Below are 144179 nucleotides of genomic sequence, written 5' to 3'. Positions count from 1 at the left end.
CCATACAAAAGGGTACCATATGTGCTGCACATATCGTGAAATAATAGCGATTTATTTTTTACAAAAGAGTTATCTCCCTTGCGTGATCAGGTTCCATTGCAACATGCACAAAAATACCATATTTTTATCATTAAACTACTTCGCATTTAGTACATACGTCATATTTCATTTTGGACACTCATGTTTTAATGGGCTGATCATTAATAAATTAATTGGTTTCCTTACTGCGGATGAAGTCTTACTAAAAACTGCGTCAAAAACCAATTTTCAATCCGAAGTGGCAATGCATAACAACTACACAGCAGCGAAAAGATGACACGCCTCCATAACGAAACCTGAAATATATATAGCAAACCTTAGCCAATCAGAATGAACATTTGGGGATTGTTCTATTCAATATTTAGCTACAAGTAAAGAACCTCGTTTTCAACACCCAATGAAAAAGAATACCGTCATTTCTTGCTTTATTTAAAGGGGAAATTTCCCGGTGCGTACGGTAAAATCATCCCGTTTTTTAGTGATATGACTTGCTCAAGTCCGCGGTTCGGGACGATCTTATGCAATCCATACAGACAAAATAAATATCTATTTTTCTATTTTAAAGATATTTTTACTCAAGCTATTTTAAAATTTACACCAGAATTATTAAAACTGGAAAAGTTGGGGGGGGGGGGGGGCATAGTTTAACAAATGACCAATGAAGCAATTTCATTATTCAACAAGAGATCCCAGAGGGATCTTGGTGCCCACCATTGAACCATCTATGTTAGTCCTATGAAAGACTTATCTTTCCCCTACTTTTCTCTTCCTCTTAATCATTTGATAACATCAGAATTCTGTCTATTGACTATGAAAGACGTAATAATTTAAGAACTTTCTTAAATATATTGATGTATTTCAATAAAGCGATAACAAACATGACTGCGTATCAAAAGGGCTCATGGGGAATCGGCATTTAAAATTTCATTAAGGTCCATCCGGTACTTTCTGAGAATTAGCGATAACAAACTTTCACTATCAAAATCCAAGATGGCCGCCTGTTGGCCATGTTGTTGTCAGATCAGCTTAAAAAGGTTATAAGCATAACTAGGTCTCATGGGGAACCTGCATATAAAATTTCAGAAAGATCCATCAAGTACTTTCTGAGAAATAGCGATAAGAAGAATTATTTACAGATGAAGGACGGACGGCGGACCATGGACGAAAGGTGATTTGAATAGCCCACCATCTGATGATGGTGGGCTAATAAATGTCAAAACAACAAAACATCAGAACAAAAACACAACCCCAGATTACTTCAATTAAAAAATTTAATCATTTTTAAGAAAACAATTGTAAATGTGTGAAATATATCAAAAAAAGAAACATGTGTAAAATAATCATCTGCACCATGTCTTGGTCAATAAAACAAACACTAAACTATGGAATTTGACAATAAATTTCAACAAAACAAAGTGTATGTAAACGACTAGACTAAACTAAAATCTTAAGACTACAAAAATATCAAAAAAACATATTTAACCACCTGAAGACATTTACTACATATCACATTCAAATGCATTAATTTCCTGCTACAATATTGTGGATCTCTGACAAAACATTTGATGGTGTCCATTTATTCAGTCAATTCTTAAAAGCACAGATCGGTCTTACAGATATGTATATAACATTAACTGCATATCACTGCATATATCAAAATTAATAAAATAAGTAAAAAAGCAAACACTTGACTAACTATCTAAACAAAGAAACAAAACAGTTATTCTTCAGCCTTTATAGCTAGTACTGATGAAACAGATTTGGTTTTTCTTCAACTGCTAGGAAGAATATTTTCTTTCTCTTCATTTGTGTCCCTTATCTCATAATTTGCTTTCTCACGCTTGAAGGATTCCAGTTCAAGCAACCTATTCTGCTTAAGCATTATCTGTCTAAGTGCAGTGTTTCCTTTGTGGTTTGATCCACGAAAGTACTGCTTCGTAATTTCGTCATTTGATTTTTCCAGTCCTTGCTGTGTGAAGAAAGAAATGGCTCCGTGTCTCTGCATAAGTTCAGCAGTGTGGCATCTCAAGATATGGATATATGGCGTTATATCTTTACTTTGATAAACGTTAGTATATGCTTCACACCACTGATCTACAAGTTTCTGGAAATTCTCTGGGTCTGGATTGTCAGACTTTAACCCATCATTGATCTTGCGGAAGAGATTCCACAAATTTTGTATGTTGTCTGACCTTTCTGTGGAAAGCCCGAGGTCTTTAACGTCCAGCTTTTTAAGAAGTAATTCCTTCTCGGGGCCTTGCAAGTCACTGTACTGAAGCTCTGACTGCTTGTTGATATAAAATTCAAATTTGATACCAAGTTGTTGTAGTATATTTTCGAACATCTGAATATGTTTAAGATTTCTTTTGTCAAAGCCAGACTTTGAAGAACACTTGCGTACATTGTCCATAGTTTGAAGCTCTGACAAGAGAAGTGACAGAAGTTTGTCAGTCACTCTCAAAAACATGTGAAGTACGTCAATGACTACATCTTGGAGGGGAGTGTCAGGGAAAAGTGGTTCATTCACCATGGAGTAGTACTGGGTTTTGGACTTCTTGTGTAGTTTAAGTTGTTGGAAATCTGGATGGGTTACCCTGGCTCCCTTTTCAGGATTATTCATAGACCATGTCAGGCTAATATTACCTCTTTCCTTTCTGCTACATCTACAGTAAATGCAGTTGAACTCTGCTTGTATAGATGAAATTCCATTGGCCATAAGCAAGAACTTGTAATCTCCACCCAAATATATCCTTAATGTATACAATCTGCTGCCAATCTGCATTTCTGAATTTTGTAATTCATGCACCTCTCTCTGTAGATCAGCCAGAGCGACCTTAATCTCTTCATATCTCTCCTGGGTTTTCACAATAACAAGAGGGTAATTACCACTTGCAGACTTGCATCTAGATTCATTCAACAGAGTAAATGTAAAATTAACAAAGTTTTGGTGCTTTCCAACTCTAGTGCCATCCCCTGAAAGTTTGATTTTCAGGACAGAACCCAAGATCTCTGGAGAAATTTGACTAACAACATCATCTATTTTCTTTCGAAGAGATTGTTGGACACCCAAAGTGTCTGGGGTGTCAGATATTTCGTACTTTGAGTTTAGCTGAGAAATGTACTGACAAAGCGTATAACTACGTGGAAGACTTTTATAAAGCATACTGATCTCATGATATGCTTTTCGCGAAATATTGAAAACATCTACAATATAGACAAGCATATTGAGTTTTTCTTTTTCTTCGTCGGAAAGTTCAGAATTGCTGTGTTTTTTTTCTGTCAGGGAAATTGATTCACTGTCTCCATTAATTCTTTCTACATTCACAGACACTGCTCTACAATTAAAGTTTTCAAGGAAAGACAATGACTTTCTACACTGTTCTGCTTCAAGCTTCTTAATTTTTGACCGATGTGATGGGGTATAATCACCAAGAGGTCTTTTCCTTTTAAATGACTGAGATTTGCTCAAACTATTGATTTCACCTACACCCTGTTTCAGTTCTTGATGATTTTCAGCCAAAATTTTCTTCATGCCATCATTTTCTTGAGAAAGAACAGCCACTGAATTTTCAAGTTGTGTGGTTTTTTTTTCTAGTTCAGCTTTTTCTGATGTTATTTGCTCTATCTGGGCTATCATATAATGCCTATCTACACTTGCTTCCCAATTATAAAACTGTTTTGAAAGTTTTGTCTTAAACTGTTTCAGCTGCCGACCTCCATTTTTTTGAGATGCAATGTAATCGCGCCGTATCCTTTCCAGAACAGATTTGAGATTAAGGAGGTTGACTTTATCAGAAAGAAAATGTACACAAAGCTTATCTTCTAACTTTTGTTTAAATTCCTCAATTACAGCAGAAAGAGACTTGTCCCAAAAATGTTCCTTAAGGATAGACAAAAGCAGCTGTTTTGAAATAAGCATTTTCCAGTGACTGTTTAACTATATCATATGACATGAATATCAAGCTACAACATATCATCGTTCAGCAGACAATTAAAAATGCTCTTGTTTCCACTGCAGACAACAAACGAAAACACAAGGTTTGTCCCTCTCTCCTGTTCAACCATTTCCACATGATCTGGAAAAACTAAGTATTCTTTAAGTGGTTTTCGGTGTGTTAGATAAAAGCGTATTGTGCTGGTCTTAGCAAAAAAGTTGTCACCTTCTTCATTCACAACTCTGTAGTCCCATGCCGTCCCAAGGACTCTTTCCAAACACTGCCTGTTTGTAATATGATAAACTGTTTTTGTTCTTGTCTGTTTGTATACTGTTGCTGCTGAGGAAAGTTCTTCGAAGTCTGCCTCTACAGCTGCAATTCTTATGGTTCTGCGACTGTCTCTGCGGCTCGTTCCAAGTAATTGTTCTTTGATCTGTATCTGGAATTAAGAAAACATATATCATGTCAGAAAATGTAACAAGAACTTCCAACTGAATTTTAAAGAGCTGATTGTTATCTGAGAAAAATCAATAACAAACTTGAAAAATAACTCACAATACCTAACTAAGGAATAATTTCAAGCTTGAGGAAATTTACCTTCAACTGTGATATCACAACACTTGATTGGCAATGAGGTAGTTGAGGATGCCTATGTATATCAACTTTTTCCCGCCATTCATCATATTTGTGTGGCCAACCTAAAAAATACAATTCTGTGTCAGTTTACATATTATTCTTCTTTTAATACCATATCACTGTTGAGTTCAATCAATAACTAATTTGTGTTCAGAAATAACATTTACAGTTAAACCCAAGTTAAGTAACCTTCCAAAGGAACATCAAAATAGGGTCCAATAATACAGGTGGTCCTTTAATACTGGTTCAATAAACATGAATTTAGTTGTAGTTAGAAATAACATCATGGTCACTTACAACAGGTTTTTACTTAATACAGGTGGTTGGTAAAACAGGTTGGACTGCACTAAAGTATTATTTTTGTTTTTTTTTAATGTCATTATCAACAGCATGTTATTTTATAATGTGCTGTATTTACATGACTTGGAGGAAGCTGCCCCATGTAGGCCTTGAACTTGGGACTTAAAGAGGTGGTCCATGGTATATGTATACACCCAGTACAGAAATGCACAGATACAGGTTACATATTACTCACAATATTGAAAAAAATATATATACTTTGCCATGCTTAATGTCATTCACTTTTAACAGATTGCCAATATGCTATTTAAGGTATAAATGTTGTCACCATGAAATGTTTTATTGGTTTGTTTTTACTCATAAGTTACAATTGTTTAATATTGATCAGTTAACTTTGGTAACAAATATAATATTGTGCACTGCAAAGTTGTAGTAATTGGGACAGGATTAAGAAGTAGCTATAACCTGCCACATGTACAGTCCTTGCTTGATACAGTACTGTATGTGTAGTCACCCTTGTTACAGTGCCAAAACTGAAAAGAAATATGGTGGCATTATAACAAGAGTGCACAGAACAACGAAGAGATATATTTTCCTTTTCATTCAAATGTTATTAACTTTTTACCTATGTAATGAATTCTTGCTTTGTCCTCCTTTTCTTCCAAAACATATACAGGCCAAAGTTTTTTCGACTGTCGGGTGACTGTTACAGTTCTTACTCTTGGAATAAGTGGTCCTCTACTCAAATCACTGCAACAGAAAAAAAAATTATTGAAATTAAAGTAATCAATAAAATTCCTTCTCATGGTGTAATCAGTAATTTTTTTCATAATTTTATTTTATATATAATAAAATCTAAACCCAAAATACTGTCAAGATTACATGATGATCCTTGATCTCACATTAACACAATCCAATTGATTATTATAAATTTAATTATGAATCAAACTGGATATAAACTTCATTAATAAATCAACAAGAATATGATTGAAAACCTATATGTGTTAGTGTGAATGATCTGAATGTGATGCTGCAGATTATGTGAACTGCGTGTTGACACTGAAGACAAGTTCAACTTATACAATTTACATTTGTGCACTTTTATTCATTAACTTTAATGACTTGTACAAAAATATTTTAATTCAGAGAAAGGTCGCTTCAGAAGAATATGGTTTGTTACCAGACACTTTTGACTAGATTCTATCGCACTAACTATACTGTAACTTAGGGAAATATTTAGATTATATCTATTAGGCTAACAGGCTCATGCTATGAATTTGATGTAGTTCGACTATATATGCACTATAAAGAGAGTTGGTTGGTTGAAGAGTTTAACGTCTACTTGTAAGTGAATACTATATAGTGCATATATCGTCATTGCACGTAGCGACTACCTGAGGTTTACACTACTGAGGACTAAAAATAGGTGTATAAATTTATGTGTACACCGGTGAGCTTTCTCTGTTGATGTGAAAAACTTTACATTTCTAGCTAGAATTAGCATGAAAACTCATTTAAACATTGCTAAAATTATTGAAATAGAAAATTCTTTACTCACTTACCGATAATTACCCACCTCTTTGCCTGAAGGGTCATGAATTCTTCTCCGGCGACTTGTTTCTTCCGCCATTTTTCTCTTTTAACCTCCAATTGAAGAGTTCCATTTCAAGGGAGTTAACTCAGAAAAAGACAATTATTTCACGATATGTTTGCATAACTGTCATATTTCTTCCAATAAATGAAAAAAAATTTTTTTTGTGGTTTTTAAGCAAAAACATTATCATCTCTATCTAGAAAATCAATTGATTTATACAATATTGAAACATGAAATCATTTCAAGAATAAAATAAAAACAGAATGAAGCGTTTTTTGACGGAACTGAACTCCCGTCTATCCCGTAACACTTTTCCAGGCTCTTTTTAAAGTTTTTTCTTCCGACTAAATCTTAATCGCTGTTCATTAAAAAAATACACAAGGTCTAAAAATACGTATTTTCATATTTTTTGTTTTAAAAAAGATCAATATAAAATCAAAAAGCTAATTTGCTTCGATGTGATAGTTTTTTTTAAATATTCTGTCAGCAATCCTGACGTTCGCAATTTGTCCCCTCAAACGTTGGTATTGATTGGCCGGACATGAATCACAGTTATTGCTCGAAGTTAGTGTGTTTGCCTTCATTTATAATAATCCCAATTGCAACTAAATTTTAAAGTTTTTCGATTAAAAACTCCAAAAGCCGTGCGAACGTAAATTCTGTCAAACAGTGTCGCGATATCTTCCGACGTTCGCAAATTTTGTTTTTCACTTTACCATATGTTACCGCCCTTCATTCACATCGAAGTCTCGACACAAGGGGGCGCTGTGTTATTTCCGTAAACATGGCAGCTGTCATTAGCGGCACGGAGAATCTCAGTGGTGAGTTTTTGATGTTTTGGTTTTTCTGTCAACTTTTTTTACGTTCGCATCAATGACAGTTCGCACAGGGAATATCATTAAACGATGATTTGGGGCTGATATGTTGCAGGATTTTGAATTACGCTTTCAAGTGATATATTTTCGTGAGTGCTTTGAATTTACCGCCAGCTGGAGGTGAATCATACAAGGTTAGTGTGCGAACGTAAAATCAGTGACGGACACTTGATGAGCGAACGTAAATAAGTGACGGACATATCATGTGCGAATGTAAATGCATGACAGACATTTCGTGTTAACCAGGAGTTATGGTAAATATGCAATTCATCCGTGTAGTGATTTCATTATTTGTATTGTACTGTGTAACATGGTTAAGATTGTGTGGAATAGCGTAATTTCACTCAAGCTTACAAGTCCTTTTGATTCATTTTGGTCCAAGGATGAATAAGTTCTTGTCACACTTACAACAGAATGTGTTGAAAATATATTGACAGAGGAAACCTATTACCTATTGTCAGATTTTTTTCCACCTCAAAAAAGTCGAGAGCACTATAAAAAAGGATAATTTTATTTGAATTTTGCTTTCTGTGATTAGGGAAATTGAAAAGCACAGTGTAGAAATATATATAAACTATTTTAGATAAAACCTTTGACTTGAAAGTAAATTTTTACCTAAGGACCTGATATATGATTTTATTTTAAGTATGTGGGCCAATCCAAACCTTGTCATTTAACAATTATTTTTTTTCCTGTTACAGGACTACATAGGAGTAACTTATATAGACAATGGCTTAAAGAGGCTGATCCTGTCAAGTATCGTCACTATTTGGAAAAGCAAAAAAAGCGAGTAAAAGAAAAACGAGATAAAATAAAAAGAGAACTTAAAAAGACAAATCCAGACCCTGAAGTGGTTAAAGAGAAAGAAAGAATCCTTTCGTTGCAGAGAAAGAGACAAGAGAAATATGAAAACAGAAGAAAACAGAGTGGAACATGCTTAAAGAAATCACGAAAAGAGAAAAATGCATGTATTATTGAAACCAGGGCAAAAATTCTGCAAAGGAAAGAGTACAATCGGCAAGCAAAACGCAATGAACGTGAAAGAATGAATTACCAGAAGAAAGAATGGGTCAAGAAGAAAGACAGAGAGAGAAAGCGTAGATCAAGAGAGAGAAAAAATATTTCCAAGGCAACAGTTACAGAAGTGCAGGATAAATCCAGTACACCCTTCAGAACAAAAAAGAGTGAATGGAATATTACATCTAATGTAAGAAAAACACTTCCAAAGTCCCCAAAGAAGTTTGCCACAATCTTACGCAATGTAATCAAAAACTCCAGTCCACAGCAGAAAAAAGAAGTAAGGAAAACCATCGCTGATGAGTTCATCCATGTTCCAGAAGCTGGCCTAAAGGAAATGAAGAAGACAACTAAAGGAAAAAAGGCCTTGGTAGTCTTGGCAAGGTCTCTTGTAGTTAGATACAGAAATCTTAGCAAGCGCGCAGTTGCTACAAAACTGAAAATTGACAGAAAAAACCTAACAAAGAAAACTAAGAAAAAGAAAAGAAAATCACAGGATGTCAATAACTGCATAAAAGAGTTTTATAAACGATCAGATGTATCACGAGTCCTTCCAACAAAACGTTACGCCACCAAAGAGGGTCCTGGTTATTTGATGCAAATTTCCATCAGTGAGGCCCATGCTAAGTTCAATTTAGAATCATCAGTCAAAGTTGGACTTGGGCGTTTTTTAGCCAAAAGACCTAGAAATGTGAGAAAGCTTGCAGAAAAGTTTCGAGAGTATTGCTGTTGCGTTTACTGTATGAACGTCAGAAATAAACTATTAACATTAAATAGATGTTGTCCAAAGAGCAAAAAGGTGTCATCTGAAGGATCATTACTAAACATTCTACTTTGTCGGAAGTCTGACAATGAGAAATTTTTCAAACAGAAATGTGTCAACCGAGAATGTTCTGCATGCAATAATTTTGCAGAAACATTGAAAAACTACTACATGGACATCCCTGAGGAGAAAACATTCACATGGGTAAGATGGGAGTACCATAGCCAAGAGGGGCAAAAGAAAAGGATACTCAAGACAAAGAGTGGACAAAAAAGGGTAATATTGGAGGAATTCATTCAAGACATCTTACAGCCATCACAAGGAACAACATTTGTTTCCCACCTACACACTGCTAAATGGCAGGATTTTCAGTTTTCATTGATTAAGAATACCTTGCCAGAACAAACCCTCCTTCAAGTGGTAGATTTTGCTAAAAACCGAAGCATTAAGTATCAGGAAGAAATCAAGTCAGTATTTTATACTGTTGAACAAATCACTATGTATCCTGTTGTTTCTTACTACCACACTCAACAAGGTGTTGTCAGAGAAGCAGACATTGTTATATCTGATGATCTAAACCATGATTATCATGCTGTGGATTATTTTCAGGAGAAAGTTTACATGGATTTGAGTAACAGGATAGGAATCCCAGATAAAACTATTTTGTTTAGTGACGGTTGCAGTGCACAATTCAAGTCAAGAGGACCTTTTGGAATATTGGCCAAGATGGACAGAAAAGTGAACAGGAACTTCTTTGGCTCTGAACATGGAAAAGGTGACTGTGATGCAGAGATCGGAGTGGTAAACAGGGCCTTAGATAGAGCTATTACAGGTAAAAAAGTGGTTATAAACAATGTATTGGATATGTACATGTACTGCCATGAAAACTTAGAAATTGATGACTGTCTATCCAAGAGGAGGTTTTTCTACATTCCAAAATCAGAAATCCAAAGGCAAGGAAAGGAGAACCACACAAAGACTGTGAAAGGAACAAGGAAACTTCACCAAATAATAAACAACTCACCTGAATTGTCAACACTACTTGTCAGAAATCTTTCCTGCTTCTGCGAGTCTTGTCAGATGGACAGCCAAGGATATTCTTGTGTGAACAAAGAATTTGTTGCCCCTTTCAAAAAAATTTACCTCACTAGCAATTCAGGGGAGCCTGGAAGTTCAAAGAATATTACAGAAAGTGCTTGTGATGAAGGAAAAAGACAACCAAGTCAGAAACAAAGCGCCAACAAAGAAAACAATTCCAGTAAAAATGCAGCCAAGAGCACCAAGGAGAAGAAACCATCCCCAAAAAAGAAGACAAGAAAAAGGACCAGAAAAGCACTTCAACTGGTAAATGTAACACCTGAACAATTGTCCATCGAAGGGGATGAACGTGTGCTTTTCTTCAGAAACACTCTTTCCAGCCTCCAGAAATCATCATCATTTGATGAACTTCAAAGAAGATGCTTACATTTAACAGAAGACAAATATTTCCGAAGATGCCATGTACAAGTGGATGATACAGTAACAGTGGTCCAATCAAAATTGGTTGCTGATAAGGTGGCTCTAAGGTTACTGCCTGTAAATAATGATCTAAGCAACAGATTGCCAGTCAGAATTACAGGTGATGGAAACTGTCTGCCCAGGTCGGTCAGTGTCGCATGTTTTGGCAATGAGGAACACCATGAAGAGATAAGAGTTAGGATTGTAACTGCCATGTGCCTGGGGGAAGAATTGTATACCAACAATGACAATCTACAACAAGGCTTGGAATTTCCCAAAGGAGAAGGTGATCATCTAAGTGTCACATACACTATGATGTCTCAACTGTACACGGCAGGCGATAAAATCACACCATCTGTAATTAAGAGAATTTTTAGAGCAGAAGCTATGGCGGTTGTTAGAGACAAAGAGTACATGGGAATATGGCAGCTCTTTGCACTCGCTGATATGCTAGGAAGCACAGTCTTTTCTGTTTATCCAGACTTGGGGGGGACCAGTACCCAAAGCAGTATTAGGTCGGGAAATCAACCCTCTTGTTCTGCGACATAGGAAGCCTCTGTTCATTATGTGGACATCCACTAGAGAAGATCTACAAAAGGAAAATTGGATACCAAACCACTTTGTTCCTCTCATCCAAGTTTGTGGTCGGAATGAGAATTTCACAGATGACTCTGATGAAAATATTGAGTTGGATGACAGTCTCCTGGATACATTGCTTCAGACAGTTACTGAGTAAGTAATAATTGATTTATAATCATAGGTACTATATTTATATTTTGACTAATAGGCATTTAATCGAGGTACACACAGAAATACAAAAAGGGTAGGGATGTACAAACAGCCAAACATCAAAATCAAAAGGGTAGGCATGCACTGATTGAGATTTTTCTCCGTGTATTGCAGTTTCCCCTCCACTTTAAGACCCTGAAAAATCTGTCAATCATCATACCAGTACATTGTAATATCAATAAATATAAGTTATTCCTTTATACAAAGATTTTGATTTGGTTTCAGTTCACAGGAGATGGAAAGCCCAATACCAGTAATAGCCTGTTCACAGGAGCTGGAAAGTCCAATACCAGTGATAGCCAGTTCACAGGAGATGGAAAGTTCAATACCAGTGATAGCCAGTTCACAGGAGATGGAAAGTCCAATACCAGTGATAGCCAGTTCACAGGAGATGGAAAGTCCAATAATAGCCTATCAGGGAAACCATCAGTAAGTAGACTCGGAACAAAAGATAAATTCATTAATTTGCCAGATTTTTCTCTACCTTAACACCCTTACAAATCCTTCAGTTTTTATACCAGTACATTGTAATATTAATAAATGTTGTTCCTTTATACCTAATGATTTTGATTTGTTTTCAGTTCACGGTCTTTGGAAAGTCCAATAACAGCAATTTCACAGGCAATGGAAAGTCCAATAGCCAGTTCACAGGAGATGGAAAGTCTAATAGCCAGTTCACAGGAGATGGAAAGTCTAATGGCCAGTTCACAGGAGATGGAAATTCTAATGGCCAGTTCACAGGCAATGGAAAGCCCAATAGCCAGTTCACAGGAGACGGAGAGTCCAATAAAAGCCTATCAGGGAAACCAACAGTAAGTAGACACAGAACAAAAACAAAAACCATTGATTTATAATGTGCCTGTATGACCTGACTAAATTGCTCAAGATATCTATGAACAGTTGAAATTTGTAAGGAATTTTGAAATGCCGATCACCATACTAGTTCAGTACACTACTAGTGTATTCATACATATTATAGTCCTTTTTATATCATAAGTGCTGTATGAAAATAGCCATTCAAATTTTAGTAGCACTAGCTAGAACCCCCAGTTTCCATTGTGCTTGGATTGACTGGTTAGTGATCCATACGCATTAGCACACAACGCACACCATGCAGATATGTTACAAGCTAGCTAGCATACTACATAGGATGTCTAAGGATCAGATGGTGCATATACTACAACATGTGAAGTAAATACTGTATACCTGGATATTTTCGCCTTTTGAGGATGGAGAGAATACAACAGGAAGGAGAAAAGTTCATTTTCTAATTACAACTTTTTAAAGTAGATGAAAGTATTTTGCGTTTTACCAAGGGGGAAAGTATCCAGTGACGAAAATTTCCGAGTACATGTATATACATTAAATTATATCATAAACTAACTAGATGTCAAGTGAAGATCAAAAGCAAAGCATTGTGAAAGCATGCAACAGTGCATAATATATGTAACTGAGTTTAGATACTGTTAATGTACATTACAATATCCAATCCATACACCAAAATTAAGACAAAATGTCAATCATTATTTGAGTAAGACAAACATTCCTCATCCTACTTTGTGAATTAAAATGAAGGATTACAATTACAATGATGTCATGTTTTGTAATTGAAGTGTCCAGAGTCCAGCAATCATTGATGATGAGAATTTAGCAAGTGTGGGTGAACAGAATCAAGCAACCATGGACAACAGGTAATTGGTGTCTCCTCCCACAATTACATCTTTTACCAGTACCATCTCATGATAGATAATTGTTGTGTCCTTTATGTACTCAAAACCAATATATATTGTTATTATTCTAACAAAGTGAACACATGAAATTAACAATGAATCATACGAAGTCAGATTAAAAAAATTGATGTTTTTTTGTCAGTTTGATAAACGCTGACTATGCAGTAATTAATATTTTGATATCAGATATATTATATATTAATGCTTCCAGTTATTCCACTGGGCAATTTTTACTTATTGCTCATGGCAAAAAATCGTATCCTGCTGTTGTAAGTATATTGTTGGCTCCAGTTTTTTATGGTTACTTTTTCACTTGAGTAGACTTCTAAAGATCTACAGGACAAGTGGCATCATTGAAGATGTTTATTCTTTTGGAACCTCTGGTCTTATTCTCCTTGTAGTTTTGCAGGAAGTCTCCATGTAGATCTTGCCTTTGTTTCAAGTCTGCTCTTGTGTTGATTGTACTTTCAGTTTGTATTACAATTTCATTTGTATATTCTTTGTTCTCATTTGTTTCCAATTTTATACCCTAGCAGTCAGGGAAAAGGGTTTTAATGGTCTTGCTTTTAGTGTATGTACAGTTAATGTTGGCCTCAATTTTAAACAATTAGAGATCAATGTAAGTTCATGTTTAGTTTGCATTATTTAAAATGGTGCCACCCAGTACTATATTTGGTAACATTTGAACTAAATAATAAAGTGGAATAATATAGGCATAGTGTTTTATAACAATTAATCTTAGTCAATTTCAAAACTGTGTTTTAGAGTTCTACTTTGGAGACAGCTTTTCAAATTTATTGCGATCAAATAATATTTAACATCCCATACAATTCAATTCTTGCTGATTTTTGAATGGTCATTTATTGTTTTACAATTTACATATCAAGTCACCATTATTTAAAATCGCAGAAAGTTTATCAGTACATGTGAAGAGCATATAAATGTGCAATTTTCCAGCTGTGTTCTAATTTCAACATAACTATGCCATTACAGGAAAACAATTTTGCAACCTGTGAAGTGTTTTTTATGTTGCTTTTTTAGGTGCAGGAATGGCCGTTTGTCTCATTCTTTGAGAAGAAAAGAGGGGGTTGGGTGATGGGTTCATTAAAGCATGCCATCATCACCGCTGATATTTTATCTAAATTGGACCCCCCACAAATTGAGATGTATGGATCCAGAATGTTATACAAATTTGGTAAGACTCATTGCATTATAAGAATGTGAAGGTACTGGATCTAAAACCTCATTTAAAGTTTGTTCCTAATCAATTATTGCTTATAATCATAACTTACCATGTACCTATCCTTGTTAACTGTATATATTAATACTGTCTCCTAATCCCTGAATAAGTGCAAAATTTTCTCAGTCTTTCAACAATGTTTTTTTACCAAAAATAAATTATTCAATATAGGGCTCTAAATTGTATGAATTGTGTTTGAAATTTACATACTTATTCTTCTCATTTTTTTTACTTGCAGAAATGGTGTGAAGATGAGAACAGAAGAAATAATGAAATTCATAAATTGGAAATAAACTTTTGAAGAAATACATAAAAATGGATTTATTTTTTACTGTTTTGAAATTGTGCTATACAACCCGAATACGTTCTATCAATATGAAAGAACATTCCACTCTGCAGATGCAGCCATCAACATACTGAAGTTAAACATAATGGGTAACACATAGACATTCAAAACGATGAAGGCAAGCCTGTGTGCTCTGGAAGAGTAAATAATGCCTGCCTCACATGCAACACCAGCCATGTATTTATAGGTTAAATCTGGTTTCAAAGAGTGCGACAACTTGTACAATATCAAGCATTGCTTAATGCATTAATAATGTATTATTTTAAACACAGAAACGCCATCTCCATCAACAAGATCTTAATGACTATACATCTTGGAATTTCATGAATTTGACAAAGTTCTGTCAATACAATTGTGTTGATGGGCTGTTAAACCTAAACAAACAACAAACCTGAAAATAGAGTTCCGTCATCACCTGACATTAGCGTAAATTGTTCCGTCATTACCTGACATTAGCAACAAATAGTTCCGTCAACTTCTGACATTAGCAACAAGTTGTTCCGTCATCACCTGACCTTAGCAACAAGTTGTTCCGTCAACTTCTGACATTAGCACAATTTTGAAACCACAATATCTCATCATTGATATAAGAAAGCTTCAAGATTTAAAATAGTTTTAATGTCAAATTTTTAGATTTTTTATTAAAACATATTTTTAAAACTGAAGCTTATAAGAGATTCATATGAATGTGTATATCATCCAAGTGCTAATGTCAGAATATCCGTCAAAGATTCCGTCAAACATGACATTAGCACATGGAAAATTTAATTTAATCATAAAATGCTGATTTTATTGATTCTTGATAATTTTTTTACATAGTATTGATTTATTTTGGTCATATTTTCAGGTGATGTTAAAAATAAATGAAATATATTCACTTCAAAAACATTTTTATAATGGGAGTAAATGGTACACTTTCGTATGGAATATGTCATATAGAATAACAAATGAATACAACAGGGCTCCAAGTGGCATATTCAAAATACTACCCCTAATTCTAATGACCTCTAAATTTTATTCGTCAACCTAAGCGGGGTATTTTTTTTTGTTTTTGCTCATTAATTCCAAATATTTAAAACATTTTCATAATAATATATAATGTACTTCATTCAAGCAATTTGTAGTCGCGTATGCATATTATTTTAAGAATAGTTGTATCAATAATGTCACCGGGGTGTGTTGTGAAATATTACTCGGAGGCCAAAAGTTCAGTTGTTCGTTTTTTTAATATATACCACAGTGACTGGCAAATAAATTTTCACTATGGGACAATGGCCCTCCTTCTGCAAAATTTATCTGACATTTAAAAAAATCTATGTGACATTTTGTAATTTTTATGTGACATTTTTTAAAACATATTTAATAAAGTCAGTGACAACTTTGTCTTTTATCTCTTTATTGAGAACATAAATAAGTATAAACTGCTCACTCGGCAGTCACCTGTAAAACTAAAATGACTAGAATTGATAAAATTCATAATTTCGGACGGACTCCAACCAGAATTGCAGTCAGGTAAGTAAAACACAAATGCTGTATACTAAGTGAGTTCAAAATTGAGATCATAATGGATATCATAATGTTAATAATCATCAAGAAGTCCATTTGTGATGATACAATTTCCTTGCATTTAATTTCCACAACTTCAACACATTTTCTTTGTTAACGAGACCCCCACTTTTTGTAAATAATCGGGTTCTTATGAGCTGATCTAAATGCTCTGAACTGAGATTTGCTCTTGACTTAGTTAAGATTTGATTCTGCTGGCTGAATGTTCTCTCGCAATCACCTGTGTGAAGTGGAAGAATTAAGGCAATTTGGGCTAGCTTGATGAGTTGGTCTAGTTCCCGGTGGTGGAAGGTAGTTAGTAACTGCCAGAGCTCTCCAAACTTGTCCACTGGGTATTTCATAGATCTTACAATCTCCTTTGCCCTACCCCACTGAGCCTTCACAGAGATTTTGTTGACCTTGGGTAGAGAAACTGTGCCTTTGAACCTCTGAAAGTAATGAGAAATTTTGCATAAGGTCATACAGCAGTCCCGACCGCGTTCGGATCTCATTTTTCGCGACCTTTGGCACATCCCTTGGAGGGTTACCACATTTTGTGCTACTGTCTCTTCTTGGACTACACAGCGCGTATCCTGAACCGATCGTGTCCTTTCTCGAACTGTCTGGTGCTACATGTATCTTTGGGTTTTGGTTTCCTGGCACTAAACTGTATGGCTGCGCGACCTTTGGTTCATTCGCGACGATTTTGTGCGGTTCTTCACGTGTTCTCATGAGGTGTTCTGTATTGCGCCTGTATTCTCTCGCGCTGTCGCCTGCTTTGACGATATATGATTGTGGTGTTCTTGCTTTCCCTACAACTTCGGCAGGTTTCCACCCTGAAGGGGTTTGAATACGAATCGCGTCACCAGGTCCGATTTCTTTCCTGTACTTCGTATTCCAGTCATAATAATATTTCTGCTGTTGGCGGTGAGCCACAAGTTTTGATGTCACCTTACTCGGGTCAGAAACTTGAGGTTTCCGGAGATTCGGTGTAATAGGTAAGAGAGTCTTCCCTCGTCTTCCCATCAGTCTCTGCATTGGAGAACCTGTCTCCTCATCACGCGGTGTGTTACGTAGTTCTAACAAACTCAAATATATGTCATCCCCGGATTCTGTGCATTTCTTTATGATGTTTTTTACCATTTGGACTGCCTTCTCCGCCAATCCGTTTGCCTGCTGATGTAATGGAGATGACGTAAGATGGTTGATTCCATAGACAGACGTGAATGCCTTGAATTCTGCGCTCGAATACTGTGGACCATTGTCGCTGACTAGAGTGTCCTTGATTCCGTAACGGGCAATGTTTTCCTTCATGTGTCTAATGACTGTACTTGTCCTAGTATCTTTAAGTGGTGCTACCTCAATGAAATTGGAATAATAGTCAACTAGCACCAGGTAGGTTTTGCCATTGAGCTCGCAAAGATCGGTCCCTACCTTGCTTCATCGGAGTGATGGCACAGGGTGGATTATCATCGGTTCCTTGGGCATCTTGTTCCTGTACGTGAGACATGCACTGCATCTACCTACAACGTCCTCTATCTGCTTATTCATGCCAGGCCAAAAAACTAATTCCCTGGCTCTCTGTTTGCATTTGACGATCCCCAAGTGTGAACTATGAATTGTTTTGAGGGTTGCCGCCCTCAGGTCAGTAGGAATGCACACACGTTCCCCACGATATACAACTCTGTTGTATGTAGAAAGTTCGTCACGATAGTCCCAGAATGGTAGTGCCAACCCTGGCATATGACTTGTTTGAGGACCTTGAACTGGTTGTCCTCTCGGGTTGCCTTGGCAATCGTGTCATGGTTACCACATGATAGAGCCTCTACAGTCAGAACCATCATTTCATCGTCGATTGGCTTTTCACCGACCTCATCGAACGGTAGTCTGCTGAGACAGTCAGCTAGTCCTATGTGTTTTCCTTGAACATATGTCAACTCAAACTCATATGGCTGTAATTTGAGTAGCATCTTTTGCAAACGCATCGGCGCCTTGTGTATCGGTTTCTGCATAATGTTTTGAAGCGGCTTATGATCCGATTCAATGGTAACGTCAGATTTTCCGTACAGCAGTTTGTGAAACCGTTCGCAACCGAAAACTACTGCTAGCATCTCTTTCTCAATTTGCGCGTAACGCTGTTCAGCTGGTTTGAGGGCTCTTGATGCGTATGCCACAACTCCATCCTCTTGAATGATCGCTGCGCCCAATCCTTTCATTGACGCGTCTACAGTCACTCTTACCGGTTTGTGTACATCATAGTACCTCAATACCTTTGTTGAAGTTAGCGTGTTCTTTATGTTCTGGAACGCTTCCTTCGCTTGGTCCGTCCATTCCCACCCTTTGGCTTGTTTCAGCTCACGAAGTGGCGCATTGAGCTCACTCAAATTTGGTATAAATTTTGATACATATGCCAACATTCCAAGAATTGTTTCCAACTCATTGTGGTTCTCCGGGTCTCTCATACGCATGATCGCCTCAACTCTCTTCTGAGTTGGTTTGACTCCGTCTCCAGTTAGTTTGTGACCCACATAATCGACTTCTGGTTTAGCCAATATACACTTGTCTTTGTTTAGTTTGAGGTTGGCACACCTAGCCTTGCTCAAGACTTTCTCTAAACGGGCATTGTGCGCTTCAATTGTCTTACCGTGTACCAGCACATTGTCCACCACTACCTCAACACCATCCAGGTTGCCAAACTGTGTAATCATTTCGCGTTGGAAAACTTCTCCAGCACCTTTCAGACCCATAGGTAAACGTAGGTACCGGTAACGCCCAAACGGCGTGTTGAATGTGGTTAGAAATGAACTTTGTTCTGACAACTTTATCTGATAGTATCCCATGTTAGCGTCAAGGGTTGAGAAGTATTTGCTGCCGTGTACGCGGGTTACAATATCATCAATACTGTTCATTGGATAGTGTTCACGGAGTATGGCCTTATTAAGGTCTCCTGGGTCAATGCATATTCTGACTCTTCCGTTTTTCTTCCTCACGCACACCATGCTATTTACCCATTCAGTTGGATGTTCCACGGGAGAGATGATACCACATTTCTGCAGATTGTCTAGCTCTGCCTTTACTTGCTCGCGAAGGGCAACAGGTACTGGTCTCGGCGCATGAATAACCGGTGTAATACTCTTGTCTATCTTTATTTCGTACTCGCCCGGTATGCACCCAATCTGGTCACCTACGACGTCATCGTAGCTACGGAGTATCCCTTCCATAGTTAGCTCTACTTCGTTTACCCTGGCTAACAAGGATATTTCGTCAATTTTCTAAGGTGAGCTAAAAAATGCCGTTACTACAAGTTTAAAATGGCAAATGGTCACAATGCTGTTACTACAAGTTTCACTGACCATTTGCCATTATACATAGTGACCATTTGCCGTTAGACTCGCTCTGACCATTTGCATTTATACTTGTTTACTTACATCGCTTGCATATAAGCTCTCTTATAGGCAGCTGCCCTCTTCGATGGCAACAGGAGTTTTTCAGGAAAGGGCTTGATCTCTGAATTGACCAGGTTGATCTTCTCTGACAGCCCATTACCCAAACAATGTCAATAATGTTACATGCAATGTCCATTATGTTTTTCTAATGACTTTTTTACCTTAATAAACGCAAAAACTTAACGTTGAAAAAATACACCAAGGGTATACCATAATACGCCGTCATTCGACGGGCGTATAAAAACAAAAAAAGGAAGTATTAACTGGTTTATATAATGAATATGAGTCATTATCAGAAATTGTCAATATTGCTGTCTCATCACTTTAAACTGATTTTTGCATTTAGAAATGAATTGATAGTAATTGCAATTTTCACGTTGCTATGGCAACCAACCAGGTGATTTTCCATAGTTACAGTATTGAAATAATTGAATAATGATATTTGTACTTAAGTTTGATTCAATGACGTTTACTGTTCATGAATGTAAATTTTTCATTTTTTTCATATCTGAATACTGACAATTTCTGATAATGACTCATATATAACATATTTTGTGAAATAATATTGATTTTAATGTTCACTTTTACATCGTTGTCAAGACTTCGTTGTAGATACTTGAAAAGAGCATTTCCATGTCCGCCACAAGAGAATGTTCCCTCAACTCGAAGTATTTTCTCAAACCTCACTTTGTCTTCAGCTACGATGCATCTCTCTAGAAGTGCCTGATTCGTGCATATCAAGACACCCACAGCTGAGCCTTGCTTGATTGCTGCTGGCATTAGCATATATCTCAATTGAGATATCGATTGCGGATATAACAACCTCCCTTTTTTTATTTCAATAAGCAAGTGTTCTCTGGATGTGCTTTCAAGAACTATGTCTGGTACGAACTTGAAGACTCGATTAGTAATACAATCAATGTCCTTTAAAGGAGCTTTATAATTGCGAGGTGAATGTCTTGTCGCCGCAGATTCACTTTGCTTGGCAGGAGATTCCATTGGTGACGAGTCGGAATCACTGTCCTCAAATGTAACTTCAAAGGCTAATTCCCTAACTGATGGCTCGTTGACAGTTGCGGTACCACCAATATTCACCGCTTTGACTGAGGTGTCTGAGCTGAATAGTTGTGCAAGGAGACCATGTATCATTGATCTGCCCCGGGAGTTGGACATATCCGAGATAAAGCCTTGTGTAATTGTTTGTTGGTCTATGGATAATACATCTGAAAAGAATAGAAAGAACAAAGAATCAACAGATGTTTAATTTGGTTGCTGTATATTAGGCAGTACCCTCACATTTCTGTAGTGTAGTCTAGCAGTGGCACTAACTCAGTTGACAATATTTGAATTTCAACAATTAAAATTGAAAATGGAGGCAGAATAAGAATACAAATAGCCTTTTAACTTGCTTTAATATAGATATATTGCTGTAAAGTTCCAAGTCTGATGTGTATAAATAAAGAGAACAGCGTTCCGATATCCCCCGCCGCCCCAATTTTTTTTCTGCTATTGTTTGAGTTTTCAAAGGCAATATTCCTATACATATTTTGAATTCAACTTTTTTTTTTCAAATTTAGAGCGCTAACAAGGATATTTCGTCAATTTTCTAAGTTGAAAAGGGGCATAACTTGCACAAAAATATTCGTTCAGAACTCGTCTTCAAACTATCATGAGATATCATTGAGCTAAAGCTACTGTATAAATTTTATCCTAATCGGATGATAAATAAATTTGCTCGAGCGCTAACAAGGATATTTCGTCAAATTTCTAAGTTAACAAGGCATCGCAAGCGATACAAATCCCCTCGCGCCCCACTAAATGAAATCCACTGAGAAGTTCTGATGATGCCCTACAACTTTTTTTTCATTACAAATCTACACTTCTATGCTGTAAAGGATTAATTAGTATTATTATTCTAGTGTACAAAAACACTGATTAAGGTTACAACAATTAACACAATGACTATAAAATATCATAATAATAAAATAACGAATACATAAAATGCCTGAATCTATGATGATTGAAATAAAAGTAATATTTTACTTAGCACTGAGACAACACGTTGAGTGATCTCCCTGTTGCAAATGTCATCACAGCAGTTCTTCAGTAAATTAACAGAGGTTATGTTTTTGAATGAAAATGAAATTGAGCCATGTCAGTGGTTTCTATAATAATTAAAAAACAGGTTACAAACCTAATCTTGTACACTGCACTCCACCATAATGTCCAAATCATATGCAGTGTTGTAACCAATATACCAACTTGTACACACTGCGTGTGAATGAATTTTTTAACAAAGGGAAATAATTTTGTAAAATGGAACGCGGAATAAATAAATGAGTGTTATTAGAAAAGAGAAAACTCTTTAAAAAGAGACACGAGAGTTACGGTTCTTGTGCACTGCATTCCGCCTTGATGCATTTACCATGTGTATTTATCATAACTGTTTGAGAGTTATGCTCCGGACAAGGGAAAAATGAATGTTTTTACAAAGGGGAATAACTCTGTAAAATGGAATGCGAGAGTAACGGTTCTTGCGCACTGCACTCCGCCTTGATGCATTTACCATGTATATGAAGTTTGATGAATTAATCAAGAACAGTTTTGGAGTTATGGTCCGGACAAATATTACAAAGGGGAATAACTCTGTAAAAAGAGACACGAGAGTTACGGTTCTTGTGCACTGCACTCTGCCTTGATGCATTTACCATGTATATGAAGTTTGATGAAATAATCATGAACAGTGTGGGAGTTATGGTCCGGACAAATATTACAAAGGGGAATAACTCTGTAAAAAGAGACACAGGAGTTACAGTTCTTGTGCACTGCACTCCACCTTGATGCTTTTACCATGTATATGAAGTTTGATGAATTAATCATGAACGGTTTAGGAGTTATGGTGCGGACAAATATTACAAAGGGGAATAACTCTGTAAAAAGAGACACGGGAGTTACGGTTCTTGTGCACTGCACTCTGCCTTGATGCATTTACCATGTATATGAAGTTTGATGAAATAATCATGAACGGTGTGGGAGTTATGCTCCGGACAAGGGAAAAATGAATGTTTTTATAAACGGGAATAACTCTGTAAAAAGGGATGCGAGAGTAACGGTTCTTGCGCACTGCACTCTGCCTTGATGCGTTTACCATGTATATGAAGTTTGATGAATGAATCATGAACGGTTTAGGAGTTATGGTCCGGACAAATATGTACGTACTTACGTACGGGCAGATCCCTATATCCCCTCTCCGACTTCGTCGCGAGGGGATAAAAAGGGGCATAACTCTCACAAAAATATTCGGTCAGAATTCATCATCGATCTTATTTGAGATATCATTGAGCTAATTATTTTAAAAGCTACTGTATAAATTTTATTCGGATCAGATGAGAAATAAACTTGCTAGAGTGCTAATAAGGCGGACGGACGGCTGAACCCACATCCAGACCTTATGTAATACTTTACTTAAGTGGTATTTTTTTCTGTGAAATTGACCTTAAGTGGTACTACATTTTCTGTCGGTCCAAAAGGATTTCATGTGGTATTCCATATAGTTACCACTTAAATTCTGGGGGAAAGGAATCAGCAGCCTTAAGACATATAATCATAAATTTCTTGAGCTAATGCAGTCATAGAAATAATTTCTTAACACTGATACACAGATTAACATCTATTAAGTAAGGCATATTCCATATTTATGTGTATGTGAAGGTAGAGTGAATTGATATAATATGGGTGTTTGAGTTAAAATCACATGGGCGTACCATTGTCACTTTTATAACTAGATGTTGTGGGGTCTCAAAATTGTTTCCACCTCCTCTACATTTAAACATGGAATCGCCCTTAAAAGAAAATAACATCAAATAATAAAACTCAGACACATACTTAATTTTTCACCTTTCATTTTTTTTTTATAATATTGAATCATTCAATTTACAACATGTTGATCTGAATCTAAAATTATGTAATATTCAATCTGAATCATGCATTTTCTAATATAACATTCAAACTTTAATTTTATTTGGAACCTCTTTCCAATTTAATTAAGGTAAAATGATAATATCATATTTATTTCAACTTCAAGATGAACATTCATTATAAATGATAGTACATTTATCAAATTTCCTTTTTCGGTATTACATGTACACTAGAAAGTATCATATTGCTTCAGAATGTAGATTACTTCAGGAAAACTATACTACCCTTTCTGAGGTAGTATATACCCCATTATCTCAGGACGTATATACCCCATTATCTCAGGACGAATATACCACATTATCTCAGGACGTATATAACACATTATCTCAGGACGTAAATACCACATTACCTCAGGACGTATATACCACATTATCTCAGGACGTATATACCACATTATCTCAGGACGTATATACCACATTACCTCAGGACGTATATACCACATTATCTCAGGACGTATATACCACAATATCTCAAGACCTGGTACCATATATCTCAAAACATGGTACCCCTTTATCTCAGGACGTATATACCACATTATCTCAGGACGTATATACCACATTATCTCAGGACGTATATACCACATTACTTCAGGACGTATATACCACATTATCTCAGGACGTATATACCCCATTATCTCAGGACGTATATACCACATTATCTCAGGACGTATATACCACATTATCTCAGGACGTATATACCCCATTATCTCAGGACATGGTACCCTATATCTAAGAACATGGCACCCCATTATCTCAGGACGTATATACCACATTATCTCAGGGCGTATATACCACATTACCTCAGGACGTATATACCACATTATCTCAGGACGTATATACCACATTATCTCGGGACATGGTACCCTATATCTCTGAACATGGTACCCCAGTATCTCAGGACGTATATACCACATTATCTCAGGACGTATATACCCCAGTATCTCAGGACATGGTACCCTATATCCAAGAACATGGTTCCCTATATCTAAGAACATGGTACCCTATATCTGAGAACATGGTACCCCAGTATCTAAGGATGTATATACCACATCATCTCAGGACGTAAATACCCCATTATCTCAGGACATGGTATCCTATATCTCAGAACATGGTACCCCAGTATCTCAGGAAGTATATACCACATTATCTCAGGACATGGTACCCTATATCTGAGAACATGGTACCCCAGTATCTCAGGACGTATATACCACATTATCTCGGGACATGGTACCCTATATCTCTGAACATGGTACCCCAGTATCTCAGGACGTATATACCACATTATCTCAGGACGTATATACCCCAGTATCTCAGGAAGTATATACCCCATTATCTCAGGACATGGTACCCTATATCCAAGAACATGGTTCCCTATATCTAAGAACATGGTACCCTATATCTGAGAACATGGTACCCCAGTATCTAAGGATGTATATACCACATCATCTCAGGACGTAAATACCCCATTATCTCAGGACATGGTATCCTATATCCAAGAACATGGTTCCCTATATCTAAGAACATGGTACCCTATATCTGAGAACATGGTACCCCAGTATCTCAGGACGTATATACCCCATTATCTCAGGACATGGTACCCTATATCCAAGAACATGGTTCCCTATATCTAAGAACATGGTACCCTATATCTGAGAACATGGTACCCCAGTATCTAAGAATGTATATACCACATTATCTCAGGACGTAAATACCCCATTATCTCAGGACATGGTACCCTATATCTCAGAACATGATACCCCAGTATCTCAGGACATATATTGAAAAAGTTACATCAGAGCAAACTTAACCGAAAAATCAGAACCTAATAATTTGTTGGAATGAAATCATCAAATTGCTGAAAGTCAGTTCATGTCTCCTTCAACATGTGGAACTAAAATAATCTTCCCAAACTTAACAAAAATCAACAAAGCATAATGAACTTGCATCAAACTGCTATGCATTCTGCATGGCACATGCTAAAAGGGTGATCCATGACAAAAACATATTCCATCAATTAAAAAAATCTGGTGTATACCATAGTACAATCTTCATTTTGTTCTATGCAAAACTGATCTTTTCTCAACACATCTAGCAGGCCAGATCAAATATCAAGTCTGTACACATCCAAAGTACTAAGTATTCATTTGCAGAACAAATGGCATGCATGTAAAACCTACTTCTTCAGCATGCGCATTACTTTTTTCTTTATAGTCTCCCAATTTCTTTTATGGACAAGTCCATTATTTTCACGACTTTTCTTTATAGCAGCAAGACATTCCTTCATCACTGGAATTTTCTTAGTTTTCATGTTTTCTTTGAAAAGCTCTGCCGCCTCTGTTTCTTCTTCAGCTGTCCACAATTTACGTGTTGTGCAAGAATTTGTCCTCCTCTTTTTGGGGGGAATTTCGTCTCTCTCATCTACAAATTATTACATGTAATATAGGTTAATTGACTGTCCGAACAACAGGTTATATAAACCTAAAATTTACAGCAAAACGAAATACACAGCCAGCTATCAGGTACTTATGATATTTAGTTTCCGGCATTTTGGAACATGAAATATTTGTCCTATGTACACATAGCATATATAAACAAGATATGTTTCATGCATGGAGGTTTTGACCACAGAAATTGTAGCATGTAAGCCAGCTAGTACAAGAATAGGATACAAGGATCCTTTCCAGTTTCGAAAACCAGCAGACAACTGGAAATTTTACAATGCAACTCAATTTTTTTGATACTTCAATACATATTTTGAACTCTTGATGATTGATATTTAAATTTTGAATGGGAGAATAGACTTTCTTTCTATTTGTTAGAAATCTCTGTATTATAAACCTTAACAAGGGCAACGCAATGCATAGCATTCCCGCGCAAACCCATATTTTCTGAGATAACATATGTATACACTGTGACCTTGACCTTTCACCTTCAAAATCAATAGGCATCGTCCTCCCCTCGTAATTGATATGTGTTCCAAGTTTGATGAAGATATACCAAAGGGTTTGGTTTCTATTGTGTTCATAAGGTGTGTGACGCACGCATGGAAGGAACTAAAGCGGCGTTACTATATCCACTTCGAAATGCATTGCGCGGGGATAATTAAGCACAGTCAGAGTTCGTACACCTCTTGCTTGTGCTTATGAATACTTTTCAAGTCGGTTGACAGTTTGATGTAAAAAAATTCGCGGACTTAACTGACGGTCCAACAGACCCATTATACTGACAGTGGTATGAGTGTACAGCAGTAAGAGATGTTATGTTTCTACTCTGATAATGACTTACAGTGTGTTGTGTTCTACTGCTAAACCATAACCACGGTGACTGTTTATTGTGATTCGCCTTACAACAGAGAGTGGATTTTTTGTGTGTGTGTTTGGTGGTGTTCTACCGCTAAACCTTTACCACAGTGACTGTTTATTGTGATTCGCCTCACAACAGAGAGTGGATTTTTTTTGTGTTTGGTGGTGTTCTACCGCTAAACCTTTACCACAGTGACTGTTTATTGTTATTTTTTGTGTTTGGTGGTGTTCTACCGCTAAACCTTTACCACAGTGACTGTTTATTGTGATTCGCCTCACAACAGAGAGTGGATTTTTTTTTGTGTGTGTTTGGTGGTGTTCTACCGCTAAACCTTTACCACAGTGACTGTTTATTGTTATTTTTTTTGTGTTTGGTGGTGTTCTACCGCTAAACCTTTACCACAGTGACTGTTTATTGTGATTCGCCTTACAACAGAGAGTGGATTTTTTTTTGTGTTTGGTGGTGTTCTACCGCTAAACCTTTACCACAGTGACTGTTTTTATTGTGATTCGCCTCACAACAGAGAGTGGATTTTTTTGTGTTTGGTGGTGTTCTACCGCTAAACCTTTACCACAGTGACTGTTTATTGTTATTTTTTTGTGTTTGGTGGTGTTCTACTGTTTATTGTTTATTTTTTTTTTTGTGTTTGGTGGTGTTCTACCGCTAAACCTTTACCACAGTGACTGTTTATTGTGATTCGCCTTACAACAGAGAGTGGATTTTTTTTTTGTGTTTGGTGGTGTTCTACCGCTAAACCTTTACCACAGTGACTGTTTTTATTGTGATTCGCCTCACAACAGAGAGTGGATTTTTTTTGTGTTTGGTGGTGTTCTACCGCTAAACCTTTACCACAGTGACTGTTTATTGTTATTTTTTTTGTGTTTGGTGGTGTTCTACCGCTAAACCTTTACCACAGTGACTGTTTATTGTGATTCGCCTTACAACAGAGAGTGGATTTTTTTTTTGTGTTTGGTGGTGTTCTACCGCTAAACCTTTACAACAGTGACTGTTTATTGTGATATTCATTGTGTCCTTTCTGAAGATAACCATGGATAATCTTTGTGCCAACTGCGGAGACAACTTCAAACAGAAGGTCAAAGGTAAAGGATTTTTCAGATTTTCTCTAGAAACAACTTTACCAAAATCTGAAGTTACGGGAAGAGAAGCTTTGTCGTCCATATCAAATGCAAGCTTCACACCGGTTTCCAAAAAGCGGTCTGGGAAATATCTCTGTCCTTCCTGCTGGAGTAGCCTTTCTGATAGTCGGAAACCCGTAGATGACTTCTGGAGTCGTTCAAGGAAAGGTTCATATATACATTCCAAAAATGAAGATAGTGCTATGGTGATGCCTTCGGCTTCCTCACAACACTCGGTCACAATTGCAAGCTCTAATACTCAACAAAAAACCAGCACACCTTTGAGGCGAACAAAATCAGGGATTTTCGTGAGGAAAACAGCGCATTCTTCACGATGGGATCCAATTATACACAACGTCCGCACACGGAGATATTCCTCTGCAATTAGAGGGTTATATAACGAAACTACTGGTTCAAGAAAGCACTTTCAATCGGTTGTAAGTAAAATTGTTCGCGGGGAAATTCAAAAGCTTCTAAAGTCTGATTTCCCCTTGTTTAGGGACGTGAGCTTAGCAAATATAAGTTCATTTTCGTGGAGTGAAACACTGGCGACCTTTGCAACCCTTGCACCCTTGACATCAGCTGTTTTGACTGGGATAGCAACGACAGTTAAAGGTGCAGAAACACTCATGCGGGGTCAAAAAACAAATCTCAAACCAATGGTTGGATGTGCTTTAGCTACACTCCTACACGCAAAGGCCCCAAGGAAGGCAAACTTTTTACCTACACTGTTTTCTATACAGTTATGGAGAGGAGGTCTGAAAAAGGATACTTTAAAACAAATCAGTCAAACAGGTTTGTGTCTAGGTTACAAAGGCACTGTAAATGCCATTGATCACATCAGAAAGTCTTTTGACGAAGTGGCAAAGGCAACGAAAGAAGAGCTTCACGAGCAGCTTTCTTCTGGTGTGACAGAACAGCCGACCACGGATGAGGATGAACTTGAGTTGTCCACCGCCCTCTCACACACGATTATTGATGAGGAATTGCAGGAAACTGATAATGAAGAAGAATGGGAATGGGAAGATTCGGAAGATGAATCATATGATGAAGGGGAGGGGGAGGAGGTTGATGAAGAAGATGATTTAGATTTAGATGAGTTTTTTGAAGAGTCTTTCGATGAGAGGGAACCAAATGAAATGCACTTAGACTTAAGTGGCATCGCACCTGTTCATGATGATCCAGACACAGTGTTAGAAAATGTCGCGAAAGAACTTCATCCTGGTTTCACAACTTGCTGGGACAACGTTGGAAAGAAGGTAGTCACCAGGAACCCTTCAGTAGACAGAACTAATACTTACATGAACATGGCTCTGGGTTATATGGCTATAAATAGAGTACCTGTTACTCATCTTCAGGCATTTGATGGTAACACTCCCGCAGCACAACTCCCGCTAGACACATTCGTCCCAAATGAAGAAGACTTTAGCGAGAGGGATTTCCGCATGTCGACTATCATAGGGCGGATACTGACACGACATATTCCATGGTTCCGGGACAATTTCCATGACTGTGCCATTCCTCATATTATGCATATGCATTCAAATGAAATGAGGAAGAAGTCAGTCCTGGTGAATTTAGGAGTTTTTGACGAGAACCCATCATCAACAAATGGAGCTATAGGAATTTACAAAAAGATACAAGAGTATGTGCCTTCTGTAGATGGCAAACCATACCCTACTGTTGTGTATGGAGACGGCTTGAGTTGTGAGAGGGGTAATGGTGCGCATAATGCATGTTCAGGTGAGCTTGATCCGTGGCGGCGACTGGAAGGACTTCAACCTTCTGCACAAGAATTCCACAAGGAGATGCTTTTACTCCAGGATCATTTCAAAGAATTCGGTAAAGAAAGTGCTGCCGAGTTTGGAACTTTATTTTTTCTAAAAAATATGTTTAACTTCCGGTCTGTTAATGTGAATGATATCGGCAACTGCTTTTCCGATGCATGGGAACTCATGTGTCTTGCGACTGAAGGATATGTATGCTTAGCATCAATTGAACAGCTGTGTATGGATTCCATAGATGGCAAACCAAAAAATGCGCCTGATGGAATAGAGGAAGGCGATGAAGAAGCCAAAGAAAAGTATCTAAAGGAGGTTGAGGATCAGCTTTTCAGATATTTTCAGGGGAAGTTCGTGTCAAATGATTCCTCTTACAGCTACTGCAACTGTGGCATAAACCTTGGTGATGATGAGCCGATGGTAGGATGTGCAGCAAAAACTAAGTGTTACGGTCGAGAGTGGTACCATCTCCGCTGTCTTGGTCTCCAGCTTGAAGAACTACCGAAGGGGTCGTGGTATTGCAGTGATGCGTGTGCCAAGAGGAAGAAAGGAAAAGTGCCCAAGTCAAACAAAGATCCAGTGGAGATTTACAAGAAAGATTTCAAGGAAGAATACTGCAGAGCTATGGTCTGGAGAGGTTTAAACCTGCTATGTCGACGGGATGATGTCAGGGAAGGCGACGGCGAGGCCATGATACGATACTGGAGGTTTGATTTGCAATATTTTCTCCAAAAGAAACATCCAAAATATGTTATTTTGGCACATAGGCTTTTATGCGCTACACATGGATGGCTTCCTGAGAAATTAAAAGAGGAATTGATTTGGAACAGAACGGTAAATTACAGTGGTGGTGTTGGACGTAACCTTCCAATGGATCTTATGAACGAGTTACTTAACAGGCTCTTCAAGGATCAGCTGGAGAATGCAAAGGGAAGATACACGGACGAAACAATTCAAAGATGTAGCCAAATAATCGGACCTCTAGGGGAGTGTCTGGATGACATCTTTGACGAAAAGGTCATAGAAAATGAACTGTACCGCCATAGAAGACGAGCTCGTAACAGGGACGCAAATGTAAAAAAGCTTGTTAACTACATGCTTAATGAAGATCTGTTCAAAAACATTTCAGGACGACAATTCAAAGCTTTTCCAGGTTTTGAATACAAAGAGGATCTTCATTTGGCAGGAAAATACCAACATAAAATGGTCAAACTTGCGAGCGCGTTGGATCAAAGGAATGACGTCATATTGAATGAGTAAAAATGCTGGTATTGAGAACAATGCGCGGAGCAACATGCATCCAATTTCCATGGAAAATTGGTAGTTTTTATATTCTATAAGTAAGTTCTAATTGTTTAAAATACATTAATTAACAAATTTCACATTTATAAGTCCGACCCTTTTCTCCTCATAACAATTTCGCGTTCAGTAGGCAAGACTAGATGCCCCTATCAAAAACGAACACTGTTGGACGAAGCTTACCGAGCAGTCACGTGGTATTTATAATTTCGGTTGTAATGTTGTATCAGCTTATCCACGGAGATGTTAAAATCATTATTTTATGCTGTTTTCTCTCATCAACCTGGATTTTATAATGGATTTTTCAAAAAGAGGTATTAACACGACATCGCTGGTCATTTAAATGTAAGTAAAATTGATAAATAATGCTATAATCGGAACTTTGATTATTGGCCTGTCAGCATCGGGTAAATCGCCTATGGGAAGTTAGAGGTTACACGGCGCCTATCAAAAGTGTCTCGCCGTGTAAAACCTCTAACATTGTTGGAGTAACACCATATATACACCATGTTATGAGGTGTACACCAGAGAAATGTAAGGGTAGACAGATAATATAGAATCACCATAAAACACTTACTGGTAAAATCTGTCTTGTAGTTCCATGATGATGTTGTTTTTTCAAAGTACAAGGATTCAAGAGGCTTCATCATGCTAGTAATAGTCTGTTTTATTTGATCAGGAACATGTTCAGCACTGCTCATTTGACTGTGACTGTGCAGACCCAGCCAGTCTGTTATACCATATACACTCTCGGCTTCTTTGATGCAAACAGGAATCACCGATCTCCAATGCCACTCAGAAACGCCTAGCTTCTGGGCTTTTATTGTGCATGCTGGGAATCGACATTGCTGAAAACAGATATATATTAGTTAGTAAATATGAATGCATAAGATAAAGAAACTAGAGATTTTGTGATTGCGGGCAATCACTGAAGATGCCTCCGCTTAAGAACAATACTGACTGGCAAGGGTGCAAGTATGACCTTGATATAACACACGTCAATGTAATACGGGTTTGAATATACTGCAGTTGTTGTATGGCTCCCATTTCTAATCATTTAAACATATTTATGTATATAAAACCTCGATATAACGCGACCTTACTAATAACATGGGCCAATAAGATGGCTCCCAATAAAAGGGTTATAATGAGGTCCTATTGTATTACTGTATCTAGTAAACACATGGTAAAATGATGAAGCGGATTTTCGAAAGCAACATTCCTCATGAATTGAGCCATGTAGGTGTTCAAAAGTTATCAGTTGGAAACCATGAATTCTATAGGAATTTGGTTAAAAGGGGGCATAATTGCGCCAAGAATAGGTGGAAGTAACCAAAATCGAAGTTGACCTGTATATCAGGAATATATAGCTGTGTACCAAATATGAATTGAATCCCTGAAGGCATTCAAAAGTTAACAGTCAGACACCATGAATTTGATAGGAATTTGGTGCAAAAGGGTGAATAACTCCCTCAAGTCAATGTTATTGATTTACTATTATTATAGACAAACCCCTGTGGTTCACAGGTGCTCGGGTTATATAATATAGCTAACAAGTTTAGCACCCCCACTATACTAATAAATCAAGAAGGTATGAAAGCCGCCATCTTGTTTTTTATAGGAGGCAGCCTGCACGCTCTATTTCATAATCGATTTCATAACTTTAACCCTTTGCAACATAACTAAACCCTGGGGTTCGGTTAGGTTGCAATCGGCCTATAAATTCAACCTTTTGCAACGTAATCAAACCCTAGGGTTAGATTATGTTGCATACATCAAACCCCGTAGCAACATAACCTAACCCTGGGGTTTGATTATGTTGCATCAAGAAAAACTAACCCCTTTAGCAACATAACCCAACCCTGGGGTTAGATTATGTTGCAAAAGGTTAGAATTTATAAGCCGATTGCAACATAACCCAACCCTGGGGTTAGATTATGTTGCAATCGGCTTATAAATTCTAACCTTTTGCAACATAATCAAACCCTATAGCCAAACCCTGGGGTTTGATTATGTTGCATCTTACGCAAGTAGTACTTTAGTTGAACTTGCAGTTACAGATTTTCATATTTGTTTTTACTTTTCTAACTAGAAATTTAGAGTAAATCATGTTTGCTTCACTGACTTCTCTATGATATATAGTCTAAACCAATGATTACATAGTAAATACATTGTTCTACTTTCCTACACAAAAAACACAACACAGGTAATTATAGAACCACATTTTATTATTTCAGAATGCCGCGAAGAATGAAAACACGTAAAGCCGCAAAGACTACATATACAAACGAGGACAGCAATGACTCAAACATTACACAGCTGCCATTAGACAGGAACGAACAACATTCCAGTCAACAGATGAGTGAAAACGAGTACTTAGGAGTCAGCACAGAAAATCAGGACAGTAAATTACCACAAGATCACAGTGATGAGATGGGGGACATACAACAGCAAGACAGTAAAGGGATAAGTGAAAACAACAATAACACAGAAATCAGCATAGGAAATCAGGACAGTAAATTACCACAAGATCACAGTGATGAGATGGGGGACATACAACAACAAGCAAGTATAGGGATAAGTGAAAACAACAATAACACAGAAATCAGCATAGGAAATCAGGACAGTAAATTACCACAAGATCACAGTGATGAGATGGGGGACATACAACAACAAGCAAGTATAGGGATAAGTGAAAACAACAATAACACAGAAATCAGCATAGGAAATCAGGACAGTAAATTACCACAAGATTACAGTGATGAGATGGGGGACATACAACAACAAGCAAGTATAGGGATAAGTGAAAACAACAATAACACAGAAATCAGCATAGGAAATCAGGACAATAAATTACCTCAAGATTACAGTGATGAGATGGGGGACATACAACATGCCAGTAAAGGGATAAGTGAAAACAGTAATCTACCACAAGATCACAATTATGACAATGAGGAATCTGATTATGACGACGACAGAGACCAAGACTATAAGCCTGAGGCCAGTGAGGAATCTGATGACGACGAAAATGGGGGACAAACCTATGAGGCTACGTACAGACATACTAAAATACCAATCAAAACAGACTCAAAATATAAACGTGTATATACAAAGGAACGCACATCAGAAATCCACATAAAAAGGACCGTGTCAAGAAAACAGACATCTGTCAATCGGAGGAAGCGAAAGCTTTGCGACACTTGCGGCATTTCTGTAGTTGACATGGCAAGGCATCAGAGGAATGCGGATGATAAAAATAACCATTTTGAAACTTTGCGGGCCGCAGCCATAAATAGAGAAAGGACAACAGAGCTCAAACGAAAGGAGTCTTGCTACTACAATTGTCCAAGGGACGGCTGCCCAGCGCGTGTTGTCCGTTTAGCCAAACATTTGAAAACCGTCCATGGGTTGGAAAACTCATTAATTCGCAAACTTATCAAAGAGGCCCGGGATCCTCCAATAACAGAAAAGGCCTCGACTAGCGGAACAGAGCTCGCTCCATTGTTGGCGAAATATAGGCAATTTCTTCAGTCAGCAGAACGGCTAAAGAACCCTGAAACAGCATCCCAAAATGTCTCACAAATTCAAACCATAGCCGATTATATCAAAGCAGTCACAGTGGAGGATATGCTTGACAGTGACTTATTACTCAATGGTTGGCTTGAAAAGTTTAGAACTGAAAAACAGCCAGTGACAGTGAAAAGTTATCTTGGAGCATTTAAGCAATTTCTTTGCTATCTGGAAACGATAAAGATTTCGGAAGGAAATGCTTACCGTGTGAAGTTATGCATTGACCGATGGAGCGCTTCAATGGCCAAACTTTGTAAAACAAGAGCTGTAGAGCGACTTTGAGGATGCCCTCACCGTTGAAGACATCGATTCCTTCCACAATTCAGAGGTAGTTACTACAATAAAGGAAATGTTTGAGGATTTAGAAGGTGAACTTAACTGCTATGTGTTGGAGAAAGGTGTTTACAACTGCCTCAGAAATTATCTCATATTGGAGATACTGCTCAATAACGCACAACGGTCAGGCGCTATCTGTGGTATAACAGTGAAATCGGTGCGGAAAGCTCAAAAAACTGATGGAGGACATATTCTCAACATCGCTCACCACAAAACGGGGAATAGAACAGTTGCAGTTCTATTTCTGTATGACGAGCTGTTCAAATATTTGCAAAATTTTGTGAAATTGAGGGTTTTGGTCCCTAACATCACTTTGGATCAGTTGGCTGACGACGCAGAGGTCTTTTTATCCTGGCCAAGCCAAGATGATGAGGCTCCGACGTCACTTACTTCAAAAAGGGTGTCAAGGTGCATTAACCAATTATGGAATTACGCTCTTGGTGAAGAGAACAATATCACTCCTACGAGGATAAGGAAACTTGCTGTGACTGAAGTCAGGGACAAATACCCACAATCAGCGGATGTCCTCGCCTCCCAGATGACGCACAGAAAGGTGACTGCCGACGCTAACTATTTGCTTCACGACCGCCAGAAAGAAGCAAGCGTCGTTTCCACGATGATTTCAAAATCATTTACAAATCAAACGACTGCTGACCCTAGCTCTCCTGATGGGGAAATTGAAAATGAGGACAATACACAAAACGCTAACGAGGACAACGAGAGTAACAACATACCTGAAGAAGACAACAACGAAAGCGAAGAGGAAAACAAAACAGTAGGAACCCCTGTTGGGGCGAGGAGAAGCTTTACGAAAAGTGACAGTAAGCTACTTATAAGTCTCTGTGTGGACCTAATAAAATCGGACGAGAGCATTACTGCAAAAAAAGTGCTGGATAAAGTGTTGGAGACGCACCTAGTTAATTCCTACAACAAAAAACAATTATCTGACAGAATTCGCACCGCCCGGAAGGGCTTCAAAAAGGGAAAACTTTCCGTATAGATTAAACATGTGACTTTGCGCAAACAGGCAAAAGCACTGACATAATTCGGTAACAAAATATATGTAATTATTTCCATGGCAGTTGGTTATTTTAAAAATTAAAAAAATGTCTACTTAAGATAATTCAACTTTTGTTTTCACCAATCAGTTTTAAATCAATGTAAATATAATAATGAAGTAGGCAACCAAAAAAATTGTTATTTTTGAACTAGTTGTGTTATCTTTATTTTAAAATCTATTGATGTAAATAGAATAATCAATTATGCAAAACACCTATTTTCTTTAATTTTGCTCAAATTAGACAGATTCTACAATATTAACCTAACTACCTCATCTGTAAATAGTAAATTTAGTGTTGTCCAACGTGCATTGAATTATTTGTAACTGCATTACTTGTGTTATTAAAAAAATGTCTACTGACAGTAATTCAAATTTTATTTCCACCAATCAGTTTTACATCGATGTAAATATAATAATTAAGTAAGCAACCAAAAATAGTTATTTTTATTTATGTCGCAAGTTTTTCAGGTTCTGTGATGTTCCTTCTACTGTAGTAAATTTTTTGTTGTCTAACGTTGTAGCAGTATTTTTGTTTTAAATGTCTACTTTCAATAATTCAAATTTTACTTACACCAATCAGTTTTAAATCATTGTAAATATAATAATTAAGTAGGCAACCAAAAGAATGGCTATTTTTATTCATGTCGCTAGTTTTCCAGGTGCTGTGATTTTTCTTTTCTGTGATGCTATTTTTTATGTCTATTTTAATTTAAGCTTATCCAATTAGTTTTACAGATCATATTTAATTTACTGTTTTGTTTATTAAGTTAATTTTTACACAGGTAGTGTCTTTGATTATGGGTCCTAAAAGGACAGGTTTCACGAACCGAACCCGATTTCGACTGATGTCCTTTAGAATAAAAAGTATAATTAGTATCGTCTTTTCTTGTTTTTAGTTCACAATATGCCGTGTTAATGCGTCCATCGTCTGTCCATTAGTCTAGCGCCAACATTTCCATTTAAACGAATACTTCGAAATACCTAATTAGCTAAAAGTCAAGAAGAATATTCAGCTTTAATTTTTCTTGGAGAAAGCTCGACAAACTTTGTGAAAAGAAAGAACTTGATTCATATTCAAGGTCACTGGTTCAAATCTGTTGTACTGTTATCTTTTTTTGTAATGAAAACCAGATAACAGCTGAGCGATACTTGATCTAATATTTAAAACAATTGAACTATAATCTAAGAACTGGAATAAAAAGACAAACTAATCCCATTAACAACATAACCTAACCCTGGGGTTAGATTATGTTGCATTTGCAAAACCTCTTCCAACATAATCAAACCCTGGGGTGAGATTATGTTGCAACCGACTTCTCAATTCTTACCGTTTGCAACATAAGCAAACCCTGGGGTTTCATTATGTTGCAATTGCAAAACCTCTTGCAACATAATCTAACCCTGGGGTTAGATTATGTTGCAAACATCAGGCCCTCTAGCAACATAACCTAACCCTGTGGTTTGATTATGGTTAGGTTATGTTGGTAAGGGGGTAAGTTTGACATGATGCAACATAATCAAACCCCAGGGTTAGGTTATGTTGCTTCAGGGTCTGATGTTTGCAACATAATCTAACCCCAGGGTTAGATTATGTTGCAAGAGGTTTTGCAATTGCAACATAATCTAACCCCAGGGTTTGCTTATGTTGCAAACGGTAAGAATTGAGAGGTCGATCACAACATAATCTAACCCCAGGGTTTTCATATGTTGCAAACGGTTAGAATTTTAAGCTCATTGCAACATAACCTAACCCTAGGGTTAGGTTATGTTGGTAAGGGGGTAAGTTTGACATGATGCAACATAATCAAACCACAGGGTTAGGTTATGTTGCTAGAGGGCCTGATCTTTGCAACATAATCTAACCCCAGGGTTAGATTATGTTGCAAGAGGTTTTGCAATTGCAACATAATTTAACCCCAGGTTTTGTAACAAATTATATTGTGTTTTTCAAATGCATTAAAACACGCATTTATTGTCGTTTTAAGAATTCCTATCACTAGATATTTGGCAGTGAGGTAGGATAGGTGTTCATCTAGCTGTAGCAAAAAATAACATACTTTCCTATTGTTACAAGTTATTCATCCATCCAGTTTTCATTGCAAAATAATTTTGATCTACATGATTTATGGCTAGAACAGAAGAAATAAAAGAAATAGATAAACGATTGACTGTCAATGTTCCCTTTCCCATTAAAATGCATACTTCCACGGATATCTCGTATATTCGTTTGCGTAGAAACACTTCAACACCCAACTTAAAAACAATAGTTGTGTTTATTTCAATTTAATAGAATTGAAACTCATTGGAATTGTACAGGTGGCTTCGCAAACGACCGAGTGAATTGCTTATATAATTCGGTCAAACCTGATTTTGTTCATTCAGAAACATCATGGCATATCCAACAGCTATATTTATCTACGATTTTTGAGCTGACGCCGCTGCTGCCTCTGAGTTCTGTTTCCAGAGGCACTTCGACTACATGGAGGACATGGTCGCTGGGCATGCAGCGCTTGTCTTGTATGGATCTCCAAATGACATGCATCAACTCATGTTGTTCAACTATCAACATTGGTTGTTGTATAGCATTTACAGGCCCATTCCGGCTGGGCCGGCACCTGGTGGCTAGGACTCTTGTAGTGTAATTTAAAACGGCCCTTTCAGGGCCACAAAATCTCCCGAAACGCTCCAGTTGCTCTCGAAAGTACGCAGTGTTATTCCTTTGTCCATGAATTGGTTTTATTCATCGATACTTTTCAGTAATTGTGTAAGTGATTTTGAATTTTATCTGTATACAAATGAGTGAGAGACATTTAATTCTAGTCAATATATAGTCATATTGAGAGTTAATGCACATCGATATTTTTACAGAATAAATTATGTAACGAGTTCATTTTTAATTGATAAGTCGATTGCAACATAATCTAACCCCAGGGTTAGATTATGTTGCAAGAGGTTTAGCAAATGCAACATAATCTAACCCCAGGGTTTTCATATGTTGCAAACGGTTAGAATTTTAAGCTCATTGCAACATAACCTAACCCCAGGGTTAGGTTATGTTGGTAAGGGAGTAAGTTTGACATGATGCAACATAATCAAACCACAGGGTTAGGTTATGTTGCTACAGGGCCTGATGTTTGCAACATAATCTAACCCCTGGTGTTAGATTATGTTGCGATCGACCTCTCAATTCTTACCGTTTGCAACATAAGCAAACCCTGGGGTTAGATTATGTTGCATACACATCTACCGGTTGCAACATAATCTGACCACAAGGTCGCTCATATCATGACAAAATAGGCATTTTACAACATAATCTAAAGCCATATGCAACTTAAACAAACCCTAACCGTGCAACTCCGCGTTTTGCAACTTAACAGTATAGGTGTCACTACACAAATATCTTAAACTGAGAAATTGGTGTTTTTCCCATGAAAAACAGTTCTTTTCTGCCTGAACGTCATAGATGTATTACACAAAGGATATCTGAAGAGAAGAATTCAAATAAAAAAAATATTGAATCAACAACAACATTTTTAATGATTTTCCATGCTATTGATGGATTTTTCATACGTGAAATTATCTTTTGAGGAAATCAGGGTAGGTATACCACCCAAAAATTAGTAATATGTAGAAAATTGTAAAAACTATAAATACACCTAATTTTGAAGCTCTACATTTACGAAAAAGATAAATATGCATAATTATAAATGCATGCCAATTTGCAACTTAACAAAATGGGTCAAAAATTTGTTTGCCACATAACTTTTTATATATATATATAAAGGTTATATGAGTTATAGAGGGTTAGAAAGCTTTAGAAAAGCTTAATCACGTCAACAAAGAGAAAAAATTGATTATTTCTGAAAAAAACATCAAAAAAAATAACAACTTAAAGTGCCAATGGTCTATCAGTTATGTTGCAAAAAACAACGAATTTGGCATTTAAGTTGAATGTTTTGGCACTTGCGAATTTCAACTTAATGTTAAGTTGCAAAATCCTGGCATATTGCAACATACATTTTCCCCCATTGCAACATAAATATGGGGGTCGTAGGGATAGGCAGGCGTGCGGGCTGGGCACGTGACACATGGATGGAAACAGTAGAGTAAACGTGGTGACTGGCATAAGATTGTGGTACAAGGTTAATATGGGTACATGTGCTATTAGTACAACGACTAATTGTTACAGCTCAGCATGAGTGCAAGTGTGTGATACACGGTTACTGGAACAATGCGAGACCACAATGATAGACGTCCATATAGGCGTGTCGTGGCCTTATGATAATTCTCCTTTCCACCTCTGCGACATATTCTGTTCATGGTGAAAGAGAATTCTGTGCGCAGTAAAGACTGCTTATTGTTATCTGCGGATAGACATGTCATACTACTGTGTAGTGAGGAACTGTATGTGCTTCATACTCGTAATCTACAATGGTGTTGTGCTACTGTTAAGATTCTACGACTGTAAAGTGTGTTTCTATAGGGGGGATTATTCCATTCAGGGTAGTGTTTATTTATGTATGTCAGATATATTTATTAGCCACTATAGGTCAGAGTTAGTCTTGGAGCTCCATAGGTGGGTGTTACTTAGAATCTTAACTGTATACTATTGTTATTGTTATTTTATTAAATGTTAGAAATTACCAGTCTTTGAGTTGTGGAATTCTTCAGGGTAATTACTTGGCTGACTCGTCTACGTGACAGCTAGACATGTAGCCATGTTGACGTTGGCTGCGTCTTAAAACTTCATAGACATGAAGTAGAAAGCAAGTTAGGGAAATTCTCAGGGTGAGTGTTTCGTATAAAACCAACATCATCTGAATTATATAACCAGTTAAGTAGCAGTCATAGTATTTTTGTCATATTTTTAGCAAGTAATGTTGATAGTGAAATTGGCTCGCTGAACCATGTGCAGGGCTAATATGCAATACATTGTGTGAAGTACAAGAAGAGTAATAACTATTGTTTAGGTCTATTTTTGAACATTTCTAGTCATATAGGGATACATTTAATAGTTATAAAGTGTTGTCAAGAGATGAAAAGTGCTTTGAGGTAATATTAGGGATAATTGCTCAACTAGAAGTTTCATAGTCACGTACACGGTGCAGTGATGTCAGGATGACACCCGAATAATGGCAACCAGGTCATTATAAATTCTGCAACTCCTTTGTTACGGATTCACGCCACGACAGAGAACTGGACAGCCTGGGCACTTCAACGACTCATTAGTAACCTCTACGACTTCAAATACATGGTCAATCTTCAGTATATATTGCACCCTCTGCTATTATTGGGAACTTTTGGACAGTTATAATTTATGGTGACAAATGTAACAATGAATTTTAGTGAATTTCAGTGACCTACTCATTTTTCTCATTATTCATTGCAATATTAATTGGTTGATAAATTGGTAAATTAATTCAATATCCACAGCAGTTCATTATCTGGCTCAGAGTAATATCATAAATCAGTGTGATATTATTTGGCTCATTATTTATGAGATTGTTGTCCAATACTTTTTTCAGTCATTTACTGATGTTGATAGAATTTGTTTCTACTGTAAATGGCTACATATTCAACTCTAGTCAAGATAAACAATAAATAGGGTGTAAACATAATTTAATATTTGTTCGAATCCCATGTTGTGTCGCTCCTTTCCAGGAGGCTTTTTTCGCTGTTATCACTTTGTACATATATACATGGTGAATTGTGAGTCCAGGTTTTGTCTGCAACACAGTGACGAGGGGAGTGTTTTGCGAACTGCTGCGTTGCAGAATGCGACTGCTTTGGCGGCGGAAGTGCAATGGTTTGGGGTGGTATTTGTCGGGGGACTTGTACCAGGCTTGTTGTGTTAAATAGCAATTTAACCGGCATTCAATATCAGGACGAAATTTTAAGACCAGTGGTTCTGCCATTCTTAAAACACCATAGCGTTGGCGCCATTTTTCAACAGGAAAATGCACCAGTCGCGTCAGCAGAACTTTCATGTAGCAGAATAACGTACAGGTGTTAGATTGGCCATCTAAATCACCTGATTTGTCACCAATTGAGCATGTCTGGGACGTTCTTGGGCGACGCGCAGGAGAACGTCAAAATCAGCCGTCAAACTTGCAGGAGCTGGCCCAAGCCTTGATCGCTGAATGGAACATAATCTCTCCTCGAATTATGCGCCTGTTAAGAGTTCCATGCAACGACGCTGCAATGCTGTTTACTTCGAAAACGGTGGCCATACCTGTTACTAATGGTGTTACCTTTGAAATTGACCCCAACATCCTTTACAGTCGAATAAAATCAACTGAACGCAAAGATTTATAATGAACCATGACTGCAGTTTTATCAGAATTGATCAATTACTTTATTGGTAAGGATTGATGAAGGGGTTAATTAATAAATCGCAGAATAAAGTAGTGTAACCTTTCTTTTTTTGTTAAGTATATATGTACCAGTCTTTGATGTTATATATATAGTACCACTGTTTATAGTGTTAACTACTGTAGTTAAATTTAATTATCATGGTTGAAAATAATTATCATATGCCAAGAACATTTAATGCTAAAATCTGAAGCTAGCGATCAGCTGGGTCATGCTGCCTGTAGGTACATGTAAATTACATGTTCATGTGTTTCAATCTTTTACGATAGCGTACTGGCAAAAATCCTTAAACTTTTACGCCATTATGGGACCAGAGCATTAATGCATGTAAAGCTTTTTAACTTTTTTCAAACTTGTGCCCTATCCAGAATAGCCCGGATTATGTTCCGAGATTTAGTCAAGCCTCGCACACTTTGTTTACTTCCTGTTTGAAAAGCGCCATGGACATGTCTGTCATGTGTAGACAGTTTAGCTCAGATAGGTTGATGTCGGCAAACTACAGAGTAAGTGTTTTTGTTTACCTTACAAATGATTACATCAGCAGTTCTAAACTGTATAATGTAGCTGTCAGTCCTTTGTCACATTTAGTCATTCAATCGTCCATTCAGTCATTCTGTACGATATGCTGTAAAATAAGGACTCTACAGAGTTTCTATGTAGATTACCTTGGATTTGAGGTTACGGTGTATCAGGTATCCATAATAAGATCTCTGCCTTTAAACCAGTATATCAAGTAAGAGAATGTGAATCCAGTGTGTAAAATCCTGTTATTGTGCAATTTTCTTAATATACCATCAGGGCGCAAAAAAAAGCACTCGTCCACTCGTCCTGGACGAGCTAAATTTGGCTGGGGAGGAGTGAATGTCGTCGTGCACTCATCCAGGTGACGAGTAGATTTCAAAAGCAAATAATAAATAAATCAAAATGATGAATATACGTGCATTGTCTTCAGCATTTATTCCATGAAATCTTTCTAAACAAATTAGGATTAAATCATACTTAAAATTAAGTTCCGTCGAAGCCTTTTCTCTATGTTCACGATACAGAAGCGCCGACGTGATTTTGATGTGTTTACGTGATAAAGAAGGGAGAGACTAATAAATGGATATGACAATGTATTCCGGACCCAGTATCGTATCAATTACGGAAAATTTTAAAGGTACTGAGAATGACATTATCTAAGAATTATCAAGTCACACGTGTTCATATTTCGTTTCTGTGTGTTCTAATACCAGATTTCAAGAAGGATACATGATTACACTTTATTTAGAATCAAGTCCGGAAAATGATTTTACTGCTTAGAATCCACTTTTTAGTTCCTGTTAATATGTCGCTATGGCGAAGCGAACGATAGAATCGTTCTTTGTGAAAGCTTCATCGTCTAAGAAAATAAGACAAGAGCGTGATGAAGAAGATAAAACAAAAGCTAAAACAGCTATGCAGGGAGAAACAGAAGTGGTTAAACCAAAAAAGAAAAAAAGAAATTTCAATGAAAGTTGGCACAAGGAATTTCCTTGGGTTCAATACGATTAAAACAGAAATAAAATGGTTTGCACATACTGTCTGAAATATCCAATGGTGGCAGATAAAGACAGCCCACTTTTCAAAGGCGCCGGGGGTGAGGGGAATTTCAGAAAAGAATCTCTAACGTTTCATAGTAAGTCTGAATTACATCTGAAGTGTCAGGAAAAGTATGAGTCTGAGAACAGACCAAATTATGCTGGTCCTCTGAAAAAAATGTCTTTAACTCTGGGTGAAAATGTCCGTACGCAAATTGGCTGCCTTTTCAACACCTCATTTTATGTAGCAAAACAAGGCCAGTCGTTTAAATCATTCCAGGGCTTTTGTGAGTTAAAAGAAAAAAATGGAGTAGATCTAGGTTCGAAGTACAAGAATGACAAGGCATGTGCCACTTTTATTAACAACATTGCCACAAATGAGGTGAAAGCTATTTCTCAAGAACTAAAACATGCCATGTTTTTATGTGTTCTGTCAGATGGTAGCACGAATGCAGGAATTGTTGAGCAAGAGGCCGTTTTTCTACGATATGTTGGTCCAGCGTCGGGCAGGGCAAAGACTCTTCTTTGTGACATTGTTTCTCTTGAAAATGCAACAGCTGAAGGTGTTTTAGCAGCAATTGATGAAGCTGTAGAAACTGTTTGGAGTAACTCAGGAAATTTTAGTTTCAAAACTGGTTGGCTGTAATTTTGATGGGGCAGCTGTCATGATGGGAAAAAAGCCTGGTGTAGCTACTAGGTTGTCACAAAGGGTCCCTCACTTATTGTCAATTCACTGTGTCGCTCACAATCTAGAACTTGGGGTGTTGGATGCTGTGAAAACTGTTCCATATCTACGTCAGTTTGATGACACTGTCAAAGGAGTATTTAAATACCACTTTTACTCACCGAAGAAGAGAAGAGAACTTAAGGCTATTTCTGAAATAATTGAGGAAGACTATGCCTATTACAGTGGGGTTCAGCAAATTCGTTGGTTGGCAAGTAGGCACAGATCACTAGCAGCTTTAGAGAAACATTATGCTGTTACAATTGATCACTTGGAACATGTTGGTCAGGGAACTGGGGAAGATTCTGCCAGGTCCACAGGGTTGCTAAGGGAACTCAAAACTGAAAAGTTTGTCAAATATTTGCATTTTATGATTGATGTAACTTCTGTTCTTAAGCACCTCAGTGAATGTTATCAGATAGATGAGCTCTTTATCAGTGATGTTGTCAGAAAGTTGGAGTTAGCTTCATGGGAGTTGTCCGAGCTGAAAGAGAATGGACCTGATACAGGAGAATTTTACAGCAAGTTTGTACAGAGTTACTCTGATGGGGTTTTCAAGTGTGGAAAGGAATCAGCTCAATCAGTTTCACTTACAAATAAAGGTGCAAACTTGATTGGGACATTCACAACATTTCTTGGGGAAGTTGTTCAGTAAATCAGTAATAGGTTTGGATCTTTACAGGACCCTCCTTATGCTGATTTTCAAGTGTTTGACCACACATTATGGCCTGTTGACCTTAATGAACTGAGAAGTTTTGGTAACAACCAAGTAGCCAATCTGACTGATCACTTCAAAGACTGCCTTTCTGAATATGACATAAATGGGACCTCTGCAGAGTGGCTAGATCTGAAGCTAAGGTTGAACAGGCAGCGGAGCTCACCCCCTCAGACAGTATATGCAAACTTACTGATGCTCAATCCAGATAATCTTCAGCATATATTAGCATTGGTAAACATAATAATCACACTTTCACCCTGCACAGCTGTTTGTGAACGAGCTTTTAGCTCAATGAACAAACTCAAGACAACATACAGGTCACAGATGAAACAAACAACACTTCAGAATGTAATGCAAATAAAACAGATGCAACAAAATGTTTCAACATTTGATGCAAATGAAGCAGTCAATATATGGTTATGTTCAGCAAAAACTCGCAGGTATGTGACAGGAAAATCTGATGATGTCAAAACTGTAACCAATGCTCCGGATGCTGCTGCTGAACCAACAGACCTACCAGAATTACCTCAGCTTGAGGATAGTGATAGCGATTCTGACTAATTCATAGAGTGACATTTTCTATGAGAGAGACAAATCTGAAATGATGACTAAACAAAACTGCAGTTCCTGTATAATTACAAGATATGATTATTAAAACAATGAAAACACATTAACACAGGTTTTGTTTACTTTTATGTAGAATTAAAAATTGCAAGTCTGAGGGACAAGTAATTTTTGTTCAGGGACGAGTGGTTCTCATGTGGCACTTGTCCCCCTTGGATGAGTGCTTTCAAAAATATTTTTCTCACCCTGACCATTCTGTAAAGCATGGACTGGACAAACCTTGTCATTCTTAGAGTGTGCTATCTTTTTGTCGAGTTTTCACCCTCACTGGAGGATGCAAATAAATAATTGTTAAGAAGAACTGTGTTATCTTACCTGCACAGGAATGATGATCTTTTGGATCAGTAACTGATGACGCATGCATATCCACGCAAGTCATCCAAGTGGTATTATACCGTTTATCACCAAATTCGCGAAGTGGCTTTAGTGAACGCTTATGTTGTGTACTGCCAGAAAACAGAATTACCGGTTGGCCAAACAGTGTTTAGGGAACAGGTCATCAGTGGATTATTACAGGGATTTGTTCGAAAGTCTTCTAGACGATGAAGACCATCCAACCTGGAACTTTCAGAGCGTTTGGTCGAACGTCACTTTGTGGGACAGTATGGAGATGCAAAATATAAACAAGACTATTATTTGCAGTAGCAGAACAGAAAATGGGTGGAAAAGAAAGCAAACAAACTATTAGTGCATTCAGTGCAATTTATCCATGTGTTGTGTACCTTGTCATGAAATTTACCACATGCAGCAAAATTATAGATGTGCTGCTGCTCATCGTGTTTATAATTTGTGATCAAAAGGAAAAAAGTTTGAAAGCAAACTAGCATAATTCATTTCTGGTTTTCATAAAGACTGTAAATACAAGCCAGAATTACTTTTAACAAAATTCTTCCCCAATTTCCTGTAACAGAGTGGAAAACACTCATTTGCTAAAAATATTTTATAAAAGTTTAACTTGCAAGTTATTGGTCTTATCATTAGAATTATATAATTTTGAATACATATTTAGAATCTGTATGCAATAAATGATTACTATTCCAAATTTGAAGTTAACATCTTTATTATTAGCCAAGGTATGCTTGTTTCAGTAATGCTGCCATTGTTTTCGGATATTTTCCGGAAAATATTTTGCGCTGAGCTGTACATTGTAAGAGATAATTGGCGCCGAAGGGGTTAATACATAGGTTAGAAAGTGTCCTAAAGACACAATGGTGTAACAAGAAACAAGAGGCCCATGGGCCTTAATGGTGATGTGAAATAAAATACAAGGTTCCAAATTTCGAACTTATTTCACCTGTATTTAAGGATCAAGGGCACTCAGCCACCACCGTGAAAGTGGGTTAATGTTATTCATTTCAACAAACTTCGTAAACCTTCATCCCAGCATGCTACAGACCAAATATCACCCTAGATGTTCTGGTTATTCAGAGGATGTTTCAAGTAACAAACTTTGGTCAGTGCCATGTCATGATCATTTCTTGCAAGTTTTGGCTCAATCGCACTGATGGAACTTGAGAAGAAGTCGAAAATGTGTTTTCAAGATTGCAGCCATCTTTGATTTCGGACCAACCAGAAATTAATAAACTTTGGTCAGGATCATGTCATGATCATTTCAGGTAAGTTTCAGCTCAATGAGACATTAGAACTTGAGAAGAAGTTGAAAATGTTTACGACAGACACGCCGGACAAAAGTCGATCGCAATAGGTCATCGGACCCTTCGACCTAAAAACAATTACTAGTGAAATGAATGGGTTGGTCAAAAGACTCCTAGATAGACTCCGATTGGGTGACTGAAGCTTGATATGGGGTTCTACGCGGTGCTTAAAAATAAGGATGGATCTCTACAATGACAAGATACTCTCACACTTCATTTTAGAACTCAACTGTTCCTATGATTAACTCATATCATGTTGAAAATGGACAAGATTCTTTGTGACCCCCTCTAGGCATCTTGGTGAGAGTCTTGAATGTTCATCACACTTGACCCCACTCGCCCAAAATCTAACAAATGCAAGCACCCTATTAACTTCTCATAATGGAAGAAGGATTGCAGTGTCAATTTATGTTGTTCTCCCTCCCTCGCTTTCAAGCCGGTGTGGAGCAAATCTGTGGAATTTACTTTAGACCCCTATCCCAGATAACCTGAAATGAACCTGTGGAATTTCACATTTCTGGACAATCAATGGTTAACATTGACCTAGCTAAAAGTGTTTATACAACAAGGCATGCATCGTTAGACAGGATGGGTCCTCTGTTCTCCCTAGCAAACAAGGCGCTTTCATAAATTTCCAACTCCAGACCCTCTGGAGTCCAGTCGACATCTATCCAAGGGAATATGACGTATTCAAGATCCCGGCAGTCAAGTCGCCCATTGAACTCTTTCAGGTTTCAGGTTGCGGAAGTTTTATGACGATATGAGGTCGCTTCATGTTGTTCACCGAGAGAGCCCGAGACACCTTAGTCGTCAACCATGATGAGAGGAAGTCACCAGAGAAGACGCACAATAAAGAATGTCATCCCTGCCAAGACTGTTCCCAGACACTGTCAAGAAAGGGGGATCTGTGTCAGTTATTGTGCGCCAGCACCCTGTGAAAGCGAAGGATATGACACCGCCAAGGCGCAGTTGTGTCAGCATGTCTAGGTGTAGTGCCATGGAAAAAGCAAAATCTCCTGAATGCCCGTACACGTTGGAGGATGCACAGATGGCTGTAGAAGTTGATACTACTATTGGTACCAACCCAGACGTTTCCCTTCAAACAGTGATGGTACAGACCAAGATGTTGTCACTGTTAAGCCGTTCTACACCCGTCAAGAGGACGTCAAACGGGGAAGAAATTTCTGAGACGCCAGTCGTGGACGGAGGAGGAGGCACATCATCACAGCACGTCACGACCAATGACGTGGGCATCCAGTGTTTCATGTCCGTGAAAAGGGGCACAGACAGGAAGAGACAACAACAAAGACCACCGTGGGACCGGATGGTGAGACGATTGTTACCAGATGTTTGTTTGATGTTTCGAACTTTTGATAGGAACAGATTAACTCCAGTCAGAGTTCAGATGTCAGATAATGAACATTCAGATTCAGACAGTAATACTAGCAGTGGCCTAATTGATGAGCAATTTTTAGAACAAAGCCAATTAACTGGCAACAAATTCTTAGTTTTCACTGATCCGTACATCCGGGCACTTCGATTGAACGCGGCCATCTTGTAGGTCAAGCGGAAAATCAGTGGGCGTTATTTTGTGTGCAAATTTTCGACCTTTGATGTCAACAAGGATGAGTGATTACAAACCTTCCAAACCGAAGCTTGCTAGTAAGGAACGTTACAGAGATACCCTGGATGTGATTTCTAAAGCCAGATATGACCAGAAAATCAGCATTATCGGTGGAAAGGACCCATACGAACTTACGAAGTCAGAATGGAGTGACGATGTCCACGAACTGCCTGCCATCGCATACCCAGATATCGTGAACTATTTAGTCAACACTCAAAGTGCTTACACTCTGGACAATTTGAAGGCTTATAAATCGCTAGAATCGTACAACTATTTCGTCAGTGGTTGGGTGAGAGATCTCGGTTCTGTGAAGATGGATAATGATTTACGCCTGATATCGGCACGAGTCCGCCATTCTCAGTGTATGAATGACTCACCATTACACCCGTGGTTGATGGCAGAGAATAACGGTAAGGTCATGGCTGCCCATTGTAACTGTATGGCTGGACTTGGCGAGTCTTGTAGTCATGTCGGTGCACTCATGTTTGCGCGTGATGCGTCAGTGAAACTCAAGAGATTCTCAGACAGTTACACAAGACAAGGCGTATTGGCTTCTCCCTTCCTCAGTTAAGAAAGTCAAAGGTAAGACAGTTCGGGAAATTGACTTCACCTCAGCCAAAACCAAGAAAACGAAGTTGGATAAATGTATTGCTAACGCATCTTTCACTCCACCTGTTAAAAAATCTGTCCCAGATGTTGCCAAACCAACAAGTGATGAACTCAGAACTTTATTTTCTGCGTTACACTCCTCTGGATCAAGACCAGTGTTGTTGTCTCTTATACCAGAGTATAGTGAACACTACATTCCAAATGTGCTGAGCAAGAAATATCCACTAGTCTTGTCAGAATTGCAGGATGAGAAATATGTAAATGTAGACAAGGAACATTTGCTAAAACATTGCGAGGAAGTTATGAAAGACATTACGATTGAACCAGAGGAAATCAAAAATGCTGAAGAACTTACACGCGAGCAAGCAAAGAGCCGTGAATGGCATCGATTCAGAACTGGACGAATAACTGCGTCACGGATGAAGAACGTGTACAAGACATCAGTGGACAACCCTTCACAGAGTTTAGTGAAGTCTATTTGCTTGCTATCCGAACGTGAACAAGTTCACAACAAAGGCAACAAAATGGGGATGTCAGCATGAAAAAGAGGCGCTCAAGTCGTACACCCAACTGATGCAAAAGGACCATGAAAACTTCAGTGTACGGGACAGTGGATTTGTCATTAGTGAGAAATATCCCTTTATTGGAGCCTCACCAGATGGTATTGCTTCCTGTGACTGTTGTGGTGAAGTATGTATTGAAATCAAGTGTCCTTATTGTAAGAGGGATTCAGTTATTAAAGACTCACTGGATAGCAACTTCTGTCTAGAAAAGCATGGGGACCAGCTTAGATTAAAAAAGACCCACCAATATTACTACCAAATCCAGCGTCAACTCTTTGTTTGTGAGAAAGAGTACTCAGACTTTGTTGTGTGGACAAATGTGGACTATCATGCAGAGAGAATAGATGTAGACCAGGAACTTTGCAAGGAAATTGTGAAGAAGTCGTCGACTTTCTTTTTGAGGGCGATATTACCTGAATTGATCGGAAAGCTATACTCTCGTCCTTTGGCTACATCATCTATCATTAACTCTGCGGAACAAAGAACAGACATTTCTCCCAGTGTAAGTGTACAGGACACCAGTGAAGATTCGAACAGGTTGATATGTGTGTGTCAGTCTGTATACAACCCAGATACAGATTCTGTAATTGGATGCGACAATGAAAACTGTCCCTATGTATGGCTCCACTTCAAGTGTGTAAAAATTAAGAGAATACCAAAAGGTGACTGGTTTTGTCAAGAGTGCAGAAAAATGTGATTCAAATGAACGTGAACGTATAAATATGAAATCATGCATGATGATCATTCAATTATTACAATATTAAATGGTAGTATCTAAGGATTAATTGATGGAATTATTACTGTAATATATATAATCCTGATGTCCAGCTATATATTATTATTGGTTTAGCTTGTTTTCAGGTCCTTACATCTATCAGTAGGAATTATAGTAAAGATTTATCTTCCGATGATCATGTACATTGTACCTTCTCTTCTGAACTAAGATTAATTGTACAATTTCATCATGTAAAATTTATCTGGGGTATTTAGTCTATTAAATCTGAAAAAGATATATTTTTCTTGTGTTTTTATTTTTGTTTTATAACAATGTGATTTTTGCCAAGGAGAAAAAAAATGTTTCATCTTTCCTAGTAGCTGCTATCTACTACTCGCTTACATGTACGAGCAAATTTATGTGAATCAATCCTTATCTTTAATGCCTATTGTCAAATTGTTCTCCAAGGGAAAAAAAAAGCCTGACATCTTTTTTAATAATTGTGATGATGACCTCTCCATGCCATTCAGAGAGCATTCAGAGTAAATGAAACCCCATTTTTTTTGCCTGAGGACTGACCGGTCTGTGCTGTCGTTGGTTGTGTCCTTGGCAAGACACTTTACCCTAATTTCTTTTGATGACATACGACGGGCCTCCCGCGTGTTGTTCAGTGAGGTAGTCACAAACTACTACAAGGAGACCCCCGCCTCAAAATGACCTTGGCTGTTCACAGGGCGATAAACACAACAAACAAACAAATCTAGGTTTTGCTGATTGCTGGTTTTTAAGAATTGTTGTACATGAATTATGAAATTGACCATGCACACTCTCTGGAAAACTTGGCATAACACTTAAATGTAATACTATTCTCTACAAGATTATTCCTAGATTTTGTTGAGGGACTCCGATTTGCTGGAATTGCCAGTACTTAAATTTAATCTTGTCAGACAAAACTTTTCTACATCAAGACAAGCACTGATTCATGTGAATATCCTCAATTTCCTCCCACACCAACTGAATAATTCATAATGAGGACAATGTATAATACAAGAATACAAGTCAATGGTTTTAATATTTCAGAATCCTGTACATGTTTATTAATCATATGTTTATCACTTTCTTACATTTCCTCAAAATACAGGTTAACAAATAAACAGCTTTTATCAACTTGTGACTACACTTAGTTGTACAGTACATTTAGTATTACAAGTAATTATCACAGACAATCTCGCATAAATTAACATTTCTATCACAGAAAACTGAAATTGTGACTTTACCTTTCCAGTACAATATTACATGCAGGGACTGATTTTGCTGACCAGTATAAAATTTAACAATCTGTAACTGATTGTGTAACAAAGCCAGTTAAACAAGATACAATAAACACTAGAACTAATGTACATCACATTAATATCACAGATCATTTTTTAGATATTATACTGAACCATAATATATGTTAAGCAAAGTCAGGTCAATTGAAAGGTACAACAGAATCACATAGATTTGTCAGAGCACAGCAAACTGTAACTATCTTGTCCACTAATGGCACTTCTTCATGATCACTTTGTAAATAGTCAATGGGTAGTGTTCCTTTGAGAATAGTGTATTTATTGCGCACAAGTCCAATCACTCGTTCTACATGTATCCTGACATGGGCGATTTTCCTGGTCTGTTCTACTTCCAAGGCTGACAACTGTTTTTTTCCTTTTGTGAAAGCTGGGATTTTTACCTCGGCACACTTCAATCCTACACTTTCTGCAATGTCAAAACCACGATCTGCTAAAACTAGATCACCTGGTAACAAGTGTTGTAGTAAGTCACAATTTTCAGTAATCTGTTTGTCACTGGTTCGTCCACCCCAGCCTGGTGACAGGAATGACACAACTCCTTGTGGTGTAACACCAATAAGAAACTTGATGGTATTATGATGTTTATAATTCGACCAGGTTTCAGCACGAGCAAGAAGATTTGACGGTCTTTCGATAAAAATCTCGAAACAATCTATGATAACGGCAACTTTAAGACCAAAGTTCTTTCTAAACTCCATGGGCATAGTAGATCTCAACTGTTCTCGGTCGGGCCACATGATTAGATCTTTCATTCTAACATACATGATATGTATAACACGGTTGAATGTTCTGGATACTGTTGATGCAGATACACCAAATCGGTAAGCTAAATCTTGCACACTCAGGTCTAGTCGAAGCTTCATCAGCACCAAAAACAATTTCTGAAAGTTTGTTAAAATATTTCTGCCGTTGCCACTGATGTGTGGATCCAAAAAATTGAATAATGCCATCAGGCTTAAATATCCAGGAAGACCTGTGAAATATTTCACCTTCTCATCCTTGTCTTTTAGAGACTCTGGTGTGATGTCCTGCTCTTGTAACTTCTTCCTTAAATCCAAGTTTTCAGTGGTCAGATTTTGGTGGTCCTCTCGGATCTGGTCTACACTTGGTCCTTCTGTCTGTTGATCAGTACTTCTTGGGTCAAGCTTACCCATCAAACGAAAAGTATACGTTTTACTAGTACTACATGGTATGGTCACATCTGATGGGCTTGCAGTGAGAACAGGATCTGCCAGTTCCAGCAAAGTCTCTGCTGCAGAGTATTTAATCCTCTTGTGTTGTCTCTCCAGAGCTCTGGAATATCTAAAATTACACAAGACAAAATAAAATTTCATAGTGCAGCTGCTTACACATTTTATTTACAAGAATGTATGTACCTGGTACCAATAACTTGTACCATATACAATTCATTTGATAGATAAAGAATTGATAGTAATGATATACACTTTGGTGTTCTGATGACCCCAATTGGAAATAAGCTTTTTCACTTATATCCAAGGTTTCATTTGGACATTACTACTTTTCTGAGATACAATTGTAAATTTAAGCGAGAGTGTCTATAATAAATAATAATTACTTGTGATACTTATAAATGTATTGTGTGTTATATAATCTTTTACCCGGATAAAATATTATGATGTTCACATTAAAATATATAAACTAGGAAAAAATATATGTACACATGTAATAACTAATGACAAAAAAAACACAAAAAACAAAATACAGAATTAGCTACTAAAGATTACAATCTAATTAATCTATTTGAAAACATGTATTACTAGAAACTAAGCAATGGGAAAATTTACAGAGAACATGTTACCACAAAATAAATGAATGATAATAATTAGAATAGGCCTAGTTAGAGTTATAATTTACCTTTCTAACGATGTTGGGGAACAGGTGTTTGCTTTCTCCTCACCAGATCTTGCAAGACCAAGTTTCAGGGAAGGTGCCCAGTCAGGATGACTTTGGTTGTACAGATCTAATGGTTTTCCTGAAAAAAAAAACAGAGTTATTTTAATGATGATTCGAGCTAGAACACAGTTTTTATCATGATCTTTTTCAATCAGTAATAAGTTATAGAGCTACAATACAGTACATCCTATGACTATGTAACGTCAATGCGTCCTTCAACAAATCAAGTTATTAAAATTAACGTTAATACCTTATGCATGGAAACGTTACAGATAATACACACACACAAGTATAGTGGTTTAAGAATGTATATATATGCTGTTTACAGAGACATGGGTCATTGAACGCACGTTGTTTGTGTTTATGCGTGCTGTAGCTTTCCAACCTCAGAGTAAAACATCTCAAACGATTTTTATAACAGGTAAAGAAGCTCATGTTAGCCAATGTAATTAGTGATAAATATACCTGAAACGAAGTGATCTGAGCAAACTTTAGAATATTTCGTTGGTGTCCAGTCTTTCCTTGCTATTGCGTCTTCTCGCCTTGTGTTGTGATAATAGCCGGAATCGCATGAAAGGAACGTTTAACAACACCCTGGGAAGAACGGTTGTGACAGTCGTACACGACACAAACGTTTACCATAGCTGAAATAGCTTGTTTAGTTTGTCCAAATAATGATACCACGATGAATATTTATAGAAATAACTTTGACCTACAAGATGGCGGACGGAAGCATTATGGGTAGAGTTGTGACGTCACGAGAAAACTAAGAATACAAATTCAGATTTTTGAACACATCTTTTACTAGTTTCAGTGACATTCCACTTCCAGTTACATCATTTCCATCAGAGGACATATCTCTTCCAAATTATCCAACTACTAGTAATGAATTTATTTTTTCAAGGATAATTGACAAAGATTTTGAAAATTTTGAATCAGGAATTCACCTCCAATGCTGTATTTCTAAAATTAGATTATCCTATATCCTAGTCGGAAAATAGCTGCTTTTCATCTTCCCCGCAAAGGACCTGCATTAACATGGTTCAATTCTTTGACAGAACAGGATAATTGGGACAGTATCCTACATCTTTTTAAACAGCGCTTTCTTATTGGATATTCAAATGGTCCAGCGATGCTTTTAGAGTCTGAGAACTTTACAAAACTTGTTCTCCTTCCTGGTCAGCCAATAGAGGATCATCATTGCCAGGTAGTTGAGAAAGGGGAGATCATTGGGAAACCAAGTTTTGAGGTTCTATCAAAATTTATTAGTGGTCTGCCAAACAAATTAGCTTTTTTGTTCGTGCTGGATCACCAACAGACATAACAGCTGCCTTGAACTCAGCAAAAATGGGCGAGATCTGTTGATATTGTTACCACAGTGAGGGTGTAATTGTAGCGACGCGTGGGTCGCTTCGTGTCGTTTTTCCGGAATTTAGTACAACCCTGTCCGAGGAAGCGAGGAACTCTGGGAGAAAAAGTGATGTCGCAGCCTCTTCCTTTGGAGGCCAAGATACGATAGGTCGGTATTGAAATTCGGGCAGGGTAATCTGTTAGATTTTTGTGTTGTCAGCGCCCATCTCTTCCCTAAAATGTTATAAAATGGTTTACTAAACATCAGTTGCCACCTACAACCCGATAGGTTTGATTTCCGACCGTGTATTTTGGTATATTTTTCGATTTATGCGGACTTAAGTTTTGGCTGGAACCTTGTGTCGTGATTGAGGGGAACGTTCGCTAGCTGTTGAAATTTTGTTAAATAGTGGATAATTCGAGAATTGGTATTCTCGGGGAGTAGTTTTCTCCCGTTCGGTGAGGCTGATTTTTGTGTGCCCCCCTTGCCAAGACGAACGTAGGAGAAGGCGGTAGTGTTGAGTTGGACTTTGTAAATTTGGAGTCGGTCACGTGGCGGAGATTTGTCCGTTCGGCGAGGTTTGAGACTCGCCCCGAGGAACGGTGTCAGATTCCGTGGGCCGAGAGTTAATTTAGCTAGAGAATTTCGACAACCACGACATTGGTTCCTGCCTGATAGTTAGTTTAGGTAAAAGTGTTTATTTCAGGTGGCTTCTGTACATTGTTAGGGTTAATTAGAAACACTCACTGAGCCGGTTAAATGTCTTTCATGCTAAACTTTACTCTTGTAAAATATATAATAAATTGTTGAATCTGTTTAATTCTTCTCGTCATTATTGCCAGTACTTGGTCGAAATTTGTTTGTGAAATCTGCAAGCGAAAGCGGCAGTCGAACCCATTGGGCACTTTTATTATTGTAACTACAGAGGTGACGTCCGCGGTGCGGCCACTAGCGGGTCGCGAGACGTCGTTCGTTACAATTGGAACCTCCGGCGGGACAGGTGCTAAAAAGATACCATTAGGAGTATAGGGAAAATTAAGGTTTAAAGGTCAAGATAAGTTATAAATAATTCTATCTGAAATTGGTTCGACTGTTTGATAACTACTTCTATTAAAAACTTAGTCATTAAGTGCTGGCAATGATGGCGGAGGGCGGTGAGTTTAATTTTGATATTCCGGACTACGGAATACAGATAGAATCAATGCGCCAAAGATTAGATGAGCTGTTGTGTAGGAGCGAAACGCGTGGAAGGCGGCCGGCTCGTGAAAGGGAAGGGGTGGGCGATGGCAAAATTGGGGAGGCCGCCCAAGATACGGGGTCCCCTCGCGGCCTAGGCCAAGGTACGAATAGGGAGCCCTCTAGCTGGAGTCCTTCAAGGATTAGGTTTAGTACACCCCTTGCTGGCTCGACCCCTAGATCAAGACCCGGGGCAGCCCCTTCGCAGGCGACTCGGCCCCAGTCGCCCCAGTTAGTTCCCCTGCCCAAACCCATAGTTGTCCCGGAAGCTTATAATGGCCAGGGTAGTTATAAAGATTGGTTTACACACTTTGAGGCTTGCAAGACCATTAACGCTTGGACAGAGGCTCAAGCTTGCCAATTCCTGGCTGTGAAACTCAAGGGTACGGCCCTTAGGGTATATAGTGATCTAACCCCCACAGAGCGCTTAGACTATAAAAGTGTGACGTCGGCACTTAAATCCAGATTTGACCCCGAGAGGGATGTGGGTGTGTACTGGGCCCAGCTTCGGGGAAAAACTAGGAAGAAGGGGGAGTCATTATCCGAGTTGGCTGGGTATATCCAAAGGATAGCGGCTCGGGCCTATCCAGACTCTGATCAGGAGACGCGGAGTATTATTGAGATCCAACATTTTATCGATGCGCTGGACAATCGGGAGGTCCAGAAACAGCTAAGAAGGAATAAGCCTTCCAGTTTAGCAGAGGCCGTTCGTATGGCCCTTGATGAGGAGAGCTATGATCGGATAGGCGGGTCTGCTAGGATACCCCAAGCGGGGGGGGGGGGGGGGGTCGATAGCTTAACAGAATCCCCCGTTGTAGAGAGGGAGGAGGCTCGGACCTCCGAGCAAGAACAAATAGCCACTCTTGTTAAGAAGATAGAGGCGTTACAGGCCCGATTTAATAGGGATAGGGATTATCGTAGGGGAGATCAGCCACCCCCCCGTCAGGGAAATTACTATGGCCAGGCTCAGAGGGGGCCTCAGTGCTTCAGGTGCTCTATGTCGATCGGGCGTCCGCGCTAAGTTCGGCATCAATATGGCGACGTCGGGGGAGCCTGTGGGCAACTCCGGACCGTCGAGTGGGGAGGCGTCGTAGACGGCCTCCCGACTGGATGCGGTCCGGGGCCTATGACCTCACCTGATTGGCCCTTCAGTACATTTATTTGTGTAGGTTAGGGAAGATGTCTGTATAGTAATTTAGATTATGTAGATCCTGTCTGAACTATACTTGTTTTATCTTTCATGTAAAATGGTGCTCTTGACACCCCCTGACCTGGGGGAGGGATAAAGACAGAAGAGGATGACCCGGGCCCCTGAAACTGCCGGCGACCTGTCCATTGGTGAATCGGTATAACGTTCATGCAGTGCTGCGGCTGGATACGTCCTGGGAGACTCTCGCCCTCCAGGAACCTTTGGTATTTGCAATGATACAGTTTTCTCTTATGTGCGCGGGTGATTGAACATTGGGATAGCCACCATGGACCCCTGGGGTGGTGGCCACACCCCAGACGTGGCAGTGACCCCCAAATACCTACTCGGAGACCTGGAGACAGGAAGACGTCCCTGGCGGTGAGAGACCTCCACACCCAATCAGGAGAACTTTCGTTTCTGGTGGTAAATAACTGTATGCGCGCAACTCGAGGACAGGTAACCAGGGGCCCGTGGGACACCAGAGTCGACGTCCACAACAAATTTCCCTCCCCCAGGGAAGCGTGTCAGACACATCTTTAAACATTACGGACATTAGTGACTTAATTGAGTAGGATGTGATGTTGTATATAGACCAAATTGATTCGTCCTAACCTCCTGTTTCCTCTTCTCTCTTCCCTAGATTTCGCCATGAACAGATTTGTTTCGGGAAAGGTTGCCCTTATTGGACACAGTTATATTACCAGACTGGAGAACCAGGTTAGGAGGGAGTGGGAGGGGAGGTTTAGAGAAAATTTGGGGTTGCAGGGGGTGGAGGTGCGGTTCTATGGGAGGGGGGGGGGGCGAATATCTGGACGCTATGGAGGTTGGTAGATGACATGATGGCGGGGGGGTTTAGGCCGGGGGTGGTGATATTACAGATCGGGGGGAATGACATTAGTAATCGGGATTTCAACATAGCACAGTTTATGGGGTTATTCAGGGGGCTTTTGGACAGGTTAGATAAATGGGGGGTGGCCAGGGTGGCGGTCATGAAGGTGTTTCTGCGTCTGCGCCCTCGGTCGGTGACCCCGGCGGAGTATGCTGCGCGGCGGGCCCGCCTTAACCTAGCCCTCAATTTCAAGTTGCGGGAGCGGGGCTTGGATTTGGTGGTCCGCCGGCGGCTGCTGTCTCCGGGGTTGCTGGGCGACGGTGTGCACCTGAACCCCACAGGGATGCGGAGGTACCTGCATGAGATCCGCCACCTGGCCATCCGGGAGTTAAGACGAACGTAGGGTAGGGACTGAACTTGGACTGGGGGGGGGGGGGGGGGTCCTGTAAATTCTAGATGTGGGGGGGGGGGGGTGGTTCTAGGTAGAGGCAGGGGAGCATGGGAACAGGAAGGGAGGAGACAGCGAGTTAAGATAGAGTGATAGGAATTTATAAGTTGGTGTCATGTTATAGGTAGTACAAGTCGGGCCAGGTGTTCAAGGGGAGATAATTGGGCAAGTAGTTTAGGTAGCTGGGATAGAGGGGGAGGTCCCTTGGACGGGGTTGGTCAGGGTGGCCAGAGTTGATACGACCAACACTTTCGATTAACCTTGTCCTGACTCCCCCATAGTCAAAATTCATAGGGTGGGTTATTCGGCTTGATAGGTTAGATAGGTTTACAGTTTGGTTGGGTTAGAAAGGGAGGTCACCGGGTAGGGGCTGGTCTGGGTGGCCAGAGTTGATACGACCAACACTCAAGATTAGCCTTGCCTTGACTCTCCCAGGGTTCAAAATTGATGGGGTGGGTTATTCGGCCTGGTAGGTTAGTTAGGTTGGCTTCGAGTGGGGCTCTAGTCCTTGTGGCTAGAGTTGATACGACCAACACTTGGGCGGAGCACCATTCACAGCCATTTAGTTAGAATAGGGGAGGGTGTCCGAATGCCTGGACCGGCTTAATTTAGTCATATGTTAGTATAGGGTGGCTTCCCCAGTGATAGCTGTGGGTAGGGGGGAAAAACTCTTGGCCGCCGGAGGAGGAGCAGAATATTTTTTTCAAGTTTGCTAATTTTATATATGTCATATATTTTTGTTATTTTTATTTTTGTTATACAAGTAAATACCTCTGAGAGGAAATCATGTTGCCACCAAGGAGATGGTGATTATGGAGGTATTGCCCCTTAGCCAAGAACCTGACTAGTGCTAATACGGGTATTTCTGTTCAAAATGGGGGGTTTCTGAAGTCTGGAATGATGAATTTATATATTTTCATTCGACTGTGGTAATAATATTGAGGTACCACTAATAGACTAGTAATGATCATCATGATAGCCAGTAGTGAAATTCGAACATGGAATGTAATGATTAAGCAGCAGCCATAACTAGTCGGGTTCTTCTATATTGTAAACTGTAGTTCAAATTGTTATAATGTAATGTACACAGTAAAATTGTAACTGTACTCTCTGAATATTTTTCTTGGTTCCAGTTAAACTTGTTGAGATAAAAATGTAAAAATTCGATTGTTTGGAGATGACAGTAATGGCCCACAGTGTATCAATTCAAATTATACTAATCAAATAATGTACTGTTATATTGGCTGCTAGCCTGAATTATCTGTAACTTAAGCACTAGGAATGATTACCATGAACATTATGCACTTATCTTAGAAAGATGTTTAAAATATGCTCAATTGTGCTCATCTGTGCTTAAACAACCATTACCATGTACATCTGGTGCTACTCATAGAAAAAAAATGCTCCAAAGATGCTTAAAATATGCTCAAGTGTGCTCATCTGTGCTTAACAACTATTACCATGTACATCGGGTGCTACCCATAGAAAAATGCTCCAAAGAGGCTTAAAATATGCTCAAGTGTGCTCATCTGTGCTTAACAACCATTACCATGTACATCTGGTGCTACTCATAGAAAAATGCTCCAAAGATGCTTAAAATATGCTCAATTGTGCTCATCTGTGCTTAAACAACCATTACCATGTACATCTGGTGCTACTCGTGGAAAAATGCTCAAAAGATGCTCGCAAATGCTCAATGATGCTTAACATGCTTAGGGATGCCAAAAACTTTCCTCACAGTGGAGAGAATGTAAATTGTGTCTACAGCCTGAAGAGATCAGGAGTTGTTGTGATTGAAAGTGTTCAGAAACTGAGTTAACTGCACCTTGAGAACATCTGCTTAAAATTATAAATTTTATGGTGCTTCCCAGAACTTTAAACATTCCAGACAAACAACCATGTGAGGACAAGGACTGTCATGACCCATTATTTTATGGGAAGCACATATTTGTAATATTGATTACTTACTGTTGAAGTTTGGCAATAATTATTTGCTGACGCTCCAGGAGTTGCACCAAAGTAAAAAAAAAAAAATCTGATCATACAGTTGTGACTCTTAACTAAATTACAATTGAGCAAGACTTTATATAAGTGACATTTAGATACCAACCAATTTATCTTTAGTAGATTGTAATTTAAAATTGTACAAGCAATTATAGTAATAAAGACTTGGGCCGAGTCATCTGGAAATTGAGATTATGTGTAATAATGCCAATATTTTTGTATTGTAATTTTAAACTTCATGCTATAGGGGCCTGCCTCCATTGGGTATTATTTTCAAATGGTGAAATTTTGTTGTATGTAAAGACATGAAATGTCATTCAAATTTATTGGCCAGTGAGGAAATGATGGTACTTAATCAAATGCAATAGTTCATTATTATTATTAATATTATTATTATTATTGTGAGTCGAGTTGGATGTGGCAATTGATAGCACATGGCTAATCTTTTAATTTTAAGTTCAGTTCCGAGAAGTTTGGGCGGCTTTGGCCCACCTGGTTTGTCCTGTGGACCACGTGTTGTTTCAACAGCAATCCATGTGGAACCATCGTTGGCCAGCCTGGTGATACATTACCATTATGGGTGACAAACCTTAACTAGGTCAAAGGTCAAGGTCGGGGTTTGTCTTTCACTGGTGGAATTGTGGCAAGACATCATGAGATAGAAAGGATCAGAGGTAAAGGAGCCAAGGTCACTAGGTCAAAGGTCGATATTGCCGAATAAAGGTCAAGGTCGAGGTTTATGTCGTTCACTGGTGGAATTGTAAGACATCCTGAGAGGAAATGAGTCATAGTCAGTCGAGTCCAAGGTCATTGGACCAAAGGTCAATATTACCAGGACAAAGGCCATTACTTAACATAGAAATATTTTACGGATTTTGAAACAGTAAGTTGAGTCTCGGCTACGCGGTCGTAGCCTGCCCGGGTGGTTGGAGGGTGTGTAGCGACGCGTGGGTCGCTTCGTGTCGTTTTTCCGGAATTTAGTACAACCCTGTCCGAGGAAGCGAGGAACTCTGGGAGAAAAAGTGACGTCGCAGCCTCTTCCTTTGGAGGCCAAGATACGATAGGTCGGTATTGAAATTCGGGCAGGGTAATCTGTTAGATTTTTGTGTTGTCAGCGCCCATCTCTTCCCTAAAATGTTATAAAATGGTTTACTAAACATCAGTTGCCACCTACAACCCGATAGGTTTGATTTCCGACCGTGTATTTTGGTATATTTTTCGATTTATGCGGACTTAAGTTTTGGCTGGAACCTTGTGTCGTGATTGAGGGGAACGTTCGCTAGCTGTTGAAATTTTGTTAAATAGTGGATAATTCGAGAATTGGTATTCTCGGGGAGTAGTTTTCTCCCGTTCGGTGAGGCTGATTTTTGTGTGCCCCCCTTGCCAAGACGAACGTAGGAGAAGGCGGTAGTGTTGAGTTGGACTTTGTAAATTTGGAGTCGGTCACGTGGCGGAGATTTGTCCGTTCGGCGAGGTTTGAGACTCGCCCCCAGGAACGGTGTCAGATTCCGTGGGCCGAGAGTTAATTTAGCTAGAGAATTTCGACAACCACGACATTGGTTCCTGCCTGATAGTTAGTTTAGGTAAAAGTTTATTTCAGGTGGCTTCTGTACATTGTTAGGGTTAATTAGAAACACTCACTGAGCCGGTTAAATGTCTTTCATGCTAAACTTTACTCTTGTAAAATATATAATAAATTGTTGAATCTGTTTAATTCTTCTCGTCATTATTGCCAGTACTTGGTCGAAATTTGTTTGTGAAATCTGCAAGCGAAAGCGGCAGTCGAACCCATTGGGCACTTTTATTATTGTAACTACAGAGGTGACGTCCGCGGTGCGGCCACTAGCGGGTCGCGAGACGTCGTTCGTTACATAATGTTGCCTCCCACCTCTTCTACAATTCCTCCACCCCAAGTTGTAAAGAGGTTGTCCTTAAAGTTATCCTTTTCTCAGAGGTTTGTGAAACTCTTAAATAATTCCGTAATGTGTTTCTCATTTCTTCCCTCTCGGTCTGCATTCGTCACAACAAGGGTCATCATCATGCTGATACCAAAACCTTGCACCTCCCATGTTTATATCACAAACATCATGATGAAGCGATAATGTGTCATAGCTGTATTTGAGTTATATCTTTGAATAGGATTATCACACGGATCATTTTTATGGAATACATATGCATCAACCAGGTTGAGACAATTCGTCATTTCAACAGTACTGCCCACGCTAGGGTAGCCTGGAGTGAATGTGGTCGAAATATACTCTCTTCTTCAGTTACTTCGTCACAATTGCGGTGTCTATTCCAACAAGTAAAAACTTGATGATATCTATGTGTCAGGCGTTATGTCATCAAATCCAATCACAGTTCGTATCTTGAGGACAGATTGACATAAATTAGTATAACTTAAAGCCTATCGAAAAGCTGGTAACTTGAGATCAAATGGGCCGCAATTTACAGGTCAAATCGGACACTTTTTCAGTTGTGGGTTTCTGTATGTTGCCATAGATATCGGTTGGTTGGGCATTGAGAAGTAAGACCTCTGTAGTGTGCAGTTCCTGTATTTAAACAAAACACCAGAGCCAAACGTTGTGGCTGTTTACATGTTGTATTAACGAAGAGACGCACAGACAGACGTCGTATTAATCGACTTTTGCGTACGAGACAGACTAACCAACATATAGCGACTAGACCGAGCACACCGATCACTACAGGACATTACAGTTCAGTGCAGCTTTTCACAAAAATTCTTACGATCGATATTACCCTTAAGTGAAAAGTTACTTTTTTCTTCCGTTTCTCCTGTATACATATGCTAACAATCATGACAATAATATTTGTGGGTGCCATTTCAGTATTTATTACCTATTTTCTGCAATAAAAATTCATCAAATAATTAAACATCGGAGTTTTTTTTTCATTGAATGTTTTAATTAGGAATTCAGAAATTCATTGCCTGAAAATTTTGTGACTATAATTTTCTGATATCAGAAGATATTTTATTCATTTACAAAATTTTGCGCTTTTTGGCAAAGGGAGAATTCCTGTCGGAGGTTGGTGACCTCCATGGAATATCCATAGCATTAGTATCCAAGATCATCTATTCTGTTTGTTCAGCTCTTTGTGATAAACTTGACAACATCAAATGATGATCTGAACAGAGTCAAAGATGGATTTTATAACATAGCTAGCTTCCCTAATGTTGTGGGGTCCATTGATGGTACGCAGATACCTATCCAATGTTGTGGGTGGTGTTGGGGAATACACGGTGCTTGGCTTGTGAGAGGTTAAAACACACAAAAAGACCATTTCCATTACCATGCGGTTACCGCCGTTTAATCAACCGGAAATCAACATAATAATAATAAACATATAAACAAAAGGACCCGGACACTGGGTCAAATATCCGGAATGAACAAAATAATCTGAAACAACCTGACCAGTCATATAGGTGTATATAACACTAAGGAATGTCTGGGGAAGAAGAACCGAACTTCATCTGTCGTAAACGAATCCCAGCTATCAATGTGCAGGGAGTTGTGGATGCCAATCTTCGGTAAGTTTGCATGTCCAGTGTCCGACTGTTCTGCATCATAAACTTTCTACATTTTATACTTCTCAAAAAACATTGCACCGATTTTGATTAACTATTACAAAAACCTTCCTTAGGCAAAGGTCCAACAAAATTGGGAATTATATGCTCCTCATCCCACAGATACTTAGTAGTGGGGACTAAAGGGGTAAAGTTTGACCATACATGAATTTGATTTAGTAATACACTGTATTTAATTTAGTACTTTTTTTTTACAGTTTTACCAACATTGTGGTTAGGTGGCTTGGAGCAACCCATGAGGCTTTCATTTTTCTGGTCTACGAAATATAATGGAAAACATGAATGGTTGGCTCTTGGGAGACTCGGGGTATCCTTTAAAAAGATGGTTGTTGACTCCTTTTGGTGCCACAGGGAATCCACAGGAAGAGAGATACAACAAAGCTCACTGCTCTACTAGGAACACTGTGGAAAGAGCCTTTGGAGTGATTAAGAGCAGGTTCAGGTATATTCAGGATAAAGAAATACAATTCTATGGAATAAATTATGCAAAAAAATAATGGTTAAGTGTCAGGGAGCAAATGTCGTGGTGCGGCATCTGTCCAACTTTTCCATTCAAATGATTTCTTAATTACCTAAAGATATTGGGTGTGTGTCACAGTATGCTGGTATAAAGGGTTACCAAGTTTGCTCAAATGGAGTAAATGAATTAAATTAATTTAAAGTGCAGATGAACGATACAGACCCATTGAGCCTCTTTTCCTTTGTATCCTTTATTGCTTTGAAGAATGTTAAGCTGTACAATGATTTTAAACTTCTTTAAAGCAAGATAGCATTAATTGATTCACCATAAGTCATACTTTTCATACCCGTAAGAAATTGATATTTTTTTCACAGATGTTTGCACAAAACAGGAGGATGCCTGCAATTTAGGCCAGCAAAGAGCATCAGGATAATTGAGTGCTGCTTTAGACTGCACAATAAAGCCATCAACGAAAGAATCCCTTTGGGTGCAGATGGGCCAGTAGTACACCTGTACAACAACAACATTGCATACCAAGGAGGGGAAAAGATGGCGATATTTATTGAATAGCCAACTATCTGCTAAAAAATGCTATAACAATTTTCTCATTTGCCAAAACCAATAACAGGGAAACTGAAAATGGGGATATGAATGATTGAAAATCAAATGACTGTCCAGGCTAAATTTTCACATCTAGTAATTCAAGTGCAGTTGTAGATTTCCTCTGTAGCTGTAGCATGTCCTCCTGCTGCTCCAGTGATTTCTCCTGCAGCTTGATTTTCTTTTCTTTATACTCTTTCAAATACTTGAACTTCTCTTTCTCAAGAAGAAAAAATCTTCTTGCATGTTACCTGTACTTTCAGTGTCACCTGTAAATATAGTTGTTAATTTCATTGTACTTATTACTCTTATTCTGATATATACATTTAAATATGTAGAGATGTTACAGTAGCTTACCTAGACAAATGTTGGCGTCAAACTACTCCATATTGACAAAATACAACAAGCATACTGAGTATTTCTGAAGCAATACATGTCCCCTTCCGGCCCCCAAATTCTTTAGATGCAATTTTCCAAAAAATAGTAACAGTGACCTTGACCCCACGACTTTGAAACTCAAACTTGTCCAAGATATTTCAATTCTGTACATGTGTGTGCAGTTTGATGGAAATCCATATAAGAACAATGCCACTAGAGTGCTGACGATCTTAAGCGGACGTACATACGAGAGGTACATAATGGGGTTGTTGACTTAGACATTCACTGTGGGGTTTCGATCCTGCTCAAAATGTCATTGTGGGGAAGCATTAGGAATTCAGATGAGAGCTACATTCTGGGGTTGGGAAGACCCCACAATGTTGCGGACAGAAACAACCCCACAATGTTGTGTAGAATGGTACCCCACAGTGTAATGGACAGAAACAACCTCATAAAGTTGTGTAGAATGGTACCCTACAGTGTCATGGACAAAACAACCCCACAATGTTGTGTAGAATGGTACCCCATCGTGTAATGGACAAAACAACCCCACAATGTTGTGTAGAATGGTACCCCGTGTAACAGATAGAAAGCTACCCCACAGTGGTAATGGACAGAAACAACCCCACAATGTTTTATTTAAAGTTATACTTGTAATGGAAAGAAACAACCCCACAATTTACATAGAAAGCTACCTCACAGTGGTAATGGACAGAAGCAACCTCACAATGTTTTATTTAAAGTTATACTTATAACGGAAAGAAGCTACCCCACAGTGGTAATGGACAGAAACAACCCCGCAATGTTGTGTAGAATGGTACCCTACAGTGTCATGGACAAAACAACCCCACAATGTTTTATTTATTGTAATGGAAAGAAACAACCCAACAATTTACATAGAAAGCTACCTCACAGTGGTAATGGACAAAACAACCCCACAATGTTGTGTAGAATGGTACCCCGTGTAATAGATAGAAAGCTACCCCACAGTAATAATGGACAGAAACAATCCCACAGTTACTTAGAAAGCTACCCCACAGTGGTTATGGACAGAAATAATGCCAACATGGTCAACCTCAAAGTGTTACATAAAATCCTACCCCAGCATTATGGATAGTACCTAACAAAGGATGTTCGTTTAAGTTGGGTAGTTTTATTGAAGTAAAGATGTCATCCAACAATGTTTCTCTTGTTAAATCCTTGACAGACTTCCCCATTTTTTCTCCAATGCATATATTGTCATTTCCTAAAGACTGATATGAGTCAATTCCAACATATTTTTCATTCAGTCCATAAATTTTCGTTTTCATCCTATTGATGTAGTTTTACCTCGAGAATTTTCTGTCATTATCCCAAAATAAATTCCTTTTTGGCAGCATTAAAATTCTCGAGGTAAAACTACATCAATAGGAGGGGCTGACAAATCCCAATAAAGGATAATTGCAGTATTTGTTCTTGTATATAAATGAAGAAATAAACCACAGGACCTTGAGACACAGCTTTTTCCTCCATTATCTAATTTCCGTTTTTATGTTGACGTACACTGTACATGTAATTGCCAACTTTCTTCTTGATATACAACAACAGAAAGTCATAAGCTTGAGGTTTTATTTTCACAACTCACCAAAAGAGTCCAACTTTTCAATAAGGTCTTGACATCTTGAATATTTTTGACAATTCACTTGTGAAAGAAACACTTGAGAACTTATATAACAAAAACTTATCCAATGAATCCAAGCTTGGTTTTTTGAGACCTTATATTATAATACATTATTTTCCATCTCAGTTGTGAGAGAATCGACTTTACAACTAAAATTAAAATAACGAAAGATGTCAAATGATTTTCATACGTTTTTTTTATGACATCAGGTATCATAATACATTATTTTTAATTATACAATTGTGAGAGAATCAACTTGAAAACTAAACAAACACATACACCTGTCAAATGAATCCAAATTTCAAGGTTTTTTGCCATCTTGTATCGTATCATGTTTCTTTAGATAATTTACTTACAAAAGAATCACCTGGACAACTGATATAACTGAAATCTTGTATTATAATATGAAATTATTTTATCATTACTCAGTTGTGAGGGAATCAACTTTACAAATAAAATACCTAAAGCATGTCAAATGAATCTAACCTTTGAGGTTTTTTAACATCTTATAAGACATTTTCTGATTATTTACTTGCCATAAAGTTGACAATTAATATGACAAAAACTCTTAATTCAAGTCTTAAGATTTTAGAAATCTTTTTCATGATAAATGTTCATTTATAGTCACTTGTGAAAGAATTATCTGGACAACTAATATAACAAAAAAATCGTCCCATTGGATCAAAACCTTTAAGGTTTATTTTGACACCTGGTATCACAATATGTGTCCCATACTCTCTGTGGTTTGACTTCCTTGTTTTGATCATCATGTTGCTGAGTTTTGTTTTAAATATTGTCTCTTTTCCGAAGATGGATAGTACCTTGCTTCTGTTTGCTTAATCTCATAACCTCTTCAATTCTCTTTTGACCTGGGAATTTGTCTGCATCCCAGTCAATTCTTTCTCTTCCTCGACTGTCCATTTCTGCCTGGTGGATAGTTGTGGCGTTTTCCTGATTTTGTTGACAGGTTCACAATCCTCTTCAAGGTGATCCATTTCTGCTAGATCTGGTATGTACTCTTCATCAATGACATTTTCTGGTTCTGGAGGAATTTCTGGGTGGATGTGTGGATCCAGGACTCCATCCTGTGCTCTGTCACATGCTCTGTCCTGTGTGACCTCCATAATATCTATAAGTAAAGCAAAATTATCAAAAACCTTTACTTCATGTATCTCGTCTTACTGCCTTTCTTTATGAATGAGAGGTTGATAAGTACATTTGCACAGTTGTTACGTAACAGGAAGATCAAAGGTTTATGAATTTTATTATCACTTCTTGATGGCTTTGTTTCTGAGATAGATGGGACCAAGATCACCCTGTACATCTAACTTGGCTTTAAGTCCTATGATGTGATCCTCCATTATTTCAGTTTAGTACCATCCAGCTACTTACAGAAAACCCTACGTCTTATAACAATAATTTCAGAAAAAAAGCTTTATCATACCTTCCATAGACACTTACCATCTAACTGTATTTCCTGTAATTTTTTCCCCCGAAACTGCCCAACTAGTCCAAAATCTTGAATCAGTAAGATCTTTGCAATGTCAACTCTTTCAAGGACATCAGAAGTTTGTCGGTAATGCACGGTGTGCACATTCATGGTGTGCCCTAAATGATCAATAATCCACTGCTTTTCGGTATCATCTGTACTCATGGCCTACAAAAACAAATGTTAATGCACATTTTATATCACTACCAAACTAACAAAATAAAAAGCCATTTGCTACATATAGAAATTGTAGAAAGTGGGGCACATTCCCTATTATAATGAGAGGTTTCCTGGTTTTAATTACAATAATGAAAAACTGCAGATCATATGCTCTGATGATCACTTTATATTTTCTATCATTCAATTTTATTGTGTCCAAATTATTATGTTACAAAAGCATAGAGGGGTTTTAATCAAGATATTGCAGATGATTTGGTGAACTGCTGTTATTAAGAAAAGTAAAGAATTCTACCTCTTTAGCATGAGAAAGATAATAATAATTAAAATGAAACTAGCAAGGAAATTGTTCTGATTAATTAAAAACTCATCTCTAAAACAAAAGGAAGACATTTTTTTCTATTTTCTAACATTAAATGTCAATAAACAGTATCAGCAGCCCATAACATTTTACCTGCACCATTGTTGCCATATATTTTCTCATGTTAGATCTTCTTATGAGATCTGGTGACAACAAGCCTGCCTTTGGATCACGAGTCACCTCACGAATTGAGTCATATGCTCTGAAGACACCTGCACCTAGAATTTACATTTTCAATTATCATGTAAAAATATCAAAAGAAAAAAACAAAACTCTGAAAAGTTTAAACAGCCTTTCAAAAATACTTCCTTACACTATTTGCTTGTAGATGACAACTCTTGCTTAATTGCTGTTTTTCTATAAATCTGATTTATAAAATTTATGGAAATCCAAAATTTTACAAAATGATCATCAATGTTTAGTCTCCATTAATATTGCTGATATGCCTTGTCTTCTATTACCAATTTGTGTATAAATAATGTAATTAACATTCCACCATTATTTCTATTATTGACTTTTTAATCAAATCTGATGTCCACTCCAATATCATTTTTGTCTATTGAACTGAAGCATATACAACTTACCAGCATTAGCAAACATGTATTCGTTGTTTGATTGGATTCCAGCCTGTCTTCGGACATTGGGGTCAGCTAGGAAGCAAAGGGATTCTTTCACATCTCGTGGGAGAATAACCGGTACCCCTCTACCAGTCTGATTGAGAAAAAACATAACGATGAAAGGGTCTTGGAACAAATACAGTTGAAACATGAAGTCAAGACCTCAAAATATATCTTTGTGCCTCCTTTTATATTCAAAATATATGGAACCAAATTATGAATGTGTGCTATTTGGATTAAGAAGTCTGCATGTTAAGCAGATGCCACGGCATATTTCTGTAACTTAAACTGTAACTTCAAGACACCATAGTGCATTGAAAAGTTAAATAATAAAATCAAAAATTACATTTCAAGATTTCTCTGTCATACAGAAATGTAATATAATCAAAATTATACCTTTCCACGTATGACCACCATTTCTTGACTATGTAGCAAGTGGCTCTCAAATTTGGTAAGTTCCCCTCGCAGCTCTTCACCCACTGAATCAATACCAGTTTTACGTGCCGCATAAGATGTCAGCCTGTTAAAATAAGTATCAAAATAAAGATAATGAAACAAAACAACATCAAGTGGTCATTGACTTTTATAAATAAAGCTGTAGAGGGGACTCTGTACAGATTGTTGCAAGTTGCAGTGAAATTAGTCAGGAACTCCATTTTAATAGCAGATTTTACAATTAATCCCTGATTCCAATAACAAAACAAAAAAATAATGTATTACAAGTCAATAAAATAGTGTCAAATTCCCCTCCGATCATATTAATTCTGAAATAGTCATGAGCATTTTTTCAGAGACTGCACTTTATCAAGCAAACCCTTATATTTCCACACTTTAAAGAGAGATAGAATAATGTAATGGAAATTACTTCATAGCTTGGACTTCATGGCATCTTCTTCGGTTAAAGAGTGTGATCCTTGCTAAAGAAAGAATGGCAGCTTTCTTGAAATTTGAGAAGGAGGTGTCGTCCAACTGTAGATCATTGATTTCTCCTTGAAGGAAGGATGCCAACTTCTTTACATCCTCTGGAAGTGGAAGCTTACGTTCACTGTTGAAAGACCTTTCTGCTAGTAGTGATCTTGCTAATTTTGCTACACGCAAACCCCATTCGATCTCCATTAACTTCTTGAACTCTTCTGCTTCTTTCATTTTCCTTTCATCACCATTCCGAATCGACTATGCCAATTTTGCTGATAACATTCTTTTGATGTCATGTCCTAATTTTATTGCGTTACTTGGTGCATTCAAATTTTCTTCATCCATCTCATCAACATATCTCATCAACATTGCAGCAATTTAAAGATGCTTTCAATACATGATCAAAGCAACTTGGCTTTAAGAAATTATCCATAGTTGCTGTGGAGTTTTTTGTTAATGCCTGACATCCCATCTTCATTTTTGCAGAAAGTCTCATAGTGGAACTTGTGTAGTACTTTCTCATTATTTGATTCCCACGTTTTCTCATCATCCATTGGTTTCCTAAACCAATAATTAGTCCATCATTCTTTGCAACATCAGACACTTCATCGACTTGCATGATTGGAAAAACCTCCAGGGTCAAAGCCTGGGAAGCACCATCAGGTATTTTCCCTAATAAAATGTCAGACTGAAGGATCAAAGAGCCTTTTGAACCAGTCAACGGAAGGTCTGAAGTACAGGTTTTCATGTGGCGTTTAATTGACTTCTGCAGAATCCATCCAAGGCACTTTGGACATGGACCATACTTTCCTATATCCAAATTTTGCTTAAGATCATCATCTTCCTCATCTGTCTCATTATGTTCCTCCATTTCCCCAACAACAGAATGTGATCTCCTCAGTAGAAAAATCTCTCCTTTTTCGGCTTTTAAGACGAAGTTTAGTGATAAGTTTCTTCCGTGATTTTTCATCTCCTTCTTCTTTGATCAACTTGACTTCATCTTCTTGTTCATGGCTTTTTGTTAAGATGTGATGTGAAAAATTGCTGACAATTTTGTCACAGAAAGCACATGGATGTTTTGAGTCATATACTCTTTTGGTTTTCTTCCTTTTACCAGAGTTGGAAAATTCTCTCTTCGAGACAAGTGCAACAAAAATTGCTGGATTGGAAACATCCCTTGCAATATTCCTTGGATTCATATCAACATTGTTTTTCCCAGTTTCCAATGAGTCCGGCTTCTTTCTGAAGGCCTCTGAAAAATGTATAGAGATATCCATCCAGTAAATATTTACTTGCGCTATGAAATATGACTACTCAACATAATATTTTTTCCAACAAAACAAATTACGTGGATCCTCATTAGAGATTGTGCAAAAAAGACTCAAATAAAGAAGGTAAATACTATTTAGAAAGAGAGGTCCAATAACCTAATAATAAATCAAATTCCATTGTCATTTTTTTTTTCTAAATTATGAAACAGTCTTATTCTTTTATTATAATTGGATTAAATCTTCATTTTATAACTTATTCTATTTTCTTGACAAAAGAATAGTTGCAGTTATGTAGAATCCACTGTAATTTTCTCAAAGCCAAAAAATTAACATTTCAACAGAAAAATCAGGGCTCGTCTTGATTTAAACAAAAAATATGATGCCCTAACAATGTATTTAACGAAATCTGATCAACAAAACTACAGCTTTCAGTTGACCCTTGACCTTTACAATTTTCAAGTTCACTTCTTTCCTGGTCAATTTCTTTTACAGTGTATATGTAACAAATATGAAACTATATTGTGTACATAATGCAGATTAGATTAAATCAGTAAGTACTACAGCAGTATGGGGAAGAAATGGAAGACACTCCAGAGTAAGTATTTGTTTACAGGAATGTTTACAAAGTCTTTACTGTCTCAAACAAACACTTTTACAAAATTCAAGTCGGATAAGTTTCATTGTGATTTAGAATCTCTACAAGGAATTCAAAGATCTGATTTTTTGCAGGAAAAAACAACTTGAAAGCTTTTACACATTTTAATTGCCCAGCATAAAATTTCATTTTGTAAATGATATATATTCCTGTAAAATTGAATTTCTTGCGCTGTGGTGTTATTTAAAATTCCTACATTATTTTACGGCCGACGTAGGTATGTTGCCTACAGACAACTGGTCAGGTGGTGCTTTGGTTATTTGGGCAGGAAAGTGAGGGTTCCAATTCCATCCTGTGTTGTCAGCAAAGTACGGAGCAACTTCCCAGCTGAAGATGATGAATATACTGGCTTCCAGCGTGCAGCATGAAAATTCTTGGGATAAATGACAAAAGTCTCTGTGATATTTTGTATATTTATTTAAAATCGTAATAAATATTTTTTGTATTGTTTTGCTGTTCTATGTAATATTTTCATTTTACAACAAAATTCAACAGGCAAAAAATACAAATAACAAATGTAAGCGTCATAGGTATGTGGATTTCAGAAAAAAAATAGCATCATAAATCAAATTGGTACGTTTGTACCGGCAGGGTAAGTATTCACTTCAAAAATGAAGTTCAAAAGTTCATAGAAAATCTTGAATGCATTCCTGCTATGGCATCCGACATATCTGGGTGAAGAAAGTCATACACAATGGTGGAGGAACTGTGGGTGGAATAGGAATTCGTTGCTTTGCTAGTGAAGATCTTTCTGCCATGCTCATGACAACTTCTGTAAGATTTTCCAGGTAATCTGAAAGAAAAAATGCATGTTTCATTATTCATATTTTAACTGTACATTCGATTTGTACATCTAGAGAAAAGTTACAATTATCTAAAAACATTCAAATGACACATCTGGTTATTCTGTTGATTAAGAGTGCGCTTAAATGTCTGGCAGGTCACGATAGGCAGCTTAAGATAATATACTTGTAACCGTGGGTGGATAGACTACCAAAACCCCTTCTTCGGTTGGAAAATGATTTAATTGTCTGAAGAAGACCTAAAATTAAAAATACAATTATAAATACACATTCACTCACACACCTTGCACACTGCGGTAAATTATGAGGAATGTATTTATAGTTTGAAGATTACAATATATTAATGTGACTTATATTAATTAAGCTTACCAGGGACGCCGGCTTTGGTGCTCTCGCTTCAGATTTGACAGGTTAGCCTACGTGTTGACTGTCTGAGTGATGCTGTGCGAGTGTGGTGGCTCTTGGTGGGAGTTGGCGGTGACTGGACAGAGGACGTGAAGTCCGTGCTCGACGTGCACATACATACATTCTTTCATACTTGCTTTACGCGCGATGATTTAAAATGATGTATTCTATCACCTGGCTACATACTGAAACTTATACACGAGAAGCAAATGTATTAATACTAATAATTAAAAGTCTATACATAAAACTTACCAAAGGTGATATGAACTTTGACTTTCCTGACGATATGTTCTCCTTTTTTATATCTGGGAAATTCCAAGCGGTAACGCAACACACCGTCTTTATCAACTGCTTGTAATCTGGAGCGGTTTTCATTAAAGTGAAGGGCTGCTAACTGCAACCTGTAGTGAAATATAATGGAAAATATATAAGTTGATTATATGTTCCATTGCATCACATTTACTGTACAAATTAAACTTCATGCAGTATAGGTAAGTCATGGTATACATCAAATGTCATTGACATACTCCAAATTCAAAGACAAGTTATACTTCCAACGTGAATCTTTACCAAGAGCTGTGTAAAAAATGCGAGTTGTAGGCATTGAATCAAGCACAAAGTATAAGTGTAAATAATCTACAAAATTAGATGATCATAGCTTAATTGTGGAAAAAGTAATACTAGGAATTTGAAGTCTATATTCCCTTAAAAACTAAGGAGCTCACAAATCTTAAATTTTATGGTATTTGGAAATCTCTTTATAATTGGATCCTTTCTTCTCTGACACACACATACATATCAATATCATCCCATGGTATGAAAACCCAATCATCTTTGGTGCAAAATGATTTATGACAGAATGGTAAGCCTCTATACTGGAAGTCTGTTGTCCTGTGGACAACATAGGAATGTCTTTCTTCATCTGGTTGGAGAGAATGACATCATCTAGTCTTTCACTAACCTTGGTTGTTGTAAAGAGAGTTCAATAATTTTAACAGGAAATAACTAGTTACTTTTCACTTTGTTGATGTTCATTTCAAAATTATGATTAATTAATGGACTGAAATTTTCAATAATTAATGTTTCTTCTATGGTCATGGATTATTTTCACAAAACATGTCCATAGAATTTGTGTCCATTATTCGTTTGACCCAACACATTTTCCCTACCATTGTTATGCAAGTTGAAGTTAATTTCTGAAATAAATGGTATTGTCAAATACCTGGTTTAATCCATTTCTTCTGCCTTTCTCTACCGGACAGGTCACCATGACAACACTTCTCAAACAGAGATCCATGACCTTCATGTATGTTTTGTACATGGTTTGCTGCACTCTGCCACTTTTCCATCATTAGTTAAGGATCTGCAGACGGAGTTGATGCAGCTACCCAATAAAGGTGGTTGCTGATACCCTTTATCCAAGGTGTTAATGCATCACAATCTTTATCCTTGGATATTGCTGTCGGTTTTTTCTTTAATCCTAGTAATAAAAAAACTTTTTCTTTAATCCTAGTAATAAAAAAACATGTCAAAATTAGTGAGAAATATTCAGCTATCAAACCATTATGCAGTTGTCTACAGTCAAACCTGCTTTGCAGCATACCTTTGTATGGTGGATAGATTGATTAAACCAACCCGGTGCAGTTTGCAATGTAACTGACCTCTATACTAAGGACAACTGTCTATAAAGGACAGTTTTCCTCTAAACCTGGGTCTTCATAAACAATTTTAACTATCTAAAAATGACTTACATATCAAACTTAAATTACACTTAGTATAGGAGTACTTCAACAACCAAGAGTGTTATATGAAAAAGCATTTTTTGTTGAAAACTTACCCTTTGCTACATGCCAGATATCTACACAGTGTTTTGTTTTAGGCATATTTTCCTGACCCATTTCAAAATTTGTACATGACGATCTGTAACAATCTTCTGTATAGTAATTCCAGCGTCATTGAAGGTCTTCACACTTGTGATCAACCCTTCTTTTTCCATGTGGTAGCTACTTTTGACTTCGTTACTCTAAAAATAGAATGTGTGAAATTGATAAATGAATTGAATGTAAAGGCAAGGGATTTATTTGATTTTTTTCCCAACACTTCCAAAAGGATTTACCTGTGAAAAGACAAAGCTGTCTTACAGCCACTAGGGAAATGACTGCTTAAACATGCTATGATGTCACAAAAACTGCCAAATGACATCACAATCTCATTCACAAAAAAATTAGTATCCAACACTGAAACAAGGTTTTCAGCATCATGAGTGTGGGAGAAAATCAATTGTGGGGTTGTAAAGTGAACAAAAAATCTCAACCCTCAGGTGGAGATTTTTCTGTCTACGTTACACTCCCATGATGGAATCATATGATAATAGTACAAAACAAATCACAGATTTTCTAGTAACATGTATGGACAGATTTACTTCACATTTGCAAGTTCACATGGCCTCTGTTTGCCCATTGCAGGCCCCCAAGGGGCCATTTCTGGCCCATTTTTTTCCATATGGGAAAACAAAACATGATCGCAATAGAACAAGAGCTTTCAGCTGACAGGTGGACTTAAAACAATTACCTGAACCAATTGCACATCGACTACTCTGGATTCATCTAAATCCATCATTGTGAAGCTGCCATACTTTGCAGAGTGGCCTGGGGTATCTGCACGTCCATCTCCTCCCAATACAATTTCCCTATTTTCTTGAATCACACTGTCCAAATAGCACTGCTGATGGTCATTCCAAACTTGCAATATGGCTGGCTGAAGAAAATACTTCTGATGTTGCAAAAATGTATCGCAAGATATTGTGGCCATGTGCATAAAGTTGAACATCCGCAGTGATTTGCTTGGAAGCGACCCAGAAAACAGAATTGCACATGAAAGCAGTAAGTTTCTAGCTGGTATTGACCCGATCATTGGTTGGCTCTTCCAAACATTGGTATAGGAACAAAAACCACAGTCCTGTAGAATTTTCACTGCTGTACCGCGCAGCTGTTGAATATGTCCAAATGTTGGGCTGGAGCATCTTGGGCATGCTGAAAATAATTTTAGGAGTTCTGATTCGTAAACCTAAAATTTTCTGTCTCTTCCATCATCCCTGAAAAAAAAATCATTTTACTTTAAATTCTTGGTTTGGGCAGTGTATTTTGTCATAATTTGCCAGGCCAACGAAAGGCACTTGCACTGAGTAATAATTTAGCCTTAGTAATAACACAAGAGATCCAAAAAGTGGTGGTGGGATAAAGAAAGTGATATAGATGAAGATGTACAAGTACCATTATGTGGTAAAATGTTACTAATTATGACCCTTGAATTAAACCACATCAACATACCACAAACCTTTTTAACACAGAGGTCTAGCGACCTTTAATAACAATCCTTTAACTTTACAATTGATCATAACAATTAATGAAAACATCTCCCATGGCTTGATTTGTTTGTAGTATCTCATTTTGTAATTACTGTATATTATTCATGAGCAAAAACGATTTGTGACAGTTTTCTCTAGAGCAAAAAATACACAACAGCATTTTTGTGTAAAAAATCACCTTTCATCATCTATGTTGCTATCAGAGTCAACATCTTCATCTGCTTCACTCTGAAATGACGCATTAAATGAACTGTCAAACAAGTCTTCTTGGGGACTATGGTCATCCATATCTCCATTGTCCTCTGTGCCGTCATGATCAAAAGTAAGATTGTGGTCCTCGCACATGTTGGTGTTTGACGTTTGTTCTGGTTTTATAATATCACACTGGATGGCCACAGACTTGCATTCATTGGATGTCGTCTGACATACTACAATAACGAAAAATGATAGAAGTGGTGTAACACACTAAGAGAATGAAAACACTTTTTTTCTGAGCTCAGAATATGATAACTTTCTCCTATTCAACACCTTTACAGCAACGTAACATTGGGCTGCACCTGTTCCTTTGGAGCAGAGAGTGGTAGTAAAGTGTAACTATTTAACAATCCGCCATCCATAATGCAGATGCAAGAATTAAAAAAAAACTGAAGAAAAGGTTGTACCAGTTTACATAAGCACCGCAAACAAGGTCATAATACTAACATCAGGATTCAAGATAGATGAAATTTCCGGAAGTGTGTATTACTAACGAAACTCGGAAGTGTACTGGAAAACAAATTCATTAAAAATTGCAAAAAAAATGTAGGGGGGACTCCATCAAACACCTTACACAAATCATTTGTTTTGTGAACAAGATATTATAATTGCAATTTTAACTCAGATGATTGAGTGTATATTTATCTTCCTTTTCGCAAATCAAACAGAACTGTCTTCATTACAATATGATGAACTGTTAATACATCTGCAAAAACTTAACTACACCCAATATCAATTTCTGATGCATAATTTTGATTAATCACTGTGCCTTGGTTATGAGTTTTAAAACTTGTTTGTATTTTCTTTGACCTTCTTGCTGGCTTCTTCAAACCTACTTGGCAACCATAGGTTCTTGTTAAAGCTGTTGTTGATCCTGATGGTGTCTAAAAAAAACGTTGAAATACACAAACTTCAATAAAACACATGAAAACCCTGTTACATAGGTATCCCTTCTGCCCCATGCCTCTCTGTTGTCTGCCTATATCAGACTCCGTAATATCAAGAAAAAATACTAGTTTCTCAACTTTTAAGAAAACAAGCTTAATTGTAATCTAGGTATGAGACTTTTATAATGAAGCACTTTTCAAATACTTCTTTATGAACTCTGATCTGGTATCAATATCAAAATATATCCAACAAAGCTGAATCTCGTTCTAACTTCTACGGAATGGATGCTAAAAACTAGGACATAGTTACAAACTCTATTAATACCATTTAGATTCTATGTGCTAAAATAAATTGTCAGATGTTTCCTTTCCATGAACTAATTGCACTTTGAATTGTTTATCCTCAAATTATTACATGTGGTGTTGAGTTATCACTCTCAATACCGCACACCATGGTATTATTCGAACCATTGTCAACATCATGGTCAATCTCCATCAGTTCTGTTGCTACGAAATGCTGTGACAGTAGCTGGAGGGGAAAACAAATGATCAAAATCAAAATACTAATGACTTATAAAATTTCATATCATAGTTCAAATTTGAGACAAATAGGTGTGACTGGTATATACTAGCTACATTGTACACTCTACTGGTATAATACCTTCACTTTAAATGTACATGCTGTATATTTGATTCTCTTCCCAGTATAGAAAGTTGGGGCACCATTATACATATGTGTAATATAGACCAATGAAACATTGACTAGAATTCTAGTTGTCTGAATTTTAAACAAAATTATGAAAATACCAATACGCACGTCATTACTAAATTGTACCTACCCTAGCATTTTCTCTCTTAGTAAAAGCCATTCTTTGTTTCTTTGGCGGTGGTGGCGTCTCTGTAATATTAGACATCGGGCTTGGTTCTGAAGCGTGTATAGATGGAACAGCATCTGGAAGCAGGTCCTTTCTTCGGACTGACTGGCCTAAACTTTCCATGATCTGATACTTCGCCGGGTAACAGGACTTGTCGAAATGTTTCGAACAAATTACTGAATGTTTGGTGGCTCCGGCCCAGTTCTTCCTTTTCGTTGTTACAAATGAAGTCCACTTTCTACAAATATCATTATTCTTCAATGGAAAGAAATGAAGGGATCGTATCTTCTTAGTGCAACCTGTTAACTATACAAGAACTTTAGTTTAGAGTTTAGTGTATCGTACACAGTTTGACAATAGACTTTGTAAAACCAGAATATTATCGGTATTTAATATGCTGAGAAAAAAAATTACATATTACCAAAGTATTTTTATATGAAAAGTTATACAACTTGGAAGTACCATGTTTGAAAGACTATGTTCACTTATGCTGCAATATCTTCAAATAAATAATAAAGACATTGTATTTTTTGGAAAAAAATAGATTTATTTCAACAATAAATCTTCATAACATGTCAAACTTCAAGATACCTGGTTATCATTGGCATGGTGGCTATCTTTACATTGAGTATTTCCACAGGAAATGTTCTAACAATGTAACTGGGTGGCTCATACATTTATTGATCTTTCTGGTGAATTAAAAAAAATGTCAAACAGCCCTCCTTAGCATCATGCTTTACCAAATTAATATTTGGCACAATACATAAAAGCAAAAAGTACTTTACTGGTACTTAGTTTTCACTAAAAAAAATCTAAAACATATGATAAAAAATAACAGTAAAATAAAAAAAATAACAGCAAAAAAGAAAAAAAAAAACAAATAATATTGATGGCACATCTTATTTGATTTTGCTACACTTGTATACATTGCACCTGATAAAGCATGTTCCACTGTCACACCGAATTTTCTTTCATTTTCAATACTCAGGGCCCAAAACATGGGCAACGTAAACTTTAATTATTAAAATTATACAAATTACAAATTCATATGTTTCATCTATACTATGAAAAATGGTACACAAGTCCTCTAAAATGCATTGATTTCTCTGTTTTTATGACCGACTGGATTCAGCAAAAGTTGTTTCACAATGTGGAGGAGTGTAACCCAGTTGGCCATGGCCAGCTATAAGCTTGGCTATGATTTGTTAACATATTTCTGGGCAGTGAATCTATTATGTGATGACAAAATGTAACCTTTCCACAGAGATGTTTCAGCAAATTTGCCCACCACATCTTTTCATTTCTTTCTAACATGTTTGCTCTAGCCTCAATAAATTTGATTGCTGGAGCTTTTAAGAGCAATAATACATGATCGTGACTGAGACTTGAACAGTGCCTTTGACTGTATGCTACTAACTCCGGTAATTTTGATAGATGGTGTACAAGCAGATGCAGGGAAGAAGAAACTTCTATTCCAACAAATTCTATTTTGAATAAACGTCGCAAGGCCCCTAATTCTATTCTATTTTAGCAACTGTGGCATAATGTTGCAAAACACATTCCTGGTCTTGAGCTTCAACATTAAAATCATCCAAAATTTTCAGAGATGTTAGGTTTTGCAAATCAACCAATGTATTTACTTCCAGGTATTGCTGTACTACACAATTTTTTTTTATTATTTCTGAAAACAATTTTTCGAAAGTATATATTCACCATGGATAAATATGACAGGATTTCAGCTACAATCTCTTCTGGAAGATCCAAAATGTCTCTGTAATGAAAACAAAGCCTTCTGGTAACATTTGGTAACATTTGGGAAGTAACAAAGTTTAAAGGTTTTTTTTGTAACAGAAGATATACGTTAAATTTACAAACAGTAATCAGGAATGTTTAGATTTACAGATTTGACACACCCTTTACACTATTAAACATATTTGATAAACTCACAAACAGTGAATTCCCAGAGCCAGTCTTTTGTTTTAAAGAAATAGATATATATAAAACATTTAATATTTTGAGCATGTATATCCTACTTATCATGATCAGTGCATAGTATTTCTCTCACTGGTTTTGGTGGTTGCATTTGTTCTCAAATACAGCCAAAAACCTTTCTAGCAGTTTAACCTTATCATCATGCATTGCTTTCAATGTTTGCATTCTCTCATCTTTCCATTTTTCCATACGATCTAAATATTCTGAATTTGGACTGACAGCAGGGGACGGGTTGTTCGAAGTTTCCTTTTCTTTTGTTTTAAATTGACTGTGTACTCTGGTCTTCTTGGTCTTCTGACCCAAAACTAGCTGAGGTTGTTGTTGGCTTGGTTCCAGCTTTGCAGCCATACCATTCATCAAAGGTTTCGTAAAACCTACATGTTTTCTTATCATTACCGCTCTGTTCGTTGTGGTCTTTTATTGCCCTATAATCCCTTTTCATGGCTTTGAATTTGTTGTTGCATTGATCGCCAGTTACATGGATGTTTTGAGCAACATTCTTTCTGCTATTTTACCCCAAAGAGTTTTATTATTCGTGGATCCTTGGAACAGCTTGTCCATTTCAAGTCTCGTGTCCAGTAGTATTTTTGCCTCAGATTCACTCCAAATCTTTGGAGATAAACTGTTAGTTGGCGAGTTATCCGATAAGGATGAAACAGGTTGCTCATCGTCTTTTGACACTGATGTCAATTCTGTATCTGTAGATTTGCAAGAATGGGATGATGATGCTGTAAAAAGAAAATCTGCACTTAATGAAGAATGACAATCTGGTGTATTGAAAAAAATCAATAAATGTATACTTCCCTTCAATCTTCAGTAAGTGCATTAGGCTATCAAGTCAAGAAAAAACACAATCCTTTGTTACTACTGTTTTCATTCGAAAAATGTACACATATAAAGTGTATGAAAGATTACTATACAAAAGCAGGTTTGTAATAATTACTAATGATAAAAAAATTGGTCACTCAGACATCAACATATATACATATAACCCAACTTGTGCAATGTCTCTCACCATGCGTACTAACTGCTCTGTTGCTGCCCCACGTATAACTTGATCTGTAAATTGAAATAATGTTGAAGTCGGCAATATAATACAGACGACGTTAGCTTCAAGAGCTATTTTCTGACACACAACAATATTATTGATGATTGAAAACTTTAATTTAACATAGCATATACAATATTGGATCGTCTATTTTTGACACTAGTGACAATTTTCTCTTCAGCAACTTAAGAAAAAAGCGGATGAAAACTGCTCATGTGATCCGATTTGGGTACCCTGACCCTTAATCGATATTTGGTATCAATATACAAAACCATTTGATTAAGTACAGTATATATATATTACCTAATGGATTCAGTCTTGCAATTAGTTCTTCTTCAACTGATCTGATATTGTTGACCCTCATATTCAACGTTAACTGTCTTCATAATTCTGCCGAAACAAAACAAAAAAAATCCATTTAAAATATTTTTAATTAAAAAACGAATACCTTTTTTAAACCACGCAGTATAGGCTATAAAACTATTTTATTTACATACCATATATTAAAAGGTTATGCTAGCATGCTGTGCAACACGTGTACGCGATATATCAGTATATTTTCACCTTGTATGAAAAAAACCCGGTTGTTTCTTTCAAAGCGTCTTAATATATACACTGTCACCAGTAAAAGCGTTCTCCTGATATAGTTTGGTCATTTGAACAGATAATTTTAATATATTAAAATTTAGAACTTTGCAGCTTACCTGCGCTGCCTGTCGTCGGCCATCTTGCTTCTTTTTCACTCCTCGGTAAATGGAGAGTATACTCTTGACCTCAATCCATGGGTCGCACTTCGATGCGTTCGATTCGCATTCGAGTCCAATCTCAACACTCGAGTTTATCAAGCACTGATATGTATGCTGATGATTCTACGTTGTCTGCTGTTGGTAAGTCAGTGGAAGATAAACAATGTGAGTAGATGGTGTGTAGATAACAGAATGATGATTAATGTACAAAAAACCAAATGTATGTGTATCTCATCAAAGCAAAAACAAAGGAGAAAAAAATTAAATCTTAAACTTTTTTATGTGTGATGAACTTTTAGAACAGGTTTGTAATGATAAACTACTTGGTGAAAACATTGATGATGGGCTTACGTGGTCAAGTCATATTGCATTTGTTGTATCTAGGATTAGACTAAGACTTGGTTTATTACGACGCATTAGTCCATATCTACCTACTGAAGGTAAACTTAGGTTTTTTAATTCTTGTGTTTTCCCTCGCTTTTTATGTAGTACTGTATGGTGAGGTTGCAACAAAAAATCAGTGGGAAAACTTCTCAAAGCTCAGCAGCAGGCAGTCCGTATTACTTTAAATGTACCTTTTGACACACCCTCCAGTGTAATGTTTCAGCAACTTAGATGGATGCCAATTAATATGTATTACAAATTTAGAAGGCTGTGTATGTTATTTAAATGTCATCACCAGACTGTTCCAGAATATTTGTCAAACAATGTATCACTAGTGAGGAATGGTCACAACAGGAATACTAGATATGCTTCTGAAAACAATTTCCAAGTGCCAAAACATAGATCTGTTTTACTCTAAACAATTTCTTACTGACGGTATTAAAGAATGGGATCTTTTACCCAATGATATTAAGAATGTCCACTGTTTTTCCACTTATTCTTATATAAGGAAAACTTATTCAACATCTTATATCTATGTCTTAGATCTCTTTGTGATATATTTGGCATTCTTATTCAACTTTTTTACCACAATATTGACCTAAATTTTAGACTATGTTATATTAGCGCCTAACTATGTCAATTTTTATCTGTTATATTAGCATGTATGTACATTAGGCACCAGCCATTTAATTGATCAAAATAGGTTTGCATGAGTAATTGTGCATTCTGTGATAAATTTAATTAGTGTCTGTGATTTTTATTTTTTTTTTTTTTTAGTTTAAATCCTATTGTTATTTAATATGAAGTTTGTAGTTTAAACTTGATTCATGTATGTAACTTAGTAGATCTTAACTAACCAGAGGACCGTGTGGAAGATTAGCCGTTGGCTAAACATGTTTTATATTCTCAATAAGTTTTTTATTATTATAGAAGATAATATCCCAATTTACACATTAAATGCATAAATGGTAATGAAACAAAATAATTTTAATTTTAATAGTATTCCCATTCAACAGCTTCATCCATAACCGTCACCTTCGGCATTCAGGTAAAACCTACCTATGAAGTCACGACTGGCCGCACTCCCCTGAAGGTGTGGACTTACCCGGGCCGTTGTCAAAACAATTCTTACACCTGTACTGACTAGTGTCGACAGGTGACAACTGCTCAGGTAAGCACTGATTATTCACACCTTCAAGGGATCGTGTTGAATGGTAACAGGTAAGCCTGGCATCAATATTAAAATTATTTTATCGCATTACATAAAAATACATAATCTTAATGTTGTCTTTTTTGATAATGGTCCTTCACTTTTTTCCCCCAAATTAACAAATAATGTTCCATCGCAGAGTGAAAAATAGAAAGCCAATGGCTCATCCATTGCAAGGGATTTTTGTATTTTTCTTGCTTGGAGGAACGAAATTCTTGTGCGTTGAAGATTTATATCGGTGATCTCGTCATCTTTAGAACTCATCAGCTGTACGTCAAAACATTCACTATGTAAAAAGTTATTTGGAAACGACCATTTTACTTTTAGTTCAGGAGGATTGAATGTAGTACTGTCCAAATGAAATGTTGCTGTTCTTACTATTTTCTGCAGTTCAATAGTTACGCTGTCTCCTCCACTGATCAGGTTAAACAGATGGGTTTGTGACACCTTCCGGCTATAGCGGTGAGGTGTGTTCGCTAATATCAGGCGAGCTGGAAACCTGTGCTCAATTAGCTGTCTTAATGACACCTTGAGTCCAGGTGTTTTCAAAACCGCCCAGGTAAATTGCTGCTTTCACACCTTCAGGCCAGAGTGGCGAGTCTTGCCTGTTAATTAGTGAATTACTCAGCCTTGATCATATTACATCTTTTTACTGGTACTAGTGTATAAGAAGTCCCCAGACATCGGTTGGATATTGATTGCCTTATTTTTATTTTCCTTCGATTATATTTGATATTTATCTTTTCTCTTGTAATTTCAATTGTAAAATGTCTTTGCAATTAATTTCCTTTGATTATATTGGATATAGATCTTTTCTCTTGTAATTTTAATTGTCATTCATTTTCCTTTGAATATATTTGATATCTATCTTTTGTCTTGTAAGTTTAATTGTAATTTGTCTTTGTAAGTCAAGAGTCAAGATTTTGTTGTTAATTTCATGTATTTAATCAATCATTTTTGTTCCCTTTCCAGCTTTATTGGACAACAATATGGATATCAAGGTAAGATTCTTTTGTTCTGAGATAAATTATTTCGGAACCCGTAACATCTGCTGTTACTAGTACTGTCAATATGGTTAGTGGGTTGTTCCCTAGTGTTAACTTAAATGTAGGTATGTCATTACCTAAAGATGTAGCCAGTACGTTAAACCCATTTCCCAAGGAATTTGCGCCAAAAGGCGCACTTTCGTTCCCTACTGCATATAATAGCGCTCGGACACAAACCACGTGGATGCTAGAATCTCAGTATTTGCGTACAGATATGTCGACCAACCACAACGCGTCTAGCAACGCAGCTGATCAGGGATCTGCCACGAACCTGCCCTTGCCAAATGTTGGAATTACGAAACAAGGGCTGATGGCACTTGCGAAATATCATGCAGAGCAGGTTACATTAAGTCGTCTTCCGCCTCCAGAACCGAGTGTATTTTTCGGAGATCCTCTGCAATATCCTGGTTGGAAGGCCGCTTTCCAAACTCTAATGGAAGAGAGGAAGATACCGTCATCCGAAAGAATACACTACCTCAAGAAATATCTCGGTGGTTCTGTGAAGGAAGTGGTTGAGAATTACTTTTTGTTGTCAAGCAATGACGCTTATATGGATGCCAAGAACTTGCTCGACGAGCGATACGACAACCCCTTTGTTGTAGCTAATGCGAAAGTTTTCAGACTTCCTCGGACAATGCCTCGCGGCATCGCAGAGCATAGGTAGACTGGACGTTCTCAATGACAGTAGAGAGAACAAGAAGATGCTATCCAAACTCCCAGACTGGATTGTCACCAGATGGGGAAGAATCGTAAACCAAACAAAGGAAGACGGGAATGACTTTCCTCCCTTTAAGGACTTTGTAGCATTCGTTCAGAAGGAGGCGAAGATTGCATGCGATCCAGTCACCTCACTGCAGTCTTTCCGTACAGATCATGGGGATGATTCAAAATCTGCTAAGGTCACAAGACCTACAACAGGACGAACGCTGATGACAGAGGCTTCGCCGAAGGAAGCTAAATCCTGTGGAACTTTGTGTAAGAATAACCACGATCTGAATTGTTGTAAACAATTCCTATCCAAACCATTGGATAAACGTAAGGAATATGCAAGGGAGAATGGTCTTTGTTTTGGATGCCTTGGGACAGGACCCATATCAAAGAAATGTACTCAGCGGAAACAATGTAAAACATGCGCCAAACCCCATCCCAGTTCCTTACATGGCGATCTGTGAAGGTCAAAGCCTAATGGCAAAAATAATAATGTTATAAATAATACGAACCTTGATGGCGTTAAGGCTCCTGCGTCTACTAATTCCCATGTGCACTCTGCATTCAACAGTACATGTACAAGTTGTAAGAGTTCAATGGTTGTACCAGTGTATATTTCTCATTGTGACAACCCCGGAAGGGAGAAATTGGTTTATGCCTTGTTGGATACGCAGTCAGATACTACGTTTATTCTGGAGGATACGTGTAGATCTGTTGGAATTTCGTGTGTGGATGTCAAACTTCTACTTTCTACCATGTATGCAGAAAATCGAGTAGTGGACAGTCGAAAGGTAAAGGGCCTCGCCGTCTGTGGATTTAACAGTTCTCTGAGCATACCACTCCCTGATACTTTCACACGAAGCATCATGCCGGCCAACCGAGCTCACATTACTACACACGTGGCCAGACAATGGTCTTACTTGGTTCCTATTGCGGATGAGCTAATGCCGTTAAACGATTGCGAAGTCGGACTGCTCATTGGATGTAATTGTGCGCGTGCATTGGTTCCGCGTGAGGTAATTGCGACAGTGGACCCTATGCTCAGAGGACTGACCTTGGATTGGGCATTGTGGGTACTGTTGATGGGGCTAGCTTAGAAGACGTTGATCCTGTTGGCACGAGTCATCATAGTATTACGTGTACGGTGCCACCTGCTCTATTATCGGGTGATAGCGAAAAGGTTCCTGACCATGTAGTATTCTCCTTTAGGTGTAGTATCAAGGAGATTATTAATCCCGAAGAACTCGTGTTGATTCTAAAACAGGATTTCAACGAACCCTGTGATACCAACGCAACTTATTCGCATGAGGATTGTCAATTCCTCAACCTGCTGAGGGACGGAATTCACATCGACAACGGACATTATGAGATGCCATTACCGTTTAGAGAAGGCATGCCGTGCCTTCCGAACAACAAGACATCGGCACTAAGTCGACTTCAACAGCTGAAGAAACGCTTGGATTCTAACAACAAATACCAGGAGCAATATACTTCTTTCATGGCAGAGCTAATAGGAAAGGGCTTTGCAGAAAGAGTCCCAGAAGCGGAAGACAGGCATGAATGGTATATTCCTCATCATGGTGTTTATTACCCCCAGAAACCGAATAAAATTTGGGTAGTCTTTGACTGCAGTGCTAACTTCAAGAGGGAATCCTTAAATTCTCACCTTTTACAGGGACCAGATCTTACCAAAACTCTTATTGGTGTCCTGTGTCGTTTCCATAAAGAGCCGATTGCGTTTATGTGCGACATCGAACAAATGTTCCACCAGTTCAAGGTAAACGTTGAACACAGAAACTATCTCCGATTCTTGTGGTGGGAAAATGGAGACAGCCGTGGTGAGCCGATTGAATATCGTATGAGGAGGATATCGAGCTTCTTCGTGCCTCTGAGATGTCTTCAGATATCTGCGATCAGAAACGGAAATGTCGTTTCAAAGGTGCATCGTCTCTGTGTGGTTTGGATCCGTTCCTCGACGAAAAAAGGAATTCTGCGAGTCGGTGGACGTATTCGACAGGTTGAATTTAGTACTGAAATGAAGCATCCTGTCATCCTCCCCAGGAAAGCTCATATCACTGAGCTTGTGATTCGTCATTTTCACCAGATTGTGAGGCACCAAGGACGTGGTATGACCACAAATGAAATTAGAGCCAATGGCTTCTGGATTATCGGATGCAGCTCTGCTGTGTCGAGTTGTATCTACAAATGCGTAACATGTCGCAAGCTGTGAGGCTGCTCTCAGGGTCAGAAGATGGCTGACTTGCCTGCAGAGAGACTGCAGACTGAACCTCCATTGATGTTTAGTGGAATGGATCTCTTTGGTCCCTTTTACATTAAGGAAGGCCGAAAGGTGTTGAAGAGGTACGGTGTTCTATTTACGTGCATGTCGAGTCGTGCCATCCATCCGGAAACGGCAAACTCTCTGGATACCAGCTCGTTCATTAATGCACTAAGAAGATTTCTCTCTGTTCGTGGTCCAGTAAGACAATTGAGATCGGACAGAGGAACAAATTTTGTGGGTGCTGAGCGCAAGCTCAAAGAAGCTCTTCAGGAATTTGATGATCAGGCGCTTCAGCGGTACCTCTCCGACAAGGGTTGCGATTACATTGGCTTCAAGATGAATGTACCCTCCGCTAGCCACATGGGTGGTGTATGGGAGAGACAGATCCGTTCGGTCAGGAATGTTCTTGCGTCGTTGGTATTTTTTTCAGATTTAATAAGAACGGGCTCGTTACCTGGTAAACGACAGTGGAAAACATTGGTAAATAAGTATGTATATATATTTGAAGAAAATGAATTGAAACAAAGAATGTCAAATGACAGTGACTTCTTCCGGTTCGCGTCGATTCATAACAAGCTAGATTCACATTGCTTGTGGAAACTTGCTGCAAAATATCCTCAGTACTCTAGATCTATACATTGTATTTTAAGATGGCGTTGAACCTCTCGCAGATCTACCAATATGGAATTGTGCCATGTTTGTGGACAATTTTACAATGATTCTGTAACTCATATTGTTCTACATTGTGATGCAAATGCAGGTATTAGAGACGAATTATGGTGCTATGTTATTAACATGTCAGATATTCAATTCAGTGTCCATATACATAACTTATCGGATTTCGAATTAACTAATGCTCTGTTAGGCAGTCTATTAAAGTATGATTTATCTTCAGAGAAAACGGAACAATTCAGATTAGGCGCTATCTCATATGCATGTCAAATGTTGAAAAACTATTATCAGTGATCTGATTTTTCTGGTACATATAAGTACCAAAACACTATATCTTGAAAATGTGTTGAAGGAATAGTTTAGTGAAATACTTCTAATTAACCATCAAAACATATTGTAACTTTATATATATGTATGTGCGTGTTGGTGTGTACGTGTGTAAATTTATGTAATGTATTGATGTTTATATAGTTGTCTTTGTAAATCTTCATATTTGGAGGAAATACAGATAATAACAATGGGCAGATTCATGTCCCCTTATAACCGTATATAGGAATATTGCTAATTAGGCTGTAATTAATTTATTTATACATATATCCCTTAGATTTTCTGCAATTTTGTCCGTTATTGCAAGCACATGGAGGATATCTAGTGTAATACAAGATAGTTGCTGAAACAAAATTATGTTTGTCCTTCATGGATATGACAAACTGGGGTGAAGTGTGGGAGAATACCACATACAAATATTTCCTAAACAATATTTACAATTAAGAAACAATCTTCACCAAAGTATCTCTAGATGGATAGATATTTTGTTAATTTGGTTTTAATGGATTAACGATGAATTTTAATAGTATTGTGCCTTGTTTGTTAACCAGCTGGTCGACAGACACATTACAAAAGACAAGCCGTTACATCATCAGAGTAATTTTAATTACATAATGTGTAGTCTGGCTACATGGTGTATACTGTATACAAATGCTATTAATGGGCGTGGCTTAATAGGATATAAGCAGGAAACACAGGAGTTCTATTTCATACCAATTCACACTTTCAACAAATTCGGTTCTCTGGAAGATGTGGAATATCAGGTAGCTACTTCCAGATCCTCCAACATCTCAATTAAAGCTGTCAAACAACCTTTAGTTAAATAAATAGTATAGCTAATTATCAAAGGTCCCCCACTTATCTCTATTTTTATTAATGATAATGGATACAATAATAAAATGGAATTGTAGAGGTCTTCGTTCCGATATTGATGATATTGTTCGACTGTCTCAGGAACACAATTCCAGTGTAATGTCTAATTGCTTTGGTCCTGTAGGCAACAAAGCAACCGGTGGAGTTGCTAACCTTGTCAATAATCAAGTCCCTCACAGAAACATACCATTAAATAGCCCTTTCCGATAACTAGGTTATCTCCCCTTACTATACGACGCGCTGCCGACACTATCTACTTCCGGGGGCTATTATCACCAGAATCAATAATGGCGGACAAAGGGATTAATGAAGCGTGTGTAAACAACGATAGCCTGGAGAGGTTTACCATCGTAGAATTAAAGGGCTACCTGAGTAATCGTGGACAAACTGTCTCGGGGAACAAAAGACAACTGATAGAACGTGTGAAAGGTGCGAATCGACTGGGATTAGTTGATATCAATGTGACCAAGGCCGAAGACGACATCGAGTTATTTGAAAGAAAAGTAAATAAACTTACGACGCCGCTGGGAGAAGTTCTTGTTCACCCCACTGGATTAAAACTTTGGAGTGATGATTTGTCAAGTGTACCAGACTTTTATCAGAAAGATATTTACAATTATATCGTTTTGAAAATGAATTGTAAAAAGCAACTTAAATCTCGAGTATTTTATGAAGATGGACATGTACATTCCGTTCAGATCTGTGAGATTGACGAGAACTCTAGTCATTGCTATGTGAAATGCAAAGTTTTGCCATCGTTGCCATCAGCCAATAAGAAAAACACACCTGACTATGATGTGTGGGTCATGATGTCGAAAGTGTCTGGGTGTATTAATTCAGCAGAATGCAATTGTACTGCAGGGTAAGCATATTTATGTAAATTAGTATAAAATTACTTTTATTTATTAAAACAGTAATTGTATAAATGTTGTATGATTATATAAAATGAACTTTTCATAGTGGTTACTAAGAACTTCTTGTATATAAATTTATTACTGGCTTTTTTTGTCATTATATCAGTTTCTCTTTATAAATGCAAAGGGGTTTGAATTAATGCAAATCTGACTTGTCTATGTATATTGGGACATATCAGTAGTGCATTTGTATTTCAGACATAACAATCCCCTGTGGGATGATTATAAGTGTTTCTGAACATAAATATTATTATTTAAGTAAATTAATAATGATATAAACATAAGTGTAAATATAAATGTTTATGTAAAATAAGTTAAATATAGTCATTATGATTGACAACTAAATAGTTTTGAAATTCAATAAGCTTTCAAATTTCAAATATAATATATTAAAAAAAAACTGAAGAAAAGTAATCTTTAATTTAAATCAATCAGTACATGCATATTTTAATTTCTTTCAGTGAAGGGGAGGCCTGCAATCATATAGCTGCCCTACTTTATGCCATTGCTGATGTTACGGAGAAGAAAATTAATGGGAAACTTGCCCCAACATCGCAGAAGTGCAAATGGAATAATCCAAGAAAAAGGAAATTAAGCCCAAAGAAAGCAGAGAATGTATTGTTTAGAAAACACACATTTGACCGCGAAGCACCAGCAAATAAATGCATCAAAGTGTTTGATATACAGAAGTCAACAGTAAATGTGGAACGTTTCCGTGATAAACTTATCAGTAACAAATCCAAGGCAGGTTGGTTGACTAATTTTGTGAAAGACACAGGCACAGTCAAAGAGATTACAATGCCATTACCTCTTCTTCACAACATTAAGTTCCAATTCTCCAATCACACAGATTTGAAAAGTGATCATTGTAAATCACGTTTTGTGTCATATTTTGAAAAACTCAAAATAAGTGAAAGCGAATCTGTTACAATAGAACACTTGACACGTGAACAGTCCAAGAGTGAATGCTGGCAGTCTGCCCGAAAGGAAAGAATAACCTCATCTTATTTTGGCAAGGTGATCAAGCGCAAACATATGAGCGAGCCAGATGCTCTTTTAAAAGACATATGTGGTTATCGGACTTTTTCCAATAAGTTTGTGGAGTATGGTCAGAAACATGAGGCTGCTGCCAGAAAGACATATATCCGTCAGATGAAAAAATCTCATCCTTGACTTACTGTTAAACAGTGTGGCTTGATAGTGGATAAGAAATTCCCGCACTTAGGAGCAAGCCCTGATGGACTGGTCTACTGCACATGTTCAGAGTGCAAACCTGTTGGTCATGGACTATTAGAAATCAAGTGTCCAGCATCAATGCAGTGGAGAATGTCAACACCCCAGGAATGTGCAAAAGTTTCAAATTTTTTCTGTTACCTCAATGATAAAGGAAAAGTCAAACTTAAAACAAATCACAATTATTACTTCCAGGTGCAGGGGCAGATGGCAATCACAGGGAGAAAGTGGTGTGACTTTGTAGTATGGACATTAAGAGGGACAGCATCAATTCAGAGGGTATGGTTTGACCAGGAACTGTGGGTTGACATGCTGAGTAAATTGAGCACATTTTATGTGGACTCATTTCTTCCTGAACTGTTCAGTGGACGTGTTTCAAGAGGACTTAAGTTATTTCCATAACTGTGCCAATCAAAGTACTTCTCATATATACTTTGTATGAAACATTACATTGAGGGTTTTGTACTATAATTTCTATCAAGTGCTGCTCTAATAAGTGTATATATAATACACACAAGATGTATCGAATTGAAATATTCACTCAAGTTTTCAATTCTTGTTCAGACACTTAAATATTAGTATGTTTTCATTAGCATATTTCAACTTAAGTAATTATAATATATAATTGTGTTATTGAACTACAAAATGATGTTTAATATAATTATTCAAATTATCTTCAAATAAACAGTAGATTGTTAGAACTGATATTTTATTGTGTACCAGCAACTCCATAATAAATATTTTGTATTGTGTGTATATGTTGATTTATTTTTAGATTTTATTTCCTCAGCACAGAGATTTTGAATTACCAACCTTCAAAACTTGGAAATGTTATTTTAGAATTATTTATGACTCAAATGTGTTAATATAATTCAGCTTCTGATACAGAACACAACTCCAAATTTTCAAATTAAACCAAATTTATTATTTACATAGCAAAGTTTGCATTCTCTTAATCATTATTATGCCCATATATTTTATTGATATGTAAAAATTTCGACACATCAAATAAACTACAAGAACTACCAATAGCTCCTTCGCCTGTTGTGATTGAATCTTAAGTTTTAGAATTTATTATGTCACAATGTAACAATCATATACATTTAAACAAGTAAAATGTTGGAACAACAAGAGGCAGTCAGACAGAACATAAATAACTGATTGGTATCTACTTTCGTTTAAATCTATTTTCTGGAACCAAGGGAGGTTGTAAGTTTGTAAGTCTTGCACAAAGTCGCCAAACTTTTGACGCACGATTAGCCATAGTGATTGGCATGACACCCTGTACAATTCGGAAATTCTTTATTCTCTCCATTTGCCGCTCCACATGGATACGTGCATTAGCAATGTCTTTTGTTTTTTTAACATCATTCTTTGAAAATTGTGTTTTCTTTCTCTTGAAGGGTGGAATGATCAGCTTTACTCCTCTTGGTGTAGTCAAATCAGAAATAGTAAAGCCCTTATCAGCCATTATTGCATCACCTGCTTCACACATTTCAACTAAACCACTTTCTATGGTGATCTGTTTGTCACTAATGCTTCCACACCAAAGATCTGAAACATATGTCACAACTCCAGCTGGGCTTATTCCTACCAGAGATTTCCAGGTCATGTGGGATTTGTAGTCACTGTACATAAGAGATTTTAACTGTAATGATGAAGGTGTTTCTGTCTGTATCTCTGTTGCATCAATAACCACTCTTGTTGTTGGAAATTTTTCTTTAAAAATTTCAGGCATATTACTATCTATAGCTTCTCTACTAGGCCACATGACAAGAAAGGATAACTGACTGTCTAAAAAGTCAATCCACCTGTTGAAAATGTCCCCACATGTGCTGGTTGAAATGCAAAATCTAAATGCTAAGTCCTCTAACAAGAGACCCAATCTTAAACGCATTAGCACCATAAAAAACTCATCAATGGCACGTAAGATGCGTGGACGGCCACCAGTTCCATTGCCGTTAACACTTCGAGATGTTCTTTCTTCAGCATCATCTCTTAGCTCATCAAATAAAGCATCAAACGTGTCTGCATCTGGAATGCCGGTATAAAACATAAGTTTCTGTCCATCTGATTTGATGTCATCATATGTCAGTATGGGGAGGGATACCTGTGCACTAGCATCAACACAAACAGTTTCATCATTGGTCTGACAGTCAGCATCTACAAAACGACGAACGAATGAGTCACCTTCTGTTTGAGTTCCAATTGTTCTATTCGATGGCATTGTCTGAACATACTGATTTCTTATTGATGAGTAACTTTCCACATCCGAATGTCCCAAGTAGTCATGGATTCGCAGGGATGTATCTAATACCGACTCTGATGTAACAAACCCCTGTGCACTGCTCAAAGAATCATCACTGTTTAAACTGATGTTGCATTCAATTTCTTGTTCAAGAACCTCTGGAACCTCATTTTCTATATCATTTTGGTTTTCATCAAGTTTCTGTAAGAAAAAAAAATACAGAATTAATTTTAATTTACAAATCTATTCACACCAATTTCATGAACTGAATATATAAACACTGTATATTTATTCTATAAATAAATTACCTAAAGCATATTTTTTTTTCTAAATTAAGATCACACATCTACATATGCCAAGATTTACAAATACACAGTGCTAATCAGATATATTGAAACTTTTCATCTTGCACTTAATACTTTTTTATACATATTCTCATACATATTATATTCATTATAACATTTCATTTTCAAATGGTGTCAGGGTTACTTGTATACTGTAGTAGTATCTGCTAGTCTATATTCGATGAAAACATCTTTGATGTCACGTTTTGTAAGTAATTGGCTGTTAGAGGTAACACTATTCATGAATATTTACCACCTAAGATCATATCCCGTTATTACAGCTATTTATAAAATTGTGTACATAGCAGGATACAAAATAATTAATCTCTGTATAATGACCTGTAAATTTGGGTTACCTGTTGTCTTGAGTGTCGATGAGGTTTTTATTTATTGTTATAACATGTACATGAATGCGCTACGTAAAATTTCTTGTATGAAACACAATGGGTTATCGCGACCGAGCAACATAATCATGAAAACAATTTGGCGTTATATTTTTTTATATGTTTAAGAAAAAGCTTACCGAAGTTCTGAATGATTTACTTCCAAAACATGATGGAATCGGGTTGATAGGCGAAGGTCCTTCCCTGTCGGCAAAATGGTCTGAACACAACAAACTATTCCTGGTATACTTAAATGTTTTCATCACAAGTTTGCATCGTTGCAACCAAACTTTTTTCACTCTTTCGATTGCTGGAAATCTGTGCAGTGATATACGCTTAGAATCAACCTCTTTTCCTCTGTAGTTGCTACATATACAACAATATTTCTTCGTCTTGGGAGGCATCGTTACGTTTTTTTATCACTCGTTGTCACTGAAGCCATAGCCCCCGGAAGTAGAACATGTAAACTAATTCTAGCGCCGCCTCGCGGCAAAAGTAAGAAAAACAGGGGGAGATAACATAGTTATCGGAAAGGCCTATAGAGACCTCCTTGCAACGGGACGGGGAAAATTACAACAGATAGCACCAGAACAGGAAGTGTAATCAATGCACATGCGTAGTGTTGTACTTTCGGTTTGATCAACTTACATGCGCAGTGATTTACTTTCGGTTTATAAATATATGTATGTTATCGTATCTACATACATGTATAGCTAGCCGGCGTGGTATTTAACTCTACAAGAGCTTCGTTTTTTTAACTAAACATCGACACGGATAATTTCTTTCTTTGTGTACAGCATAATATATTGGCTGACTTTAAGTTACATTTAGAGAGGACTTAATTGAGGTGAATGAGTATTGCAATAAGTAGAAGTGAGGCGAGGCCCGTGAGGCGAACCATTATACTACAGGAATGTGACTGACATGTGATCATTATCTATTTTTCTCTAATTTTATATAAATTTTACCGATTAGTGGTCATTTAATATCCTTCTATCCTTAATAGTGATGGAATATTATTGGTAAATGACCATTATCCTTTTAGTCCTAATATTACAAGAATCTTGTATTGATTGCATCATAACTGTATTGTGTGTTCTAGATACCTCAATATATATAACTTATGAACTAAAAACAGTTAAGAAATATTGTGTTTCTACTGCTTCAAGTAGCTTTTATATTTATTCTGGGATATCTGCGGGTTAATTTTCTCAAAACATAATAGAATGTCGGAACAATTGCCGTGGGTACAGTATTTTGATGCTGATCATGTTACTGACCCCTACCATGGCCAGGTTTCTGATCCTGAGGACTGCAATGACATTATTCGTGAATTCTGCTACCAGACATCCACTACGTACTCTGTGACAAGATGTACGAAGAATTTTGGACATTTTAGTCTTGGTAAGTCATTCAAGTAGAAATGATAGGAATATTGAGGACTGTGATAAATTTCTGATATTCTGAGGACAGAAGTGTACACCATTTCAAGACAAACATGTAACATCAGGAATACATTCCCAGTACTTTTAGGTACCGTAGTCCTTAGTCTACATGTGCACTGTTATGTGATTCGATCAACAAACAAATTTTCTGACAGGATCAGGGTTTGTATACATGAAGTTTCTGTTATGAAGTGTATTTAAGGTTTGTAGTCACCATGAGAATTTTAATGTGAGGTAGCGTTTAAAGATATCTTTTAATACATATATAAAATTTGTTGTCTTGATCAAGGGGAAGTTTCACATACACATTTAGTAAGTACAATATTTATCTACTAATATGTATTTGTACCAACTCATCAGAGAACTTCTGCTTAAGGAAGTTAAATCATGCAGTTAAACAATAGTGAAGTAACAGTTTGGTGTATATATATGTATTTTGTAATGTATATTTACTGTCTGCAGAACTTAATGGAGTTGAAGACCATTTTGTTCGATTCAAAAATGAAGGAAAGGTTGCCCACCAGTGTGACATTCCATCAAATGGTGCACCTTTTATGATAGTGGGCCTAAAACTGATGGAATGTCATCAAGGCCGTCAGCACAGGACCAAAAAAACAAAAGTAAGACATTTTCTATTACAAGCAAATCAATATCAATTTCATTATGTTGGATTAGTTTATATTATACATTTTTTAACAAACAATTAAATAAAGTAATGTAAGAACAATCATGTGGAGGTTAGACTTATTTAAGGGTCAGAGTATAACCTCATTGATGACATACTTTTTTAGGACACCAATCAAAGCCAGGTGGGAGAACATGGCTATAGCTTGCTGTCAAGCAGGAAGAGGCTGACAGGTACAAAAAAAAGGATGTCCTGCGGCTATAGTAATGAGGGAAGTCATTCATTTCGACCAGTACAAGGTATCAAATTGTCTTTAACAGTTCTGGTAGTTGTCAGTAAAAGTGAAGAAAATCAAAAATTAATCACCATCAAAACTTTAATTTAAAAAAAAATGTGGTAAGGATACATATTTCAATTACCGGGTATCAATGCAATTCATTTGTGATTTTTTTTACATTGCCAACATTTTTCCTAAATTCCAATATTTCTGTCTAACCTAATACATCTTACATACTAATATCTAGTAATACCAATACATATTTGTAGCACTGACATGATCCCCAGTCATTTTGTCAAAAATAGATAATGTCATTGAATAATATCTACTTTTTGATGTTGAGTATACATTTTGATCCATTCAATTTTGCTAGGTTCCACAGGATACAAGGTACTGGCGTGAAGGTATGTCAACAAAACTGAGAAATGACCTTCATTCATCCTGCTATGAGCAGGTTGAACAACGCAAAGTCATATATATAGATCTCCCAAAGGAACACAAAAATCACATCCTGGGAATGGTAAGTATCAAGTATAGGCCATATATATGTGTTATATATTCTTGTAAAAAGCTAACAATCATACTTGTAATTTATATTAATCATTTTTGAAAATGCAATTACAAAAGAAATAGAATATTCTCTTTGGATAATTCAATCATATGTACATTTCTATATAAAATGCAATATATCAATGATTAAACAAAAAATATTCTATAAGTTATCATCTAAATATTAAAACAGATCTACTGTACTCTCTCCCATCATTGTCTGGTTCTATCTGTTGTCATTTCAATATTACAACAGATACAACCAGATCTACATTCTCTCACATAATTGTCTGGTTCTATCTGTTGTCATTTCAATATTACAACAGATACCACCAGATCTACACTCTCTCACATCATTGTCTGGTTCTATCTGTTGTCATTTTAATATTACAACAGATACAACCATATCTACACACCCTCTCACATCATTGTCTGGTTCTATCTGTTGTCATTTTAATATTACAATAGATACCACCAGATCTTCACTCTCACACATCATTGTCTGGTTCTATCTGTTGTCATTTCAATATTACAAGAGATACCACCAGATCTTCACTCTCACATCATTGTCTGGTTCTATCTGTTGTCATTTTAATATTACAACAGATACAACCAGATCTTCACTCTCACACATCATTGTCTGGTTCTATCTGTTGTCATTTTAATATTACAACAGATACAACCAGATCTACACTCTCTCACATCATTGTCTGGTTCTATCTGTTGTCATTTTAATATTACAACAGATACCACCAGATCTACAATCTCTCACATCATTGTCTGGTTCTATCTGTTGTCATTTTAATATTACAACAGATACCACCAGATCTACACTCTCTCACATCATTGTCTGGTTCTATCTGTTGTCATTTCAATATTACAACAGATACAACCAGATCTTCACTCTCTCACATCATTGTCTGGTTCTATCTGTTGTCATTTTAATATTACAACAGATACCACCAGATCTACAATATCTCACATCATTGTCTGGTTCTATCTGTTGTCATTTTAATATTACAACAGATACCACCAGATCTACACTCTCTCACATCATTGTCTGGTTCTATCTGTTGTCATTTCAATATTACAACAGATACCACCAGATCTACACTCTCTCACATCATTGTCTGGTTCTATCTGTTGTCATTTCAATATTACAACAGATACCACCATATCTACACTCTCACACACCTTTGTCTGGTTCTATCTGTTGTCATTTCAATATTACAACAGATACCACCATATCTACACTCTCTCACACCTTTATCTGGTTCTATCTGTTGTCATTTCAATATTACAACAGATACCACCATATCTTCACTCTCACACATCATTGTCTGGTTCTATCTGTTGTCATTTCAATATTACAACAGATACCACCAGATCTACACTCTCTCACATCATTGTCTGGTTCTATCTGTTGTCATTTTAATATTACAACAGATACCACCAGATCTACACTCTCTCACATCATTGTCTGGTTCTATCTGTTGTCATTTCAATATTACAACAGATACAACCAGATCTTCACTCTCTCACATCATTGTCTGGTTCTATCTGTTGTCATTTCAATATTACAAGAGATACCACCAGATCTACACTCTCACATCATTGTCTGGTTCTATCTGTTGTCATTTCAATATTACAACAGATACCACCAGATCTACACTATCTTACATCATTGTCCGGTTCTATCTGTTGTCATTTCAATATTACAACAGGTACTACCAGATATACACTCTCTCACATCATTCGCTGGTTCTATCTGGCTTTCATACTTGATATCACTGTTCCTTGTGACAAAACCTTTCCGTTAGTACATTTTATAACGATTTTTGATTATGTGAGACAAAAGCAGCCAGCGGGGCCCTTCCTGACTTTGGTAGTTTGCTAGTATAGTTATTGTTATGTCATGTGATGTACTTTGTCCTCTTGTAGGCTGCTGATTTAAAATCCCCAATTGATGAAAGAGTTCTGAAGAAAATTTGTAAGCTTGTAGATGAAGGGGTCTATAATCCAAAAGAAATGCATCGACACCTTAAGATCTACATAAAAGATCTCTTCAAAGACCGAGAGTTGCCCAGAGTCACAAATCGGCGATTTTATCCAAGCAAAGATGACCTCAGAAAAATTATATATCGGCAGAGGCGCAAAACATTGCACAGCCTGATTGACCAGGAAGACCTGGAAGAGAAAATACGTGTGTGGCAAGAGGAGCGTCCAGATGACATGTGGACTTTCCGAAAGTCATCATTTGTGAAGCGTCCTGTCATTGAAGATGACTTTGAAGAGGATGGTGGCTGCTTTGTTGTAAATGAAGATCAGTCTTTCCTAGTCATTTACCAGTCTTCCTGGCAGAGAAGATTGCTTTCACGGTATGGAAAGGAGCTTGTGTATCTGGATGCCACATACAGAACCACAAAGTATGCATTGCCATTGTTTTTTCTGTGTGTTCAGACAAATGATGGCTTCTGTGTTGTTGGTGCTTTCATCACAGAAAGAGAAGACTCCATCTCAGTAGCAGAAGCTTTACAAGTCATCAAGGATAACAATCCAAACTGGACCTGTAAAGGTTTCATGATAGATTCCTCTGAGGTAGAAGCAAATGCCATTCAGAATGTTTTCCCAGGTCAGTTTTATGTTTATCTTAGGTGTGAACATTCATGTGACCTAACTTTTTCCATATTGTGCCTGTATGTCAGGCAGGAATATAATAAAAAAGAGTTGTTTTTTTCTTAACAAAAAAACATGTCCTGTAAGACTTAGATTGCTTTCATAGACATTGTAAGTGGCAACTGGAATAATAAAGAAGCTGCAGGAAGATCCTGTTGCATGTAGTCTTAAATAACAGAAATAAATTTAAAGCTGAAATGTAACATTATTATCTTTAATATGTTAACAGGTTCAAACATCTTCATATGCGACTTTCATAGAAAACAAGCCTGGCACAGATGGTTGGTTGCCTCAAAGCATGATGTGACAAGTCAAGATCAAACTTCAGAGTTATTAAATGTAAGTTTATGCCTGAATAGATCAGCAATTAATTCAACATGTAAATATCATGTACACATATCTAATTTAGGACAGAGCTTAGGGTTTATTAACAAATGTTGATTTGAGAGAAAATTTTATGTTTTAGTCAGTGGCAGAGTCATTTACTGAAGCTGATTTCAACAAGAATTTGAAGAACCTTCATGACAGTGAAATATGGAAGAGTCAGCCAAAGCTTCGTCAATATATCAATGGGCAATGGCTAGCCAATGATAAACACAAGGTAATATTAATTAATAAAAGATCGAAGCACAGCAATATAATTTTGTATACATTGTAGTAAATAAGGGATACTTATACTATTCATTACCTCTGTAGCTAGGCAGTGTAGACCAATGATATACTGTAAACAAACATTTTCGTGTGCGATTTATTTTCGCTAATTTCCCGTTGAATGAAAATTTGCAAAAATTAATTGCTGTGAAATAGTTTCAATATGACAGGTATTTACCGAAGCCAATACGCTTGAGTGATTTTAACTTGGACGGTCACAAAATTAAATTGGCCCAATTAGACTTTGAAAACGCGAAATGAAGTTGCCACGAGTATTTGGTACGGAAGGACAAGTTAAGGAGTTTGTAACTTGATCTGCTCCGAAAAGAGTTTGACTATTATGATTACTGTATATCATAAGAAGCCTAAGACTGTGAATTATAGCGATAACAGTAACTCCAGATGCTGTTTTTGATTTACCTGTCTTTCCATACTTTCATACATCCAAGTAGAAGCCTTCTGCTTGAGACATTTCTTGATTATCATGACAAATTCCACAGATCACATGATTTTTAGCTGATCTTTGATTAATAATCCTCAACATGAGTAGATACATGCCAGTTTTGAAATATTTTTAGTTTATTCTAATTTCCTCTGTTTTAAAGATGTGGGTGTGGGCCTATAGAGGAGATGGTCTCACTCTGGTTGTAAACACCAACAATGGTGTTGAAGCACAGAACAAGGTGTTTAAGTATGAATACCTTGCATCACTACCCATGAAGACTGTGTCCAGTCTGATGACCCTCCTTGTAGACGATTTTTTCGTGGATTCATATCGAAAGTAAGTCACGATGTGTAGTGTTTAGATGTAGAGTAATGGGAAATAACTCTGATTGTCTTATGTGTGGAGTTATCGTTCTTGTGAAACATCCGGGCAGTATTATTAAAACAGGCGGCCATTGAACGAGACCAGTTTTGTGTGTTATGATTCAATTCGGGCTCTGATTCAATTCGACACGACAATCTGGTGACGAGGATATTGCGAATACGTTAGTAAATGTATCAAGAACTGGTGTATGTAAGAAATACGAACTGTCATTTGTGAAAATGTCTTCGATCGACCTGAATGGTATTGAGCCGTTCAACGCACATGGTGACCCAGGTCATTTACAGCAGGAATGGAAGCGATGGCTTCGTAGTTTCGATTTATTTGCCACTGGCAAGGGTGTAACAGACAAGAAACAGTTGAAAGCGTTATTACTACACTGTGCAGGTGTACCAGTTCAAGACATCTATTTCACGCTAACAGAGGCGGAGGGAGGTGATGAGTATGCTGTAGCGGTAGCCACACTGAGTAAACATTTTGAAACAAAAATAAACGTGCCATACGAACGGTATGTATTTCGGTCAATGTGTCAGGAAGACGAGTCTATCGAACAATTCATCACCAGACTCAGAAGACAAGCAGTTCTTTGTGAATTTGGGAACATTGAGGAACAAATAAGGGATCAAATAATAGAAAAATGTAAATCTCATAAACTTAGAACCAAATGTCTGGAAAAGGGGAAGGAATTGACACTTGATCAATTACGCACAATCGCGGCTACAATGGAAATGGCAGATGTCCAGGCTAAGAAAATGGAGTCTCCTCTAAGCTCAGTCAATCAGATAAACTTTGTGAAACAAAAGGACACAAAACGGTCAACAAGTAGTAGCACAAAGGCTTTATGTTTTCGATGTGGACGTGAAGGTCATTTCGCGAAAGATTCAGGCTGTCCAGCGAAAAACAAAAAGTGCAATAAGTGTGGTAAGATGGGGCATTTTCGTGCATGCTGTAAAACAAAGGAACCACGTTGCCTAAAGGCAGAGAGGTCAACATTGTCAAAGGTCAAAGGTAAAGTGAACTGTGTAGAGTCAGAGGCAGAGTATGCATTTAGTGTACAACACACAGATGCAGACAGACTTTCGTTCATGGTTGGTGGTCACAAAGTTGATATGGTTGTGGATAGTGGAGCGACAGTCAATATCATTGACAAGCCTACATGGGAGGACTTAAAGAAAAGAAAGATTGTGTGTCGTTCAGAGAAAACTGACAAACGGCTGTGTTCATATGGAGCAGATAAACCTTTATCGTTACTTGGCAAATTTATTACTACGGTGTCTGTTGACGGAAGTGATGATGAAATTGAGGCTGCCTTTTATGTACTTGATGGCACAGGTTCGGCTTTATTAGGGAGGGCTACGGCAGTAGATCTCGGAGTGCTGAAAATCTACTCAGTCCATGATGATATATTGGATAAGTACAAGTCATGTTTTGGAGGAATTGGGAAGCTGAATGACTTCAAATTGAAGCTTCATATTGATCCATCTGTAAAACCGGTGGCACAACCTATGTATAGGATTCCTTACAGTCTACGAGAGAAAGTCGGTGCTAAACTTGATGAACTTGAGGATCAGGACATTATCGAGAAGGTGAATGACCCAACGCCGTGGGTTAGCCCGGTAATAGTTGTCCCAAAACCTAATGGCGATATCAGGATATGTGTGGATATGAGACAGGCTAATCAAGCTATAGTCCGTGAGAGACACCCAATACCCACTGTGGACGAGATACTGTACAATATGAATGGGAGTACAGTGTTCAGCAAATTAGATATGAAGTATGGATATCACCAGATAGAATTAGAAGATTCATCAAGGGAGATAACTACATTTGTGACGCATCAAGGATTATACAGGTATAAGCGGCTGATGTTTGGTATCAGTTCAGCACCAGAGAAGTATCAACAAATCATATCACAGACATTTCATGATTGTGAAGGGGTTCAGAATATATCCGATGATATTGTGGTTCATGGCAGGGATAAACATGAACATGATCAAAGGCTAGAGAAAGCATTGTGTAGACTGCAGGAAAAGAACTTAACTCTGAACAAGGAGAAATGCGAGTGGGGAATGGACAAGATCACATTTATGGGTCATGTATTGTCAAAAAATGGAATCGCGCCGACATCCGATCGTTCAAAGGCCATTATTGAGGCTCAGAGGCCACAAAGTGCATCTGAGGTGAGAAGCTTTTTAGGCATTGTCAACTTTAGTGCTCGCTATATTCCAAACTTGGCTACATTGTCTGAACCCTTGAGACGACTTACCAAGTCCAGTGTAAAGTTTTTGTGGGGACAGGAACAGGAGGATTGTTTTCGAGCATTAAAGGAAAGCCTTGTGAACGCAGATACATTGGGACATTTCCGATTAGACGCAACAAAAACACAACTTGTGACTGACGCGAGTGATGTAGGTTTAGGGGCTGTACTCGTTCAGGAATCTGAAGGCGAGACCAAAGTTATCAGCTATGCTAGTCGTACACTGACTGATGTTGAAAGAAGGTACTCAACCACAGAAAAGGAGGCCTTAGCAGTGGTTTGGGCATGTGGAAAGTTCCACATATACCTGTATGGCATTGATTTTGAGCTGGTGACAGACCACAAACCATTGGAAATACTGTATGGTCCAAAATCCAAACCTAACGCGCGTATTGAACGGTGGGTTATGAGACTGATGCCCTACAATTTTCGTATTAGGTATCAACCTGGTAAACAGAACATTGCTGACGCATTGTCGCGACTTGTGAAAAGGAAACACAGTGGTGTAACAGATCTACAAACAGAAACAGAGCATTATGTCAGAGCTGTGGCAGAGAGAAGCACCCCAAAAGCAATGACAACTCGTGAGGTGGAGGAAAAATCCAAGTCTGATCCCGAGCTAACACTGGTGAGAAAGGCTTTATCTGCAGACCAGTGGGAAAAGGAATGTGTAAAGTATTATGCGGTAAAAGATGAACTGTCCCAGATAGGGTACCTGCTGTTACGTGGAACACGATTAGTTATTCCAGCAGTGTTACGAACAGAATGTATTAAATTAGCTCACCAGGGACACCTTGGTATTGTCGCTACAAAGCAACAGCTACGAACTAAAGTGTGGTGGCCAACTTTAGATAAGGACGTAGAGGCTTATGTCAAGTCATGTCATGGCTGTCAAGTGGTAAGTTCATTGCCACGGCCCGAGCCCATATCGCCGACCCCTATGCCATCAGGACCATGGCAGGATCTCTCGATAGACCTGCTAGGACCTTTACCGTCAGGACACTACGTGTTTGTTGTAATAGACTATTACAGCAGATATTATGAAGTGGACATTACAAAGGATATATCTAGTGAAAGGATGATTGATGCACTTGAGAACATGTTTGCACGTTATGGACTTCCGGTATCGATTACATCAGATAACGGTCCTCAGTTTGTGTCGGCCTTGTTCGAGGAATTTCTATGTGATAATGGAATTCATCACAGACGTGTTACTCCGCTCCACCCAGCAGCAAATGGAGAGGTGGAACGACAGAACAGATCTATCATGAAACGAATACGTATTGCTCATGCTGAATCACGTGACTGGAAGAAAGATTTGAGAACTTATCTTTTGGCATACAGGGGCACGCCCCATGCTGTAACAGGTGTTTCTCCAGCAGAGTTAATGTTTGGGTGTAAATTGAGGAATAAAGTACCTCAACTTGATGTTCATCGGAATGAAACCATCGAAGAAGGAGTTCGTGATAGAGACTGGTTTGCAAAAGTCAAAAACAAACTTTACATTGATGAAAAACGTGGTGCAAAAGAATCAGATCTAGTTGAAGGAGATCAGGTGTTAGTTAAACAGTCGAGGAACAATAAGCTAAGTTCTCCATTCAACCCAACTCCGTTTAAACTCCAAAGGAAAGTTGGAAATCAGTGTACTCTTGTTTCTCCTGAGGGAGTTGAGTATAAGCGTAACAGTACACATGTAAAAAAGTACGTTCAGAGTCCAGAGTCTCTGGTAGAGAGCAAATCTACAACTGCTACTTCTGAAAGTGAAAGTTTGACCATGTCTGACAACAATGTATCGAAGCAGGACAAAGCCGATGACGATGTCATGCATAGGTCTACTAATGATGGAATGGAATCAAACTTGTCACATCAGGTGGAGATCCCGCGATCAAGACCAGTGCGCGAGAAAACTAAGCCTAAGCGGTTTGATGATTTTGAAATGACATAACTTTGTGTGAAAGTGAAGTTTTGCATAGTTGGATTACAGTGACATTGTGATTCAAGTGTAGTTTAATTTTCAAGTCCTAAGTAAGGAATGTTTTACAGGAACTGAGTTTTAAATTTTAACAGTTAGTGTGTTACATGGACTTGAATACAGTGAAAATTTAGTATTCTCCATGAACTGTGTTAATTTGGAAATTTTGAGTTTAAATTTAAATTGATACAAGTTGTCTGATCATATCAAATAGAACTTTGAAGATTTTTGAAAGGCAATAATATTCATTGTAATAGTGACAGTCTTAAGAGGGGAGAAGATGTAGTGTTTAGATGTAGAGTAATGGGAAATAACTCTGATTGTCTTATGTGTGGAGTTATCGTTCTTGTGAAACATCCGGGCATTATTATTAAAACAGGCGGCCATTGAACGAGACCAGTTTTGTGTGTTATGATTCAATTCGGGCTCTGATTCAATTCGACACGACACGATGTGGTTTTGATATGTGTTGTCAACCAGATACTGGCCATAGTGTTGACCTGTGTAACTTGTTAAAAAAATAATTACCCATATTTTCAGACTTTCAGAAAGAATTTGAAAGAATTAAGATAATTTTTTGGACTTAAGCTTTTGTAATAACAGTGTTCAAACATAACATGGAACATTATACAAATGCATACAAATGTGATAACTATGCAGTAAACCCTTTAAAATACCTTGTCACCCCTGAAGGGCAATAATTAGATACTACATGACTCTAGGTTGGCAGCACTGCATGTATGTCTCTTCATAAATAAAACATGGCATATATTTTACATTTAATTCAAAGCTTTTCAGGGATTCTTGGAGCGAGAAAAAAAATAAATGAAAACATGATAAGCAGATTAAAAAAAAAACAAGTACTGTTTGATTTGTGTAGCTCTTTTGAATGAAGTCACTTTGCTATCTGCTTAATTAGTTTTTGAATTAGTATAATATAATAAGGAATATTTAATGCTTTCTTCACATACCGATATAAATGTTTGAAATTTCAGTATTTTTCAATGTTTTGGTAAGTAATACTAGTATTTTGTAAAAACTGTGTGCCTTGGTGTCAGCTTTGCTTGGTGTCTGGTGTGATTCATCTCTATTCACATTTTCCCATTTCCTCACTCATCACTTTATATTTCAGTTCTGCAATAGAGTGCTGCATATCCCAATTTCTTAGGTGTCAAAGCTGTGAACCTCATTCATCCCTTAAACATACGGCATGGTTGTGAGTGTATGTGTATTGCCAAAGAACCAAACCAAAATCCACTGACATGCATCTCGTATAGTTTGAATATGCGGCACTCTACTGAATAATTCATTTTAACAGTATTTCTGATCACCATTTATCTACCCCATCAACTCACCAAACATCTGTATAATATCACTCTTTTTACTTCCATTCAACACTTTAAGTACAGTTTCTCTCAGACTAGTAATTCTTTTTAAGCTGAAATGGTTATGGGTTTTTGTTATAATAATCCAAAGGAAGGAAAGCAAGTGAATATAAAAAAAATCAGTGTTGAATATAACTCTTAAAATGAACCCCCTAAAGGAAACCTGCAGATTGAGAATTTACTTGTTATTTGTGTTTGGTGTTGTATATGTATTAATCCACCATCCAATGTCAAATATGACCAAAATCATGTGTTATGCACTAATAATCAGAAATGTCCTATTTGATGTTATTACTGCTGTTACATGAATTGAAGATTGTTTGTTACAGTGTGCTTGCCTTGTTATTTAACTGTTACTGCCAATCATTCTGTTTGTAAACTTGTAGGATTTTTTAACTAGAGATTAACCAATAATACCTATTGCTTAATAAAATAAGGTAACAAAAGCAATTAATGAAATGATTCATTGAAGTACAAGCATATTCTGCTTACTATTTCTTAAGCCAAATTACCGGCGGGTAATGACGTTTTGGTTGAATTACTCAGACAAGTATGTAAATACGATGCGCTGACATGGTAAGTCTGTTAACCTAATGATGCTCCACACCAAAGACAAGTGAGATTAATGACATATGGTATAGAATTTCATAGACATGTCACTCCTGTTTATTTTATGATATAATATTGAACATTTTGCAGTGTATATTACACATAAAAGAATTAGGATATAATTAGGATAAACTTTTCTCTCAATATCATCAATACCAGCATGCATTTTACATTCCGCAATCTTAGCTCCTACCATTGCTACGGTTTCAATTAATTTACCTGTAAATATTTTACCTTTTCCAGATATCTTCAGAGCAATGTTACCATGTCAGCTGGTTGGAGGGAGCCATCTGTCTCCATTCCAAAAGAGCTCCACCACCGACCCAGGTACTTTGTACAGCACATCAGGGATGCCACACAAAAGTGTGCAGACATCACTGCCAGCATGATCACCTCGGTGACAGATACAGAGTTTCTAGTGCAGTCAGCTAGCCATCAGTCACGTGTCTACAGAGTCAGTTTGGGTGGAGAATCCATTATGCCATCTTGTGAGTGCAGGGAATTTATGAAAACACATCTTCCTTGCAAACATTTCTGTGCTTTGATGTGCCATTTTGCAGGTGATATTACTTGGAACTCCTTGCCAGAATTCTACATAAACAACCCTCATTTCATCATTGATGAGGATTGTGTAAACCTGACAGAGTTCCAAGATACCCCTCAGGAATCCCAAGGAAATACCACACCAGCTCCATGCCAGGCTAGAGAGGACATAGAAGTCAAAGACCAGAAGCATCCTCATGGGCCTTCACTAGGGGAGTCTGCCAAGCGGGTCAGGGAGCTGCTGCAGTATATCCGTAACCTTTCCTACATCGCAGATTCTATGGAGGTGATGGAGGAAGTGAGGGAGCAGCTGTCAGCAATAGCTGATCAACTGAGACAGAAATGTCCAGCTAGTGGAACTTTGCTTTTGGAGCAGCCTGCACCAGCCAAGATCTTTACTAAAAAGAGAAAATTTCCCAACAACAAAGAGTCTTTGAAACAGTTACCAACTAGGGCCAAGAGAAGACGTACTACCAAACGTTAGTATAATGAACACTGATTTCAGGCAATACCTGTACTTTCATTTGCAAGAAGATATGCACTGATGATTTGTTACCATAACTGAGACTAGTAGTCTAAATAAATTTCTTTTTAGGTCATCTAACCATAAAGTTTAAGATGATATGCATCAGCTGTCATTGTGTGCCATTCTTTATGCACCAAACAGAATCTTTTCCCCTTCAAACAACTTCTTCTCAAGAACTGAAAGGTTAGAGTATTAATATTAGGCCTGTATTTCTGGACGAAGGGCTATATATTAAACGAAGTTAAATTTTTTCATATGAATGACCTTGAACTACTTCAAATTCACCAGGATGAAAAATGATGAAATCTGGCATGATGCATGCTGGGATGATAATCATCCATGGAGTATTTCATGTCATAGTGCAGTTTGAAGTTGGTTGTAAAGTTCCACAACAGGACTTAACCTGCAAAATCTTTAGGCCGATTGGCCTTCTTGTTTCAATTAGACAGTTTCTAAAAAAAAATGTACAGTGTCAATGTTTCCAAATGACCATTAACACCTTTGGGTCTCTTGTTGCAATTCAGATCAATCATATTAAAATTCCATAAAAGTCACTATTTGGCATGTATTACATAGGTTGGTGTTTTACAGGCCAGGTTGAATTCATTGAGCAATAGGGTGATTTGTTTTGTTACTTGACAGTCTTTGAAATTTAGATTTCAGTGATAATATAACAGTATTTAGACAGTTTAACAGCAGGAATGAAATCTGGTACTTAGCCAGCAGGTATTAGTTGTTGGTTGATTTTTTATTTTGTCCATTTTCAGACAAATATCAGACAGTATATGATGGTGAGTTATTGACATTTTAGAAAATCCTCAATGAGACAACTTTATGTAGATTAAGTGACTGAAATTTATCATTCAGTGTCTAGTTAGTGTCAACACAACACTCCAAACTTTCTTGAGAATGACAAAGATCTCAAATATGAAAAATGGAAGTTACTTACATATGCTCTCTTTTACAAAAAGGTGTTTAAGTAGAACTCATTTAGATGATGTATTTATTTAAGCTGATTGAATAAGGTTAAAGTTCTTGGTTGATTCTCAGTGTTTTAATTTCCTAATGCCAGTTCAGTACTAATCATGATGATGTAACAGACATTAAGTCGTTAAATTAACTGTAACCATTTTAAAACAATTTAAATAAATCGAAGTAAATTTTTAGTGTATTTATATATTGTTGAATTATTCTGATGTCACAGAAGGCATCAAAGATAATTTTAATTAAGAGAAATGGTAATGAGTCATGAATATTATTTATTTATTAACTTATCAATTTAGTTATAAAATAGTTTTTAGTATATTACAACATTTGAACATCAGCTTATATTGCAGATTCTGGTGCTCTGTTTCATTCAGTAAAGGAATCCATCAAAGATGAAGCTAAGCCTTTGGAAAAAAAACACAAAAGGAAAAAGACCAGTATGTATATAATCTCTCGTCACAAATTGTTGTCTGCTTACATATATTTTAATCTAATATCTGGTACTTGCAAAGGATTAAAGTATCTTGGGGGAGTCTGAGCTTCAGGACTGTCAAGTCAAGATCAAAGTCACCATATTACTATTTGTATTTTTTTAGAAAATCTTTGTTGGTACTATATCTATAGTGGCTTCATACCAAATGGGAACTGATAAAACCTCGATACAATAACTAGGAATTAGCATAACATCTTGCACAAGGTCGAGTTGCAGGGATGTTGGGCCAAGGTCAAGGTCACCATTACAATTTTTAGAGAATAAGCGGCCTCATTCTTCAAGTTGTGATTTTGATGAAAATTCCCTCAACATTAAAGGACTGTTATATCTCGGACAAGTTGAAGTTGGAGGAATGTCATGTAAAGGTCACCATTACTATGTTCAGAAATCTTTGTCGGCATGCACACTCTTAATAGCTTTATTCCTTTGGGGTTTTTATAAAACATTACACTATAACTGAAGACCACTATATCTCAGACAAGTTTCAAAAATGTTAGGTCTATGTCAAGGCCATTGTTACTATTTTTAGAATTTCTCCTAGATATTTTTTTAAAACATATATACCAGACACCACCAAGCTTTCTAGGTAGGTTTGGGACATGTAATGCTTCAGTAGGCTTGTCTTTGAGAGGATGATATTGAGATGATTCTGTGGTAAATCAGCATATGGTTGCAAAAAAACAAACAAAAACAAAAACAATCCATGAAATAAAAGTGTATGTATGAAGTACATTATACATGTATATATATATATTCTTGAATCCAGATGTTCAAGTTTCAATTCCTTAAAATCAAATTTTTGACCTGTGAAAAGAACCAGATACAAACTGTTCTTTCATTTTTTTTAAGGAAAGACATTTATCAGTGATGTAAGAGGATCTTCAGAAAATGTACAAAAAAGTACTTCAAGTATGTATGGTTATTGCATGCTGTCAATAGAGGCTCGATTGTTGATACAATTTGTTCCGTAATTGTTCTCAAGTGAGGTCTCTAGACTGATCATATCATTCTTTGTGTGTGCTTACAAATACCGTAAATGCTTTTGCATGAGTTCAGATTCTAGCTCACTTCAATCTATGATGAAGAAAAAGATGACCGTTATTGCAAACTTTCTTGTATAGTAGTGGTTGTTTTACACAATTACTAAAACAGGAAACTGGCAATGGTAATATTGTTATAAACATGACATACACTTAGCCCATGTCGTATACAGAACATTATATTTGTTAAATACCAAACATATTTTTATACATTTATGGCATTTACAATACATGAAATTTTTCTCTCAGTGAATTTGTTTTAGTGCATTTCGCTCAAATAGCATAGGGCTAAGATCGATTGCACTAATCCCTATTTCAGTGTCCTTCTAAAGCAGTACTTTATATTTGAGGTTATCGGTTGCATTTTGTCAATGCACAAAAAATTGAGTGCTCCAAAATAAATACATTTATTTCTGAAATTGATTAACACAGGGTACACCTACATTGGTATCCACTGAATTTGTATCGTGTGGTTTCAATTAAAAGGAATATTTTTATGTTGTTTTGTAGAATCTCCCAAGTACTCCACTTCCAGGTTTGAAGTTTTGGAAAGAATTCAAGGTTAGTAAGAGTACCAAACCAACTGTAACCTTTTTAGCAGGAACAGGTGTAGAGGATTGGAATTGCTATAAGCAATGTCCATCCATCTTTCCACTTTTCTATCTGTATGGGTTAATATTTATGAAGTAGTGTGTCACATACATCATTGTACCCAATGCAGGTCACTGTGATCTACATTTTCACCTTCATCTAAACATTTAGTTCAGCCCTATCCGGCGGGGGGCACTGTGATTTGCCAAATCATGTCATTTATTGTACATTTTCCCCCCTCACCTTGTTGATAACACCTTGAAACAGGTAGGTATTGCATTCCAACTGTGTACTGTTCTTCATGTGTTGTTTATCTGTTCAGTTATTATATTTCCTTCTTTATCAAGACTAATTTATGTTTTATGCAATATGAGGGAGTATGAATGTTTTAAAATTACCAGTAGTTTCTTGGAAATCATGCAGAAATATTTATAATGAATGAAAGCAAAATCCCTAAATTTGTTTTAAAGTGAAGAATCATCATCAGGAAATAAATAAAGAAGTAAAGCTGTGCTCCTGAATCCAAAGTTAAGAATGTATGATATTGTAACCACTGTTAAGTCTTAATGGTTGAAACTGCTTAATGATGTATAAATCAATTAGGACTGTTTAAACATAAGTGTTATGTTACATAATTTACACACAGTGTGTATATGTATAGTAGTGAACACTTTAAAGTTAAGAAGTAAGATAAAACTTATATCCCTTTTACCTATCTTCTCTGATTTTACTAAAACTTTTATGTATTTTTTCATCATGGTAACAAAATCCATATAACCTGATTACAAACAGCTATGACAAAGAAGATGTCAAAGGAAGACTGGATGGAATTGGTCCAGAAAGCAAAGGAGACATCTAGCTTTTCCTTTGACAACACTAGCAGGACAGCCCATGCTGTGTTGGATGAGTGCTGTGATGAAGAAGAGCAACACAGCCTCATTCAGGATATATCAGACCTGGCTCCAACAGAGTTAAACATGAATAGCAAATTACAGTTGTCTTACCTCCTGCTGTGTTTATTGGGTAGGTATAAAATTGATGTAACCAATAAGTATAGTTAACCAATGGTAATATAAGTTAAATGACTGATTTCAACTTTTGAGAATAATATTTGTAAGGGTGGAAGGTTTGGATAACTGTCCAGCTCTTAACACAGAAGGAAAGAAATCAAGTAATCAAGGTTGTTCTATACATTTCTTCATCTATGTAATTCAGGAAAAATACTTGTTTTATTTTTCCATTTTTTTTAGTCAAGCAAGGCAGATTTGACCTAAAGAGGGACCTAAAAAAAGAAACTGAGGAAGCAGCTGCCGCATTTCGAGAAATGATAGAAGCACTGAAAGCCATTGATAAATTACAATCAGGTGTTTTTAGTATGATAATATTAAAAAGGGCATTGTTATTAAGAATGATACAATATTTTGCTCATTTTGTATTTTTTCACCTTTTATGTACAAGCAAAGAAAACAAAGATGAAAAATGACAGAAATGACTACAAAAATGTACTTACTGAAATTATCAGGGCAATGTGTAATTGACAGTTAATTTTCATTTAGAGCTTGAATTTTGCTTCACAAATTCCTGAACCTCCATTTTTTGGATCAAATACTTTTAATTATAATAAATATTGTTAATTTTTCTACAACAGAAATCATTTTTAAAGATTTTGATATATTATAAGCTAATATTCCTTGGTATTTCAGTAACAATTTCTTTTTATACGCCCACCTGAAAGGTGGGGGTATATTGGCATCACTCCGTCCGTCCGTCCGTCGGGACGTCCGTCGGTTCGTCCGTCAACATTTATCTTGTCTGCAGTTTTTCTCCAGAACCACTGAAGGGATAATAATGAAACTTCCCAATAATATATAAAGGATAAAGGTCTAGAGCCGAGTCGATTTTAAAACTCATCTGATCAGTAGTTGCGGAGTTACGGCCCTTTATCCTTTAAATACAGTAACATTCATCTTGTCCGCAGTTTTTCTCCAGAACCACTGAAGGGATATTAATGAAACTTCCCAATAATATATAAAGGATAAAGGTCTCGAGCCGAGTTGATTTTAAAGTTCATCTGATCAGTAGATGCGGAGTTATGGCCCTTGATCTTAAAGAACTTCTTTAAATACAGTAATACATTAGTCAAATGGCCATTACTTTAAGATATCATTGTCAAACAAGTATTCCTATTGGTATGGAGTTTTAAGGGATCACCTATTCATCCATATTGGTTTTGTATTCAACGGACCATAATGAAGGCTTCTGATTGGTTGAAATTTCGATAGTGGTGGCTTCTGATTGCGTGAAATTTAGATATTGTCTAATGTTGATGAAAATTGGCATGTAGCGGTTTTAAAGGATCACAAATTCAACTATACATTGTATAATGGTTTTGTGCAATATTTATTTATATACCGCAACTAATTATTATGATTTCTTGCACTTTCAATCTCCATGCATAAGGAATACAAATATAGCTGTATAGTGCTACTGTTACATGCGAAATTCCCCTTACATCACTACAAGTACATGCACATACTACTATACTGCTTGCTGCATGCTTATAATATCGCTACTGCTTGCCTTTTGTACTTGTAAATTCCTAGACAGTTCACATGTAATAATTTACATTTATCTCGTCAATGACTCCATCTGCCAAATTCTTGTTTTGTGAATGTTGACTCGAAAGATCAGGTGGGCGTATCATGTACCGTACTCGGTACTCTTGTTTATACTTAAAATAAAAATTATCAAATTGAAATACATTTTAGAAATAAATATTTGCATAATATTGAAAATATATTTTTCTCAGAACCAGTGCCTTCTGTGTCAGATTCTCTGCCATCAGTTTTGCTGGAGCAGAGGAGTACAAGTGAGTACTTTTGAAATATCGATTACAGCAGTGTTTACAATTAGAAATTAATTTAGTTTAAAACAAGAAATGGAGATAGCAATATTCATGCCATGTATATCATACATAAACTTTGAATACGACTTTGCAAACTTTTTTTTTAACTTTTCATGAAATGAAGAACTAAAGCTGAAGAAAGGAAAAAGGGTCAGGTTTAATCTCCCTTCAACTGTTGATCACAAAGGTAAGATGCTGTCCTCTCTGATCAAAAGTGGAAATAGCATGTGCAACAGATATAAATGAAATTGAAATCTTCAGCACATCCTTTGGGTTGTTAAAAGTAATTTATTTCAATCATAATGTGTTTCTTTGTAAATCTATTACTTTCATAAATTGATCACGAATCTGCTAGTAAGTTTTAAAATATAAAATGAAATATCATTTTCATGCCTACAAGTACAATATTTTATCTATATAAAGTACTTGGGTATAATACCCCAGTAGATACAGTTCAGCTAAATAAAAGTTTTATATTGTATTAAGACAAGTCACTGGAGGACCTTATCAACGTGGAGATCATGCAGTCAACATCAGCTCCTCTTAAGAAAAACTGCAGATACCATGTCTGTGGAGAAGTGTTGGGCATGAAGGATTTCCTTACCCTGAAAAATCCCAAGTGGCTTAATGATAAGGTAAAAGGCAGGACATTATATTCAAACAATCGTAGTCTGAGAATTTTCAGTTTAGGGAGCCTCTGACAGGGTAACATGGATACTTGTGACCAATTTCATAATCAATATCAAATGGAAATTAGATCATTTATATCCTATGTGATCAATGACTCTGGAAAATGTACAAAATGGAAGTTTCTGTGTCAGAAATTGAAGTCAATTTAATTCAATATCATTGGTACCCAAAGTTAATTCGTAATAACAAGATAATTATGATAAAGCATAATTCAAATAGTATTGCCAGATTGCCAAATATTGTTCAGTAATGAAATAGTCATACCTGCAAGCCTAAAAATAATTTTTAAAAGTCAAATTGATTAGATATTATGTTCAAATTACACAATTTAGATGCTTCAATTATTTTTGTTGTTAGGTTATCAATGCATATTTGGCAGTTCTTCAGAGGGAACAGAATCTAAAGAACATTGACCATGTTTTTGCCATGCCGTCCTACATGGCAGTGTTATGGGGCCAAGGCAAAATAGACCATTGGCTCTATTCTGATGTAAGTATAAATGGCCCAATAATTTCATTTGAGAATCATTTAAACAAGTTGTTACTTAGTGTAAATTATATCAGTAATGATTTGTAATTCTACTTCTTTGTTTTGTAATATTGTCATAATTAATTTTGACAGTTACATGTACTCTTTACCAAGTGATGGATCCGTAGATATTTCTTTGATTACCTAATGTCCAGGTTTCTCTCTTTGAAAATGTGTTTGAACCTGTACAGAAAAGGCAGATGTAATTATTTTTTTGTTTAGCATACACTGTATGTGTTTTTGATATTGTACGGCTATTTGTTTAAGTATATCCTAACAGAAGTTTTTTGTACATGTTCAAAACATTATTATATCTATGAGCCAAAGCAAAGAGGCTATGGATGGATAAGTTTTGATAAATTAATTGATTAATTCAGGTTAAGTTTGCAATGTACAAATGGATATTCCTGCCAGCAAACGTGAGTGGGAATCACTGGGTCCTCCTTGCAGCCAATGTACCTCAAGCAGCTGTGTCTGTGCTCGACTCCATGGGTGGCAACAATCAGGCACTTATTGAGAACTGGAAGTAAGCATTATAATATTCGAGCACCACGTTAGATAAGCTTTTTAGGTCATCTGACCCGAAGGGTCATGATGACCTATAGTCATCATGCTTCGTCCGTCGTCGTCCGCCGTCCGCCGTCAGCCGTCCGTAAACTTTTCATTCAAACGACTTCTTCTCAATAACCAAAAGGCCCAGAGTGTTGATATTTGGCCCATAGCATGCTGGCATGGAGCCCTACCAAGTTTGTTCAAATTAATGACCTTGACCCACTTTCAAGGTCACAGGGGTGAAATATGTTAAAATCTTTAAACAACTTCTTCTCAATAACCAAAAGTCCCAGAGTGCTGATATTGGGCCTGTAGCATGCTGGGATGAAGGGCTACCAAGTTTGTTCAAATGAATGACCTAGACCCACTTTCAAGGTCACAGGGTCAAATATGTGAAGGGCTACCAATTTTGTTGAAATAAATATCCTCTTTCCTGTTTCAATGTTGCTGTGCTTTAGTTTGTAAGAATCTTAGACAACTTCTTAAAATGGAAAAGAAAAAATCATATGTAGGTCTTTGTAGTCAGATGACCGTTAAGGCCCATGGGCCTCTTGTTGACAGATGCAGTAATTTTGAATTTGTTTAGTAAACTTTTATATGATATCTCAGCTAAGTATAATAAATTTATACATTTGCACAGAAGGTACATGACCATACGCTCAGAAAAAACTGGAGAACTCGGAAATAAAGTATGGAAAACTGGGGATCTGGTGTCTTCCAGACAGAAAGATGGCAATGCTTGTGGGTCCTTTGTGATGCTGGTAAGGATTGTTAGCCAGAACAAGAGGCCCAATGGGCCTGTATCGCTCACCTGCCAAAGCATGTCAGAAAGTTAAAATTGTACTTTCATGTTACCTTGAAATTGGGTCAAGGTCATTCATTTCAACAAACTTGGTTGCACTCCAGCTACAGGCTTAATATCAGTACTTTGGGCCTTATAATGTTTATTGAGAAGAAGTTGTTTAAATATCTTAACATATTTGACCCCTGTGACCTTAAAAGTGGGTCCAGGTCATTCATTTGAAGAAACTTGGTAGGGCTTCATCCCAGCTTGCTACAGATCCAATATCAGCACTCTGGGCCTTTTGGTTATTGAGAAAAAGTTGTTTAAAGATTTTAACACATTTGACCCCTGTGACCTTGAAAGTGGGTCAACGTCATTCATTTGAACAAACTTGGTAGGGCTTCATCCCAGCTTGCTACAAGCGAAATATCAGAAGCCTGGGCCTTCTAGTTATAGAGAAGAAGTTGGTTGAATAGAAAAGTTGACGCCAGACGGACGGCCGGACGACGGACGCTGCACCACGGCATAAGCTCACTTGCCCTTCGTGCAGGTGAGCTGAAAACCGCAACTCCTTATGATATTGACATAATTGTTAGAAAATAATTATGAGATACGGTAATTGCATTAAACTCTAGTCATAAACCTGGATTATTTTTTAAATTATGTTTTTAACTCATCCAGCCCAAAAGGCCAAGTGAGCTTAGGCCATTGCAAGCACCATACCGTCCGTCTGGCCGTTATACTATTTTAATGCCCCTGCCATTTATTGCCAGGGGCATATAGCATTGCCCATGTCGGTCCGTCCCGTCCCGTCGCTTCCCAAATCAGTATATAACAGTATATACCAATTTTCATGAAACTTCATACAAACATCAAGTATGGAAAGACCTCATGCAGTGTTGAGTTTCTCGGCATTCTACAAATGGCCACCAGGGGGAGATAACTGAAAAAAGATGAACATCATCTGATTTCTACATAATTTGGTACTTGTGGGTTTTAAGGCATAAGGAAGACAATGGTTACCTCTGTTTTTCAAAAAGACAAAATGTCCACCTTGGGAAGATAACCCTCTACTATGGGGAGATAACTCTTACACCAAAAATTGAATTAATGTCCTATTTTGCGGAAAATTGGTATAAAGGGGTTTGGTGCCATTACAAACTGCATAGTGATGTCTGTTTTGTAAATAGAAAACTAATTCCCCACCAGGGAGAGATAACTCGAAACATCATGAACATCATCAGAGTTATACAAAATTTGGTATATAGGGTTTTTTGGACACAAAGAAGCTAGTTTAATTATCAAACTTCATACAAATATAAAATTAATTGAGAGACCTCAGGCAGTGAGGATTTCAATGTTTCCAAGGTCGAGGTCACTGTTGGTATTAATAGATCCCAAAGAAACCCTATCTTATGTACAATTTAAAATTGATTTACATGGGGGCGGGGGCATCTATGTCTTACAGACATTTTCTAGTTTTCTATTTAAACAACTTATTATTGCAACAACCAAAAGGCCCAGGAACATGCTATTTGGCTGAAAGGTTCCTTGGATGAAGTTTGTAAGAAAAATGACCTTGACCCGTATTAGAATGAAATATGTTAAATCATTGAAATAACTTCTGATGATTAACTTAAACATTTAAAGTTATATTTACATGGAAGGTTCCATAGAGGAAGCCCAGCAAAGTTGATAAAAAAACTATCACCCATATTAAAGGTTGATGTGTCAAATTTGTTTACACGACCTATTCTAGTGACCAGAACATCTTGAAGCATTGTTTAAGGAAAAGAAAAGCACTTAGATCCCTTGTTTGCCAACTTGTTATTATGCCTAGCGATACTGGTCCTCTGGGTCTCTTGTTACAAATTTATGGTTGGATTGAACTATAATAGAACTATTGAACTGACCATCATGGAAGTTGTAATTTAAAAATCTAATACTGTTCAATGATGTCATTTAGTGCTTTTACAGTGAACTTAAGTTTTAACATATGTAACATTAAACACAGACATGAATCTAAATAGTTTATGTAATGTTTAGTTTTCTTGTTTTACAGAATGCTCTTGCGCTGTCCAAGAATATGGACCTTAAGGATGTCTCACATTCCCTTTCTCTGAACATGAGGGAGTTTGTGTGGTGCAAACTACTTGCAGCATCTGAAGAGCCTCCTTCTCAAAGGAGCAAATGTGACATGGTGGGCTGTACCTCCCCAAAAAGAGCAACATGGGTTGCATGCAACGTTTGTGGGAGATGGTCACATCTGCCTTGTGTAGGACTTAAAGATGCTCCGAGGAGTGACTACATTTGCCCCATATGTGTTGCTCAGTATCAGTGAGCGTTTTTACCAAGTGTCATCGTCATCTGAATAACCAATAGTAGCATTATTTTTGTATCATAATATTTTTGAGAACTATTCATGTGCAGTGAAGTATTTCAAATGATTGTGACATTCAAGGTTATTACAAGCATACGAAGTATTGTAGTACAATTCACAACTAGGAAGGAAGGGAAACCTACTTGTGAATTTTGAAAAACATTCATACTGTACTTCTGGAGAATAGTGATAACCAACTTGCCAGTCAAAATCCAAGATGGCGGCCAGCGGCCATGTTGCTTCTTGAATCAGCCCAAAAAAAGACAATTGGACAACTAGGAACCGAGATGGGCCTACATATCAAATGTGAAAAAAGATTCATTCAGTAATATCTGAAAAATAGTGATAACGAAAGACAGTACAATGCACAACGGGAGAGGGGAACCTACAAAAAAAATGGAAAAAAAAGTGGTAACAAAATGGACTGACCATGGACCAGAACCAAAGGCAAACTTGAACATCCTACTTTCTTATGATGGTGGGCTGCAAATTAGGAATCAAATGCCAGTGAAGGCAGTGAGAGAGTCTTGATCTGGTTCTATCTGTTGTGATATTGAAATGAAAACAAATAAAAACCAGACAATGATGTGTGAGAGTGTAGATCTGGTGGTATCTGTTGTAATATTGAAATGACAACAGATAGAACCAGACAATGATGTGAGAGTGTAGATCTGGTGGTGTCTCTTGTAATATTGAAATGACAACAGATAGAACCAGACAATGATGTGACAGGGTGTAGATCTGGTGGTATCTGTTGTAATATTGAAATGACAACAGATAGAACCAGACAATGATGTGACAGGGTGTAGATCTGGTTGTATCTGTTGTAATATTGAAATGACAACAGATAGAACCAGAAAATGATGTGTAACGATTCACCGGTGCATCGATGAATCGTATCGTGGCAAGAGCACCGATACATCGTTGTGGTCGCTAATGGTATCGCGATACCTTAAAATAAAAGAGTTACCGCCCTTAGAAATGGTTATTAATATTAACCAATGATATTTGTTCATTCACGACTAAGACAAACATGGCTGACGTAAGTGAAAAATTGGTCTCGCCACCGGCGGCCTTTAAGGCCTCGTGTTGGCAGCACTTCAAGTTCCGTGCCTTTAAAAAAGATGATAGCGCAACCTGGGAGACCGACAAGTCAGTCGTAATTTGCAATGAATGCGGAAACAAGTTAAAGTATTCAGGAAATACGACAAACATGTCAACTCATCTACAACGGCACCATGGGGGTAAAACACCAGGTAGGAGACAACCACCTGCCTCCGAGAAGGAATCGGCACCAGTGCAGTCAATCAAAACAATGTTCGGCGCCAACAGAAAACTAAAGCATGACAGTAACCGAGCCAAAATGATTACAAAGTCCATTGCCGAATTTTTTGTGCAGGATCTGAGACCATTTTCTGTGGTTGAAAATATTGGATTTCGGAGAATGATTAATACTTTGGAGCCTCAATACACTATTCCTTCAAGACAACATTTTACAGACAAAATCATTCCAGAAATGTACGACAAGGTTAAAAGTGAGCTTTTGGGCGATTTGGAAAAAGCAGAAGCTGTCAGTGTTACGTCAGATGGATGGACGTCGCGAGCCACAGAATCGTATGTAACAGTTACATGCCATTACATTGATGATGAGTGGAATTTGAAAAACAAAGTTCTGCAGACAAGAAAAACTAACGAATCACATACAGGTGAGAACATTGGACATATTTTAGTGAATTCCTTTGCCGAGTGGAACATATCAGACAAAATCTTTGCACTTGTAACAGACAATGCTAGAAATATGAAGTCGGCTGCAAGGGAAGCTAATTTAAGTAACCATATAGGTTGCTTTGCACACACTCTTAACCTTGCAGCACAGAGAGCTGTTGGAGTAGGAGCACTGCAAAAATCACTTGTAAAAATTCGAAAAACTGTTGCATATTTTCACCGCAGTAGTACAGCGTTAGAAGTATTGAAAGAGAAATGTACTCTCCTGAAACTCCCTAACCTGAAATTGAAGATGGATGTTGTGACAAGGTGGAATAGTACATATGAAATGGTAGACCGGTATCTGCAGTTACAAGCAGCTGTACAAGCTTCACTATTGAGTAAGGACTTAAGAATCAAACAAGATATCCTCAAGCCCCTTGCATTGACAGATGAAGAAATAATAGTGGCGGAAACACTTGTGCTGGTGATGAAACCCATGAAAACTGCTACAGTTATTATGTGTGATGAACATTCTCCAACTCTATCAGTTGTGTGGCCCCTGTATCAACAAATATTACGCAGTGTCAGGATTCAGGATGATGATAGCCGATGTACCATCGCCATGAAGAATGCCATAGCTGATGACCTGGCTGGGCGTTATGATCATGTTGAGACATTCTTGCAAATGGCAAGCTTTTTGGACCCAAGATTTAAGACCCTGCCATCATTGAATGATGTTGATAGAGTGGGACTTGTGTCTAAACTTACCCTTGAAGTGGCAGAACTAGGAAACCAGGTACACAGAATACACATACATACAATATTTGTAGTTTAATATTTGTCTTGCTAGAAAAAAATTACATCTTTGTATTACAATAGGTAATGTATGGTGGTTTACCTGAATTAAGAGCTGAAAAACCTGCATGATTGATTGATATAATATTTTAAATACACCTTATTAAACACACAACACTTTAAAATCATGTAGAATATGTAATGCTATCCTATTCCTATTCTATTTTCAGCCCGTAGTGAAGACTGAGCCTGTAGATACTGCCGAAGTTCTGCCATTACTGGCAGCTCTCCCGGTGGAGAAGCCACAGCTATCAGGATCAGACTCTGATGAATCCCCAATAAAGAAAAAATTAAAGACAGAAAATGGAACTGGTTGTGCACTCAGTGACTTATTAGGTGATGTGTATATTGTGAAAGAAGAAAAGAGATCGAAATCAAATTTGGAGATGGCATCGGACGAGGTTGCCGCTTATCAGAAAGTGGATACCTTGCTCATGAACCAGAATCCTTTATTATGGTGGAAGGAAAATGCATATTTGTATCCCAGACTCTCCAAGTTAGCTAAACGCTATCACTGTGTACCAGGCACATCCGTACCTAGTGAGCGAATATTTTCGTGCGCAGGGGACATTGTTACTGCCCAGCGAAGCACACTAAAATCAAAAAATGTTGATGCCTTAATCTTTCTAAAAAAGAATTTTGAACCATGTTGAAACACCCTTTTGAAATCGGCTTTGCTGGTTTGAGAAACAATAAAAATAATGAAAACAATACACTGATTTCATCTGACTTTTTCTGCACACTGAAAGCAATTCTGATGCAAGGTAATGAGTTATGTAAATCTGTTGAAAACAAATGGAGATGAAAAAGAAGTTAACATATGAAAAGATTTGCTTAACCATGGTTTGGTAATAATATCTGTTGAAATAGGAAGTATCGCGATACGTATTGTATCGTGACCAAAGTATCGCGATACGTATCGTATCGTCACTACCCTTGCGATACACAGCACTGGTCAGTACCTGTATTAATACTATAATACGACTTTAATTTACATCCCTGACTGTACCGGTCAACATCAGTACCTGTATTATTGCTATAATACGACTTTACTTTACATCCCTAACTGTACCGGTCAACATCAGTTGTATTGATGATATTAGTACAGCTGTATTTTACATCCCTGACTATACCTGGTCAATATCACTGTATGTATTTATGCTAGAATAGAACTTTTAATGATGCCTGACTCTACTGGTTAATAGCGAGCGTATGCAGGTTCAATCATTATCAAGAGAGACGTCTGATGCATCTGACCACTTCACATAATGTGTAAAGTAACATTCGGTTCGGGTTCAGTGTTGGTTCGTTTGAAGTCGGTTTGCTTACACGCAACCAACCGCCAGAGCGCGGGTTGAGTAAACTTGTTTCATTTTATCGACATCCACCGAAGTCGGCACATGTTTTGCCTATCGAAATAGGATTTTGAAGGGGTTACAACCCAAAGAGTGAGTGAACATTCCTTCTATATTTTGTTTCTAGTTCAATTACGTGTTTTAGTGGTGTAACGCGTACATATCATGTCAGTTTACCTTGTAACAAGTGTCATGAACTGTCGATCAAGTGAATCACAAACTCTGCCGAGATTTCAGTCAACGGTTAAACAATATGCATACAAATGTCCAGTTTCAAGGTTTTAATTAAGATCCATTGTTTGATTGTAGGTTTTCACCCTCTCCGGGGGTTTGTATATTCGTTATTAAAGACTGTGAAACAGTACATAATGTTAATAATATTGCCATGCATGACTAAAATATTTATTAATGCTACGCTCACCAAACAGTAGCACTGTTATCATATTATGTATATAGCAGAGTGTATTACATAACGTTATGTCTCTGATAAAGGTTATATTAACATTTTGAAGTCCTAAGTGCTGTTTTAGCTTTATTTTTGAACGACTCTTTTACGGTATATAAGAACAAACAGTATTTATAATTCGAACGCGCCGCAGTACCACTGGGGCCTTCCAGTACAGACGGAGACGAGTACAGGCACGGATGTACGCTGACAGGCCCTGATGGGTGAGTTGGGTAGTTTGCACGTGTCAGCTGAACGTACAGCAGCAGTTGGTGGAGGTTGGGAGGACCCCGGACTTACTGTTGGTCTCGGAGCAGGGTATAAAGCATTCAATTGCTTGCTGTTGGTGCAGGTATAATGTGTAATGTTTATTTGTAGTGGTTGTGAATTCAAATGAGAGGAGTTTTGTAGGATTTGAAATATGTAAAACTTCGTGATTGTGGCCATGTTCAGAAGTAAGTGCCTTTGAATGGAGGTCACGTGATGTATTGTGTTCGGTATGCTTGACGGGTCCTATTGAGGTCACCGGGTACCGGAAGTGATGTAGCGGTTGGACATAGAGAAGTATTATGCAGCGTCGACCATTACAATTTATGTGAAATAGTTAACAGTCTTTACACAGAGTTTATGGAAAGATGTAGCAATGCTATTGTATAAAAATATACTGGATTTTATAAACAGTGAATTTCCTCACCCAGTGAGTACCGGCCTTAGACCAGTGAAGAGAACTATGTGTTAGACAGTAACTACTATAGTGTAATGTAATTTGCAATGTTATAAGCATCATGTATTATCATGTATGTAAGCGACACACACAATTCGAAATACAGTTTCCGGTTTATTCGCCATGCTGTCTTGTCCAGTTATATTACATGGTGTCAGAACATCGGGCTCATCGCCTGCCGTACGTAAAAATATTTCCGTCTGATAGCATCCAATGTCTAATTGGGACGCCAGTTACATATTTAATGTGGTTATTTGACATTAACGCACATTCTGTTTTGTGAGACACGGAAATCAAAAGTCGGAACTCACGATGTCACATGTTCAATTCGATCAACCATGTTTTGATTGGGACGCGAAGGATTTATATCAGGAATACCAGCGTTTCAAGCAACATGTGGACTTTGTGTTCAAAGGTCCGTTGTCGAAAGCGGATGACAAGGACAAAACCGGATAGATTGGAATGTGGATAGGAAGACAAGGTCGCGAAGTTTACAAAACTTTTGACTGGGCGGAAGGTGAACAAGATAAACCCGAGGTAACTTTGAACAAGTTAGAAGCATATGTCAGGCCACGGAAAAACAAGCGTGTTGCGCGATTCAGACTGAAACAGAGGAAACAAGCGGAAGGTGAGTCGTTTGACAATTTTGTTAAAGACGTTCGCTTGATATTGATGGATTGTGATTATAGAGACCCGGATGACATTCTCATCGACACGATAATAGATGGTGTTTCAAATCGTAAAGTACAGGAGAAAATGTTCGATCAAGGGCAAACTATAACTCTCGATAAAGCTCTAGAAATTGGCAGACAGTTTGAAATGTCTCAGAAACAGCTCAAAATGATTCGTGGTGAGGAACCAGTGAACAGTGTTGGGTTTAAAAACAAACAAAAACACAAGCCTGTACACAGTAAACCTAAAGTGAAAGTAGCGTCAAAATCTGAGTTTGCGGGGAAATCCAAAAAGTTTATCAGTGGTGACAAGTGTACAAGATGTGCGCGTGACGTCACAACCGGACACAAAAATGGTGTATGTCCAGCGATAGGAAGCACCTGTAATTACTGTCGTGGACGTGATCACTGGAAAGTCGCATGTCGCAAGAGACTTAAATCTGAACTCTCTCATGTTAATACACTGCAGAATAGTGCTGAAAATAATGTGACGTCCGACAGCTATGATACAGATACTGATGAACTTTTCCAGATTTATAGCCATCAGTGTACTGATAGCGGTGTAGATGACAAGTGGCTAGTTGACATTAGCATTGGCTGTAAAACGCTAAAATGCAGGATCGACACGGGAGCTAGATGTTGTATTCTGGTGAAATCGGAATATGACCGGATCGGAGTGCACAGAAACGTCAGAAACTCGACGAAAGTACTTAAGTCGTACACGAATCACAAAATACGACCACTCAAAACTGTTACTTTACCAGTGACTTGTAAAGGTAAAGACGTTGAAACAGATTTTGAAATCGTTGATCTAGAACAAGAGAACGTAATTAGCGGTAAAGTCGCCGAGCAACTTGGTCTGATTGAAAGAATCGCAAACGTCAATTGGGAGAAACAGTTTGATGAGTTTCCTGAAATCATTAAAACTACCGGTACGCTGCCTGGGGAGTATACCATTAAGGTCGACCCTGACGTCAAAGGTGTCGTACACCCTGTTAGAAGGCAACCAGCATCCTTGAAACCGCAAATTATCGCAAAACTCAAGGAAATGGAGGAAGATGGGTTTATTAAGCGTGTTGACCACCCAACAGAGTGGGTAAGCTCGATGGTAGTTTCGTTGCGTAAAAACAAAGTTCGCATCTGCATTGACCCGAGCGACCTTAATAAGGCTATCAAACGAGAGCATCATCCCATGAAAACGATGGATGACGCTTTAGCTAATATTCCTAATGCCACAGTGTTCTCCGTGCTGGATGCAAAATCCGGATTCTTACAGATCAAACTTGAGGAAAAATCTTCATACCTGACAACATTTAATACACCTATAGGAAGGTTCAGGTGGTTACGCTTACCGTTTGGATTAAAGTGTAGTCCAGAAATATTCCAACGTATCATGGACGAAATGTTGGAAGGCATCGAGGGTGCCATCGCAGTCATGGATGATATTCTAGTCGCCGGAACTGACATTCAACATCATGACCGCATATTACGTGAAGTAGTTGAACGCGCTTCAAGCTACAATCTCAAGCTAAACTTTGACAAGTGTCGTGTGCGCAAAACGCGTGTGTCATACGTTGGTCACATACTGACTGACAAAGGTGTCGAAGCCGACCCCGAGAAGGTGAGAGCGATTACGGATATGCCGGCTCCCTGTGACAAGGAAGGAGTCAGGAGATTCCTAGGTCTAGTGCAGTATTTAGCTAAGTTCTTACCAAATCTAAGTCAAGTCGACGCACCGTTGCGCATACTGTTGAAATCGAACATTGAATTCACGTGGGGTCCGGAGCAAGAACGCAGCTTCAAAGCTCTTAAACATTTGTGCACATCGTCACCAGTTCTCGCATTTTATGACGTGAACAAACCAGTTCAAATACAGTGTGATGCGTCGAAAGACGGACTAGGTGCAATCTTGATACAGAATGGTCAAGCCATCGCATTCTCGTCCCGTTCACTTACGGACACTGAGCAACGTTATGCTCAAATAGAGAAAGAACTTCTATCGATAGTCCATGCTGCCACAAAATTCCACTGCTACATATTTGGGAAAACGGTAACCGAGTACAATGACCACAAACCGTTGGAACAGATATTCCGAAAACCTCTATTATCTGCCCCGATGAGGTTACAACGCATGTTAATGAGACTCCAATGGTACGATTTGGACGTGAAGTATATGCCCGGGAAGGACCTAATAGTCGCTGACGCTCTCTCCCGAGCATATCTGCCTGATAACAAGACAGAAATCAACCTGAAAGGTGTTAGTTCTTTGGACTTTGTGTCAGTTAGCAAGGACAAATACGTGGAAATTGTACAGTGCACAAAGGCGGAACTACAACCCCTACATGAAATTATTGTTGACGGATGGCCCGACTTGCGAACAGAGACTCCTACTGCTGTCAAACCGTATTGGGATTCGCGTGATCAACTGTCAATATCTGATGGAATTATCTTCAAAGGAATGAGGATTGTTGTTCCACCTAGTTTGCGTTCGTACATGCTCGATCTAATTCACGAATCGCATCTTGGGATCGTTAAGTGCAAACAGCGTGCAAGAGAAGTCATGTACTGGCCGGGTATGAGTGCTGAAATCGAGGTGATGATTCAGAACTGTGGAAAGTGTGCTGAGATTCAAAATAAACAACCCGCAGAACCTCTGAAACCGTCCGTTACGCCTGATCTACCATACAGGGAAGTTGGGAGTGATTTATTCCACTTTGAAGGAAAGAACTATATCATTCTAGTGGATTATTATTCAAAGTACGTCGACGTCGAGGAATTACCCGACGCGACTGCCTCTGCTACAATTCGTGCTATGAAACGAGTGTTTGCGTGCCACGGTATCCCGAAATTACTTCGTTCAGACAACGGCCCAAACTTCTCATCAGCTGACTTCAAAACATTCTGTGCTGACTATGGAATCGAACACATAACATCCAGTCCCCATTTTCAGAGTTCAAATGGTGAGGCTGAACGTGCTATACAGACAGTGAAGCGCATCTGGCGTAAAGCTGATGATCGTTATCTAGCGCTTCTGGACTATAGAACCACACCACTTAATGGAATAAATCTATCACCGTCACAGATACTCATGAGCAGGAGACCGAGAAATAAATTACCTGCTAAACGCGAGATCCTTGAACCGTCTATGAACAATCGCCGCGAAATAAAACGTCACTTCACAGAAGCGAAACAAAAGCAAAAACTTTATTATAATTTGCACAACAAAGTCAAAGAGTTGTCTCCCTTGGTAAAACAAGAACCAGTGCGAATGGCTCCGTTACCTGGAACAAAACTATGGAAGCCTGCAACTGTTATAGAACATTCTGTGCGTCAGAGATCATACATAGTGAAATCTAATGATCAACTGTACCGTAGAAATCGTAAACACTTGAGACTGTCTACCGATCATGCAAATGAGTCGCTACGATACAACATTACCGAGGAAAGTGATCATGACTTTATGAACTTGGACACTTCCACTCAAAGCAAACAATCAAACTTGCCACCCTCCGAACTGACTGTCGCTTCGCCGCAAAAACATTCTGTTATACCTAAAAGCGAACCGAGTGTAGTCGATATACCTGTCACGAGGTCAGGAAGAAGGATCAAACCGCCTGTGAAATTGGACTTGTGATGTGTTAACAATTCCCTGTGGAATTAACCATTCTATGGACTGTTAAAGTTTCTATTGTGAAATTTATTTTGTATCCAGTTACAGCGCGAGGACAGTGCTAATGATAATTTTGAAAGTGTTGTTTCTTTCTGTTCGTATTAATTCTAATAACAAGACTGTACTAAAGAAGGACTGAGGAAAAAAAAAAAAAAAAAAGAAACTTCAAAGTTTTTATTTCAAGTTTCAGCAACAATATCCTTTAAATCTTCTTTGATTAAGCAAAGGGAGATGTAATGTAATTTGCAATGTTATAAGCATCATGTATTATCATGTATGTAAGCAACACACACAATTCGAAATACAGTTTCCGGTTTATTCGCCATGCTGTCTTGTCCAGTTATATTACATATAGTGCTGTTGTGATCTGCTTAAGGGAACTTTACCTAATTGAACAGTACCTAATACAGTGCTGTCGTGATCAACTTAAGTGAACTTTACTTGAACAATCCCGTTAAATATTACCCCTATTGTGGAGGGAGTTCTACGGCTTACAGTTAACTGTTACTTTTACAGTTGATTAATAGAATATTTAGAATATATATAAGTATAAGTATATTGTAGGAATAATGTGCGAGTGGGAGTATGTGAGAATATATATAGTTAGTGGTACCATTACTACAAGTGTTTCTGTTGTGTTATTAAAATCTACATTGAAATGTTATCCTTGTTGGCTTTATACATTACCAGGCACCATTACCACAGTCATTCGTGACACTTGTTATAAATACAAATTAAACTTTGTTTAATGTAATTTATGAATGTTCCGCAAGAGATTTTTATTTTTAATTAAAATTAATTATATAAGAATGTTACGGAAATGATTATTATTACATAAAACAGATTGAGAGGAGGTGATTGGTTGAGGGAGCACAGTTTAGCTCACTATATAAGTACAGGTTCACTGGACTCAGAGGTCAGAGGCTGCTGATAAGATGGATGAGCAAGGTCTGTACATGTTACATAATTATTAGTTTTGCTGTTTAATAGCTACGCTGAAAGTTTATCTCTTTATTATTGGGTGTACTTGTATATGCCTTCATGTTCGTTCTTTCGACATGTCGACCTTGCTGATCATTGGACAGTTTTGTGAAACGCCTTGACCGCGCACTCGAGGGTTCATGGACGAATCTCGGGTTTCATAACAGCCCCAGGGATATTGTTGTGTCTTGTGTTGGTAAAAGTGGTGGTAAACTGCCCGATGTTTACACTCGTGACGTATCAGATATGTTGTTGGAACAATGTCCCGATTTAGTTTTACTGCAAATTGGAGGTAATGATTTGGACTGTTTACGTTTTGCTGATGTCAAGGACTCTCTTGTGATAGATTTGTTGTCGGTGGTTGAGTGGTTAATCTCAGGATTATCAGTGACGAAAGTTTGCGTTTTACAACTGTTTTACCGACAGCGTACGAGACACGTGCCAGTCCGACAGTACAATGCCGCAGTGGATTCGATAAATCTTGATTTAAATTCAAAGTGTAAGGTCGTGGACAAATGTTTTTTCTGGCGCCATAAGGGATTGAAAGATGGCGTCTTCCCTCATCTATCTGGGGACGGAGTTCATTTGAATACGTCAGGGATGCATAGGTATCTCCTCTCGGTCAGAGGAGCGGTTCTGTATGGCTTACGTGCAGCGAGTGGGCGTGTCTAAGTTCTATATACGGTAAGCTTTTGAATATTAATTTCTTTCTTGGTTTCTGTTGCTATACGCAGGCGCATTTCCATCGTTTACTTCCGCCCACGTGGTTATGAAAGGCTCGGCGGTTGTGCCTATGTACCTTTCACTTTTCATGCCTCCTCCCCACCCACTACGGTTCGTGTTTCGTATTTCATTATCGTATTTTCTTTACATTCTTTCGATATGTTAGAAAATTGATCTCGCTTTTTATTTGGCTTTGTTTTCGCCACTTTCGCCAATCCTATATTCTTGTGTATGCTTTAAGGGAGGCTACTCGCATTCTTGTTTTTGTTTTTTAAGCGCTACTACTCCGTTCACACTTTCGTCTGTTTTGAGCCACTGCAAATTTTCTTACGCGGGTCATCCATCAGATTAGTTTGTGTGCCGAAAGCGTGTCGCTTTACGTTATTCTTACGAAAATAAAAAAAAAAAATAAACTGCTTCCCAAACAGTACTGTCGACTCATGGAGTTTGTGTCTGTCTGGTTTTGTTCCCTGGGGTATGCCTGGGTTGCCCTGGGGGTATTCCCAGGTTGTACGTTCTATTCTCGTTATCCGGGGGTATGCCTGGATTGTGCTGGGGGAATTACCACTTTTTTTTTTTTTTTTCTTGAGGTATGCCTGGATTTGACCTGGGGGAATTCCCGGGTTTTTGTTGTCTATTTTTGTTATCCGGTATCCGGGGGTATGCCTGGATTGTTCTAGGGGAATTCCCAGTTTTGTGTTGTTGTGTTTTGATTTCATCCGGAGGTATGCCTGGGTTGTACTGGGGGAATTCCAGTTATCCGGGGGTATGCCTGGATTTGACCTGGGGGAATTCCCGGGTTTTTGTGGTCTATTTTTGTTATCCGGGGGTATGCCTGGATTGTTCTGGGGTAATTCCCAGTTTTGTTTTGTTGTGTTTTGATTTCTTACGGGGGTATGCCTGGAGTGAATTGGGGGAATTCCCAGGTTTTTGTTAGGTTCCTCGTCATCTGGATTGTTCAATGGGACTTCTCAGTTTTTTCCTTGGCACTTTCAAAATTTCCTTACATTCAATTAACCTGTAATTATATCTACAGGTGTATTGATGAATTTGCGTTAATACCGTTTTTCAAGCTTGTATGGTATTACATAGTTGGTTTAATGTTTATACTCTTGGGAGGTACCTGGTGTCTGCTTTACCTTTCACAGCCTGTACCTTTGAGTTAATTATATGTCACATCAGGTAAAGCCATTAGCATGCACCCATTACTTCCTATATACACCTCTTGAAAGTTGAATTGGTTATGGTTTAACTTTCTGCTCTGTTTTATTCATGTTGTAGTACTTTCAAGTCATTATATACAGGTTTGCCACATAACGTCCATAGGGTTTTTCGCTTATATACCGGTACATCATACTTATTGGGATACTGCTTTTAACACGTATGTTTCCAGACAATCCTGGCTCCATCGGGGCAATGCGACGATCTCGCCGTCGGGCAGCACGCAATCACACCCTAGTAACTGTGACACCACCTGTCACTAGGACAGATACGACACAGACTGCTGGACGACGTAGGCGGCAATCCGTCGCGCCAACAGACACAGTTAATGAGACAGCAACTGGGCATCAAGCATCCGCCAATGTGTCTATCCCTGACCTAGCTGCACAGCTGTTTAACTATATGAAAGAGGCAGGGTATACTATCAACCCTCCAGCAACTGCCAGTGCGACAGATATGGGCAGGGCGAGTCAGAACATTCAATTAGTATCAGTGCCAGCTCCAGCCGCCCCGTCCCACTTAATGTAAATATGGACTCCCAACTTTCACCCCAGTCTTTCCCGCACAGTGTTAGCTCCACCACCATCCCGGCAGCTGCAGCGGGATCCTCCAATCAACAGGCATCTCAGCCTGTGTTGTCGTCAGTATTCCTTACAGCTGGGTTAGGATCTGCCGACCAATCCCATCAGGGTCCACCCGGGGTACCATCCCATACCATCCCGGCAGCAGCAACAGGATTGGCAGATCAGCCACCAACACAACAAGTGCCGCAATCATCTGCCTTTACAGCCACAGGAACAGGGCATACCAGCCCACTCGTCGACAGGCCTGTGTCTTATACCAATCTTTTTCGGGATGTAGCTGGTGAGACCCCAAATGTTACTTGTATAAGCATTGCTCGTCCTCTTGATATGTTTGTAGATGTCAAACTCAAGTCTAAAATTTTCAATAATGAATATGTGGAATTAGGCTTATTGCTTAAACGGACACCCCATGAAAATGACACTTTGAAAGTTGAAGTACAAGGGCAGCAATTAGTGCTGAGTAAAAATAATAAAGGTTTTTCCTTTAAATCTATTGAACAGTGGATATCTTTTCATATCTTTGTGTCCATCTATGTCCAGGCTTATCCTCAGGCAGCTGTCAGCCTAATGAAGTATGCAGATATCGTACAAACACTCAACAAGAGGTCGGGCATTGCTGCTGCTATGCATTATGATGCTAATTTTAGAATGTGGCATCAATTATATCCCAGTTCCCCTTGGCACCTACCCCATTCTGAGCTGTACATGGAGGCAACTGCTATTGGCCTTCGTGCTCTCTGCCCTCCACAGCCCTTTCAGGGTCAGAAGCCCAGCATGCGCACCAAGAAAGTGTGCTGGGCTTATGACAGGCATGGTAAGTGTGCCAAGGGCAGCAGGTGTAAATTCTGGCATGGGTGTGGGGTCTGCAGTGGCAGACATCAACAGAAAAACTGTCTTAACACCTCCAAACCTGACAGACAGCCAGCTGCTGGCTCCGGTAACTCCCCAGCTCAACCAGGTAAACAGCAACGTCAACCTCCCCGAAAGTAGTTCCTTACCTACTCCAATCAGGGTTCCTAAATTTCTGGAGTACCTACAGGGTTATCCCCCCTCAAAATTCGCCTTTTTAGAACAGGGTTTTATGTTCAGCTTTCATTTACAGTATGAAGGGCCTAGAATTTTTCGTGAGGCTAATAATCTGAAGTCGGCAGTAGAACAGATTGACATTTTAAAAAATAAAATCCAAAAAGAACTTGACAACAGTCGCTGTAGCGGTCCTTTTACTGAGCCACCATTCCCTAATTTACAAGTTTCTCCTTTAGGGTTGGTTCCCAAAAAAGAGCCAAATGAGTACAGAGTTATACATCATTTATCCTTTCCTGAGGGTTCTTCAATTAATGATGGTATTTCTCCGGAATATTCTACTGTCAGTTATCAAACAATTGATCATGCCATTCAGCTTATGAAAACATATGGGATAGGGTCGCTATTAGCTAAGACAGACACAGAGTCAGCTTTTCGGCTAATCCCCATTCATCCAGAGGATTATGAACTGTTAGGTTTTAAGATAGAGAGTCACTATTATTTTGATCGGGTTCTGCCCATGGGCTGTTCCATTTCTTGCAGGTTGTTTGAGGCCTTCAGCTCTGCTATTCATTGGATTTTAGAACACAAGTTTAACGTAGCAGGGGTAGTTCATGTTTTGGATGATTTTCTTTTTGTAGGCCCTCCTAATACTGAAAAATGTCTCACGGATCTAACAACTTTTTTACAATTTTGTTTTGATACTGCCATTCCAATCAAACAAAGCAAAACAGAGTTCCCCACAACCTGCCTCACTTTTCTAGGTATTGAGTTGGATAGCGTTGCTATGGTTGCTCGACTCCCCATGGATAAATTAGAGAAAATGCGGGATTGTGTGAAGTTGTTTTCTAGATGCCGCAAAGTCACTCTTAAGGAACTCCAGTCACTGATAGGCTTGCTTAACTTTGCTTGTAGGGTTGTTTTGCCAGGTCGCCCTTTTTTGCGTCGATTGATTGATCTAACTTGTGGCTTAACAAAACCACATCATCACAGGAGGCTGAGCAAAGAGGCTCGGGCTGATTTAGCCGCTTGGGGACTATTTTTGGACTATTTTAACGGCACATCCATGTTTTTATCTGATAAGTGGGAAACATCAGCACATTTACAGTTTTACACTGATGCGAGTAATGTGGGTTTTGGCGGATTTTTTTTAAACAGCCTGGATGTATGGGAAATGGCCATCTGAATGGGAGTCTTTCCACATAACTGTTAAAGAATTTTTTGCTGTAGTTCTCGCGTTGGAAATTTGGGGCCCCTCCCTCTTGAACCGCTGTATCATCTTTCATTGTGATAATCATGCTGTGGTAGACATTATCAATAAACAAACCAGTAAAGACAAAATCCTCATGAGACTAGTTCGGCGTTTTTGTAGTGACAGCATTAAAACTGAATATTTTATTTACTTCGCAACATATACCTGGTAAGTGCAATACCTTAAGTGACCATCTGTCTCGTTTACAGGTGGACTCCTTTCGTCAACTGGCCCCACATATGGAGGTACATCCAACTTCCATTCCACCCCAGTTCATGTACCTTTGACTAGTACTATCCATTCGTTGCTAGTGAAAGCTACATCAATGCAAACTTCTCGTGTTTATGAGAGAGCATATTCTCTCCTTTGCAATTTTGTTACCTCAGGTCTTTCGGGTACTCCAGTCTTGCCAACCTCATATCCTGTACTTGCATTTTTCATTGCACATTTGTTTGACCACCACTTAGCATCCGCCACTATTTCCACATATGTTGCAGCTATAGGTTACATAAATAAGATTTGTGGTTATCGTGATCCCACACAATCCTTCCTGATAAAGAAATTATTAAATTCCATTCAGCGTGGTACTTAGCACGTAGACAGCCGTCTGCCGATTACGCCGGAGATCCTTGCGAAACTTGTGAATAAACTAATCCTTCGGTTATATTACCCATGGATAGTTTATCTCTGTGGCGTTTTTTATACCCCCATCTTAGACTTAAATCTTTAGTTTTATACATGTACAACTTGAATTGAGTGATTATCTAAAAAGTTTTAGATATGTACTATTTTTGTTAGTTGTATATGTACATACGTCGTTTAATAAAACGGCCATATTTCAATTCAGATTTTGTGTTTGTTGTTTACTTTGATGTATAAGTCTAACAAGCTTGCCATGGTTATGATAGGAATCATTTATAATATGTAACTAAAATAGTATTATCTGGAGATGGAATTTTATAGGATTTTTTTTTCTATTTATTACCTTCCTGTCTACAGGTCGACGACAGTTCCTCCAACGATAATTCCACCTTCTCCACCAAAAGTAAAGAAAATTTTCAGTCCCAACACGTCATAAGGAACAACTGCACCTGAAAAGAGAATTAAACCAAAAACCACATGTGATGTTTGTGGCAAATTACAATCAAATATTTGGCGTCATTCCAGAGTAGTACATGGAATAACTCAGAAAAAAGAACAAAAACATTTAAGGACTAAAGGAGGTTACATCGTGTATAAATGCCTAATCGACAAGTGCGAGAAAGATTGTTCACGCCTCCGTGACCATTTGGTACAAGTACATAACATAACGGATAAATCCTACAGGAAATCACTGATAAGACTTGCATCTCCCCTTGGAGATGATTGTAAAGTATCGGAGAGACCGACCCCACGTCAAAGAATAGTTAAGTCAAAGAAACTCTGGCCCCCACCAGGTCAAGACTCCTGCGTGGAAATCACGGTGGAACAAACGGAGTCACCAGCGTCACCTCCATCGCCCAAAAGTGAGTCGTTGGGCGCTTCAGAACAAGAAGATTCCGATGAGGACAACATACAGGGGAAAGAAGTAGAATCTATACCGGACGAAGAAGAAGAAATCATCCCGATAGATGACCAAACCCCCAAAGGACCACTGGGCTTCCTCGGTGTGCCAATATTGAGAAAATCTTGTGCATTTCTACAAGGCGGCGAGTTTTCAAAAGATCAAAAATTGTCTTTCCAATACTGTAAACAAGTCTTTACAATATGGACTTACCGCCAAGAATCCACAGATCCATCGAATTTCGATATAACAAACCTATTGGATGCTGACTTCATAATTGATGATTGGGTACCCCGGGCACTAGAAAAATTCAAGGCAGGGACGGTAAAAAGCTACCTAAGTAGCTTGGTAGTTTTTTTTGACTTCCTGATCAATAGGAAACATGTCAACCAAATACAAGACGTGACTGTCGCCAAGACAAGAATCAAAACACTTATGCGGAGACTGCAAAAGATCGGAGAGCGACAAACCGAAGTTCAAACAGATGACATCAACAGGATGCCCACATCAACTGAGATTGAACAATTTTTGAATTCAGCCTACGTCGCGCACATAGAGAGCGAGTTCGAGGATTTGCCCATAAAACTCAACAGCAACATTCAATACAATAGGATGCTGGGATATTTAATATTGAGGATAATTTTGACAAATGGGCAGAGATCCGGAGCCATCTTGGGAATAAAAGACGATGTCCTAAAGAAAGCGCAAATAAAGGATGGCGGAACTGTCCTGCAGGTAAGAGTTACGGTTAGCAATTATAGAAATAAATAAACCACATTTGATTTTTTTCTGTGCGAAACACCAAATACATAGAAGTAAGTATATCTTAATCTGCTCGCCTGTTTAAAACCAGTGGTATTACAGATATATTGGTTTCTTCTATTTTCAGGTCAAACAGCATAAGAACAGCGCATACGGCGCAGCTGTCATTGGCCTGCCCAATCCCTGGAAAGGTACCAAAGTCTCCGGAACCAACTCCCGGAATTTAAACCAAGTAAAACAGAAACAATGTTTTATACCTATCCTGTGCTAGGAGGCAAGCCAAACCCCATGACGCATTCCAACCTGAACAAACTGATAAACCAGGTGTGGAAAAATGTTCTTTCAGCTAAATCGAAAAGCGCAACACTCTTGCGTAAATCTGTTGCCACTAGAGTCAGAACAGAACTTCCCGCATCGAGAGATGTACTGGCGGCTCATATGTCGCACCTCGCCACCACTAGTGATAAATACTATCACAGGATTAAAGTAGTTGACAACGCATTGCCTATGTCTAGAATACTTGGTAACATTGTATCAAAACCAAAAGTAAGTTATTTTCTGCGTCTAATGATATAACATTATTGAAATCATCAATTTCCTTGAATCGAAATTAATAAACAAATACCATGAATTTAATTTCATTCACTTTAATTTCAGCCTAAGCCAACTGCAGCGCTCGGAGCACCCCTTCGGGCAGCCAAAGAGGCAACCGGGCATGAATATCCCCCCACAGACCTCGGGCACGTCTCCGGACACCCCGGAAGAAATTCTGGATACCTCGGAAAAAATTCCGGACTCTATAGAGAAACCAAGGCGTACTCACGGAAGGCGATCCTTTACCGACAAAGAATCACATACACTCTTAAATCTTTGACAGTCACTCTTAGCAGCAGAGCGGGTCAGAACGAAAGATGTCAAGGACATACTCTGGTCAACAGAGGCAGGACAAATCCTTTATGAACAAGTGCATTCGCGATTTGGCAAAGAAACCGACAAAAAACTTTGTGACAGGGTAAGGACGGCAAGACGTGAAAATAAACAATGACTGTTTCCAGGAAACAAACACAAAAAACTGTATTTGAAGTAAAAATTGAAATCTAATTTTCATGCTTATTCTGAATATATATGTAATCATTAAAAATAATAAAAATTATATTCGGTGTATTTGATTTAAATGAAACTTACCAAACAAATGTCTCTGTGTATGTTTCTAAAAAGATAAAATATTGCACCTAAGATAATTTTGTATATAAATAATCATTTTGAATCATTTTATGCAAATTATTCTGTGTGTATAATTTAGGTAGAACTAGCAAACCAATTTGATTTGTGTATATGTTTATGAAAACATGTATAAAAATTTATGTTTCTATCTACGTATATGTTTATAAAAACTTCAAATAGTTCTGTCTAAGATGATTTTTATATAAATAATCATTTTCAATCATTTAATACAAAATATTCTGTGTGTATATTTAGGTGCAACTAGTTAAGAATATGTGTATGTATGAGTTTATAAAATTCAAAATAGTTCCAATTACGTTAATTATGTATAAAAATAATCATTTTCAATCACAAAGTTTACCTGTGTATATATTAAATTTGTATAGTTTGGTTTATTGTATATTTTGCATGTTGTATGTATATATTGTAAATATGGGCTTAAGAGGGCAGGTTTCCCGCTACCGAGCCTGAACAGAGACAGATGCTCTCAATAAATACAATTAATGATGAATATCGTCTGTGTTGTTATTCTCATCATCTTTATATGTATTTGCATATTATTATGCTTTATATTATGCAATTGGATAAAGAATACCAAAATTATGGAAATATATACTAGAAAGCAAAAGATTGTCATGTTTGTTAGAATTGAAAAACACAACGTGAAATTAATACGGAAAATATAAAGTACATATTAAATGTGTATAGTTTGGTATATTGTATGAATATATTGGAAATATGGGCTCAAGACGGCAGGTTTCATGCTACCGAGCCTCAACGTATAGACAGACGGCTTCACAAAATGAATCAATAAATAATATCATCTTTAAGGCAACCATCTTCAATTTCTCAAAATTTCTTCGAAAAAAATGTAAAATAAGTATGTTTTTTGGGTAGGAAATCGGTCAAAACGTCGAGAAAACACATCCTTAAAATACATAATTTTTTTTTTCATTTTTGCTGGACTTTCCAAAAGTTACCATTTCAGCACAGAAGTCACCTTTAGCAGAAGTGTAAAAAAGTAGCATAATCAGTAAATTTATTAGCATTAACGAGTAAAATAATAGCATAAGACTGTAACCAAACAGCATAAGACTGTCAGAGACTAGCATAAGACTGTCAAAGACTAGCATAAGACTGTCAGAGACTAGCATAGGACTGTAATTTTACAGCATAACTGACAATAAATAAGCATAAAAAGTTAGGAAATTAGCATAGCCTCCAACTCGGCAGATAACCGTGTCTAGCACTCATGAACAATTTAATCCAGTGCCTCTACCAACTACTGTGTCAAGCGTACATGAAGGCTTCAATCCAATGCAGCTCTTCACAACAGGCAGACAAGATCAGCAAAAATATGCCTGTGGTCCAGTGCCCCACAATTCAACGTCTGTATCAGATGTCCTGACATATTTTAGAAGAACGCTATACGATGACAACCGCGACGAATTTCCAGCAAAACAACCTTATCAACAAGACGTCTGGAGTGAAATAGAAAAATTAAAAAATGAAGTTAAAAAGCCTTAAGAAAGCTGTAAAGGTAAAGTGTAATTAGTAGAAGCCAGAGAATGGGTTAAAGCTTAAATAGCTTTAATAAAACGAAACTTAACTCTGATCTTGAAGATAATTTGAAAAAAAAACAACCCAAAGACACTTCTTTTTTACTTTTAATGTGAAAATATTTTGTGTTGTAGATGTTGAAAGAAAATGGAATGTCTTCAGCCAATACAGATTATGAGAAAGAAATCTTTCCTACTGGAACATCAAAGGTATAACTATATGTATATATACATAACGGCATCAGGAGAGCCTCCGAAATTCCAATAGTGGAACTCAGAACACCGAAAGAAAAAAACGATGAGAAGGTACTGCCACTTGTTATGACATACAACCCCAGTAACCCTCAAATCAAAAGAACGGTCAAACAACATATGAACATTTTAGATGGCTCTGAGCGAATGAAAAACATTATGAAAAATACCAAATTTATCGCAAGCTACCGTCAGCCAAAAAATTTGAAAAAATATCTAACACGTGCATCATTTTCATCAGAAACAAAGTTACCGGAAGTCAATACTTGTCGAGAAAAGAGATGTGGAACGTGTCAACATATCATTACAGGGAATTCCTTACAATTAAAAAGTGGAAAGAAGTGGGAAGTTAAAAGCAGTATGAACTGTAAATCAAAAAACGTGATTTACTTAATCCTTTGTCCAAAATGTGGAAGTTTCTATATAGGACAAACAGAACACCTCCGCAAACGCGTAACATTACATCGCTAACAAATATCCCACGAAAGATATAGACATCTACCAATCAGCCGACACATAGCAGGATGCAACGGCTTTTTCCAAATGTTACCCCTGTATACTTTTTCATCTGAAACCAATCGATTACAAAGAGAAGCCAAGGAGTCAGAAATTATAAACATTTTAAAACCAGACTTGAATATTAATGTTTAACCGCATTGTAAAGTTTGCAAAATATAATTATGCCCCTTTTATATTATGACGTCATCAACAGATAACATGTTGTGACGCCACACCATTATGTACAGTTACTATGCACCTGAAGATCTAATACAGTGAAAGCGCTAGTGCAAAATGTAACGTCTTTCTTCTTTTGTCAAAAATCATTTTTATGTATATATATAGCATTAGAATAGATTAATACTAGCTGTATTTGAAAGTAATAACAGAATCAGTTAAATAACAATGATTATCACTAATTGAGTAGAAACTAATTTATATTTGTCAGTATTTCCCTAGAACAATTTATAAATGACAAGTTCATTGCAGAAACAAATTGAGAGACGATTAGAAAAATGCCCCAACTTAAAGACTGCAGTAAAGGATGTGATGTCGTTGGTATTTACCCAATGGCATCAATTTATCAAGAAATTCTTTCATGAAAGGTCAAAAGAGTAGTCGATCCACTCCTTACCAACGACCCAGAAAGGAGGCATTAGTTTGAGGGCAAGTTTGTTAAACATACTTTTTTTTGTAGAAATACTATATGCCATCACTTACGGTCAGTTTTTAAAAAACCTCTAATAATGTAAACTTTTGCGAAATTGCTAGGATTTTATGCTCCCCAAACGAGGTTCGGGAGAGCATATAGTTGCCGCTTTGTCCGTATATCCGTAATATTTTCTTGTCCGGGCCATAACTTTTGAACTAATGCTTCTTCAAACTTGATACACATGATCATTAAACAAGAACCATAACTCTTGCTGGAACATTTACAGAGTTATCCCCCTT

At 37.6% G+C, this 144179-nt stretch overlaps 9 protein-coding genes and 3 pseudogenes across 9 annotated transcripts; 8 read left to right on the top strand and 4 right to left on the bottom strand.

The window, feature by feature from the left end:
- The first annotated feature begins 11146 nt into the window (after positions 1 to 11146).
- Positions 11147 to 14731, top strand: LOC132555465 (uncharacterized). The gene is made up of 6 exons (XM_060219813.1): positions 11147 to 11388; positions 11671 to 11874; positions 12027 to 12257; positions 13059 to 13136; positions 14217 to 14370; positions 14654 to 14731. Exons 1-5 carry the CDS (start codon positions 11222 to 11224, stop codon positions 14269 to 14271), a joined length of 735 nt encoding a protein of 244 aa, XP_060075796.1. The 5' UTR covers positions 11147 to 11221; the 3' UTR covers positions 14272 to 14370; positions 14654 to 14731.
- Positions 14732 to 49488: 34757 nt separating this feature from the next.
- Positions 49489 to 50069, top strand: LOC132555467 (uncharacterized). The gene has a single exon (XM_060219815.1). It carries the CDS (start codon positions 49492 to 49494, stop codon positions 50059 to 50061), a length of 570 nt encoding a protein of 189 aa, XP_060075798.1. The 5' UTR covers positions 49489 to 49491; the 3' UTR covers positions 50062 to 50069.
- A 586-nt stretch (positions 50070 to 50655) lies between these two features.
- Positions 50656 to 51368, top strand: LOC132555468 (uncharacterized). The gene has a single exon (XM_060219816.1). The coding sequence runs from the start codon at positions 50673 to 50675 to the stop codon at positions 51357 to 51359; it is 687 nt and encodes a 228-aa protein (XP_060075799.1). The 5' UTR covers positions 50656 to 50672; the 3' UTR covers positions 51360 to 51368.
- A 1480-nt stretch (positions 51369 to 52848) lies between these two features.
- LOC132555464 (uncharacterized) lies at positions 52849 to 55282 on the bottom strand. The gene is made up of 3 exons (XM_060219812.1): positions 55183 to 55282; positions 54602 to 54719; positions 52849 to 54028 (listed from the first exon to the last, which is right to left on the bottom strand). Exons 1-3 carry the CDS (start codon positions 55280 to 55282, stop codon positions 52849 to 52851), a joined length of 1398 nt encoding a protein of 465 aa, XP_060075795.1.
- Positions 55283 to 58702: 3420 nt separating this feature from the next.
- LOC132555463 (uncharacterized) lies at positions 58703 to 66334 on the top strand (annotated as a pseudogene).
- Positions 66335 to 74452: 8118 nt separating this feature from the next.
- On the bottom strand, positions 74453 to 77906 carry LOC132555461 (uncharacterized; annotated as a pseudogene).
- A 4634-nt stretch (positions 77907 to 82540) lies between these two features.
- Positions 82541 to 84246, bottom strand: LOC132555460 (uncharacterized; annotated as a pseudogene).
- A 7807-nt stretch (positions 84247 to 92053) lies between these two features.
- On the top strand, positions 92054 to 93853 carry LOC132555459 (uncharacterized). Its single transcript, XM_060219811.1, has 2 exons — positions 92054 to 92628; positions 93142 to 93853. Exons 1-2 carry the CDS (start codon positions 92054 to 92056, stop codon positions 93851 to 93853), a joined length of 1287 nt encoding a protein of 428 aa, XP_060075794.1.
- Positions 93854 to 94180: 327 nt separating this feature from the next.
- Positions 94181 to 97234, bottom strand: LOC132555458 (uncharacterized). Its single transcript, XM_060219809.1, has 3 exons — positions 97029 to 97234; positions 95337 to 96362; positions 94181 to 94225 (listed from the first exon to the last, which is right to left on the bottom strand). The coding sequence occupies exons 1-3, from the start codon at positions 97149 to 97151 to the stop codon at positions 94181 to 94183; spliced, it is 1194 nt and encodes a 397-aa protein (XP_060075792.1). The 5' UTR covers positions 97152 to 97234.
- A 17900-nt stretch (positions 97235 to 115134) lies between these two features.
- On the top strand, positions 115135 to 122782 carry LOC132555466 (uncharacterized). The gene is made up of 9 exons (XM_060219814.1): positions 115135 to 115363; positions 115591 to 115704; positions 117150 to 117209; positions 117370 to 117432; positions 117732 to 117880; positions 118293 to 118424; positions 118841 to 118989; positions 119656 to 119776; positions 121862 to 122782. The coding sequence occupies exons 1-9, from the start codon at positions 115135 to 115137 to the stop codon at positions 122138 to 122140; spliced, it is 1296 nt and encodes a 431-aa protein (XP_060075797.1). The 3' UTR covers positions 122141 to 122782.
- Positions 122783 to 123212: 430 nt separating this feature from the next.
- LOC132555457 (E3 SUMO-protein ligase ZBED1-like) lies at positions 123213 to 125394 on the top strand. Its single transcript, XM_060219808.1, has 2 exons — positions 123213 to 124682; positions 124912 to 125394. Exons 1-2 carry the CDS (start codon positions 123213 to 123215, stop codon positions 125392 to 125394), a joined length of 1953 nt encoding a protein of 650 aa, XP_060075791.1.
- A 2333-nt stretch (positions 125395 to 127727) lies between these two features.
- Positions 127728 to 131570, top strand: LOC132555456 (uncharacterized protein K02A2.6-like). The gene has a single exon (XM_060219807.1). It carries the CDS (start codon positions 127728 to 127730, stop codon positions 131568 to 131570), a length of 3843 nt encoding a protein of 1280 aa, XP_060075790.1.
- The last annotated feature ends 12609 nt before the right edge of the window (positions 131571 to 144179 follow it).

Source organism: Ylistrum balloti, unplaced genomic scaffold (genome assembly GCF_031769215.1).
Source record: "Ylistrum balloti isolate Yb309-2 unplaced genomic scaffold, AGI_CSIRO_Ybal_v1 Utg370492, whole genome shotgun sequence".
NCBI classification, from domain to species: domain Eukaryota; kingdom Metazoa; phylum Mollusca; class Bivalvia; order Pectinida; family Pectinidae; genus Ylistrum; species Ylistrum balloti.
The sequence above is the reverse complement of the archived record's forward strand: the minus strand, read 5'-3'. Positions and strand labels throughout refer to the sequence as shown.

Bases quoted from the DNA above. Each gene is read 5' to 3' on its own strand.
- LOC132555465 (XM_060219813.1), top strand. From the start codon at position 11,222: ATGTGGACATCCACTAGAGAAGATCTACAAAAGGAAAATTGGATACCA. The intron at 11,389-11,670 runs GTAAGTAATAAT...ATTTGGTTTCAG, and splicing joins TTGCTTCAGACAGTTACTGA to TTCACAGGAGATGGAAAGCC. The intron at 12,258-13,058 runs GTAAGTAGACAC...TTGTAATTGAAG, and splicing joins GCCTATCAGGGAAACCAACA to TGTCCAGAGTCCAGCAATCA.
- LOC132555466 (XM_060219814.1), top strand. From the start codon at position 115,135: ATGACAAAGAAGATGTCAAAGGAAGACTGGATGGAATTGGTCCAGAAA. The intron at 115,705-117,149 runs GTGTTTTTAGTA...TATTTTTCTCAG, and splicing joins CATTGATAAATTACAATCAG to AACCAGTGCCTTCTGTGTCA. The intron at 119,777-121,861 runs GTAAGGATTGTT...CTTGTTTTACAG, and splicing joins GTGGGTCCTTTGTGATGCTG to AATGCTCTTGCGCTGTCCAA.
- LOC132555464 (XM_060219812.1), bottom strand. From the start codon at position 55,282: ATGGTAAACGTTTGTGTCGTGTACGACTGTCACAACCGTTCTTCCCAG. The intron at 54,720-55,182 runs GCGAGAAGACGC...TTTTTTTTTCAG, and splicing joins GGCTATTATCACAACACAAG to GAAAACCATTAGATCTGTAC. The intron at 54,029-54,601 runs GTAAATTATAAC...GTGTAATTTTAG, and splicing joins TCCCCAACATCGTTAGAAAG to ATATTCCAGAGCTCTGGAGA.
- LOC132555458 (XM_060219809.1), bottom strand. From the start codon at position 97,151: ATGAAAACATTTAAGTATACCAGGAATAGTTTGTTGTGTTCAGACCAT. The intron at 96,363-97,028 runs GTAAGCTTTTTC...TTTTTCTTACAG, and splicing joins GTAAATCATTCAGAACTTCG to AAACTTGATGAAAACCAAAA. The intron at 94,226-95,336 runs GTAAAGCTGATC...CAATTTACTCAG, and splicing joins ATTTGACTACACCAAGAGGA to CATGTCAACCCACAGTTCCT.
- LOC132555468 (XM_060219816.1), top strand. From the start codon at position 50,673: ATGCAAAAGGACCATGAAAACTTCAGTGTACGGGACAGTGGATTTGTC.
- LOC132555459 (XM_060219811.1), top strand. From the start codon at position 92,054: ATGGCGGACAAAGGGATTAATGAAGCGTGTGTAAACAACGATAGCCTG. The intron at 92,629-93,141 runs GTAAGCATATTT...AATTTCTTTCAG, and splicing joins GAATGCAATTGTACTGCAGG to TGAAGGGGAGGCCTGCAATC.
- LOC132555457 (XM_060219808.1), top strand. From the start codon at position 123,213: ATGGCTGACGTAAGTGAAAAATTGGTCTCGCCACCGGCGGCCTTTAAG. The intron at 124,683-124,911 runs GTACACAGAATA...TTCTATTTTCAG, and splicing joins TGGCAGAACTAGGAAACCAG to CCCGTAGTGAAGACTGAGCC.
- LOC132555456 (XM_060219807.1), top strand. From the start codon at position 127,728: ATGTGGATAGGAAGACAAGGTCGCGAAGTTTACAAAACTTTTGACTGG.
- LOC132555467 (XM_060219815.1), top strand. From the start codon at position 49,492: ATGAGTGATTACAAACCTTCCAAACCGAAGCTTGCTAGTAAGGAACGT.